We start from the raw sequence: 144,179 nt of genomic DNA on the forward strand, positions 1-144,179 counted from the left end.
GATTGTAACTGAAAATTGGGTCCAGGATATCGAAAATACGTTGGTTGTGCTTCCTTGCACAGATGAGCAGAAGGTGGTGTTTGCGGCGTTCAAATTGACAGGGGAGGCGAAGCGCTGGTGGAGATCAGCGCGTCTAATAGAGGAGCAGAGGCTGGTTCCAGTTCCAGTTACGTGGGACTGATTTAAGGAGCTGTTCTTCGAGCAGTATTTCCTTGCTATCGTTCGGAGCGCGAAAGCAGCAGAGTTTATGCATCTGGTACAGGGGCAGATGACGGTATCCTAGTACACAGCTCGGTTTATCGAGTTATCGTGTTTTGCTCCGCATCTAGCACCTGATGAATAGAAAAAGGCAAGGAAGTTTGAGGAGGGACTGAGGCAGAATTTGTTTGAGTAGGTGATTGGTTTCAGGGTTCAGACATTTACAAAGGTTGTTGATAAAGCTGCGATCATTAAGAGTGGTATTCAGAGGAGTTTAGTAGCTCAAAGTCAGAGGAAGAGGCCGGCACCTCGGAGTTTTCAGGCTGGCTCCAGTAGGGGTCCATGGAGAGGAGGTCGTGACATAGGAGATCAGAGGTAGTTGATCGGACCTCGTGGGAATCAGGGTACGTTGACTTACCCGGTATGTCAGACGTGTGGGAGACATCACTTGGGGGAGTGTCGGGTAGGCAGAGGTGTATGTTATTTCTATGGGAGACCCAGCCACATGGTATGTGAATACCAAGGTCAGCTGATCAGGACCTAGGTCCCAGGCCCTATCGGGGAGGATATCATGCAGCTCGGGGAGGATACCAGGCGCCTCGTGGTGGCTAGCAGAGGAATGTGGCCCCAGCGCGAGTGTACGCTCTAACGCCGGGTGATGCAGAGGCTGCTACGGATGTGGTGACAGGTACATTTACTATTTTATCATATCCAGTTATTGTTCTTTTTGACTCGGGTTCTACTCATTCTTTCATTTCTACATCTTATGTTAAATTATCTGAAAGTGAGACTTAGTCATTAGATATAGCATTGTCAGTAGCTAGACCATCAGGGTCAGTGATCAGATGTCAGAGGGTACTTAGAGGCTATCCGATAGAAATTTAGGGGAAAGTGTTACAAGCTGATTTGATTGTATTTGATATGTGTAGGTTTGATATAATATTGGGTATGGACTGGTTGGCTGCCAATCACGCTAGTATTGATTGTCATCAGAAAAAAGTAATTTTCAGACCCCCTAGTATGCAGGAATTCAGATTCGTTGGTTCGCGGGTGCGTGCTCCATTGCAGCTGGTGTCTACCATGTAGGCAAGCAGATTACTCCTGGACGGAGGTCAGGGGTTTATAGCATTTGTGAAAGAAGTACCCAAAAATGAATTAAAGATTGACAGCACCTCAGTGGTACGAGAATTTCCACATGTTTTTCCAGAGGAGTTACCTGAGTTTCCTCCTATTCGCGAGGTGGATTTTTCTACAGATTTACCTTCAGGGACCGCGCCGATCTCTAAGGTTCCCTACCATATGGCTCCAGCTCAATTGGGAGAATTAAAGGAACAGTTGCAAGATTTGCTAAACAAGGGGTTTATACGACCCAGTGCAACGCCGTGGGGAGCTCCAATGTTGTTCGTAAAGAAGAAAGATGGGTCTATGAGGATGTGAATCGATTATAGAGAAATCAACAAGGTTACTATTAAGAATAAATATCCTCTACCCCGAATAAACGATTTGTTTGATCAACTTCAAGGTACACGGGTATATTCCAAGATCGACCTTAGATTCGGGTATCATTAAGTGAGAGTAAAAGCATAGGACGTTGCGAAGACAGCCTTCAGGACCAGGTATAGACACTATGAGTTCCCTGTTATGTCTTTTGGTTTGACGAATGCCCCAGTCGTGTTCATGGACTTGGTGAATAGAGTTTTTCACCAGTATCTAGATCAATTTGTAGTAGTTTTCATTGATGATATACTGGTGTACTTGAGGAGTTTTGAGGATCATGAGGTGCATTTGAGTCCTTATTTTTCAAAAACCAAGGAAAGCAAATTACAGTCCTTGTTTTAATGAAGACAAAACAACTAAAACAATACAACTTAAAAAATAAATTTCTCACAAGAAAGGATTTACAATTCAAGTCACAAGACAAACTCTCAATAAATGAGCAAGATTATGGCTCCAGAGTTTTTCTCTTAAAGATAAGCAAATGAAGCATAAAGAGAGATTGAAAGGGAATGAAAGCAAAAACACTTTATAGATCAACATGTATAGCTTCTCTAATGTTCTAAAGGCTTTGAAGGGTGTGTGTATATATATATAGATAGATATATATTTATGGATGAAAACTAGTTGTTTTCTGTTCATTGGAGCCTTTTTGGGGGTTAGAGTGATCGACCATTTACCAGGGTTCAGTCGATTGTTTACTAATTGTTAAAGAGAGTGATCGACCATTTACCAGGGTTCAGTCGATTGTTTACTAATTGTTAAAGACAGGAAGAAAGTCATTGCAAGTAAAATTTTCTAAACCGGTCAACTGCCTTTGGCTTCTACCTAAGGCTGATTGACTGCCCTGCCCCTTGGCACAAGGCCGGGTTTGGTACACTTCTTGTTCTCTTTTTACCAGTTTTGGTCCATATATGTTATGTCTTATACTTTTCATGATTTTATAAATTAAAGTACAATACAAATGAACCAATTAAAATCTTCAATATCTTCTCTTAATTCTTCAACTTCTTCTCTCAAATTTTCAACTTAATTGCTTTATTCCTACTTAACACAACTTAAACACCAAACCAAAAGTACTCAATAGTTTATTATCATCAAAATCAAGTTAATGAAACCTTAGAGTTAACAATCTCCTCTTTTTTGACGATAACAAATTATTTACAAAAATACCAAGAAATAATAAAATATTTAAATCATACATAAGTTCCTATTTTTCCTATCTCTTTTCCTTTGCCATCATCAAAACCATAATAAGAGAAGACAAAGCTAAATATATTAACATTAAAAACAAAGTTTGAATTATATCAGAAAATATATTTTTCATAAAAGATATACCAATACGCTCTACTTAACAATTTAGCATGGTCAAAAATATGACAATAGACAATACCAAATGTTATCGATCATCAATCAATCAAGTGAAGATTGATACCAATTAACTTATGAACAAACTTTTCATACTTGAAAATTTCTCTCCCTTTGTCAATATCAAAAGGAAAACGATGGAGTGTATGAATTTTGCAAAAAGATTTACAATTTTAAACTTCAAGAAAAAATTTCAAGGTCCAAATCTCACAAAGTTTATATCATTCAAGATTTTCAAAAGTTCATTTACAATCATGCTCATTGTTTCAAAAAGACTTTTCTTTACATATGTTTGCTCCCACTTGGTAAATATCCCAAGGTTTTTAGGAGGGGTTTAAATGTAATCTGTAAAACCATTCATAATGAGGTTTCAATATACTCAATTTCATCATAATGTTCAACCAAATTCAATTTCAACAATGGAGTTCTCATTTACCAATAAGCTCAATAATCACAAGATATAAATTTAAGCTCATATTCTAAAATGACCATCAATCAAATATTTTAATATCAACAACAAAGTATTCACAATAATTATCAACAAGAATTCATTTAAGCTTATCTTTCGCAATACAACTCATTAAACTCAAATTTTCAAAATGATAAGTAAAATATTTATACTTACCATTAATTTAAAATTCAAAATGCTCAAAAAACATGATATTCAATTTTAGCACAACATTTCCAACTCAATATTCAATTAAACATGTTCCCCCTAAATCAAAGTACAAACTCAAGGTTAAGCATTGGGTTTCAACAATTAAAATTTCAATCATAAGAGGAGTTCAAATTTCATCAACAATCTCAACATTCAAAATTTTCATTTTCCCTCTAAATCAAAACAACAAATTAGTATTTCACAAAATTGTCATTTCATAAAATAACAAAATATTTGCACAAAATATAATAAATCATTTTAAGGAAAACATAAAAAACACAATTTTAATCCCTTAGTTAAGAGGAAACTTTGAGTAAAACAATTTGTTTTGAAAAATGCTAAAAGATTTGAAAAAGCCTAAGTTTCATTTTTCAAAGAAAGTCATTCTCACTCAAGTTCCAAATTTAAGGGTATTATGCAATTCATCTTGAAAAAATTCATTCGAGGATAGAGAGCTTACTTTATCTTTGTCCTAAATAGTCACAAGACAAATATTTGCAATTTTTTTTTGTCAAAGTCTGATTCAAAGTCGCTATCTTCGCAAATGACATTGAAAGCCTTCTTCTTGAACATTTCCTTCTTGAGATATGAGCATTCCGTTCATGTCTAACTTCTTTTTTTTGGATCTGTAAATGTGAATTTTGTAGACAAAAAAGGATATGTACATGACATAGACATACCCAAGCATGAGGAGGCAAAACTCCAAAACAAGTTACAGTCAAGCATTACAATCAACCTAAGCATACCCAGGGCCTCAAAGGCAGCAATAACTACAACTCTAAAAAAAAAAAAAAAAAACAAACACAACAAGCCAGCAGACATTTCACAAACTCAAGAACTAGCCATCAAATATAGTCAACAATACCCCAGTCCAACGAGACTAAAGGGAATCTATCATACAACAATCTATAAACATTAATCTAAATCACCCTGAAAGCTCCTTCAGGGGAAATTGCTTTACCTTCAAATCTCTTCCTATTCCTATAATACCAGATGGTATACACTGTTGTAGCCAAGCTGATCCACTTTGCTATTGCTTACACACTAGTGCCCTTGACCTCTTTATGCAGCCATTTAATGACAGCTTCCAAAGTAGTCATGAGTCTATTAATCCCTAACCAATTTCACATAAGTCTCCAAACAGAGTTTGAGAAGCTACACTTGAAGAACAAATGCCCTATAGACTCATCTTCAGTCCCACATAGCAAACAACCATGATCAACAGTGAAACCCTTCAATAAGTCACACATATTAAGCTTACCTTTGATGCCCAGCCAAATAATGAATGCATGTTTAGGAGTGCATCCACTCTTCCAAACTTCTTTATGCCATACCTGTAACGACCTACTTAATTTCCATACATTTTTTTTCCTTTTATAATAAAACCAATATAGTAAATCTAACAGATCATAATCATCCTGAACTCGTGGGTTCTAGGGATATAACAGAAACACAAAACAGAAGCCTATGCAGTAGGAAACATAAAATCATAATAACCCATAATACCCTATATAATATCATCCATCACAGTACCAGAGTTGCTATATCCACTGTATATACAAATATATATACCACCCAAAAGAATCCTAGAGTCATTCCCACAAAATACAATTGACCCTATCACAAAATACATACCCTTTAGAAAGGGCAGATCAGCCATAACTATCACAGCGGAGCTTTACCCTCTCTTCTATCAAGGACTCCTGAAAAGTTCATATAATTCGGGGTGAGACACCTCTCAATAAGGGAAATAAACTAATACTAGTGTGTGGGAACATGAGTATTTCCGTGTTTTATATAAAATCACACATAAACATATCAGTATAACTGTCTATATCATATATGGGAAACATATATTGTCATATCATGGCAAAACATACAAGTTTTTCATAAACATAATTCATTTCATATAATTTAATACAAAAACAATCCTGGTAGGTTAGCTAATTGTTGTCATGTATTACCCTAGCATGACTGGGTTGTATGGCCCGAAGGCGAGACCTGACAATGGTTGGCCAACCACTGCTAAGTCAAAAGGAGAGTCTATAAGTCCGATGGGTCTAGCGGACCTGGTCCGTACACTAGGGGCCCTCACACTTCTTAAAATCACATCGACCATCTAACCTCACGCTACTCCGTACAGTAATGTTAACACAAATATCATGATAAATCATAGACACATAGCATCAGTACCTTGCAAGTGCTAGCCTAGACCAACCCAACCAGGTTCTGATACCATATAGCATATAATCAAACTGCGATACATGGTTATTTCATACTAATATTTGCCACATCAATATCACCACATCATTTTGCATATATGTATATATATATATATATATATATATATCATAAAAATCATCGCCCCGTACGCCGGTATTTCATATTTTACCATAGCTCAGCCCGTACACCGGCACATCATATCCATAGCTCGACCCGTACGCTAGCAAACATATCCATAGCACGGCTTGTACACCAACAAATTATATCAATAGCACGGCCCATACGCCGGCAAACATACCAATAGCACGGCTCGTACACCGGCAAACATATCAATAGCATGTATCATTATCATATTCCCAGAAAACAGTATTTCATTATAAATTTTACTCATGCCACATGGAATAGGTTTTTCGTATATTTAACATACCATCATTTTTCAACAGTATTTCTCAAATATAAAACATATATATATATATATATATATATATATATATATATATTCCTGAAATCAGATGCTGTAATAATATACATACATTTCCATAAAATAACTAACTTAGTTTATCCCCTTACCTGAGTCCTGAAAAGCCCTTAAAGCAAACAGCCCGACACCCGCAGGGTTCCCCGTTCAACACCCTGAAAATGACATTCCCCATAACTAAAGTTTAATATTTCTATGCATACTACACTTCCTACAACTATCAAGAAACCAAATACTAAGTAGAAAGTCTTACCCTAGATTTGGGATGGTTTTCAACTCAGCCCCACCGACGATCCGCTCTGGCAAACTTGCAGAGAACTTTCTCAGGAGCGTCATGGTGGCTTCAGATCGTTAAATTGGCAGAAAATCAGCCCAAGATCTTAGAGAGAAGGGTAAGGAACCGAAGGAGGAGAGAGAGGAGATTTATATGGCCAAAATCCACCAAAAAATGGCGTTTAACACTATTTATACACTGGCCTTCGTCAATGAGCCACGTCACCTCGTTGACGAGGTCATGAAGACAACTCGTCGACGAGGTCATGAAGACAACTCGTCAACGAACCCTCTCCTCATCGACGAAATTCAGAACCTCCCAAAACCACTCTCGATATTTTCTCATCGACGAAATGTACCCTCGTTGACGAGCCCAATTATAACTTCGTCGACAAATGCGAATCTTTCCTTTCCCATTTTTATTTCCTCCCTCTCTATTATCATTTAATTATTATAATTATTCGGGTCACTACAATATCACTTTACTACCTTTTGATCTCCAGTAATGATAAATTTGAGAGGATCTGATCTGATCATCTTCCACCCATTGACCCATTAAATTTACAGCAGTCAACTGGTCCCTGCAATCCTGCAACATCAAGTTCTTCATCTCCAGAATCTTCTTCAAGAGGGGAGAGTCGTCCCTCTTAGAATGAGCCTCCCAGATATTCCCACCTTTCAAATAGACATGATTCACCCATTTGGCCCAAAGGGTATCCTTTCTACTATGAATATCCCAAAGTGCTCTGGTAAGAAGGGCTTTATTCCAAGTAAGAAGGTCAAAAACACCCAAACCACCTTCAACTTTAGGGAAACAAACCTCTTTCCAAGCCACCAAAGGTTTCCTCCCCCCCCCCCTCCCCAAAGAAATGATCTCATAACTTGACAATATGACCCAACACAGCTTTAGGAAGGAGGAAGATGGACAACCAAAAGCATTCAACACCTTGTATAATCGAATTGATTAGCTCAAGCTTGCCTGCAAAGGAAATTGAATTACCCAACCAAGAGCCAAACAAACTAGCTATCTTGTTCACAAGAGGTCCATATTGAGTTGAACTCAGTCTAGAAGAAGCAAGAGGGATGCTAGATATCTGAAGGGAAATTCACCATCAGCAAACCCAGTAATATTCTTGAGATCATCCAATTCAGTACCTTTCACACCAGCAATGTAAAGGTTAGACTTCAAACAATTAGCCTTAAGACCAGAACAACCAGAGCATTTGTTAAGACAATCCATAAGGAATTTAAATGAAGAAAGATCACCTCTAGAAAACAAAATAAGGTCATCAACAAAGGCAAGGTGAGTAATCTTCAACCTTCCACATTTGGGATGATAGTTGAACTCATGGTTTTTCTCCAAGGACTTTAACAACCTTGAAAGGTACTCCAAGCACAACACAAAAAGCAAAGGGGACGAGGGATCACCTTGTCGAATACCCCTTCTACCCTTGAAAAAACCATGAAATCCTCCATTGAAGGATATAGAGTAAGAAGTGGTAGTCACACATTGCATTATCCAATTTACCATAGTAATAGGAAAATTAAGCTTAACAAGCACACCTTCCAAGAAATTCCAGGAAATAGAATCATAGGCTTTCCTTAAGTCCACCTTGAGCATACATATTGGGGAAACCCATTTCCTCGCATACTTCCTTCCCAACTCTTGCACCAAATAATTGTTATCAATCATACTTCTTTGACAAATGAAGGACGATTGAGCAGGATTCACCAAGGTATCTAAACAAGGTCTAATCCTGTTCATAATGATTTTTGAGATGACCTTGTAGATCACATTACAACAGGAAATAGGTCTGTAATCCTGAACTAAAAAAGCATGATTGGATTTAGGATTTAAGGCAATGACAGCATGGTTTATCAGCTTCAGCATCTTACCCTTCTCAAAAAACTCCCTAACCGCAAGGATAAAATCCTTACCAATAATACCCCTGTAATAACCTAGAAAAAAATTAAATTAATTATTAATTAATTAAACATAATTAAATAAATTAATTAAGTAAACAAATAAAAAAGGAATAGTGTGAAATAAAATAATAATAATAAATAAATAATGATTAATTATTAATCAAATAATTAATTAAGCATTATTAAATTAAAATAATTAAATAAATGGTATGATAGATATATATAAGTATACAAATATATATGATAAGTAATATTTAAATATGTATATATATATATATATATATATATATATATATATATGGTTTATTAAAGGAAGTAGAATCCAATTTGAATTTGGATTCTTCATTCTGCAATTCAGTCATGTGCCTCTCCCTTCTCTTAGCTTCCCTTCGTCACTCCTCCGTCTCCATCTCTCTCTCTTCTCAATTTCTCGACGGATGTTCGCCCTATCGAGAAATAGAAGGTACCGTTGGGTTCCTAGCTCAGCTACCGACATTTCTATTGGAGTGGATTTGTCGTGAGAGCGTAGGCACCATTCCTAGGGTAAGACAACTTTTCCCTAATTTCTCAATTTCTCTTTAAATCTGCAGTGAAATCGATGATCAAGCACCACCATTGGATCTTAGTCTTGATCGTCGTCATTTTGATGTGAGTAAGTTTCCAATTGGGATTTTCTAAGCCCCACTCCAAAGCGAGAGTGGAATTTGGGAAATTTAGCAAATTGGCTATATTTATGGCTATAATTATTTATTTAGAATTTATGGCCCTAGGAAATATTAAAATTGTAACGCCCCGAACCCTTAAACCCAGGTCCGGCGTGTTATACCGGATAAAATCCTTGATAATCTATAATTAACATAACATACGCAGCGGAAAATATAAACAAAATCTCCATATAACACAATACCAGAGTTTACTAATTTCTATCTATAATCCAAAGTATCCATCCAACACCTGCATTTCCATATATACATACATCTCCAAAAGCATTTCAGTAGTTTCACAGCCATTCTGTTCTCAACAGGCTTAAAACATAAAAACTTAAAACATAAATATTTACATTCCCCCAAAGTGTTTTGAAAATATACCCTTTCTCTTTAAGTCCCTTAAAATGCTAAATACCCTCGAGCTCCCTAAGCTCGACCTCGAGGATGTCCTGAAAAAGAAATAATCATATTCGGGTGAGACACATCTCAGTAAAGGAAGAAACATACATATTAAAATAGCGTGTGACCAACATGAGATAAATAGATATCATTTTTATTTCATTTGTAAATTATCATATAACATTGAAATCGTTTTCTGAACCTAAACAATCACATGCAAATATTTAACCCATGAGATTACCCAAGGATAGGGGTGATTACCCGCCTATACAAGTAGCACCCCTCTGCTCTAATACTTAGGTAACCCTAAGGTCACAATTAAAACATATCAGAGCACTCACCTTACTTAGTAAGCCCTCAAGTGGTAGATTAATCTCGTACTCACACAGTTCAACAATAGTTTACCGACAAAGGCCCTAAGGATAGGGAATCTTACCCGCCCATATAAGTAGGTTCCCTCTGCCTTAGTGTGTTATGCAGCTACTGCCACATCTGAAGCTACTAGTGCACTCGCCTTACTTAGCAAACCCTCAGGCGAAGAGTATGCCTCGGCCAATCGTAACATGTTCTATGTACATACATACTTCTATTATCATAATACATCATTCTGTTTTGTCATTATACACTCATGCACATTCATTCATGTTCATAACTTAACTTTGCATTTCGTTTCACTTTAAGTGACTCTTTTCCATTTATATCATTTGACTTTGTCATTTCATTTCATTGCCATTTCATCGTCATTTCATGACATAACATTTCATTTCATTACTTCGTACTACAGATAGTCTTTAGCCATCATCAGTTAGTCTACGTAGAAACGTGCTAGATCTACTAACACAGCTCCTTTTAGCTATCATCAGTTAGTCTACACAAAAGTGTACTAGATCTGCTAACATGACTGTCTTTTAGCTGTCTTACATTTACATGGTTGCATTTAACATACAAAGGCAACATTGTCCATATCATATTTTATTTTCATTGCTTTACTTACTTAGCCTGCATCTCATACATTTAACATATACTTGCACAGAATCTCATGCCACACAATTTAGTAATAAAATTCATACACTGCCTGTAAAATAAGCCAACCAATATTTAATGTTTATATACTGAAAATACCTTTCATTTCTTACTTAATTACCATGAAAATATTTCCCACTTTCATCAGTTCATTTTCGCATATACATATCTAATAAACAACCCTAAACTCGAAGGAAATATAATTTAAACAGTTGGCATTTTACCCATACCGAAACATATATACGTACATATAACACAATTTATTTTTCCATTAAATTCATAAAAATTTTGATTTAATATATATTTTTCCCCTTACCTTGTTTCTTGAACTACACCGACAGGAACTCCAGAAAAATACCTGCGGTGCTCACCCGAATCCTGAATCAAAAATTCTAATCCCATGTAACTAATCCCGAATAAAATATTATTTTAATATTTTCTAGGCCCATAAATTCTAAATAAATAAATATATCATTAAATATAGTCAAATTACCAAAATTTCCAAATTAATTAATTCATTTTCCCAAAATACTACCCATCTAGCCTTCCCTAGGCTCCACACACCTCAAATTAACATTTAAACTAATATTTAATACTCCCACTTAATTTTCTAAATTATGCCTATGGGGCTCAAAATTACACCCGCGGCGCTTACCCGAGCGTTGAATCAAAAACCCTAATTTCATTTAAATTATTCTTAAATAACATACTATTTAAATATTTTCTAGGGTCATAATTTTCAATTTACAGTTATACCCGCAAATTTAACTAATTTCCCAAATTTCCCAAATCCCACTTTTGCTTTGGAGTAGGGCCTAGAAAATCCCAATTGAAAAATTACCTACGCCAAAATGACGACGACGACGACTAGGACCCCGTGGTGGTGTCCGTTCGTCGATTTAACCACATATTAATAGCGAAATTGAGAAAATGGGATAAAATTACCTTTCCCTATGAGCAGTGCCTAAGCCGTTCCCATGAAAAATCTACTCCAATAGAAATATCGGCAGCGAAACTAGGATTCCAACGGCACCTTCCGTTTCCCAATCCGTTACCAATTCGCTGAGAAATTGAGAGAAGGAAAGAGACGGAGACGGAGTGGCTGGAGTAGGAATTTTAAAAATTTCAGTGCAGAGGGGGTGGGGCGGCAGTGTTTCTTCTTCCTTTTTCTTCTTCTTCCTTCTTCTTATCTTCTTCTAGTAAAAGTAACTTTACATATATATATATATATATATATATTATAATGTGAACAATGTAAAATAGGAAAGAGTCACTTGAAGTGAAATGAAATGAAATGTTAAAGTTATGAACATGAACATATGTGAATGATTGAATAATGATAGAAAGAACAATGTATTATAATACTAGAAGTATCTATGCTCGTAGAACATGTTACGATGGGGCGGGGCGTACTCTTCGCCTGAGGGCTTGCTGAGAAAGGCGAGTGTGCTAGTAACTTTAGATGTGGCAGTAGCTACATAATATACTAGGACAGAGGGAATTTACTTGTATGGGCAAGTAGATTTCCCTATCCTTGGGGCCTTTGCTGGTAAACCTTTGTTTGAATTGTGAGAGTACGAGATCAATCTAACACTTGAGGGCTTACTGAGTGAGGTGAGTGCCCTGATATGCTTCAGTAGCGACCCTTGGGTTACTAAATGTATCAGAGCAAAGGGGTGCTACTTGTATGGGCGGTAATCACCCCTATCCTTGGGTAATCTCATGGGTTAAATCTTTTGCATGTGATTGTTTAGGTTCAGAGAATGATTTCAGAAATTATATTAACGATTTTCAAATGTTAAATATTATGTTGTTATATAAACTCATGTTAACCACACGCTGTTTTAATATATTGTTTCTTCCCTTAGTGAGATGTGTCTCACCCGAATATGAATTTATCTTTTTTCAGGATTTCCTCGAGATTGATCTAAGAGAGCTCGAGGTTTTATAACATTTTTGTAAAAATAGAAAGAGAAAAGGGTATAGTTTTATGTTAATTTTGAGATGTATATTTTATGTTTTATGTTTTAAGTCTTTTGAAAAATGGATGATTGTGAAACATACTGGTTTTTGTGAATACTGGAAGTGTAGGTTATGTTTTGGAGATATGTATATACGTGAATACAGGTAGATGTATGATTTATATTAGAATGTAGATGGACGTAAAAAACTCTGGTATTATATTTGTTGGAAGATTATAGTTATATTTTTCGCTGCATAAATTATATTAGAATGTGGATTATCAGGTAAATTATAAATTATAGTAGTACTCTGGGCCCACGTATGGGGTCGGGGCGTTACAACCCCACGCCTTTTTAAAGAAACATGAGGTATAACCATCTGTGTAATGATCCCAATAAATAAATAAATAAATAATTAAATTAAACTAAAATAAAATTAAATTTAAAAAAATTAATTAGATTAATTAAATATTTATTATTAATAATTAAATAATATTATATTATATTACATTATAATATAATATTATATATATATATGTAAACCTCTTGGAGGATAAGATCCTTCAGGTGATATTCATCCAGAGAGGTCGCCACCCCCCCTAAGTTTTGAGAGTCCAGCGCCCCCCTTTGTAACTCATGCCACTCCTCCGTTCCTGTCTTTCTCTCTCCTCATTTTCTCGATGAATATTCGGTTGATCGGGAAACGGAATGTACCGCTGGGTTTCTAGCTCCGCCATTGACATTTTTACTGGAGCGGATTTGTTGTGGGAGTGGCGTAGACACCATTCTTGGGGTAAGGCAACATTTCCCTATTTTCTCAATTTCTCCTTAAATCTGTCTCTAAATCGACGATCGGGCACCACCACATGGTCCTAGTTGCAATCGTCGTTATTTTGGTTGGAGTAAATTTTCAATTTGAGTTTCCTAGGCACCACTATAAAGTGAGAGTGGGATTTGGGGAATTAAGTAAATTGGTTATATTTAATGGTACAATTATATATTTGAAATTTATAGGCCTAGCAAATATTAAAATAGTATTTTATCTTGGGTTGATTTAATTGAACTAGAATTATTGAATCAAGGTTCGGGTGAGCGCCGTAGGTATCTTTTCGAGGTGCCTGTTGGTGTAGTTCAAGAAACCAGATAAGGGGAAAAATATATATTAAACCAGAATTTTTATGAATTTAATGAAAAATAAATTGTGTTATATATACGTGTATATGTTTCGGTATGAGTTTAAAATGCCAACCATGTAAATTATGTTTTCCAAGCTTAGGTTGTTTATTAGATACGTATACTCGAAAATGAACTGATAAAAGTGAAAGATATTTTAAGGATAATTATGTAAGATAAGGAAGGTATATTTTGAGTATATGAATGTTAAATGCATGTTGGCTTATTTTATGGGGAGTACATATATATGAATTTTACTGCTAAATAGTGTGGCAAGAGTAAATTGAACCTTGTATGAGACTATGTTATATGTATGAAATGCATGTTATGTAGGAAATGCACTAAAATGAAATGTTATATGGAATATGTTGCATGTGTTTGTTAATGCAATCATATATACGACAACCGAAAGGGAGCTGTGGATCACGTTTATGACAACCAAAAGGGAGTTGTGGATCACGTTTATGACAGCCAAAAGGGAGCTGTGGATCACGTTTATGATAGCCAAAAGGGTGCTGTGGATTATGCTCATGATAGCCAAAAGGGAGCTGTAGATCATGTTAATGACAGTTAAAAGAAAGCTGTAGAAATAATAGCCAAAAGGGAGCTGTTGTAATTAAAAGACAATGAGAATGATAAGAAAATATGAAATGCGAACAATGTAAAATGGAATGAGCCATGTAAAGTGAAATGCTATGAAATATTTAAGCTAAGAACATGAACAGTTGAATTACAGGATAACGACAGGCAGAATAATGTATTATGATATCATCAGTATGTATGCTAGTATAACATGTTACGTTTGGGAGGGGCAAACTCTTTGACCAAGGGCTTGCTGAGAAAGGTGAGTGCCCTGGTAAGTATCATATGTGGCACTAGGTTGCATAACGTGTTAGAGTAGAGGGAAACTATTTGTATAGGCGGGTAGACTTCCTTATTTTTGGGGCCTTCGCTGGTAAACCTTTCTATGAATTGTGTGAGTACGAGATTACATGACTATCTATGGCTTACTGAGTAAGGTGAGTGCTCTAGTATACTTTAGTTGTGACCTTTGGGTTACCTAAAGTATCAGAGTAGAGGGGCGTTACTTGTATGGGCGGGTAATCACCCCTATCCTTAAGTAATCTTGAGGGTAAAATGTATTGCATGTGTTTGATTAGGAACAAGAAATGGTTTCAGAAATTATGCTAATGATTTGCAAATGATGAAAATTTATACTTATATTATTTACAAACCTCATGTTAGTCACACGCTATTTTAATATATTGTTTCTTCCCTTACTGAGATGTGTTTCACCTGAAAATGAACTTATCTTTTTTAGGACCTCCACTAGATCGAGCTTAGAGAGCTCAAGGTGTTTGTAGCATTTTTGGGATATAGAAAAGAAAGGGTATATACTTAACTAATATTTTGGGTTGTATGTAAGTTATGTTTTATGTTTTAAGTTTTAAATCTTTTGAGATATGGATGGTTGTGAAATATACTGGTGCTTATGAATACTGAATGTTTTTGGAGATATGTGTATATATGAAAATACAAGTGATGAATAATTTTTTTGGATTATAGATAGAAATAGAAAACTCTAGTATTATATTTGTGGATATTATATTATGTTTTCCTTTGCGTACATGATATTAGAATGTGAATTATCAGGTAAATGAATGGATTAGTAACACTCCTAGCCCACTGAGAGGGTCGGGATGTCACAATCTGGGCCAGGTGACTTCTCTTCACCAATGCTGAATAAGGCTACTCTAATCTCTTCATCTTCAATGTCTTTAACCATCTGTTCAGCTTGGCCATCACCAAAAATCTAACCATTAGCAATAATGAGTGGATCAATATCATCACACTCCTCCTAAACTCCCAACAGATCGTTATAATAGCCTACAAATTCATCAGCAACATGTTGAAGAGATGTAGTAGACTCCCCATTACTCCTTGTCAGTGTCGTAATTTGATTCCTGCACATCTGCCTTTTCATTAAGGAATGAAAGAAAGTAGTGCTTCTATCATTGTCTTTGAGGTATCTGTGCTTAGCTTGCTGGACCAGGAACAACCTATTAGCCTCCTCAAGTCTGGTAGCCTCAGCTTTCTTTGCCTTAACCCCATTCTGCAAGCTTTCCTCATATGGGTTATCATGGAGTTTTTTTTGTTGACTCCACAAGCTTTTCATTAGCCTTAGTAGCCCTAACACTGATGTGAGAAAAGTTGAGGGCATTAAGTTTCCTCAAAGATCTCTTAAGACTCTGCAGCTTTTTAACCACTCTGTACAATCTGCAACCCTGAATTCCAACCCTCCAACCCTCCCTAACAATCTCTTGAAATATGTTATGGTTAGCCCACATATTAAAAAAATTCAAAAGGCCTTCTACCAAGGCAAACTTCATCTGCTAGGGACATCACACAAAGGGAATGGTCAGAGAGATGGCCAGGCATCTGAAAATCAACATGGACATTCCAGCCTACCTGAGTCCACTTGGAGTTGATTAAAGCCCTGTCCAGCTTGCACCGGACCCTTCCATTAGTCCAAGTTAAAAAACACCCTGAAGATCTCATATCAGTCAAACCAGCATTCATAAAGCACTCTCTAATATCACTCATTTCGTAAGCAGAAATAGTAGATCCGTTTCTCCTTTCCTCACTGTTAAAGTCTCCCATCACCATCCAAGGATCCGCGTAAAAAGAATAATCTTCTCCTTTGAGAATAATCAAAAATGGAAAGTGTTCAATTGGAACATGAAAACGTGACTGAATTGGTCCTAGTTACTCTTCGGGCCGGCTCAGAGTAAGCTTTGCTAAACTGCACCAGATTCACCCACAAAGCCCTTCTAGCAACAACAGAGTTAAAATCATACACAAAACTAACATTGAAACATGTTGAATAAATCAAACATTTAAGGGAGTAGTGGATCACCTGAGCATTGCACTCGATAGCCTGAACAATCACCATTTGGGGATCCGAAAGCACCAAAATTCTCTCAGCACCATGGCAGTTATAATTGCTAACCTGCCTAAAGTTCTTAAACTTCTTTTTCATGAAGCCTTCCAATTTATCCATTGACGATTTAGTTTCAACGATACCAAAAGCATCCAGGTTATTTCTTCTAATGGAGTTAAACACCCCATCTTGTTAAAGGGGCTTATTGAGACCCCTTATGTTCAATATTCATTTCAAGGTATGAGGGGCTTTACCCCCCTTCATAACTGCTTGTTGTGGAATGAAACCTTAGGGCTAACATAGGAATCATGTTTTATATTAGTTTGTAGATTGGTTTAAAATCAGCATTGTGCTTATGAGTGAAATAAGAAGATAAGAGTTTAAGTGAAAGAAACCCAAAAACCCTAATATTATATTTGGTTTGTGAAATATTTATATAAAAGTTTATAGAAAGATGAATTATCATCCTAAATCAAATGACAATGTATTTTTTTTTTATTAATTCACAACATGGTGCAAATATGAAATAACTATTCTCAATTTTTATTTTGAGAATATCTATTAATATCATGTTTTAGGACGGATAAAATAATATAAGTTTTTGCATGAGCTATTTTTTCTAAATTAATTTATATGCAATTTTCATTAAATTTTTGCCTTATTTTATTCTTAGAAATAGAATTTATAAAAAAGCAAGGGCAGTCTAAATTATAGAAATTAAAATTTATATTTTATTATTGAATATTATTTTGTTTATTGAATTTAGCAATATAGAGAAGAAGGAAGTCATGCTTAAAAGTAAAATCAAGAGCTTAAAAAAAATTTACAGATAGTTAGGGGATGTGTGAGTTGTGAAAAAACAGTCTTTGTTTTTAATATTTAATTTTAAAACTTTTTAAAAAAATTATCAAAATGCCATATTGTTTTTAATTTTTTAAATTATATATAAACAATTTAAAGACAACAAAAAGTTGGTCAAAAGCATTTTTCAATTGTTTTTAGTAAGAGTTGCCAAACTGCTGCAACCATTAAATTATATAAACTTTGACGTTAGTTAAATTTTTTTTGTTTTTTTTTTTCTGTGAGGACTATTTAAAAAAATACAACAATAAAAGGATTACAATAACCGTCATATTATGATTTTGTCTTATAAAAGAAAAAGACAAAAGAGGACAACAACACTAACTTCTCTTCAAGTTAGTCGACTTCAAAAGATCAATGAATATTTTTGAGATTTGATAAATAGGCGTGACTTCACTTTATTTAAAGGTTTGAAAATTTCATAAATCTCTTCTAACATTTAATAATTAGCACACTTGTGCAATCTCTTCGAATTTAATTTTTTCTAAATATAAGGAAAAATTTATGTCTTTTTGTCAAAACTCAAGAAAAATGTATGATATTTTTTAAAAGAGTAAAAGTCACTTACCTTCCTTTAGGTTTTAAAAACTTAAGAACCTCATCTAAATTTTTAAAAATTCCACATACCTTTATTAAAATTTGTCAAGAAAACATATTCCTCCTATTATATTTGGCAAGATTAATTTTTTGATAGATGTAAATGACTAAAAAAAAAATGTAAGGAAAAATTTATGAAAATTTTGAAATTTCACAAGCAGTTTATGAGTTTTTTGAAGATTTTGAAGAGAATTTTTATCTTATTTTTATTCTTTTTTAAAATAACTAATTTTAAGGGATAAGTATCATCCAAAATAATTAATTTTAAGAATAAAATGTAAACTTTTTAAAGGACGTATCTAATGTCTAGCACACGTTTTATTAATTTAAATGGATTAAAAAAAAAAATGAAATAAAATACAATGGTCAGTTAAATTTCAAAAGGAAAAATAGAAAAGAAAAGAAAAGAAAAAACAAGCAGCGATAAAGAAAGAATCTGGTACTCCACTGGCCAAAAAGTTGAGGGGCTCAGCTCAGCTCATCCTGCTCTGCGGCTCTGCCTCATTTCTGCGCCCCCATTTTTAATTCCTGCACACAGACGCGCAGAGTATGGCTGCCTCGGCCTCTCGTGTGGCCGTTACTGCCCCTCAAATCTGGTGCTCGCCCACTGTAAGAGACGATTCATGCGGCAGAAGTCGCCCAAATCTCATCTCGCCTCGTCCTTCGTCTGGCGGTCGCGTTTCACCAGTAGGATTTGATGCTCTGACGCTTCACTCCGGTTTTTCTCATCCATGGTAAGACCTTGCTGTCTGTTCACTGACTCTTTACTTTATTGAATTCCAAGTTTAGGGCTTCTATTCTGCGATTTTTTCTGTTGATTTATCTGGTCGTACGTCAATTCTTTATCAAACTTTAGTTCGTTCAGTACTTCAAATCCCCTTCGATTGCCTTATGCATTCGATTTTGAGAACGGCCATCTCATAGAATCTTGAAAGGGGAACTACTGAAAAGTTGTTTAATTCGTTGGTTTGGCGTAACTGAATGTTTTAATTCACCGTACCAATCAAAGGATTCAAGTTCAAAGCATTAGAAGTACATCTCTTCGAAACGGGGAACAAATTACACAAGCTCATGGCATATTCAAAAAAGAAGTCCCTTTGATTTACTCATGTGTTCCGACCTTCTTTGCTTATATGCATAGCCCCCCAGACCCCACATGCACGTATGTAATGCTACATTTATCATTGATCGGAAATCATATCCTTTTATATTTCTATATTTCTGGTTAATATTAATTTTATTGGGTCCTTGTGGATGGAAGGTGGTCATGTAAAGTGGGAAGTGCTGGCTTAGGATCTCACAGGAGAAAGAGCAATACATGGAAACAATATAGTCCTGTGCTGCGTGAACGAGGAATCGTGTTGTCAAGTCAATATCAGTGCACATCTTGCTCTCGTAATCACTGCAAAAGGATTTCTGGATTCAAAAGATTTACGTCAAGAATCTTTCTTGATAAATCTACTTTTCAGATAACCAACAATGTCATTGTAAGTAAGCGACTCCAAATTCCTTCTCTAGAGTTTAGGCATTCTGCTTCCAGTTTTTTTACTTATTAGTTGCTCTGTCTTTCATAAGTTATTTTTATTATGAATTTTATCTATATTTGGGTGGATCATTTTGCTAAAGATTATCTGCAGCAGAGTTGAAATGAGTGACCATTTGAAACATGGCTTGCTTATCATCTTTTTCTTCTTTATTTTTAATAAGTTTTTTTGAATAAAAGATTAAATTACCATACGAAAGAGAAGAAGAATTCGGAGGATAATGCATCCGCCACTAAATAGAAAAGCAGAACCCTTGAAACACAAAGGAGACAAAACATGAGCAAAAAGAACTAGTGAAGCAAAGCTCGCTACTGTCTTTGCATTTAGTAAGAGAAATTAAACCATTTGCTAGACACTGGAGTGAAGTTAGAAAAAATTACCCATCCTGCTCTATAGAAGACTAGATGAAGTGATAGATGAGATGAGTGACAGAACCCCTAGAAGTTCTAGTGTTTGAGCTCCAATGCAAAGACACCATATCCCCACATCATTGCACAAGTAGTGCACTTACAAAGTGACGCAGCTGCCTCAAAGGTTGCCTGTGATTTAGTATTTGTCTAGCATAACAATTTCAGCTTTCACATAACTGTAGCAGGGTACCATCTGTGCTACTTTAACAACTTATTCATTTTAGAGCCTTTTTGGTCACTAGATCTTTTCTTGGGGTTATTTTTCATAGTCTTTTTTATGTAGTCATGTGACTTTTTAAATAAATGAAGGGTTGATGTGAAAAGCTTTCAAGCGAGACAAAGGGTTATTATAAAATCCTTCTGTGAGGGCTCTTGCATCTGTTTACTCCTGATATATGTATTTTGATAACATTTCATATTTAATTTATTTCTTTGGGTGATAGGGAGGTTTTGGAGCTTGCCTCCTTATTAAGCTTGTTGGATGGTAGGCTTCTTTCCCAAAGGAGAGACTGTTGTTCTTGAATGCTTGATTCTTTTGAGGAGAATTAATGTAAATCTTTTTTTGAGCATTTAACCAACAAAAGCATGTCTTTCATGCTTCATAGATCGATTTGGAAGGCTAAAGTTCCCTCTAAGATTAAGGCTTTTGTTTGGTTGGTTGTTCTTAATAGCATTAAAACTAATAATCTGTTTCAAAGTAGGAGGCATTTGAAGGCTTTATCGCCGGATGTTTGTTCTTTTTGTTTTCAAAATTCAGGATTTTATTTTCACCTTTTCCTTCATTTTTCCTTTTCTTGGAGAATGTGGAACAACTTTTTTGGTCTATTTGGAGAGAATTGGGTGTGCCAAGAGTCGGTGGAAGATTTGCTGGCTGTCCATTTTTCCGGTTTTGGAAGGACTAAGGATGCTTCGGCCTATTTTTGCAGTTGTGGTGGATTTGGTTGGAACAGGATGCTCACATTTCTTGTGGGGAAGAAGATGTCTTCGGTTGCGCTTTGGGATAGGATTTATTATTTGGCCTCCTTGTAGGTTTTTGCAGCTGGGTGTTTCAAAGGGTTTACATTTTCTGATTTACAGCGTAATGGTTGGTTGTGCTGTCTTGATTTATTTTGATTTTGTTTTGTATCTTTTATGGAGGATAATTTAAGCTCCTTGTTGCACTTCTTCTTCTCAATAAATCTTCATTTTCGATAAAAAAGTTATTTTTTGGGTAATAAATCCTAGAAACTCAACTATTCTACTTTCCTATTTAATTCCTTCACATTCTTGGGTGGATGTTTTTTTTTTCCCTGTTTTATTGCTGCTTGAATCTTTTGTTCAATAGCTGGACAACTTCTTTTACTGCTTAAATATCTTAAGTGGTATTGAAGTGAAAGATCCTGAATTGTGTGAGGGGGTTGCAGTGTAGGAGGCTACCTGAACTAGAAAGTGGAGTTGGCGGGGATACGACATCTGATTGAAGATTTGTCACAAATGTTGCAGATGTCCAGTGGTTAGAATGCATGGAAGCACAAATGGAGCTTCCAGAAGATGACTGCTAACCTTTGTACATACCAAAAGATGTAGAAAGTGAAAACCCCTTCATTTTTTGGAGGATGTCTTATCCTCATTCCTTGTAACTATTTCTTTTCTCAATTGATTTGTTTTCTTATCTAAAAATATTTCATAATCAAATGTAGATTGGAGGAAAGGTTTGTGTATGCACTTGATTTTAATGAGGGAATTTTGGTGAAGTTGCTGACTTTTGTGGTATAATGTCTTTAGATGATTATTTGAACAAGTTGATTGGCTTGAAAACTCATTGCAACTGGAAACTCAGAGCTAAATAGTTCTATTAGGGAGTGTGGTCTTTGAGATTTTGCCATTGGTCAATGCTATTGTTAATGATTATTTGGTCATTTAGCGTTATTAATATTTGTTAGAATTATGTTAGTAAGTGTCAGTTACTAAGGGTATTATTGTCACTGGTATTGTACTTGATATATATTATAAAAATAGGGGGAGAGCTATCAGTGTGGTTAGGTCTTCCATTTTATGCAATTATTCAACATGGTACCAGAGCATGATTCTGAGACTTAAACCCTAATTGTTAAAACAACCATCAAAACCAAAGCCTAAACCCTGAATCCGCTGCATTTCTACCATCATAGAAGAATTTCAAGCAACACTATAGCCCTAGAAAAGAGCCAGCAGCTGCCGGAAGTCAGACCAGTGCTGGAAATTTCCTGGGCATGCACTGCCAGTTCAGGAACACAAAATCTACTATAGATTTTGCAAAAACAACACTATAGTCACCCAAAGACACTGCTGATCTACCCACACTGAAATCCCATCCCCAAACAGTGCCTCACGTGCTGGTCAAAGGCTGCCAGGGCTCGAATCCCTCTATAAACATGTTTGTGAAGTTTTTCATGATTTTTTTTTTGGGTCCAAAGATCTCAACTTTTTTAATTGCTCATGTGCGGAATCAAGGAATGGTTTGATGCTTCCCGAACCTGTTTGTCAATGGTTATTGAGTTTATTGGGTCTGAAACAGTGGTATTTGCTGTGTTTTTGATTCAATGTTCTAATTCTTTCCATAGACCATAATATCAAGCTGTCGGGCATGTGTTCTGCTCAAAGATCCAGTTTTTTTTGACCATGCACTTGTGGTAATTCATTAGTTGTTGTTTGGTATTAGTACAGGCCATTGGTGACTTGGAGCAATGACAATGTTCGTAAGCTGCTTTTGTGAGGCTGTGGCAGTATTTGTAAGTTTGTTGGTGGCTTGTTTGTGGTAGTCTCGGTGCTTCACCTTGTTTCTGGTTTTTCCAATTGTTCTGGTGCTCTGTGCTGGTTTCTTGGGGCTGTGTTTAAGTTTTTTGGTGCTGTGGCTGCCTTGTACTAATTTATTTTGTGAGTTGTTCATGGTGGATCACCTTGTTTGTGGTTGCTCCGATTGTTCCAGCGCTATGTGTTGGTTTCTTGGGGCTGTGTGTAAGTTTCTTGTGCTGTGGCAGCCTTGTGACTAAGTTTTTTGTCTCCGCTAATGTCATCTTTTTTGAGTCTATACCATACTACTATGATTCCTTAAGTTCTATGGACCTTGATGTGTCCCTTCCTCTACCTTGCTTTCTATATGCCGACTTACTATTTGTGCCAAGTCCTTCTACACTTCATCAAGTTTGTGTCCTTTTCGTTGCTTGGATCATCCCAATTTGTATTCACATGATGACTCTAGGGAGGAGAGCACCTCCAACTTCTACTTTTGCTCCTGATCTACTGTTTCGTTAGTACTTTGTTTTCTGTTGCTCTTCTAAAATTTATTTTTGAAGCCTTATCCCATTATAGGTGGATGACAACAATGGTTGAAGAGATGCTTGTGCTACATGATAATGATACTCAGAATTTTGGCACCTCTTCCCTTTGATAAGTCTTTGGTTGGTTGTCGTTAGGTGTATAATGTGAAAGTCAATCTTGATGGTTCTGTGACTTGTTTGAAGGCCCGCCTTGTTGTTAAGGGATATACTTAGCTGTATGGTTTGGATTATTTGGACACACTCTCCTGTCGCTTAACTTGCCTTAGTACGTTTGTTCATCTCCTAACCCACTACTTGTCATTGACCTCTACATAAGTTAGATATGAAGAATGCTTTCCTACATGGTGATCTTTAGGAGGTGGTCTATATAAAGCAACCACTTGGTTTTTTTGCTCAGGGGGTAGTCAAGTTAGTGTGTCGGTTAAATAAATCATTATATGGATTAAAACAATTGTATAGAGCATGGTTTGACTGATTGAGTGTTGTTGTACTTGAGTTTGGCCGTCAACAGTGTGCAGTAGATCACTTTGTATTTTATCGTCATACTCCATCCAACAAGATTTTTTTTATTGTGTATGTGGATGACATTGCGATCATTGGTGACAATGATCAAGGCATATTGGACCTAAAACTTTTCTTACAAAGTAAGTTTTAGACCAAGGACTTGGGGCCATTGAGCCATTGGGATCTAAACCTATTGATAACGCCCATGAATCCCAATAATAAGTTAGTGCTAGATATGGGTGACTTGTTGCCTAGCCCAGGGCGGTAACAGAAACTTGTTGGAAAGTTGAATGATCTCAGTCACTTGACTAGATATATCCTTTGCAACAAGTGTTATGAGTCAGCTTATCAATTCCCTAAGAATGAGCCATGGGACTGTAGACCTGGCAAAATGGATAAAAATCCATTAATTCGACTCGCATCCGACCCGTTTTAACCGACTTATAATCAAACGCTTGCTAAATGAGTTGAATATGATTTTCCATTTTCATATCTGCGTCCTTAGCGGGTTGAGTCGGGTTTATCTAGTGGATATTCGTCAACCCGCGTATTTTTTTTTTTAAGAACAATGATATTTTTATTCAAATAACTGAGCTGTGAACAATACGTGCTTTAGAGAGGATACAAGAAGGGGTATTTAAACATGATTACATGATATAGGTAATAATAAATAAGATATCATAGATTCAATGATTTGAGATAAAATTTGCATTGTTGACATATAAACTCCTTTTAAATCAATAGACTCTGATTTGTTAGCATATATGATCCTCAGACAATTGACTTTGAATCTTTGACGTTCCTTAGTTTTTGTTGTGATGTTTTGTCTCAGATCTTTGTCATTTGAATCTGCAGCGGACAAATATAACCGCCAACAGTTTGATGAACAATTAGTTTTAATACTTACATTTTTACTTACATGAATAAGGAGTTATTAATTAGTATAAACGATTGAATAATTGATATAGTTACTAGAAAAGTTAATACACAAACTAATCGAAAGTTGTCGTGTACAACTTAAATTATTATGACACAAAATAAATTATTAATAAAATTATATTTGAGAATGATAGATTATCTGCCCATCCGCCATGAATTATCCGACCCGAAACCACCTAATCCGCCACTTAAACGAGTCGAATATGGATTATGATTTCTTTACCCGATAATCTACCTTATCCGCCACGGATTATCTAACCCGATTTGCTTTGCTAGGTCTACACGGGAGTAGTGATTTGCATTTTTAGATATATCAAAGGTGCACCAGGAAGAGGTCTCTTGTATCAAGATGGGGGGTCACACTTATATCCAGGGATATATTGATGCATATTGGGCTAGATTGCCTTCCGACTGCGGATCTACGACTAAGTACTGCATCTTTGTTGATGGTAATTTGGTGTCTTAGAAGAGTAAGAAACAAATTGTGATGGCCATGTCAAGTGCTGAGTCAGAGTATTGGGTTATGGCAGTTGGCGCACACTATATGTGAACTTGTTTGATTGAAGAACATGTTGGAAGAACTGGGTTTTCTGCGTTCTCAGCCTATAGATTTGATGTGTGATATTTGAGCTACTATTCATATTGCCTCCAACCTGGTCTTCCATGAGCTAACAAAGCACACTGAAGTTGATTGCCACTTTGTTCAAGAGAAACTTGTACAAAAGCTCATTACAACCACTTATGTGAAGTCTTATTTCATCTTGCTGATTTGTTCACTAAAGCCTTGGGAGGTGCTTTAGTGAAACTTGTTTGTAATGAGTGAGAATATGATATATATGGTTTAGCTTAAGTGGGAGGGTTTATGGTTATTTGGTCATTTAGAAGTATATGTTAGAGTTATGCTAGTAAGTGTGAGTTAGTAAGGGTATATGGTCATTGATATTGTCCGTGACATATATTATAGATTGAGGGAGAGACTTATCATTATGGTTAGGTCTTTCATTCAACAAGTATGTTGGTTCACCAACATCCTTGGCAGGAGGTGACTGGTCTATTTTATGTTTTATTGAGTGGGAGGATGCCTTCCTTAGAATTTCTCAAGAGATTTATGTTGGGCTAATTTCGGCTCATTTTCCCTTTATTCAGATTCTTCTAGTGTCAAGTGGGACCGCTCACCATTTTGTTTTAAAAACATGTGACTTCCTCATCCTCCTTTTGTGTTCTTTTGTTGAGGGAATCTTGTAGTAATAGCTTAGTGAAGGTTTTGGGCATGAAGAGTTTAAAAGATCTAAAAGTAGTTTTGAAGCAGAGGAACAAGGAAGTCTTTGGTGACTTGAGGAATAAGAAGGCTTGTACTTTTAAGGAGATTGAGAATATCGATCATTTGGAAGAGTTGGGTAGTATTTTGGAGGACTAAGCTTGTAGGATGGTTTCGAAGAACAAATTTGAGGCTTTATTGTCGGAGGAGGAAATGAGTTGGAGGCAAAAGGTTCAATTTAAGTGGTCTTTGGGGGGGGGGGGGGGACTGTAGGATTAGGATTTTTAATAGAATGAGTGAAGGTAGATATAGGAGGAGTGTGGTTAAAAGAATTGGAATCTGATTGGTTGATGTGGTTAGGGATCCAATTGTTATTTTAGAAGAAAGTATTGGGTTCTTTAGGAATATATGCAAGGAGTAGAACCTTTGTTGGCCTATGAGAGGGGTTGGATGGGTGTCCTATTTTTAATGTTTTGTTGGGTTGATTGGAGAGACCTTTTGAGGAAGAGGATAAGTGGTCAATGTTTAGTACGGATAGGGAGAAAGCTTTAGATTCAGATGGGGTTAATTTAGCCCTTTTCAATTGTTGGGATGTGAGTGGGGCGGACCTATTAAAGTTAGGAGTTCATACTAGTGTGGTGGCCCCCAAGTGTATTAATCTACTCCTATCACCTTAGTTCTCACCATTATATTAATTAGAGCTAGTGACTTTCATCCCACCTAAGGTTGCTTGATTCTTTTTGTTATTCTTGCCGTGGGAATGTTAGGGTATGGTGCTTGGATAATTCAGGTATTTTCTCTTGTAAATCAATCATTCTATGCTCATCTAAACATGCCTTCTCATTCTCTTTTTCTTGCCAATGGATTGTGGAGCTAAAGTTCCTTAAAAGATAAAGGCTTTTGTGTGGATTGCCATTCTAAATAGAGGCCTGCACCAATGATCTGTCGCAGGTTTGAAGACATACATGGCTCTATCTCTAGATATATTTGTTCTCTGTCATGGTAGTAGTTAGGATCATGGTCATTTAGTTTTGTAATGCCCTCTTGTGTGCTGTTTATGGAACAAACTTTCTGATTTCTTGAGATAATGTTGGGTGAGTCCCTATTCTTTAGAGGTTTTCTTGATGGTTGATTTCAGAGGTTTTGGAAGGCATAAAAGCGTAAGGATTTTGCGGAGGTAATCTTTTTTTTTTGTTCTTTTTGGATTGTATAGAGACAAATGCCCGGATTTTTTGAAATCTTGGGTCTTCTATGGAGTTCATCTGAGACAGGATTTTCTTTCTAAGTCCATGTGGGCATTCACTATAGGGTGTTCTGGCAATACAACTTTTTCTGATATTCAACGTGATTGGCTGGCTCTTTTGACTTACTCTTGGGTTTCTTATCATATTCTTCTTTTTCTTTTCCATTTGTTAAGGAATCCTTTTCCTCTTTGTACATTCTTATTTTTTAATACGGTTCTTTTTCAATTAAAAAAAAACTGTTCGTGAGGAACATTGATCTTGATAAGAATTTGCTGGATGTCAGCCTTGTGGGAGTATATGAAATTGAAACTATGTAAACAACTTTTGCTAGTTAGTTATATAGTTGGGGTAGTATGAGTAAGGACGACCATTAAAACAAAGAGAAATGATCTTGGAGGAGTCTGCTTACTCGATCAACAATCTCTCTTTTAGTATTGGTTTAAGTGAGCCTAACAAGCAAATGATGCCTTGTTAACTTGCTGGGTTAATCAATCAATTAGAGATTAGATGGGAGTGGCATATTTATTCAAGATGCTCCTTTGTCTAGAAGGAGTGCGGATGCAGAATGACTGAGGTTCTATTCGAGGTGACTTAGATGGATAAAAAAAAATTAAAAATGGTGGTCCCTGAAAGCTACTATAACTAACAATATAGGGGGTGGTAGGCATGTTGCTAATGTTGACTAGTGCAAGAAGGAAAAAGAAATAATGAGGTATAGCACCAGAAACCCCTCTTGTTCAAACCCCATAAGGATGGAAAGCTAGTTACAATTGCGTTGCTTTGTTTTGGTGGAGAGAAAGGATATACATGCCATGCAAGTCCATAATGGAAAATGAATTTGGCAGAATATTGAAGGGAAGGAAGAAGTCTTTGTTTCCAGATCCAAGTTTAATAAATGTTCTTAAGATTATGAGTACAATATGGTTTAGCATGGTGGTGGTCACTGTAGAACCATATATGATCAACCAAGTGGGGAACAGGGACAATGTTTACTTTTGGTACGATGTCTGGTCTGACCTAAAGGCCCTAAGTGCTAAATTTCCTTCCATCTTTAGCTTGGCTCGTGACAAGGATGCCGTCATCAAGCAGCAGTCAACATCGTCAGATCTCAGACCAGAGGATCCTTTGCAACATTCCCTTTGTTAGAAATGTTGCAGATTGGAAACTTTATCATGTCATTGACTTTTACTGAAGTTTGTACGAATTCTGTTATTAAAACACCACTAACACCAATGAACCAAAAAGAATCCTGGATAGTAACAGTAGGTTCAGTGTCAGATCTTTTTACAGGAAACTTTCCACAATGGTAACAGATTGCAGCGATCTCCCTTGGAATCACAACATTTGGAAGGGAGCAGCCCCTACAACGTCTACTTTTCTTGCTTGGGAGGCAATGCACTGAAAGATTTTAATCTTTAACCCTTGACAACCTGAAGAAGAGGGGGATGGCCTTGGTCAACAGGTGTTTTCTATGTATGGTTGATGCTGGATCAGTTGATCAGAGGGGGATGGCCTTGGTCAACAGGTGTTTTCTATGTATGGTTGATGCTGGATCAGTTGATCACATCCTCCTGCACTGCCTCTGGACCAGGAAGCTTTGGAGCATGGCCTTCTCCTTGACCAGGCTGCAGTTGGTCACTGCAAGCTATGTGGATGGGAGTTTGGGTTTGGAAAGGTAATGAACCACCAATGAGAAGAGGAATGCCTTGACTTTCATCCCTCTTGCCATCTTTTGGTGCGCTTGGAAGGAAAGAAACAGGAGAGTCTTCGAAGGATTAGTTATGCTCCTTCAGATTAGTGAAGATTAGTTGGTTGCTATTGTTACCAGCTGGCACAATGGGCAGTTTTTGAATGATCATTGTCGGATTTCTAGGGAATAAATTAGGAAATTTGATTTTTTGAATAAAATCTGAAATTACTATTTCAGATTGTAGTAGTTTCAGTTTCCTGTTTTCTAGGCTAGAGATCTGCTGATTTGATTTACTGATTTTATGGTGATTTGATTTGCTGATTTTTAGGCCTTCCTGTTTTAGTGGTTTTCCTCTACTATTTATCTTGTAATCTTGTCTCTTGAAATTCAATAAGAATGGTTGTTCTTCTTCTAAAAAATCCTTCATGGTATCAGAGCCTCGTGCTCTTTTCTATTTTATTCTTTTTTCTGATGACGTCGTATAAGCCGGCGATGATCGGCGCCCAAAGAAATCCTACCGACTCTTCCGGTACTTCCGAGACCATTCCGCCCAATCCCAGTATTTCTCCCAAGTCTGTATCTGCTGATTACTATTCCTAGAATTCAGCCCTTTATCTCACGGTTACAAAACTCAATGGGCGTAAGAAACCATGGTGTGAGCATTGCAAAAAACCGTGGCATACGAAGGAGACGTGTTGGAAGCTTCATGGTAAACCAGCAAATTGGAAGCCAAAATCCAAACGTGACAGTCACGTCTACCAAGCCACTGCTGAAGAGACTCAGGAGCCTTCTACCAACTCGGATGCAGTCCCTTTTACCAAGGAGCAATTAGAGCACCTGTACAAATTGTTTCAATTTCCAAAACTGTCCTTAACTCTGTCTTGTTCTTTGGTACAGAAGGGTAACTCTCTTGTTACTGCGTTTTTAGGTGTTATTCCTAATTCTGTTCATTCTTGGATAATTGATTCTAGCGCAACTGATCATATGACTGGTTGCTCCAAATTGTTCTCATCCTAAAGTCCATGCCCAGGCAAGACAAAGGTCAAAATTGCAGATGGTTCACTCTCGGTAATTGCTGGGATAGGAACTATCAAACTCACTTCGTTGTTAACTCTCCATGATGTGCTCCACGTTCCAAATTTGTCTTGCAATTTGTTGTCCATCAGGAAAATTACCTCTGATCATCAATGTCAAGCTAATTTCTACTCTTCTTATTGTGAGCTTTAGGAATTGAGCACGGGGAGGATGATTGGCAGTGCTAAGGAAAAAGATGGACTTTATTATTTTGACGATGGATCTAGCTCGAGTAGACAATGTCAAAGTACTTGCTTAAATTCTGTTTCTATTTTCAAAGATAATGATATCATGTTATGACATTATAGGTTAGGCCATCCTTGTTTTCAATATTTAAAATACTTGTTTCCCAATTTATTTCGAAATAAAAGTCCATCTTCTTTTCAATGTGAAGTTTGTTAGTTTGTTAAACATCATTTTGCATCCTTTTCCCCCCAACCCTACAAACCAACTACACCATTTACTGTGATTCATAGTGATATCTGGGGCCCATGTATGTATTCTGGCAAAAAATGGTTTGTGACCTTTATTGATGATCACATGAGATTAAGTTGGGTTTATTTGATAAAGGAAAAATCTGAAGTGGAAACAATTTTCAAAAATTTTTACACCATGGTACAAACACAATTTCAAAAAAATATTCAAATATTACAGAGTGATAATAGTCGAGAATATTTCAGAAACATTTTGGGCCAATTTTTTCTTGAAAAAGGAATTGTTCATCAAAACTCTTGTGTCGACACTCCACAACAAAATGGTTTGGTTGAAAGAAAAAACAAACACTTATTGGAAGTAGCTTGGGCATTGCTTTTTACCAATCAGGTACCTAAATATCTTTGGGGTGAAGTCGTTGTTACTGCTACATATCTCATAAATAGAACGCCTAATAAGGTAAGGTTTTAAGCTTTGAAACACCTTTTGATGTTTTTCATAAGTTTTATCTTACAATCGACTGTCTTCTTCTTTGCCACTAAAGATATTTGGTTGTAACGCTTTTGTTCATATTCATAGTCATAATCGAGGAAAACTTGAGCCTCGAGCCACAAAATGTGTGTTTGTTGGTTATGCTCCCACTTAAAAGTGGTATAAATGTTTTGAACCCATTTCCAAAAAAAATTTTTGTTACCAAGGATGTTACATTCTTTGAATTACATCCCTATTTTATGCCTCATCTTCAGGGTTGGAACCAAAACAAAGATTTGGCTGTGTTTCATGATTTTTTCCAAACTAAAGACTCGCGAAATGATCCTACTCCAACTTTGATTATTCAACCTGAAAACCCAAGCTTTATTATACCAGGAGAAGTGAGTCGAGTTTTCTAGATACTGAAAAGGCAGGTCTTCCTACATTGCCATCTCATGATGTTCATGATCCTATAATGACTAACAAAGGAGAAACAGAAAAAAACACCACAGCGTTGGTACCATTTGACATTGTCTACTCGCGATAGAGGACAACTCAAAAGAAAGGGTCTTCCAATCCTTTACATTGTCTAGAATCCATAAACCCTTCAGGTAATGTCCTCATCAAGCCTTTACCTCATGTTCAGTCCATTTCATCTTCGAGTTCTGAGTCCTCTAGTTCTGAACCCGAGTTTAGTTCTAATCCTGAGTTCAATGATTTTGAACTTCCCATTGTTGTCTGGAAGAGTGTGAGGCCTTGCACCCAACATCCATTGTCCAACTATGTGTCATATGAAAAACTCTCAGCTGTTTTTTGTGCTTTTACCTCACAATTGTCTTGTATGTGGATTCCTAATACTGTGCAGGATGCTCAAGATAGTTCCTGAGTGGAAGGAGGATGTCTTTGAGGAGATGAAAGCTCTTGAAAAAGATGGCACGTGGGAATTAGTTGATCTACCAAGAGGAAAGACAAATGTAGGGTGCAAATGGGTGTTTACAGTCAAGTATAAATCTAATGGTTCTCTAGAACAGTATAAAGCTCGATTGGTCGCCAAGGGATTCACTCATACCTATGGCATTGATTACTTGGACATTCGCCCCAGTCGCAAAGCTAATACTGTAAGAGTTCTTTTGTCACTTGCAACTAATCGTGATTGGCCCCTGCAATAGTTGGACATAAAAAATGCATTTCTTAATGGAGACCTAAAGGAAGAAGTGTACATGGATGCACCTCCAAGATTTGGTGAAAAGTTTGGCACAAAGGTGTGTAAACTGAAGAAGTCCTTATATGGGTTAAAACAATCACCAAGAGCTTGGTTTGAGAAATTCACTTAGTTTGTTAAAAGTTAGTGGTATACTCAAGGGCAAGGTGACTATATGATGTTTATAAGACATTCACAGGATGGGAAGATAGCGATAGTGATTGTGTATGTCGACAATATAATTCTCACTGGAGATGATGTACTTGAGATGAACCGATTGAAGACTTCCCTCGCATCAACATCTGAGATTAGGGACTTAGGGTCTCTGAGGTATTTCCTTGGAATGGAGTTTGCTCGGTCGAAGAAAGTGATTGTTTTCTCCCAGCAAAAGTATGTCCTTGACCTCCTTAAGGAGACTGGAATGAACGGTTGTAGGCCAGCAAACACTCCAATGGATCCCAATCAGAAACTTGGAGATGACAAGGAAGGTGATCCAGTGAATACAACTCGATATCAAAAGTTGGTGGGAAAGTTAATTTACTTATCACATACTAGACCCGATACTGCTTTTGTTGTGAGTTTGGTAAGCCAGTTTATGCATTCACCCTATGAGAAACATCTTGAAGCAGTTTATCAGATTCTCAGATACTTGAAAAGTACACCAGACAAGGGTTTACTCTTCCAGAAGACCACACAGCAGAACATAGAGGCATACACTTATGCAGATTGGGTAGGCCCAGTTATTGACAGGGTATCCACGTCAGGATACTGTACTTATGTTTGGGGATATATGGTCACATGGTGAAGCAGGAAACAGAATGTGGTTGCAAGGAGCATTGCCAAGGCAGAATGTAGGGGTCTGGCTGATGGAGTTTGTGAGATGCTATGGCTGAAGAGAATTTATGAAGAGCTGCGAATGCCAGTGAACATGCCAATGAAGTTGTATTGTGACAACAAAGCTGCTATAAGTATTGCTCAAAATCCAGTACAACATGATCGCATGAAGCATGTAGAGAATGACAGACACTTCATAAAAGAGAAGATTGATAGTGGAGCTGTTTGCATGCCTTTTGTTCCTACTACTCAACAAATAGCCGATATCTTCATCAAAGGACTTTTCAGACCTAGTTTTGAGCTCTTTGTAAGCAAGTTGGGCATGATAGATATCTACGGTCCAACTTGAGGGGGGGTGTTGGATTTCTAGGGAATGATTTAGGAAATTCTATTTTTTGAATAAAATCTGAAATTACTATTTCAGATTCTAGTAGTTTCAGTTTCCTGTTTTCTAGCCTAGAGATCTGCTGATTTGACTTGCTGATTTTGTGGTGGTTTGATTTGCTGATTTTTTGGCTTTCCTAATTTGGTGGTCTTCTTCTACTATTTATCTTGTATGGTGTCTCTTGAAATTCAATAAGAATGGTTATTCTTCTTCGAAAAAATCCTTCAATCATAGTGTAATTCTTGATTTTTGTGATACCCTGCAGGGTGGTTGATCTTGGTTCTGTTTGTATACCAGGTTGGCATCCCCTTGATGCTTTGTTAATAAAGTTATTTTTGCTGATGAAAAATTGTATTGAATCAATCAAAGATCAACCAAACAGTGAGATCATTCAATTCTCTTTTGATTTTAATGATCAAATGGTTGAAGATATTGAAGACCAAGGCCTGTTGAGACAAAGGCTGTTGATTTTTGTATTAAGAATTGGTTTTAGCCAAGTTCAACCCCTAATTTACAGGGATTGATCAATGTTTCCTGCTATTGTAATCTATTGCTTCATCTTATCTTATCTTTTCCTGTTTTATTGAGGTCTGTTGTAGCTCAGCAGAATGTGTACGACTTTTTGTTGGTGAATTTTTGGGGTTTTGGGAAGAGTAAAAAAGTGAGGATTTTTGGAATTGTGCTAACTTTGCTATTTTGTGGGTTCTTCAGCTTGAAAGGAACGCAAGGATCTTTAGAGATCAGAAGACTTCTTTGCTTTTTCTTGGGAGAAGTCGCATTTTTTTTTATCTTCTTTTGGGAACATTCGTTTGATAGCAAAAGAAGATGAATTCATTAGAAGAGGAAGAATATACAAGAGGGTGGGCCTTGGTTCAATGGTAAAGTTACTCCTTTGTGACCACTTGGTCATGAGTTCAAGTCCAAGGAAACGACCTCTTTGTATCAAAGCAAGGTAAGGCTGTGTATGCTGTGACGATCCTCCTGCCACCCTTGCAAAGCGAGGAGCCTTGTGGCTTGGGGACGCCCTTTTTAGGAAGAATGTACAAGAAGGAGAAAAAGAAATTCTCATCAACAAAAGGACGGAAAGAAAAAGAATAAAAATTAAACAAAAAGAAAAAATAAGAAGCAACAATTAGACTAACAAAGCCAACCAATACCAGTGGATATCTGAAAATCTAAGTCCTTTAAAGCAATAAAGCACACAAAAGCGAGGCAAAATGATGAATTTTTTTCCCACAACAAAGATTAGTTCAGCTTTTTCCCAATAAATACATGAGTATTTCATTCGAGCTATAAATCCCAGAGACAGCGAAAACCACACAAGCCTACAAAGCATGTGCATCCTTCCTTTTACCAAAACCAGAAAATGAAGTGACTAGCAAATCCTCCACCAACTCTTAACAAATAATGAAGTTGTTTTGCTATGAAAAATTTAAAAAATACAATTAGCTGTCATTTGGAATTTATGTCGAGTAGTTTCTTGCAAGATATTGGAAACAATTAGCTATCATTTGGAATTTATGTTGAGTAGTTTCTTGCAAGCTATTGGAAACTATTGCAACTGTTGATATTTATTTTGCATGAGTGGTTCATTAGAATGTCAATAGGAGACCAATACAATTTGTATCACGTTGAGTTGGATGCTCAGATGGGAAGCCAATTTTCACCCCATCATTATAACAGCCAATGTCTAAAATTGGAAAAAAATTGCTTTCATAGATTAGAGAAGGATGGGATGAACGGACTAGTTGGACAAATATGTCAATTCAAAATTTGAGGACAAGTTTTTCCTGCCAACTTAAGGGAGTTTTATTCAATAGAATATTGGAGTTCATGATAGGGTAGCAAGTTTTCTGTTCATGTTGATTTGGCATGGTTATATATGGCTCTTAACCCCCATAACCAATACAAGAAAAGGGGGGAGAGAGGGGTCTCCTTGCCTCAAACTTTGTGGAGATATGAAAATCTTCATTGGGTAGCTATCAATATACAGAGGGAATGGTGCAGTAGAAATACACTGACCCAATTGTGCCAAATTTCCCTAAAACCCATCCTTCGGAGGATATAAGGCAGACAATTCCAATTCACATGGTCAAAGGCCTTTTCCATATCCGATTTACAAACTAAACCTCCTTTTCGTCCCTTTAAATAGGTTTCGATGACTTTGTTTGCAATAAGGGCAGCATCCATGATCTGTGTGCCTGCCACAACGGCATGCTGATGCTTCCCAACCACTTCTGAAAATTGCCAATTTGAGCTTGGCTACTACAACTTTGTACAAGCTACCAACCAGGCTGTTTAAAGAGGTCCCTGCGCTTTTGAAAGAAACTGTCAGGTCCAGGGGCCTTGTCCCCAGTGCAGCTGTTAAGAGCTGAAGCAATTTCTTCTTACTTAAAGGGTCTCTCTAGCCATTGAGCTGGCGAAGTTGAGATTTTTGAAAGAGATACCATTAACAGTTGGTCTCCAAGATTCTTTCTTAGTATACAGATTTTTGAAGAAATTGCAAATGCCCCTTTTAATATCTCCCTCCTCCTTATGGAGCGCACCATTCACTTCCACTTTTGACAACAAATTATATCTACCATGCACATTAGCCGTGTGGTGGAAAAAGCTGGTGCTCTTATCTCTCCTTTTGTTTTATCTTCATCATTTAGGCTCCTTTTAAGCTTTTGGTCGTTGAGCTCCTTTATGTCATTCAGAATGTCATTTTTCCTTGTTGCCAAAGATATTTTTCTTCCACCACATAATGGAAGAAAAATAAAGGCCTTCCCTTCAATCTGCATTTTAAGCCACCAATTCTTAATCAAATCACCACAAACCTTCGTGGTTAAGCCACATGTTCCTAGAACAAAGGGTGGTTGGCCCCACTTGGTTCCTCTTGAATCAAGTAAGATGGAAAAGGGATCTGAAATAAGCTGAGGGGGTAAAGATTGTATTTCTTTTGGGAAGTGATCCTCCCAATTAGAGGAGATAAGGTATTTATCGATCCTTTAGTGATAGAGGTACCCTCTTGAACCTGACCACATGAAAGAGATGCTAAAATCATTGGCGAAGTCATGACACTCTTTCATATTGGAGTTTGAGGAACTCCCACTCCTTTCATGAGGATACAAAACCAAGTTGATATCCCCCTCAATAACCAATGGGGCCTACCGTTTTTTTCTAATATCAATGAGCTTATTCAAAAAGAGATGCTTGGAAGTGAAAGGAAAAAGGACCTTCACTAAGGGCCATAAACCTGGGTGATTGTCTTTCAAGGTCTTGAATTGGTAGGACACTGAGAAAGAATTACTGGAATGGTCTAGTAATTCCACAGCCAATTTGTTCCGTATGATAAGATTTCCTCTTGCTGTGCTGCAGCCTTTAACGCAATCTATTTACCAGTTTTTGAACCCCATAAGCTATTTGTCAACCAGTGGTTTAGAGATTTGACCTTGGTTTCCCTGAAAACAGATGACGTGCCCTCTCCAATCTTTAAGAAATAATCTAATAATTGCTCTTTTGTTCTTGTCGTTTAGTCAGCTCACATTCCAAGAAATTATTTTTCTCAACTGGGCCTGTTTGGTATTGTTTTTGTTTTCTATTTTCTATTTTCATTTTTGTGCAGAGAAGAAATAGATTATGTAAATGCATTTTTTTGCGTACCTAGTTTTCTATTTCCCTTGTCAGTTTTTGTACTATTGTTTTAATTATATATATTTTTAATTGTTATTTGATTCAAGGGCAAAATTGAGCATTTGTTTTAACCAAGTTTTTGATTTTTTTACTTTTACAAATATTATCCAAATAGGTTATTGATTTTCATTTTTTAGTTTCTGTTCCTGATTTTTAGTTTTTTTTTTTTGGTTTTTGTTTTCATAATTTTTAACTGATAGCAAATGGCCGCTAAGTTCCCAAAAGTCCCGCTGATACTAGCAGATACTATGTCTGAAACTCTTTATATTTTTCATAATTAATAGAGAATTCTAATATTTTCAGCTTCCTATATGCGCCTTTCTTGTAGCTGAGGTCCAGAACCATTATAGAAAAAGGCTCCTCATTAGGGATTATGCCAGCTTTTCCTCCTGAAGCCCATGCAGCGAAGGCTTCTCCATTGGGTGGTTTTTGGACAAGTTAGAAGTTGTAGGGGAAGGATGTAGATGATGAGGGGTAGGGACCAAAACAAAGCTTGGGGGCTTCGCCATTGGTTGGGCCAGCAAGAGGGAAAGGGGTGAAGGATTTGGGCTTAGGAGGAGTTGTGGGGAGGAGGGCCAGCTAGGAGGTAGCTCAAAATTAAAACAAGGAGAGTTGGGAATGATAGGGCCTACTGAAAGGCAAGTACTAGCTTCTATGAAGCAAGCAAAACCATTTGGGTCTAGGAAAAAAAGGCCTAGGAGATTCAAAATTTTTTGATTGCAAGTTGGCTGGTGACTCGCTACGAACAACACTCACCAAGGAGCACGTGTCTCCACTAGTCTTCTCCGATGCCTGCAACTTGGAGATGGAAAAGCTCAGGCAGCTGCTGCAACGAGGGTAGGCATAGGAGGCTGACAGCGTTGGGCAAGAGGGATGACCTGTAAATCTGACTAGTGAGGAAGCTCAATTGATACCTTTGACTTCTCCAAATTGGACCTGGAGTGAGCAGGGGTGGCTGGGGAGATTCTTCTGCCTAGTTCTGACATGGCAATGAAGAGTTTGAATCACTTTTTAGAGCCAAAGTCCTCTGGGAAGGCCACTATCCTCCATCCTCCATCATTCGTCTTTGTTAGGGATAGAAATCTCCCAAATTTGTTCTTGTAGAGTTCGGGTAGAATCCCATTTGTTCTGTTACATCTCTTCCAAGAATAGGGAAGACACCCCTCTTTGCAGCTATCCAAGAAATTCTCGAGCACTGAGAGGAGCCATGTGTCATGGGCCGACTATTTTTACACCTTTGTCAAAGGACCGTGCGGCGCTAGCTAAAGCACTCTTGCTTAACTAGCCAGCCTATTGTTTACCACAATTCATCCACGAAATACTTTCATTATCATTCAATCAAATAACAGCGGAAGCAGTAAGCAATTATGAAAGCAGTGACAAGCAAGCAATAAACATTGAAGCAACACAATTCATTAACAACACCTCCATTAACATTGTGTGTTTAGTGAGGGAGGCAAGTAGGCTAAACACGTTGACAATAACTAATGAGTTTTACAAGATTGATGAACATTCGCCCTCCCTTAAAGAGCTTTATATGCAAAAATCATCCTGGATCTAGGAAACATCAAAGTGAGTGAGGAGTCATACTGCCTTATTTGGCATACAGAGAAACACCTAGTAGAAAATAAACCTACACTAGTATTTACATGATGGAAACCCATCCCAAATGCACAAAACAAGTGGTCATAGGCAAGAATAATGTTTTCAACAAGCTTGGCTCATAACTCTCCCCCACTTATGTGGTCGACGCCCTTGTAGACTTTGACGCTAGGTACACATCAACTTTGTCCACGAACGATTTCATATCTTTCTACAAAAATCCAACTGATTTCTTCATCACCAAGACCTTTCCACTTTACTAAGAACTCCTACTGCTTCTTCCTTGAGGATATGAACTCTCTGTCTTCAAGGATATCTTCAACTTCACGTCTGTCAGGTAGCACTGTCTTCAATTCTACTTTGTTTAACTGACTTCTACTCGGATCATTGGTGTCGGTGTTGAATAGCTTGAGGTAGCTGACGTGAAACATAAGATGTACTTTCATCCAAGTCAGAGGGTCGATTCTGTAAGAGGCCTTCCTGACTTTGGCCAAGATGGGGTCTGATCCTTCATATTTGCGAAGTAGCCTCTTATCTCGTCCTCGTAGTGACCTGATCTACCCACGTCTTCATCCGCTTAGAAGCTTTCTTCAGATAGGCTTGGGCAATCTCTGCATTCTGTCTCCATTCTCTGGTGAAGATGTACGCCCTGAGACTCATTCCTCTGTACGACTCATCCACTGTGTGAGTTAACAATGACTGCTAGCCTATAACAAGCTCAAAAGGGCTCTTGTTGGTTGTTGAGCTCTTTTGGGCGTTGAAATAGAACTAAGCCACATCAAGTAGTTGCACCCAATTCTTCTGGTAGGCATTGACAAAATGGCGCAAGTACTCTTCCAGTAGCCCATTGAATCTCTCCGTTTGTCCGTCTGTTTGTGGATGGTAACTCGAAGAGATTTCAAGTTGTGAATCGAGGATTCTGAAAAGTTTTGTCCTGAAGTTGCCGGTGAATCTTGAGTCTCGATCACTAACAATGTCTTAGGGAACACCCCAATATTTCACAATATTTGTGAAAAACAATTGCGCTGTCTCCTCTGCCGAACAGTACTTTGGTGCGGGTATAAACGTACCATACTTCGAAAACCTGTATATTACCACAAGTATAGACCCCACATCTCCCACTTTGGGGAGGTTGGTGATGAAGTCCAGTGTGACACTTTACCACGGTTTGGATGGTACTGGTAGGGGCTCCAGTAGCCTTGCGATCTTCCTCCGCTCCACCCATTCTTGTTGGCAAGTGAGACAAATTAAGGTATAATCAACCACATTATCCCGCATATGTGGCTAATAATACCTTTGCTTCAGTAATGCCAAAGTGCGCTGCCATCCTGAATGTCCGGCCCACATGGTATCATGACACTCTCTCAACAGTGTCTTCCTCATATCACCAACTTGTGGCACAAAGATCCGACTACCATGGGTCATCGGCAATTCGTCTTCCATTTAGAACTGCCATGCTTTCCCCTCTTCGGTCAGCTTTATTAGGTTTTGCTCAACTGAATCTTTGGCTAAGTTCTCTTTGATGTGCTTTCGCATCGTCATGGTAACAACACTCATAGTCAAGTGTGCTACCATCTGCAAGGCCGCCAGCTCGGCCTTCCTACTCAGTGCGTCTGCGACTTGGTTCAAACGCCCCGCCTTGTGCTCAAAGGAGAAATCAAATTCTGCCAAGAATTCCTGCCATTGGCCCTGCTTGGGTGTCAACTTTGGTTGTGTGAAGAAATGGCTAACTCCCGAGTTATCTCTTTTCACCACAAACCTTGACCCAAGTTAGTAATGCTCCACACGCGAAGACAATGTATCACCGCTAGCATCTCCTTCTCTTGAGCTGTGTACTTCCGCTCTGCTTCACTAAGCTTACGACTCTCGTATGTAACAGTATGTCCCTTCTGTAACAAGACTCCTCCAAGGGCGAAGTCTGATGCATTTGTCTGTACCTCGAAGGGTCTCATGACGTTCGGAAGAGCAAGTATCGGATCTCTCATCATGACATCCTTCAAGTCCTCAAAGGCTCCCTAGCATTTCTCAGTCCAATTCCACCCATGACCATTCTTCAGTAGTTCTGTTATAGGAGCCATTCTCTGCGAATACCCCTCTACAAACTTCCTGTAATAGTTGGCAAGGCCACGAAAGGAACGCAGCTCCTTAACTGTGGTTGGGATCTTCCATTCTTGAATTGCTCTTACCTTCTCCATATCCATCCGGATATAACCTTGCTCAATCACATGACTAAGGAATTTGATGCTCCGCTGAGAAAAAGAGCACTTCTCTTTCTTCACATACAGACTGTTCCCCCTGAACCTATCGAACACCTTCTGTAGATGCTCTTCATGTTCCTCCAAAGTGGAATTGTAGACAACAATATCATATAGGTACACCACGACAAACTTGTTGAAGTACTCACGAAATATCTGGTTCATCAAGGTACAAAATGTCGCAGGCGCATTCGTCAACTCGAATGGCATCACCAAGAATTCATATGCCCTATACCGCATCACACGAGTAGTCTTTGGCTCATCCCCATTAGCAATCCTTACCTAATAGTAGCTTGACCTCAAGTCAAGTTTAGTGAAGTACTTGGCATGATTTAACTGATCCAAAAAATCAGCAATCAACGGAATATGATACTTGTTGTGCACTGTCACCTTGTTGAGCGTGCGGTAGTCTAGCGTGCGGTAGTCTACACACATGCGCATGCTCCCATCATGTTTCTTCTGAAACAACACCGGTGCTCCGAACGGTGCTTTGGAAGGGCGAACATATCCCGCTTCCAATAACTCATCAAGTTGTTTCCTCAACTCTGCTAACTCTGGAGGTGCCATCCGATATGTCCCTTTAGCAGGTGGTTTCACTCCTGACAACAACTCGATCTCATGCTCCACACCACGTCGTGGAGGCAATTTGTGAGGTAGCTTATCCGGCATCACCTCCTTTTACTCATCCAACATCGCTTGGATGGTCGTAGGCACCAGCTCTTGGCCTACTTCATCTACCACTACCGTGGTTAGATATGTTGCTCACCCTTTCTCAACCCCTTTTTGAGTTGCATAGTTGAAAAGAACTTCCCATTCTCTCCTTTCGTTGCAACGACTTGCACCATGTAAGGGTGATTTCCCATCAGACACAGGGAACCAGCAGAAGGGATCAACATTGCCTTCGTCCCCCTGAAGAACTCCATTCCCAAAATGATTGGAAAGTCATCCAATGGCACCGCTGTGAAATTCGCATGACCTTCCCACTGTCCAAGCTTCACAATCACTTGCTTGGCTACTCCAAGAGTAGGCTGGGCTTTAGAATTTACCGCTTTCATGCGTTCTGTATCCTTTTCCAAGGATAAGTTGAGTCTTCATGCTTCCGACTGCGAAACAAAATTATGAGTAGCCCTGGTATCCACCATAGCGCGGGTACTCTTCCCATTGATCCTCAAGTCCACAAACATCAATCTTTTTGCTTGTGTAACTTTCGGTGCTTTTGCCTGCATTTTCAATGAGTTCACCTGCTGCATTGCACCCATCCTCAAGGTATCATCCTCTTCTCCATCGCTTTCCACTATCTGCTCTGCAGTGGAAGCCTGTAAGACATTAAGTGTTGCTTTGTGAGGGCACTTAAAAACTCTATGAGGACCTCGACACAAGTAGCATGAAATTTTACCCTTTCCATCAGGTGTGTTGAACCCTCGAGATGATGAAGCTTCCTTTGAAGTTGATGCTTTACAATCGACTCCCTCACTTTTGGGTTTGCCCTTCTTGAAAGACTTTCCACTGTTTCCCCCTCCGCAAAACTCTTTGGGCGAAGCGGGGTTATCAGCAACATAGTTAGTCAAGCATTCTGCGGCAGCTTGTGCGGTAGACAAATCTTGAACTCTTTGCCTATGAAGCTCAATTCTTGCCCACGGCTTCAACCCCTCAAGAAAATAGAATAGTTTATCCTTTTCTGACATGTCCCGAATATCCAACATCAAAGCAAAAAATGGTTTCACGTATTCCCTGATTGACCTAGTATGCTTGAGGTCTCTTAGCTTTTTCCTAGCATTGTACTCAACATTTTCAGGAAAGAATTGGGCATTGAGCTCTCTCTTCAAGTCTGCCCAATTATCCACTACACAACATCCATTTTCAATTTCATTGTACTTGGTACGCCACCACAGTTTGGCATCGCCAACCAAGTACATGGTCGCAGTATCCACTTTCACCTGTTCTGAGGCCGTCCTCATACCACGAAAATACTGTTCCATATCAAACAAGAAGTTCTCAAACTCCTTGGCATTATGGGCATCCCCCATACGTCCTGAGTTCTGGTACCTTGGTCTTGCCAAACCCTGGAGTGTTAAGAGTTTCCCATAGCAAGAACCATCAGATTCATCTTTGCATCCATATCAACTATTTGAGATAGCAAAGTTTCCCTAGTATATGAAAGTCCTCTGACATTTCACCTATCAAACTTGCTTGATTATTTTGTGATTCCATCACTTCATCAACAAGTTCCCTCATTCACCTTATATTTACATTTCCTTTTTTCTTTCCAATTCTTCTAGTGTGCCAACTATTTTCACACCTTTGTGAAAGGACCGTGCGGCGCTAGCTAAAGCACTCATGCTTAACAAGCCAACCTATCGTTTACCACAATTCATCCACGAAACACTTTCATTATCATTCAATCATATGACAGCGGAAGCAGTAAGCAATTATGAAAGTAGTGGCAAGCAAGTAGTAAACCTTGAAGTAACGCAATTCATTAACACTACCTCCGTTAACATTTTGTGTTTAGTGAGGGAGGCAAGTAGGCTAAACACGTTGACAATAGCTAGTGAGTTTTACAAGATTGATGAACACTCACCCTCCCCTAAAGGGCTTTATATGCAAATATCATCCTGACACTAGGAAACATCAAAGTGACCGAGGAGTCATACTGCCTTATTTGGCATACAGAGAAACAACTATTAGAAAATAAACCTACACTAGTATTTACATGATGGAAACTCATCCCAAACGCACGAGACAAGCAGTCACAGGGAAGCATAATGCTCTGAACAAGCTTGGCTTGTGATGCAACTTCCCCTTCTCTAGGTAGATGGAAGTTCTTCTTCCTTTTCGACTCTCAATAATCCAGAGGAGATTAACTATATCCCCTTTGATCACAAAGCCTTATGACTTCCGCTCGGTGAATACAGTGGTTCTCCCATCTCTTATGGCGGCATCATTGATCACGACGGTGATGGCTGCCCTCTAACAGGAGGTGTTCAACAGGAGGTGAGAGATGAACACCAGCAAAATTTTGTTATAGTTAGTAGTGGGTATAAACACTGTTCTTGTAAGTTATTTGGACACTATTTGATTGACTCAGATTTCCAGAAAACTGTTTCATTATCCCTTTCATGCAGCTGTCTCCCTCTTCCCCTTCTTCTTCCTCCTCCTTTCTTTTTCTTCCATCTTCTTCCCTCCTCCTTCTGCTCTCTCTTTCTCTCTGCTTATACTATGTTTGTCCTGTTCAATGCCGTCTCTGCCTCTCTTCTCCTTCTTCCTTCTTCTTCACCCTCCTTTCCTTTTCTTTCTGTTCTATTCTGTTCCCTCTGCTGCCTGCAGCCTATTTTCCTTCTTTTCTTCTCTATTCTTTTTCTCCTCCTCTTATTTTTTCTACCTCTCTTCTGTAATTCTTTCAATTCTCTCTCCATTTCTGATATTCAGTTACTGTCCTACGTCACCTCAGTGTACAACATTTTAACTATTTTTCTTTTAGTTATAGCAGACAATCACTTTTTCTGAGAGATCAGTTAATCGCCTTCTGCATTGGCCATTACTGTTATAATTTTTATGTCATGCTTAGAAGGCTCTTATAACATGATATGTTTAGGTGAAAATTATATTGGGTAATTTCCTTCTCTTTCTTCCCTTATTTGGCCAAAATGCATATTATAGGCTTATAGCCAGTTGATTGTTCTGCCTCTTTTTTAAAGGGTTTTTTGGAATAATTTAGTTTGTACCTCAATCTTTATTACCCTTGCAGATATTTTTCATCTGATAGACTGTGGTCTCTATGTTTTTTAGGTGAAGCAGCTTCATGTTCCACTTGCAACTGTGGGCCCAGATGAGCCACATGCAGCGAGCACAACCTGGCCAGATGGTATTTTAGAGAAACAAGGTTCAGGTTTATTGGATCTTGAAGTAGAAAGCACAGAGTTGGAGGGGTTTTTAGGTTCCAAACTTCTGTCACATCCAAAGCTATATCGAGGACAACTGAAAAATGGGCTCCGTTATCTCATTTTACCTAATAAAGTTCCACAAAACAGGTACGGGTAATCCATTGCTACGTGTTCTTTGCTTTGAAAGGCAAGGATGTTTGATGACAATGAAACAAATTTACTGATATACCTAAAAATATACACACTTTTGTTACCCTTCTCCAATAGATAATGTTGCACAAGAGAAATGGTAAAATTCTTTAAAATATTCTATTGTATGATATATGGCACATAAATAAATTATCAATGTATGTTGGAACAATTGGTACAGATATTCTGACTATTAAATTTAATAAAGATAAATTTGCTTACATGAGTTTCATTTATTTATTTTTAATTTTAAACGTAAGTTGAGGCATGTGCAAACTAATAAACATGGGAAACAATATTACAACTTTTTGGTTGAGCTTACGATGCACAAACAAAAGAAAGAAGAGAGAAAGTGTTGAATCAACTGCGCGACTGGGTATCCAGAAATCAAGAATAGTGTACAGCCCAGTAAACCAACTTGTAAGAGTTGTAAGCCATCTGTCCTCAAGGATCATGAGAAAAAGAGTTGCTCCTTCAAAATTTCTAGCATTTTTCTCTCTCCATGCTATGCGGAAAATAATGAGTGGGATCAAGGGCTAAGAAATTTTTTTTTTTTTCATTTTATGCCATTCCTTGCCCATATTTCGTTTCCCACTGTTTCAGCAGTCCCAGTGCTGCCCTAGTTGGTGAAGTAGCCAGATTCCAAAAAATAATGGTCCAGTGGCAGTGAAGCAGTAAATGGTCCATAGGTTCAGCATCTTCTTTGCATTGTTGACCTTGTCCAAAGTGAAACCCCTTTTCTGATGGTTATGAAGAGCTAGGATCTCCCCCAAGGTTACCTTCTAGGAAATCAACTTTGGTTGGCATGAAAGTTCTTCAAATAGCTTTGTAGAGGAAATTAAAACCTGGCTTCAGATGGACTGTCCTTGTATAAGGAACTGACCATAAAGAAGCTGTTTTGTTGAGTTTCCATATTGGCACATTTAGACTGCTCCATCTGGGGATCTTTCTATATATGCAGCCGTCAAAATTAGTGAAAGAATCAAGCTCCCTATCGTGGGCATTCCTCAAGTAGCGGATTTTCTGAACTATCCCATTTTTGCAGTTGTCAACATACATGTCCTCAGGAGCATCTTTGTTGCAGGCTAGATTGAAAATAGCAGGAAATGGGAAAAGTAAGGGGATGAACCATGCAAGATGTGATGCCTAAAGAAGATGTCCCCATTTTTTACCCACTTTCAAACACATAACCCATATAATTGATTGGGCGCTTAGTATTCTTGCTCATTGTGATCAAGGATGTACTTGAAGGCAATAATCTTTCTCCATTATAATTCTCTCCTGTTTATGAATCTCCAAAGCCATTTACCAAGGAGGGTCTTATTGAAAAGCCCGAGAGATTCGAGGCCCAAGTCACCTCTAGGAGTTGATTGCCAAACAACTTCCCATATAACTGATTGCAATTTGAAAATAGGAAAAGAAAAAACAAAACAAAAAACCAAGCCTTAAGTCCTGCTAGGTGGAGTTGGTTACATGAATCCTTTTATGCTAATTTACATGATCTTGAGCAAATAATTAGTTTGGATTTATATCATAGAGATCTAACAAGTTTTCCATTGGCTGTCAACTACTCAATGCAACCACCCTCCTTGAGAAAAGAATTAGGGCATTGATTGCATGATTGTATCATAGTCGGAATTAAGTGGAATTTGAAAAAAATTCCCTATATTTCCTCAAATAATCTTTCTTTTTTTTTATTATTATTTTAAAATGGACGTTTCCTGTTTTCGGCTAAGAGCAAGGAATGGGGAAGTGGGACATGAGGCAAATTGGGAAGTTGGTGAGAGTGCTTTATATGGGAGTGAGTCTTCCACCTTTAAAGAGAGTGTTTTGCTTCCAACCAGCCAACTTCTTTTCATATATTTCAATAATAGGTTTCTAGGTGAAGAGCAAGGAATGGTTTGAAAATCGGTTTGGATTAGATAACCGAATGGAACTATCTGTTAACTGGACCATTGGTTAACCAAAGGGTTTGGATTGGTTTCGGTTTACAAAAACACTGAATCAAAAACTTTGGTTCGATTTCTAGAGGTTTGGTTAAGATAATCAGACCATGAACACCCCTAGCCACAAGGATAGCATCCCCTATCTGCCTGCGCTCCCATAAACGCACTTTGGGTACTAGATATAGTGTTAGCAAGCACATCATTGAACTTATTAGCTAAAGCCTATTAATTATCTTGTACACACTAGAAACAAGACTAATAGGTCTAAAGTCCTCAACCTTAAAATATCTAGATTTTTTAGGTCCAAGGCTATAAAGGAGTTAATGCTTTTGGTCAAAGTCTCATTCCCAAAGAATTTAGTAAAAAATTTCAACAAGTCACTCTTAACAACCTCACAACAATCTTGGAAAAAAGGCATTGTTGAAGCCATCTGGACATGGGGCCTTATCCCTTTTCATCCCAAAAGCCACCCTTCTGGCTTCCTCCTCAAATGATCTCTTAACCAACTTTTTTGATCACTAGTAGTGGGGGTTCCAATCCAGCCCCTCTAACATTGGTCTATGGTTGTTGTCCTTCGAATACAAGTTCTGAAAGAAATTAGTAAAAATGGAAGTGATCTGATGAAGGTTATTAGATACTCCCCCATTATCATCCTTTAAATACAAATTCTGAAAGAAATTAGTAATAATGGAAGTGATTTGATGAAGGTCAATTGATACTCTCCCAACCTCATTTCTAACTCCCTAGTCAAATTCTTACTCCTCTTACCATTGGCTAGCCGATGAAAAAAAGGAGTTACAATCACCATCTTTTACCTATTTAAATTTGGTCGTTAGTCTCCAACTCCTCAATTTCTGGAATATAACATCTTCGAACTTATAGTTCAAGGAAACTCTCCTACTCTCTCCTTGCTAACTGAAAGACTAACCTCCTCCTCCTTCTTATTCAAGGATTCCAACTCAACCATAAGTCTTGACTTTGTAATTCTACCATCCCCAAACTCCTCCTTGTTCCAAACTTTTAGCTTCTCCTTCAAACATATCAATTTTCTCATAAATCTAAAACTTCTCCACCTCCTATCCATTTCCTCTTCCCACAACTCCTTAACCAAAGATTTGAAAGTCGCATTATCCAGCCACATATTTTCGAACCTAAAAGGAGTAGGTCCCTATGCCACCATATTCGATTTAACAAAATAGGGAAGTGAGTAAGGTCCCTAGGGAGAGTACTATGAGTAAGGTTTGGAAACTCGTCTTCCCATTAAACCTCTGACATTCTAACTATCCTTCCTCATAATTTGACATGTTTCCTCCCTTTTCTGCCCTCGTAATTTATTGACAAGACCAAGTTTTTAAGCATCTTTTGAACTTTATTTTTCCTCGCTTCATATGTCTTAGGGTTCAAACTCACCCTCACCGAATTCCCATTAGGGTTGAGTAATTCCAAGCCTAGGTCTGCAAAGAGTTTTGTTGGTCTATGTTGTTTCTCTCACTGCCCTCAAAGCTTAAGCCATTCCTATGGCATATAGTTTCTAAAGAAAGAATATGTTGATTAGGAAGAGGAAGAATTCCTTTATTGATGAGAGATGTACCAGGAACCTCCATGAGAAAATCACCCTTCCCAGACTCCCCCCCCCCCCCCCCCCCCCCCCAAAAAAAAAAACTTGCACACACAAAACAGAAAAAGGAGGAGTAACTGGATACTAGTATGAGAGATATTGAGCCCAAGCCTAGGGTCGTAAGAAAAATGCCCCTCATGATTTAAAGCTGACACATGATCAATATTATGATCGTAAAACTTCTAACTGCTTGAGCATTCCCAAGATCTGGCCGAAGACAATCTTTGCTTGATTCTTTTGAGATAAATGTTTCTGAACCATCACTTTCACATTGCTTTTTCCCCTCAAACTCCCTGTTATTGCCTTCAATGAGCTGTTTTAAAACCTCCTTGTTTGCATATTCAAAGTCTGCTCTCATGTGATCAACTAATAATTCCTTTTCAGATTCGGCAATGCTGCCCAATTCTTCTTCCGAGTCATAAGACAAATCATCTTCAACTTCCCCCTTTTGTCCCATTGTATCTTCTTTCTCGACACCAATAATAAAGGAGAGAACTGGTTGCTATTTTCAGTTTGGTCCCTGCTGTTTTCAATCTTATCCGTGCTGGCTGTGAGGAACTCTACTTCATTGCAAGCGCCCTTGTTGGCCATTGCCAGCCATAATGAACTCTGCCCAACCGAATTACCTGAGTTTGCAGATTCTGTACTGGCTCTTCCCACCTCAGCTGCAGGCCCAACATGCTGAATTTCTTGAGTTGAAGTCTTATCAGCACCCTTAATTGGGCCCGTGCTCTGTTTTTTGATAACATAAATTGTCTTTAGTTTTTTAATCCCATTTAAATTGGGTCTTTGTGTGGCTGGTCCAACCTTATCCATATGGGATTGTTTACACTCACTTTTCCACCACATTCTTGTAAGGAAAAGAACCTTCTCTACTCCCGAGACTTCAAATGATTGCCTTTTCTGATTCATTCCCTACCGTTGGGACTTCTTGGGCTACATCGGCAAAGGAGATATTTGGTGTGGTTCTCTGGAAAACACTTCTTCTGTCTGCAATTTCCTCTTACCTAACATTTGATGAGCCACAATTGACACATCTCCAGCTGCCAATGTTAATTTTGCTAGGTCTGGTCACGAGCTATGAGAATTCTAGCAATGCAGCTAGCAAGGTCCTCCACGTGCTTTTATGTACTCCTTCAGGGATGTGCACTGCATTGATTTTTCCTTTATTTTCCTTCCTCCAACAAATGTATCTAACTCTTACCATTTTTTAAAATCTTGAGACTAACTCTACTACCTACTTTTGCTGAGGATAATTCTCCTTTGGCCTCCTTCGTCTTTTAAAATCTTGAGACTAACTATACTACCTACTTTTGCTGAGGATAATTCTCCTTTGGCCTCCTCTGGTCCCTTTGATAGCTTCACAGATCATCACTGTCAGTTTTGTAGCTCATACAAGCTCTTCTTTTTCCATCTCAATAAAGGAAACATATTTCCCTACAAATTCCGTGATATGTTATGTTGAGGAGGCCAAAATAACTAAAGAGACCACCTTCCTTTCAATTTTGAAAGTTGCACAACCTCCTGTCTTTACTGCCATAATGAGCCAGGTGACCAGGGTTCAGTTACTGAGAGAATATTGGGAGGTTATTCTAGAAAGGTGAAGGTGATCTGGATAGGAAGAGACCTGTGATATAGGTTACAGGTGCTGTGGGGGTCTTTGGAAGTACAAAGGTGAGAAGAGCAAAGGTTAAGATTCTTAAATGGGCGAGTGAGGTTGTTTTGATGGTAATCGAGGGTTCATAGAGGTTCAAGATATGGTGGGTGGTGAGGTTTTGATGATTATCAAGGGTTACTAGAGTGCTTGATATCGCACAATGGTTGCCTCTGTATTCAGGGTTCAGAACTTGTAAGCGTAGTTGTTTTTGAGGGTTTCAAAGGTGCTTGGCGAACAAAGGAAGATGATGAAGTTCTGTAGATTGTTGAGGAGTTTCTAGGTTTCACGATTGTTCAAACCAGTTTCAGGTTGATGAGGAAAGTAAGTGCAAGACTGAACAAGTTGTTTTTGGAGGATGGCTGAATTTGAGGGAAGGATTTAGAAGAGAGGGGTTGGGGAGAGAGGAGATGGGGAGGTCGTGATGTTCACTTTATCACAGAGAAGCTCGATGGGAAGAGTTGCCATGTTCGCGTAGTCACCATCGTGGGCTGTATCAGTGTATGTGTGCTTTGTTTATTTTTGTTGGTTTGGGAGAGGATCTACTATTTGGCTTCTCATTTGTGTGTGGGTAATTGGAACTTCAAGGGGGTATGCTTTTCAGATATTTTGTGCGATTGGCATTCCTTGTTGACTTGTTAGGGTATGCTGATTATTTTGGGTAGTTTTTAGTGCTTTTTGGTTTTCATTTTTCACTTTATCTGGGGTAACCTAGAGTTTGGAAAGGATGTCTTATTCCCCTGTTAGTACATTCTTAATCTATCAATGAATTTCTTTTGTTACAAAAAAAATATTTTTCTAGAAAATTATATTTTAAGTTTTACTATTCAAAATAACAATGGGTCAATCACTACGTATAAAAATTTAGGCCATTAGGGGTTAGGGAATTTAGGCCCATTAAGGAAAATAATACTAAATAGGTAGTAGTTTCATTGTATTTAATACCTAATACTTGCATATTATTTTGTATTTTCTAACAATTTTATGTTATATAAAATTATTTTTTTAACAATTTTCATTTTAAATTATAATATTCAAAAAATCAGTAACTAAACATAGCGATCTAGGCCTATGAAGCAAATTAGTTAGTTAATCTAAAGCTTGGCAAATTAGCAATTAAAAGCGTAACTGTGTAAGTAACTAAGTACTAAGTGGTAAGTGGAAATAGTTGAGCTATAAGCATGGCATAAACTGAAGCTATAAGTAGTTAATTGGTTAATTAAGCCCTCAAGCTATGAGCATTGTTTAAGCTTAGGCTATAAGCAGCAAATTAATTAGTTAAGCAGTTAAGATAATAAGCTGCTTAACTTGCTTTAGCCAAAAAAAATGAAAAAAAGAAGGGGATGGGATAAATTACACTTGCTGGTAGTGGGCAAGCCCACAAACTGGAAGTTGGGACTCAGGAACTCTAGAACCTGAGGCGCCTCCTACTCCCGAACTCTCTTCAAAGCTCGAAGCCTCAAACCCTCTTTGGATCTACCCAAATCCCAAATTTATAGCTTGATTTCTTACTCATATCTACCCTTATCACTTCCAAATGACAACAAATTTCTTCCCAAATGGATTAAATTTCAGATAGAGGGAAAAGGAAGCTGTAGATCACCTTTAGATGGTGATTGCAAACACAAATTTCTGTTTGGCAGCTATAGATTAATCTATGCTGGACGACCTTGGGGAGAGTGAAATGCAGCAGAACTCAGAAAAATCAGGAACAGACAAGGTATTTTTCGGTAGATAGGGCTGTTGGCAGGGAACAATGGTGCAAATGGTGTAATGGAGCGTAATGACAATTACAGCCCATAACAGAAGCATAATGCCTGTTACGGAAGCTTAACAGCCATTATGGCCATGATTTTTTTTGTGGTTCAAATCAGTATTGGGGCCTTGACATTCCATTTTATAATGGCTGTTTTGCTACATAAGGGTTGCTATTAATACCATGCCATATTTTCAATCTGCGATGCATTTTGGCAGGGTTTGAGGCTGTCTCGGGCTTGAAAGTAAATCTTGGAAAAAGTGAAGTTATTCTGATTGGTGATGGACCAGGAGGGCCTTTCCTTGCTGGTCTTTTGGGTTGTAGAATCGGAACTTCCCCTATAAACTTGGGCTCCCTCTTGGTGCTAAATTCTAACATAAAGGAGTGTGGGACCCCATTGTTGAAAAGTTCGAAAGCTGGCAGGATGATAAGGAACTTTTTGTTAGAAGGTGGTAGACTCACTCTTATTAGAAGCACCTTGACAAACCTTCCCATCTATTTCATGTCCCTCCTTCTACCACCGGCTTTTGTTTTCAAGAGGCTTGAGGGAACTCAATGGAGGTTCCTTTGGGGGAGCTTCGGGGCGGAATTCAAATTCAACCTTGTCAAATGTGGCATAATGAAGCAACTTATTTGTTGAGGAGATTTGGGGTTGAAATCCCTCCACACTTTCAACAAAGCCCTTCTTGGGAAAAGTTTGTGGAGGTTCATGATAGAGAAAGATTACCTTTGGTGAGAAATCATTGCTTTGAAATATGGGCTAGAGCATAATGATTGGAACTCTCAGGCTGGTATAAGACAATATGGTATAGGGATGTGGAAATTCATCAGGAAAGGGTGGAATGAATTCTTTCCTTTTATTAGATTCCAAGTAAAGATTGGGGACAACATTTACTTTTGGCATGATGTGTGGAGAGACCAGGAGGCTCTTAGCCTCTTATTTCCAGCCATTTACAACATGTCCTGTGACGAAGATGCCCTCATGAGTCACCACCTTCAAACTTCAGATCAGTGGGTCTTCTGGAACTTCCCCGTCTTTAGAAATGTGGCAAATTGGGAATTTTATCAGTTCACCAATTTTACAGCAATCTCTACAACTTCTGGCCCCAGTAAACTTCCAATAGCCCTGTTTGGACCTTAGATAAGAATGGGGTCTTTACTGGAAACTCTTTTCTTTTGGAGTCAAACAGCAGGAGTTCCCCTTGGACTTGGACTTGCATCTAGAAGACAGCTGCCCCTACGAAGGTTGCTTTTTTATTTTTTGCTTGGGAGGCAACGCATGGAAATATCTCGACTTGGGATAAGTTGTAGAGAAGGTGGCTGACTGTCACTAACAGGTGCTGCCTTTGCATGGTGGATGCAGAATCAGCTGAGAACATCTTCCTTTTCTGCCATGGACCAGGAGCCTTTGGAATATTGTTCTGGCCTTGATTGGGCAATGATGGGTTACTGCCAGCTCTGTGGGAGGGGAGCTCTGAGCCTGGAGAGGGATTTAGGTAACCAAGGAGAAAAAGTCTTTATCTCTCATCCCTCTTGCAATTTTTTGGTGCGCCTGAAAAGTAAGGAATGGGAGAATGTCTAAAAGTTCGATCACACCGCATCAGATTAGCAAAGAGCGGTGGATTACTGTGGTTTCCAGCTGTCATAGTAGGCTTCTAGTGAATGGGTACAATGTAATTCTTGATTTTTGCTACACCCTAAAGGGTGGTTAGCTATCTGAACTGTGGTTGGTATACTCTTGATGCCCTTTTTAATAAATTTCCTTTACTGATCAAAAACAAAAATAGACTTGCAAGTATATGTATGTGTGTATTCCTGTTGTTCATTTTGGGAGCAATGAGAGGGGGGAAGGAATTACTTTTTGTTTAGGGGGTGGAGGGGTGAGGTTCGGGGTTTGTGGTAAAAGAAATTGAAAATAGTTGGTTTCTGTCATGAGATACTGTATCAGTATAATCAACATAGATTGGTACACATACAAGTCTGACCTTGTACTCATTTCTTTATGATTTTAACACTGCCAGTAAAGTTAATTGTCAATTGTGGAAAATGATGTACATGGATATGAACATGCCACCAGATTAACACTTTGAATATGATATAAATACAGCCTAGTTTTGTATGAACAGATTTTGTTGTTCAGGCATGACTTATGAGTCCAGGCTTCAGATGCATTATCATCTTTTTAACCCACTATAGTGTCCAATTATACTTTCAAGATGAAATTAATTTGGAATATATAAGACAGGTTATAGTTGGTATTCAATGGAGAAAACAAACCATTTACTTTTCTTTCTGGCACTTGTTTTCCAACTAAGGATCATCTGAATTCTGAACTGATGATTTGCACTTCTGATATCATGCAGCTACTTCCCTTGGAGTTTATCATGATTCTAGATTGCTTAGAGCCAAGACACTCAAAATCAAAAGGGATGCACCACGTATTTTTTTTGAAAAAGTTTGCCTTTTTATTATAGTTCCTGTTTTATAAAATAAAAAAGTTAAAAAAAAAAATGGAAGCCCTACTCAACCTACTTGCCGTTGCTATTAGGGCAACCAGACTACCTGAGCAGCTTATTCAGAAAAGGTATGGGGTCAAAAATATGGAAAATTCAGAGATATTCCATAGCGACCTGCTATTTTCTCTAGAATTTAGTTGTTCTGGAAGGTTATGCTATTTTTCCTCCTTCGTCAAGTTCATCTATACTATTAGAGAAAGGTTACCTCTTTTGGTATTCTCTTTTTCCTTTTCAAACCTGTGAAATATGTAGACGTCTTTATATATCATGTAGAACAAAATGACCTGAATCATAATTGTAAAACTTAGAATAAAACTACTAAAACATCTTTCCAACAACTCACATTCCATGTTTCACAGCTTCTGCTCTTTGTCAATTTCATTGTGGGAATTGCTTGTAAACTACATCCAGTGTATAAGGAAATCTCTTTATAAATCTTTACAGCCTGTCTACATTTTAAATGAGCAATTTGGTTCTTGTTAATGTTATAGTTCTTGTTTTGTGTGTCATATCAAGCACGACTCTCTCTATACACACACGCACAATATTTACTGTGAATGGAGTGGTATTGTAGGATTTGGCATTTTTGATTTGAGTGCTCTTTATACCTTTGCTAGGATGGTGGGTTGTGGCGTTTTGAGTTAGCCCATTACTCACTAGGTGTTTCTTTATGTGGCAACCCCACTGAATCTTCTTTTCGGGATCTACTTTATGAGAAAGTTGCTCAGAGACTGAATGGGTGGAAATGGTCTTTCTTAACTCAGAATCAGGGGTTCTATTTCATGGTGGTATTTGTCCCTTTTTATGATTCTTGTGGAGGTGGCATGGAGATTAGATAAATCAGTGAGGGATTCCTTGTGATTGAGAGTTGGGATAAATCAATGAGGGATTCCTTGTGATTGAGAGTTGGGAGTTGGCGAGAGGTTAGAGATAATTTTGTAGGGTGGGCTATGAGCAGATCTGTAGATCTAAGAGGGAGCTAGGTTCTTATCTGGGTAATTTGGTGTCAGAAAACATTTCTTTAATGGGGAAGTGGTTATGGTGTTTTCCTTTAGAAGCGAACTCTTTTTGGCTGGCAGTTTGTAGTAAATTTGGATTTCAATTCTATGGGTGGGATGCTGAAGTTGGAGGTTTGGAGCTAACATTAGTCTTGGAAATTTGTATCATAGATTTATCATATTTTCTCCCCTAATGTTCAATATAATTTGGTAATAGGGAGAGAGTTTGTTTTGAGAATATTATTGGATTGGGGAGGCTCATGTGGCTCTGGTTATCAACTCTTCATGATACTCTTATTTCTGATTTCCTCTCTTTGCTTGAGGGTGTATATTTCCCAGATTTTCGATTTGTGAGGAATCTTAACGAGATGGAGAAGAACGATCATGCCCTTTTGTTGAATGTGCTTGCTTCTTTTCATATTCATCTGGGCAGATTTGGAGAATTTGGAATCTATATTTTTTTTTTCTCATTCGGTTCATGCTCGTATACTAATCCTTTTTCCCTATATTTTTTCATTTGGAAAGCTAGAGTTCCTTCAAAGATAAAAGACTTTTACTTGGACTGTGATCGTTAATAAAACCAATGCTAATGACTTTTTTCATAAAGGAAGACCAAATAAGGCCTTGTCACTGGATGTTTGTGTCCTTTGCTTTACAAGTGGGGAAATTTGTTCTCATCTGCTCTTGTATGGTCCTTTTACTTGGATTCTGTGGAACTTTTTGTTTGGAATTTTTGGTGAGAATCATGTTTGTCCCTCATCTTTGGGGAATATTTGCTTTTATTTTTAGAGGTTTTGGAAGGGGGAAGGAGAGGAAAGCTTTGTGGCAGTAGCACTGCTTTTTGCCATCATTTGGTGTATTTTGATTGGAGAGAAATGCTGGATTTTTTAGGGTGCTGCTACTTCTCATTTGATTAGGAACAGTGTGTTTTTTTGTGCGCCCCTTTGCTGCTGTGTGAGTTTTGCCTTTTGTTGTTGGAGGATACCTTGTTCATTGGATATTTTTCTTTCTTTTGTTATGGTTCTTTGCTTTTGAATCTTTAGCATTATTCTTTGTTTATCAAAAAAAATGTTTACTAGCAACAGTTCTAGGATTTCGTCAATAGTTCAAACTAGCCCTCGAAGTAAAAATAGCTTTAGGCCTTGTCCACTTGCATATGATTGGATGTGATCTCTCTCTCCTTGTCGTGTACATTAATTTTAGTCTTCCATCATAAGAGCTTAAGAAATGCCTTATAGCACTTGGGCAAACATTGTTTGTGAGGATAATATAATTAGTATTGCCCTTGAGACCTGACCTAGGTGGTTAAGGGTTGGGTTGGGATAAGAAGATCCATGGTTAAAATGTTACTGAAAGGATTAAAAAAGAAAAGAAAAGAAAAGAAAATCTACTACATATTCTGATAATTGCTAAAGTTGGTTTTTCCCTGTTGTTTGGACTTTGTTTGAACTGGTTTCTCGTTAGTCAGCATTACTCTTTACAGTCTTAAAGACTCTTTTATTATTGTATGAAGTTTCTAATTATTTTTTGAAGCTCCCTATTAATGAAATTTAGATTGCGTTATTTATTTTATTCACACAAATTTGAATAGTTCTTTATTAGATCCACCAGAAAAGGATATGAGTCTCTCTCTCTCTCTCTCTCTCTTTCTTAATGAGTATGCTATGTTATTCAATTTTAGGTTTGAAGCACACATGGAAGTTCATGTGGGATCCATTGATGAGGAGGATGATGAGCAAGGAATTGCACATATGATTGAACACGTAGCATTTCTTGGAAGTAAGAAGCGTGAGCGGCTTCTTGGTACAGGGGCCCGTTCTAATGCTTATACAGATTTCCACCATACGGTTTTCCACATTCATTCACCCACTAGGACAAAGGTTTGATATTTTTTATTTTTTCAGCTCCCTGTTTATAGATGCTGTGCTGTGGCTTGTTTGGTTTGTTTGTTTACCTCGTCTATTCGTTTTGTATGTCTAGATTTTTATTGTTTCTTTATTTTCTCTACATTTTTTGGTTGCATTTTTTTAGCACTTTTTAAAATCCAAATATCCTTCTGCAAATAAAATCTTAAACTAATCATAAGAATGACCTGTTCCCATTTTTATGCTGGGGCAGCCTATGATACAAACCCAGTTTTCAATTATTATATATTCTGTTTGTGTGTTTTTTTTTGTTTTAGTTTCTTAGTTAGGTTTTTCTCTGTTACATTTTTCATGAGGTTTGCTTTTCCTCTTTTAGGTTTGTAATCTCTTTTCCTATCTTAATACTCCTTTTTTTTTAATAAAAAAATTATCATATATTCTATTGTACTATTTTTTTTATTCAATAGGGATGATTCCCTTCTCTTAGTGGACCCAGCTTCGAGACCATGAGCATGGCAAAATCCATTTTGACCTCCATCCAAAGTATCTCCCAAATCTCATGCAGCAGCAATCGTCTCCTTGTGCTGGTTTCTGGATCAAAAGTGAACCCTTGTCCTATACCTTTTTGAGCACTTCACATAGGATCTACTATTATTCCCTTCCCAAGTAGCAGACTCCCTCCTTGCATCGACAACTTTCCTTCCATCTTCTTATCGCCCCCATCTACTTCGACAACCTAAATCTCGACCTAAACCTCGCTCACCATTGGAAAATGCAAATCACCAGAATCCTTACTTGCATCGACGGCTTCCCCCATCTTCTTACAGCCTCTGTCTACCTGAATCTCAACAAAAATCTTGCAAATCTTGCACTGTACCCTTATCAGTATCAACTAGTTCTTGCCCTGTAACCTAGTGATGTATGACAGTTTGCGAATTCTGAGATATAGAGAGAGAATTGATAGAATTTGAAAACAGAAGAAGAGAAGCAGCAGCAGCACCACCAGGAAGACAGAACAGACAGAGAAGAGAAGCAGAATTAGAAGAGAGAAGAACACATATGAGAGAGGAAGAAGAAGAAGGTAGGAACCTGCAGGAGAGAGAGACAGAGAGGGAAACTGCTGTAGTCTGAATTCAAATCAATAACTGTACAATTATACAACTACTAATACTAATACTAATACTAATACATATTTACATAAAAACCCCAATAAACAAGGAATTAAAAAATAACCCGTAAGTACTTAAATACACAAAATAAACCTAAAATAATCAAACTTATAAAACAACCATAAATATCCCAACGTAAAACAAAAAGTACTAGCTACTAAATAAACATCTAAAATTTTCCATTCATGGTTCTTCATCACCTAGCATCCCTTGTAAAGTTGTAATCACATTCTGGCCCTTTGAAACACAAAGCGTCTTGCTCACACTCGAAGCAGTCATGGATGAATATGCAACCGTGAAAAGTGAGAGGAAGGTGATTACCATCAGCTGGCTGGATGCTTTGACCTATTGCATCACAGAATTTGCAGGAAAATTTGTTTCCTACATTCTGTTGGTGAAGGAAGAGCTCGTGTGGGTGCTGAAGCTGACAGGGGTGCTATGTGCTGCCAATGAAGGGGATATAGCAAACTGCCGTGGAGTCATTTATTGAAAGGCAGACAACAGTGTGGCAATGGATGTTCTTTAAAATGGCATAAGCAGGTTCATTCGCTTGAAGAAGGGCAATAGCATGGTTGTTAAAATTGCGTATTGAATTGTATAATCGTATGATTCTATGATTCGAAATAACCCTGACGATACAGCTCCCATGGAAAATCGCATTTCAGTAGAATCATACCTGAATCGGTGGAATTGGAATTGTGAGTAGAATTGTAACGATTCTACAATTCTGCCTGGTATGGGTCTTTGTCCTCTTTGGGCTTGAATTGTGAGGCACATTATGTGTTTTTACTGTAAAAGAGGGCCCAAAGTTTTTACATTAAGCCCAAAATCTTGGAATCTAGGGCAAAATTGCTCCCAGAAGCTCTGTTAAACAGTTTCGGTGTTTGATTCTTCAATCAGCAGCAAGGCAGCAACCAGCGAACTCCCCCCTTCAAGCACTCTCGTCTCCCTCTGACTCTCTTCTACTCTAGTCGACTACTCCTGTAAGGCTGTAACAGTTCTGTTTGTGTTCGACGTGCAATTCAGCACTCGCAAGCAGCTCTGTTTGACAGCTGAGGTGTTTGAGACTTTGATCAGCAGCAAGGCAGCAACCAGCGAACCCTTCAAACACTCTCGTCTCTTCCGACTCTCTTCTATTCTAGTTGACTAGTCCTGTAAGGCTTCGATGTGCAGTTCAGCACTCGACAGTCAACTCTTCTGTTGGCACTAAGTTCCGATTGTTCTTTGGTGGTCGACTCCTTTCTTCAGTCCTCTTCTCTTTATCGAACACCTCAGCAGCCAGCAGAGTTAGCACTCTTCTCTCTATTAACTCCTTTCTTCCTCTTCTTTTTGCAGCTGTGCTTATTAAGCTTATACTCGTAAGAGTTGTCATAAAATTCCATATACATTTATTTTAAATATTTTTTAATTAAGCCTATTAATTGACTTATTAATTAATCTTATTATTGACTTATTAATTAAGCTTACAGTCTTAAGAATGTCATAAAATTCCATTTACATTTATTTTAAATATTTTTTTACACTGAAGGTAGAATCTAATGATTCTCGATCGATTCTACAATCCAATCCTGCAGACCCCTCCAACAATCCTACGTAGAATTTCGATTTTGACAACCTTGGGCGATAGAAAGAACTCCATTAACATAAGTATCCTTTAAGGAGACTGGAAGAAAGGGTGGAGGGATTTCCTTGCTGCGCTGCTGGAGCTATTGTCAACCTCGACAAGACATTCCACATTCAGTGTCCAAGCGTCTAGCTGGGTGGAAGGGAGCTCTTTTTTCCTTGGGAGGTAGGATTACTCTAATCTTGGCTTGTGTTTCTAGTATCCTGTTGTATTTCCTGTCTATTTTTAAAATTCCAATGGTGTTGCTAGTAAGATCAATAGGATTATGAGAGATTTTCTTTGGTCAGGGGTTGGGGGTTTTAGGGATCATTTGGTGAGTTGGGAGGTAGTTTTTAGGTCTAAACAGGAGGTTGGGTCTTGGAGGTTTGGTGTCTAAAAACACAACTCTCTTGGCCAAATAGATTTGGTGGTTCCCTTTGGAGGATTCTTCTTTGTGGCATAAAGTTATTAAAAGCAAGTTTAGACTTGACGGGAATGGGTGGGGGATACCAATTGGTTCTATATGTTCTTTGAAAAGCCCGTGGAAAGCTATTTCTCAGTTTTACCCTCTTTATTCTCCATACTAAATTTGTGTTTGGTAAGGGTTGTAGTATTTGTTTTTGGAAAGACCTTTGGTTGGGGAATATTGTCTTGTCCACCTTTTTTCCTCGCCTATTTCGATTGAACTCAGGACAAAATGATTTCATTTCCTCTTTCCTTGTTGATTCGAATGGTCATTTACCTTGGAATTTTCATTTTAGGAGATCTTTGAACGATAGGGAAACAAATGAGTTATCTTCATTATTGGTCCTATTGAATAATTGTTGGGTATTCTCAGAAGCTGATAGCCAATCTTGGCTCTTGGACACCTTGGATTCTTGCAAATCTTTTTGTGAATTCATTGGTGAGCACTAGATTTTCCTCCCCTCTACAAAACTGTTTGGAAGGCCAAAATCCCCCCTAAAATCAAAGCTTTTATTTGGTTTGTTGTGCTTAATAGGATAGATACCAACAACTTGCTGCAGTTTAGGAGGCTTTTAAAGGACCTCTTTCTATATTTATGCATGCTTTGCTTTAATTGCTCAGAATCTTCTCTGAATCTTTTGTTGCATTGTGATTTTGTATAGAAGTTTTGGAACAAGTTATTCAGTTATTTTGGAGAAAGTTGGATTTGTCCAAGGATAGTGGAGGAGTTTTTAGCTGTGTCGTTTGTTGGGTTTGGTAGGAAGAAGGAAGGAAAGGCGCTCTGGATTAGTGCTTTATTTGCAGTATTTTGGGGTTTGTGGAACGTAACTCACGTGTGTTTTTAGGGAAGAAACTAGCATTTTTGTTGGTGGGAGAATTTTCATTTTCTAGCATCTCTATGTTGTGTGGTTAATGGTAATTTCACGGGGACAGTCTTCTCGTATATTCACAGTCTTCTCGTATATTCAACAGGATTGGCTTTGTCTGTTGGCTTCTTAGGATGTGCTGATTTCTTTGGGCTGCTTTTTACATCTTTTGGTATTCTTATTTTGTTTTCCTTGGGGTTTCTCAGACTTAAGGAGGTGTCTCTTCTCCTGATCGTACATTCTTATTTTATCTAATGAATTTTTTTGCTCTAAAAAAAACCGACATTCATCAGTGGTAGGTGGCTTTGCTCCGACTGTGGACGTCTTTTGCTGACATGATCAAAAGAACTCCAGCAACAAGAGTGGATACTAGGAAGGAAATACCCCACAATCAAAGCGATTGGGGAGGTCTTTTGTCAAATACTGATCCTAGTCCCATGACTGGCGAGGATGGGGCCAGAAGGAAAGTTTTCGAATTTGCTGGGGAAGCCTCTATGGGGCTAAGAGGATCGCTTGAATTTTGGCAGGAAACTCAGAGGCCCAAGTCATCTGGGTAGAAAAAAACAAACTTTGTATGGGTTAGTAAATTAAGGGCCCCAATATTGGGAAGGATGGTGTTAAGAATTGAAGCTCAGAACCAATGTAGGCCTGCCTTTAAGATGGAGGAGGGACAACCAGAACAAGCTAAAATGGATGTGTTGGTTGGGCAGAGATCAGAGAACAGCCTGAAACTAGAAGGACCAGTGGCAGGGTGCTCTTTTAAAGAGGCTTATATAATCAACAAAGAACGAGATCTTAATTGCAAACAAGATAATCCTTTAAATGCAGCTCCTACAGAGGCGACAAACATTTTTTTCGAAATGGAAAATGGAAGATTATCTGCTGTATGATTCAGAAGTCATGGGAAGTATATGCAATTTAGAGAAGGAGCTCCTGGTTGATAAGATGAGAGCCTATTTTGAAAAGGAAGGCTTGGATCAATTGTTTGAAAGTTTTGACGGTGATCTTGAAGAGGATAAGGGAGAAAAAGGAGGCAATTTTGGTAGAGAAAGCTTTCTTTTGGATTCGGATCTTGCTTAAGCAGGTATTAATTCTTCTAAGCACAACCGTGACTTGGTTAAAGCTTTAAATAATGAGGGATCTTTGTCTTCCGACCTTGGCCATGGGCTCAATCGTACCTTGCATCTAATTCTGTTTTTTTTTTTTTTTTTCTGTAAATATATATGGAGTTGGAGGAAAATTGATTTTCTTATGCCTTCTCTAGTAACTCTATACCATAGGGAGGATTTTACTAGGGGAGGGCTGTGATTCTAGCTTTAAGGGAGGTGAGAGAGACAACGTAGACTTGCATAAACTCCTTGAGAACATGGGTTTGGAATTGTTAGATCTTGTTGGACACCTGGTTAGGTTTGAGTCCTAAGATATATGAGAGAAGGTGGAAGAAAGTCCAGAAAGTGCTCGAAAATTTCGTGTTGAGTATTAATTATGGGGAAAAGGTTTCGAGAATGGTGGTAAGTGCTTTAGATTATGAAGATGGTTGGAATCTTTGAGGTTTATGGGGCTTGAGGAAAAGAGGAGTTTGATAAAGGAGGTATTGGACAAGAATTCCCCTGATATCATTCTTATCCAGGAAACTAAGCTGGAATAGATTGATGGGTGTGTAGTCAAGACTATGTGGGGGTGGACACTGTATAGATTGGGAATTTGAACCTTTATTTGGCGCTTCAGGGGGTATCCTTGTCATATAGGATTCTCGCTCAATTTCTAAAGTTGAAAGTCTGAAGGGGTTTTTTTCTCTTTCAGTTTCATTCGAAGTGAGAGAGAGGGCAGCACCTTCTGAACCTCTTTGAGGAGTTTCTTTCTTCTTTTTTTTTTTTTTTGGGAAGAACTTTGTTCTATCTTTGGCTTTTGCTCTATTAGGTTGATCTTGGGAGGTGATTTTAACGTGATTAGGTTTCCTAGAGAGGAGGGGAGGGGGTGGAATTACCATGAGTATGCCCAAGTTTAATTCGTTAATTAGGGATTGTAGTTTGAAAAATATCCCTTTGGGAATGCTTCATTCACTTGGTCGGAGGGGGGGCATGAGCAGTAGTTGGTAGGCTGGATAGATTTTATTTTGTAGTGAGTGGGAGGATGAATTCCCCAATCTTTCCCAAATTGCCGTTCCTAGAACTACATATGATCACTTCCCCATTTTTTGGAGTCAAGTAAGGTGTCATAGGGTCCCACCCTTTCAAATTTGAGAATATGTGGTTGAACCATGGGACGTATAAGCCTTTGATTAGGGATTCTTGAGGAGAGGATGCGGAAATAGGTTGACAAGGTTTTAGATTCATGAGGAAATTGAAACAGTTGAAAAAGAAATTGAAAATTTGGAATAAGGTGGAGTTTGGAGACGTTAGAATTTGAAAATCTAAACTGTTTGGCGAGTTAAGAGGTCTTGGGTAAAGAAGAGGAGGTTATCCTTTCGGATAGTGAGGAGGCAAGAAGAGTTTCAATAAAAATGAGTTGGTAGAGGTAATTTTCTAGTAAATGAGGTGTTAGAAGCAAAAAACCAAATTCAAATGGGTTAAAGATGGTGACTTTCAACACATTTCGATGACTCACCTCTACCATGGTGAATCTTTGAACGGCCTCAACATGGATGGCGAACTCAAAATGAGAAATTGGTATTGGGGGATGAGATGTGGGTTAATGATATGTCAATGGTGTTGCCACAAACCTACTTTGTCCTTGGTGAGGTTAGGATTCCTATTTAATTACTACCGATTAATTTGGTCAACTAGCTATTTCTAGTGTCCAAACAATCGACAGTTAAAAGTCTACAAACCAAAGCCCAACTTCAAGAGTACATTTATGTGAAAGGTCCTAGCACCCCCTACGCACTTGTTCTATGAATGGTACCTACAAGGTTTCATATGATCATCGATCCATCGTCATTGTCCTTCATTTTATTGTGATTACCTTGCCATTAAATATTATTTCACCTTGCATTCCCACATTATTCTCATTAGAATCCAAGGCTTCCCTCACCTTAAAAAAAAACTGATGGGAAGTGTTACTGTGCCCCCCCTATGGCATCCATCATCAGATTATTTAGTTAAGATGTCTCTCATATTTTCATTCATCCAAACCATTCAAGATTCAGCTCAAGATTAAAAAAAAAAACAAAAACAAAATGTTTCACCAAAGATTCAATCACATTAGATGCATAACGACTCCGCATATCATTGAAGCAAGTTCACACAGTTCGAACTAGTAAGCACACCTCTAACCAAATAAAACATGATTGCTTTTTCATGTAAATTAATTGAACTTAAGCCCAATTTTAACATTTCATGCTTATGGATGGAGAATTCATGCAAAACAAATACCGAAGTGCACTCAAAATTCACTGTTTGCTGTGTTTTTGCCTTACATACTTAAATTAATGAATGAACAAGGTCCAAAAACACTTCAAAAAAAAAAAATAAAACATATTGGAAATTATTTTGTAAATTTTTGGTAATTTATGGAATTTTTTTGATTCTTCTTACAATTTATAAAGACCAAAAATAAGAGAAAATATACAAAAAATTCACTAAAATATCTTATAAAGGGCTAAAAACCCTAAAAAAGAACTAAACCTTAGGAATAATTCCTCTAAAACTTTAATGTAGCAAACCTTTGAGAATTTAAAAGAAAACCAATTTTGAAATTAAAAGAGTTAAAAAAAAGAAAGTACAAAATAAATAATAAATAAATAAAATAATTTTAAAAAGGGCTCTAAAAAAAGATTTTTTTTTGAGCTATCCTCAATTTTTGAGGAATCTATTGCAATTAAAAACTATTTTTGCCTATTTTTAAAACTAAAAACAGATTTATCAAAATAAGGGTGAAAAAGTTGACCTGTCTACATGGACTGGTTAACTGCTTTGGCACGGCCAACATGCATGCCTCGTCTTCCATCTTCTCCGGTGACTTGCCGAAGAGACACTGAAAACCTAGAGCTTCAAATGCATTTTCCGGCCTCTCCTGATGTCAAAACTGGGCTCCGTCAACGTTGTTGGACTCCTCTTGTGGTGGGGATTCATCTCCAATCCTCAGTGGTCAGAAATCTACAAAAAACAGAGGGCTCTTAAACGTGGCTGCCCATCACCAGTGACCATGGTGGCAGCTGGATTTTCTGCTCTTTTTGGGTTTTTCTATTGCCTAGAGGCATATTTGGGGTCCTTTAACCATGCTAAAATCCTTTGGACCACCTAAAACCTACCATGCACGTTCAAACTACCTCAACTCTCTCTCTCTCTCTCTCTCTCTCTCTCTCTCTCTCTCTTTTTGGGCTATTCTTGATCCTCTCTAGTCTAAAACCCGCCTCATTTGATCATGGTTGGGATCTATAGTCCTAAAACTAGCCAACTAGTTGATGATTTGTTCAAGAACACATGGAAACACCCAAACATGATAAAATTAAGGCCTTTTGATTTAAAATGCCCTAAAAAATTCAACCTTTAACGTGTTATAATGCAGAAAATTTTGAATCTTTAATTCTCATACCAAGAACACTATGAAAGCAATAATTTGGACGTACACAAAAAGGGTTATTGCATTTTAAATATTCATGCATGCTCACCTCATGATTCATGCAAAAATAAGAAGATTTGAAGTTGACCTTGTTCCTTTTGCTTTGATTCTTCCAAACCCAAGGTAGCTTTGTGTTTTCCTCCGGCTTGAATCTCCTATCTTCAAGATTCAAGCTTTCTTTTCCAATCTTATTCTCTTGCTCTCTTTCTTTTCCTTTCTTCTCTTTCTCTCCTCCTCTCTTGCTCTCCTTCTCTTCTCTCTTGGAGTGAACGTACACTCCACTTTAGAATTCAACGCATGCCCCCTTTTGTGCTCAACATATCCCCCTCTAGCAAGGGCTGTAGCTTCCTTCTTATAAAAAAGGAAAGGAGCTTGCCCTAACTTATCAATTCCAAAATGCCCTTTTAGAACAAAGGAAACCTCTTCCTTGTCATGAATGGGCTTTTGGCAACAAGAATTAGCTCCTCCAAGGGTAGAAGCTTATCCTTATCTAGGATAACTCCTAATTAAAGCTCAATTAAGTCTTTAAAAGATCAGTTGAAGACCCAAAGTTGAATTATACCAAGAATAGTTTGGGGCAAAAGCAGAGAGACTTCCATTAGACTTTCCTATTCTCCAATTAATTTCAATCCAGAAAAATTAAGTGTTTACAATGACTATAATTCCTCTTTTTTTCCATAGGCTAGCTAATGGGAACAAAAGTAAAAACCTGATTGGGGAGTTGGATATGAGGGATGTGAGGGTTACTAATTTATTAGTGTTTGATTGCATCTATCACCATTGAATGTTTTTTTTTGTAATTTGTACTTTGAGAAGAACCACAATAGGCTGATGATTTAGGGGTTAGATTGGGATCCTATTAACGATGATGAGATGCACTGGTTAGAGAGAACATTTGATGAGGAGGAAGTCAGAGAGGTGGTCTTGGGGATGGATAGAGATAAGGCATTGGGCTTGGATGGTTTTAATATTGCTTTCTTCCAAGATTGTTGGGAGATTGTTAAGGGCAATTCTTTTAAACTGTTCACTTATTTTTTTATGGGCATGGAATTCTGAGTAAGTGTATCAATTCCTCTTCTATAGCCTTTGATGCCAAAAAAAGATAGATCTTCCAAGGTTATGGATTTTAGACCTATTTGTCTTATCTCTAGAGTGTATAAGATTATTACTAAAATGTTAGCTAATAGGTTGAGTGCAGTGCTCAATGAAACTATTTCAAGTGCTTATAGATTCTACTGCCTTTGATGCCAAAAAAAGATAGATCTTCCAAGGTTGTGGATTTTAGACCTATTTGTCTCATCACTGGAGTGTATAAGATTATTACTAAAAGGTTAGCTAATAGGTTGAGTGCGGTGCTCAATGAAACTATTTCAAGTGCTTATAGTGCATTTGTAGGGTGGGGGGATGGGACAAATAGTGGACACTTTTTTGGTGGCCAATGAGGTGGAGGATGCTTATAGGAAAAAGAAGAGGGGGTTCATTTTCAAATTAGATTTTTGAGAAAGCTTAAGATGGAGTGGACTGGAGCTTCCAAGATAAGGTCTTTGTGAAAAGAGTTTTGGTGAGCGTTGGCACAGGTGGATTAAGGACTATTTGTCTAATGTGTTGTTCTTAGTTGTGAACCCAAATCTTGGTTTATTGCTTCGAAAGGCATTAGACAAGGATATCTGTTATCTCCCTTTTTGTTTGTCCTTGCAACTGATATCTTGAGTTGGATGGCGGATAGGGTGGCTGATAGGGGTTGGTGAAACAGTTAGGTATGGGGAGGGAGGGAGGTAGGTGGTGGTTTCTCATCTTCAATTTGCTGATGATACCATTTTCTTTCTTGAAGATCATAAGCCTTCACTTAGGAGAATTTTTGGGTATTCGTCAAGTTTTTGAGAGAGTTTCTAGGCTGAAAATTAATATAGGGAAGAGTGAGTCAACAACCTTAAATGTACCAATCAAGAGAACTAGTGATTGGGCTATAGACACGTGGGGTGTGGTCTATTGGGTTGACCCTTGACTTATTTAGGGGTTCTTTGATAGGGACCTAGAGTGGCGGATCTCTAGAATCCGGTAGTGGAAAAGGTGACGAAGAGATTAGATGGTTGGAAGGGGGCCTTTTTCTCTCTTGGGGGCACTTATTCAGACCTGTCATTCTTGCATTCCGCTGTAGTTTATGTTTGTTTTTGAGATTCCAGTGGGGATTGCTAGTAAGCTTGAGAGAATCGTAAGACTTGGTAATTTGGTGTCTAAAAACACTGTTCTTTGAGCTAAATGATTATGGCATTCCCCTTTAGAAGATAATTCCCTGTGGTATAGAGTTTTATGAACTAAGTTGAGTTGGATAAGAATGGGTGGGATGCCAATGTTGGTTAGTGATGTTCCTTGGGGGGTCTGTGGAAGTCTGTTTCCAAGATTTAGTCTATTTTCACCCCTTACACTAAATTTGAGGTGGGGAGGGCTTCTGGATTCCTTTTTGGGAAGACCCATGGCTTGGGGATATTCCTTTCTCCACTTCTTTTTCCTCGCCTTTTTAGATTGTGTTCTGAGCTGAATAGAGTTATTTCTTTTTTTGTTGACAATCTAAGTAGCTCTTTGGTCTCTTGGAATCTCCATCTCAGAAGATCTCTAAACAATAGGGAGATTCTGGAGTTGTCTTGTTGTCATTATTGAATAATTGCGACTTATCTTTGGAAAGGATGTTTGTTCTTGGTCTTTGGATGAATCAAGGGTGTTTACTTGTGAATCATTCGATGAATTCTTGGCCTAATCCAATTCTCCTTTTCCTCTCTATCCTATTGGAAGGTCAAAGTTTCCCCAAATATAAAAGCTTTTACTTGGTTGGTTGTGCTTAACAAAATTAATACCAATTACTTGTGGCAGATATGGAGACTTTTGAAGGCTCTCTCTCCAGATGTTTGCATGCTCTATTATAGGAATTCTGAGGCAGCATCCTATCTCTTTTTACATATAGGAAAGAGAGTGAACAACATGTTTGGTTTTATGGAAGAAAGTTGGGTTTGCCCAATTTTAGTGTGAATGACTTGTTAGCCGTCTCATTCACTGGCTTTGGAAGAAGGAAGGATAGGGCAGCACTGTGGAAGAGTGGGAAATTTGCAGTGTATATGGCTGGATCGTAGCACATGGATATTTTCTGGGAAGAAGTTAGACTGGCCACTGGTGTGGGAAAAGATTCTGTATTAGCTTCTTTTTGGTGTGGTGGGTTTGGAATTTTTAGGGAAGCTGTTTTTCAGGATTTAAATAGGGATTGGAGAAACAGGTTGGTTTAGATTTGTGTTGTTTTTAATTTTCTCTATTTTTTTTTTTCCTGGTTTGAACCAGATTTTCTTCGGGAGATATCTTATTCTCCTTCCTTGTAACTTCCTTCCCTATTAATGAAATTTCTTTTTCTATAAACTTTTTTTATTCAATTATCAAATAGTTTAGTCTGTTGTTGCACTTTTTTTTTTGTTTATTAAATTTAATGTAAGTTTCCTATTGCAAATAAATCACAAAGTTAAAACTGTTTACAAAAATGACTCATTTCTCTCTTCACTTTTATGCTTGAGGAACCTATGGAACTAATCCAATTTTCAAATATTATAGGTAAATATAATCTAATTAGTATTGCATGCCCTTTGAAAGCACATATGAACATCCTTCCTTAGGTGTCTTATTGCACTATGAATGCATCAGTATTGACAATTTTTTTTCTGAGTTTTTGCCTAATTGATTGGCTTAAAAGTTACAACTGGTGTATTTGTATGCATACTGATGGCTAATGGTATAATGTTTTATAGGACTCTGATGGAGATTTGCTTCCATTTGTATTGGACGCACTGAATGAGGTATGGATATCTGTTGAATTGATTAGTAAGGACTTTTCGTTAACTGCCTCTATTGGTGCTCTTTCTGTTTCCACAGGCATGGTGTCTGCAAGTCAATGGTCATGTTATATTGTCTTGAGGGTGATTTATTTAAATATATTTTTTAAAGCATACAATTATTTGCTGCATTGATATTGTCTCATCTGATGCGTTTTTGAAATGCTGCATTACAATTTTTTTGTATTGGAAGATGATACATCAAATATGTCTCATCTCTTTTAATATGTACAGATAGCTTTCCACCCAAAATTCCTAGCTTCTCGAGTAGAAAAAGAAAGGCGGGCTATACTGTCAGAATTACAGATGATGAACACCATTGAGTACCGTGTCGATTGCCAGGTTGTTGGGAATAACAGTCTTCATAGAAAAATACATTTAATTATTATTATTAATTTTGGTTAGTCATTGCATTCTCATTGCTGGTAATATCTTACCTTCTATGTTTTTTTTATGAGTGCAGTTGCTACAGTATTTGCATTCTGAAAATAAGCTGAGTAAAAGGTTTCCAATTGGATTAGAAGAGCAAATTAAGAAGTGGGATGTAGATAAAATCAGGAAGTTTCATGAGCGTTGGTACTTCCCTGCAAATGCGACTTTGTACATTGTGGGGAATATTGATAACATTTCAAAGACAGTTCATCAGATTGAAGTATGCAGAAAATACACTTAATTTATCTATTTCATATATTTGGCATGTGTATGTCTAATTTATCTATTTCATATATTTGGCATGTGTATGTCTAATTTATCTATTTCATATATTTGCATGTGTATGTCTAGCTTTGAAATTCTGTTATAGGATTAATTTACATAGCCAGTATCATGCAGGCTGTCTTTGGGCAAACTGCGACAGAAAATGAGACTGTTGCTGCGCCAAGCCCTAATGCATTTGGAGCAATGACCAGCTTTCTTGTTCCTAAGCTCTCACTTGGGCTGGTGGGAAGTTTATCTCAGGAAAAATCATCTATTTCTGTGGATCAATCTAAAATAATTAAAAAGGAGAGGCATGCTATTCGTCCCCCTGTTGAGCATAATTGGTCCATCCCTGGACACAATGAGGGTGTCAAATCTCCGCATATATTTCAACATGAATTGCTACAGAATTTCTCAATTAACATGTTCTGCAAGGTATCATGGGAGCTTAGTTAATTTTTATTTGTCTGTTACTAAATTAAGGAGGCATTCGTTTTTTGTGAAAACCTTTATTTTTTGTTGTATTTCTGAATTCCTTGCTGTTTGTTAATGATTCCGTAGTCTGCTTACAAAGTTCTAGCTTCTCAACAAAATTATGCACAAAAGAATCATTTTACTTATGATCATATTTTTAGCAGTGGCATCCAGTGATAATGACTTACAACCCAACATGTTTTGAATCCAAATGCTGAGCTTATAAGATCATGAGTGATCTCCCTATTTATGGTATGTGATTGCCTGTGACTCCGTTTGAAATCCTATGGAAGCACTGTACCCAGGAAACAATTAGTTTTGCGAAAATTGCCCTTTTAAGTGCAAGTAATGAACCAAAGGAGAATGAACATTTAGAAGATGTTTATAGGCGTATGTTCCATAATATAACCAAAAGAAGATTGCCCAGTGTCGGTGGAGTGAATGTTGTCTATTTCTTTTGAGGGTTTTGGAAGTAAGGAGAGGGCTGCACTTTGGAAATGCGGTATTGTCATAGTGTTGGGGGGGATTATGCTTGGAGTGTAATGCAAGGATATTTTCAGGGAAACAATTGAATTGGCAGCTGGTAAGGGAGAAGATTCTATATTGTCCTAAATCTATTTACTCATAGCCATTCCCGAGCCCGGATAAAGGAGCAGGGTTGCATTAGATAGCTGACAGCCAGCATAAAACTTGTAATATCTTTCTTAACATTAATCCTTACCAAAATTTCACTGGTGCGTCCCCTACAAGCGACACGTTGCACTTATACTAGGACTGCTGCCTGCTGCCTGCTGCTGATTGAACACTAGTCACCAGATGGACGGCTTTCCAGTGGTGGAACAAAAGAGAAATTCAGGTGTTGGGCTGCTAAACTTCAAAGAGGAGTAGGGGACTGAGGTGTCAAACTCCAGGGAAGTAAGGTGCAGATCCTGCTGAATCTGCTCATAGATGGGAGGCTGGGAGTTGTTTTGCCTCAATTTTTTAAGACTTTGGGCCAAACGTAAAACTTTTGGGGCCTTCAGAGTTAGAACCAATAAAAATTTGTATTGGGCCTTACTATTAAAGCCCCCCCTCGCAAAAAAAAAAAAGAAAACAAAACCAATCCAGGTAACAAAGAAGGATTGATACGATGCTTCTTATGATTCTATGATTCTGATTCTATTATTTTACCGATTCTTTTTTGATTCTACTTGATTCTGATTTTTGTTGCGACTTGGTTCGTTTGGGTGAATCTGAACCGCATAATAGTATTCTATGATCTGGATCGTGATTGTAATAGCTATGGAGGCAAGAAAAAATACGAAAGAGGCAATTAGTTAAGCTAAACATAGAGCTTATGATACTTTATATACTATACTAGATACTAAAGAAGGAGAAAGAGACATTTATAAACCTGTCAGAGCTGGAGAAAGAAAATGCAAATATTTAGTTGATGTAAAATGTGAAGGGACAAAAAATGATATTATCTTAACTAAAGAAGACGACATAAAAGAGAGAGGTGGCAGAAATACTTCAATAAGTTATTTAGTGAAAACCAAGCTAAAAGCTTGAACTTGGAAGCAACAAATGGGGAAAAGACTAAAAACAAAGAGATGTATTTGCAAAATTAGAGTTGTTGAAGTTAAGTTGGCTTTAAAAAATGATGAAAAGCAGGAAATCTATAGGAATGGATAACATGCCAATTGAAGTTTTTGGAAATGTTTAGGGAATAAAGGAAGTATATGGTTAACTAATCTGTTTTGACGCTATTATAAAAACCTATAAAATGTTGGAGAAATGGAGGAAAACATGTTAATACCTTTATATAAACACGAAGGCAGTATTCAAAATTGTAATTACTATTGCGGAATTAAGATTATTAATCATATAATGAATCTGTGAGAAAGGGTAATTGAACAAAGAATAGTACTAGAAAAGAGGGTTTTAAAGAATCAAATTTGTTTTATGCCTAGGAGGTCGACAACAGAAACTGTTTATCTTTCAAGAAGATAAATGGGAAATTTTAGGTTAAAGAAGAGGGACTTGCATATGGTTTTTATTGGCCTAGGAAAAGCATATGATAGAGTACTTAAGGAAGTTCTTTGGTGGGGTTTAGAATATGACAAGTTTGCGGTCAATATACTGAAGTCATTAAGGTGTACATCAAGGTTCTACTTTGAACCCGTGTATTTTTTGCTTTAGTCATTGATGAACTAACTAGGAATATCCAAAATGAGATCTCTTGGTGTATGTTGTTTGCAGATCATATTGTCTAGTTGTCTTGATTGATGGAAGTAGGAGAGGGGTGGAATCTAAGTTTGAACTTTGGAGAACCACTTTAGAGTCTAAAGGTTTTAGGATAAGTAGAAATAAGACATAATATATGTATTGTAATTTTGGTAACGTAAGGAGTATTGGAGATAAGGCTAAACTTGATATTCAAGAAATTAATAGCACTAATAGATTTCATATTCTTGGATTTATCATGCAAGCGAAAGCAGAAACTGAAAAGGATGTGATACATATAGTTAAAGCAGGATGAGTGAAATGGAGGAGTGTGTCAAGTGTGTTGTGTGATCGTTGAATACCATTAAATTAAAAGGAAAGTTATATAAGACAGCTATAAGACCAACCATGCTGTATGGATTAGACTGTTGGGCAATTAACAAATAACGTATACAAAAAGTAAAAATTGTTGAAAAGCGAATGTTAAGGTGGATGAGTGGTATAACATTAAAAGGTAAATTAAGTAACGGAAGTTGAAGGCAAGATACGGAAGGGGCCACTTAGATGGTTTGGGCATTTGAAACATAGGCTAAGTAGTACACTGGTGAGATGGAGTGAGTTAACTGCTCTTAAGCTAGCGGAGGAAATTATCCTTGATTGGGTGAACTGGCAGAAAATGATTCATGTAATTGACCCCACCTAGTGGGACTCGGGGCTCGTTGTTGTTGTTATTGTTGTTGTAGGTAGCCTTCCTAAAATTCTAACGTATAAAATCTAGTAACTAATCATGTCACTGTTTACAGTAGTGAGTTGAGGCCTGCTATCCTAACCCTGTACAAGTAAAAAGAAAAAAAAAAAAAAATCTTTTTATACCTTTCATTATTTGTGGCGTCTTATTTTACGCTCTTTATTTTTATTTTTATTTTTATTTTTATTTTTATTTTTTTTATATGTATTTGTTTATAACTCCTTTTATGATTTGGTTTTAGTGTAAATGTTAACCTTTGACAAGTGGGATCATATGGAGGCTACAATTTAATGGTTATCAATTGTGATATTTTCTGCAGATTCCTGTGAACCAAGTTCAAACATACAGTGACTTGCGAAATGTTCTAATGAAGAGAATATTTCTATCTGCTTTGCACTTTCGGATTAATACAAGATACAAGGTGTATTGCTATTGCCATAAATATATTTTCAGTTTTGTCATGAGTAGAGTTGATTTGATTGTTGCAAGTCATGTTTAGTTGTTCTTGAAATGAGATTGTTTATTGCTATGGCAATCCTCCCTTTTTAACTGGTTGTGGACCCATATGAAGCATGGAATAAATTAACTCAAAAATAGATGAAGCATGGAAATATGGTGATCAGATTTCTTTTGTTTTTCAAGGTTTCATTTGTTAGTAACCTTAGAAATTTAAAATGTATCACATTTAATTTTTTTTAGCTAAAATTAAATGTGATGAAGCATTAAAATATGAGCTGTGCCGCTGCCTGGTTCCATTCTTTTAGTTTTTTTTTAGGGGGAGGGGGAGTGTGTGCCGCTGCCTGATCTTGTTAGGGATTAGCATATTGTAATTTTTTGGTTATTTTATTTTATTTTTTTAAATTTATTTTGATCTTTGTAGGACATCTTGTTGTACCCTCTTGGATGATTGTTAATATATTTTTTCTCATCCAAAAATATATGACGTTTGACTGAGACTAAGCTACACTGGCATATAGTGCACCAGTGAGAAAGAGTGAGTTAGTTACTGTGGGGGGCAGTAGAAGGAGTAGGGGTAGACCTAAAATAACTTCGGAGGAGATAGTGAGTAAGGAGTTAATATCCTTGAATTTGTCAAAAGAAATGGTCTATGATCACATAAATTGGTGGAAAATGATTCATATAACCAACCCTACCTAGTGGGACCATGGTTTTAAATTGCAGTAGTGGGTAGCGTAACGTGACAGTAACAGGTGTAATGGGAAGCGGGAGTAGCGGATGTTACATAATGGGAAGCGGGTGTAACGGCCGTGAATTTTTTTGAAGCATGCACAACCTTGTGCATATTAGTATACTTGCATGTTTTAAGCTTTTAGCCCGCTTTAGAAAGAGTTTTAGGGTATTTTGGATCCTTTAGTTTGAGTAACTAAGTTATATGGTAAGGGCAACAAGTTTACATTTGTTTTAAACCACCATTGATAGAAAAATTATGTGTGTGCATATTTATACTTCTTATTGTTCTTATCTGCGATAAATTCTTATGTGTGCTAAATTAATTAATAAAAAAAATACATTATACACTCCATTAATCTATTAGACATATAAGACATGCGAATAATACAAATAAAAATAGCTAGAAAAGAAAGAAGATATATAACATAAATATCACATTACTAATATTACCAAAATAAAATATTTTCCTAACAAGTTAGTATTTTTAAATTGTTAATTAATGCATCTGTTATGAGTATTTAAAGAAATGGTAAATTTTGTATCATTGCCATCCTCATTATAATCTTTTTCCCCTCTCGCCACATGGTATATGATTTATGAAACAAAGGGAAAAAGTGAGAAGAAAAAGTAAAAAATGAAATAATTTTTTTGGTGTAACATTGTTGCGGTTACGTAACGACCGTAGTGGCCTTTGCGTAACGGTCGCAGTCCGTAACAGCCGCTACAACCGTGATTTTTCTTCCTAGCGATTTCGCGGTTTGTAACGGTATCGGTAACCCAAAAAACCGTTACGTAATGGTCGCGAACATTATTTAAAACCATGAGTGGGACTTAAGGCTTGGTTTTGTTGTTGTTGTTGACTGAGACTAAACTTTAAATAAGTTTTTTCTAAAAAAATATGCATAAAAAATTATTTAAAGACAGCTGGCATTTTCCTTCATATACATGAACAAATATTCAGAAAATAATATATGATTAGTGAACTCATACAAATGATATGTCCTTGATCAAATACTCGCATCATTTTGATATCAGTATATGGAGTATATACTGTCTAATCATTTTTATGTCAGTTTAACTTCTTTTCAGAAAATATTCATGCATACGCTCCAACCATAAACACCGTATGACTACAAAGCTGCCTACTTCCACAAAGCTGCCCTCTTCTTCCTTCTTCCAAAACATGCAAAGGAGATGGCTAAAAAATCTTCCACTGAAGAAATACAAACCCAACTCTCTTCCATGATACCAAACAGTTTGTTCCAAATCTTCCAAGCAAATTCGCAATGCAAAAGAAGCTGGGATGCTGTCTTAGAATTCCTATAATGAAGCATGCAAACATCTAGAAAAGAGAGCCTTCAAAGGTCTTCTATTCTGCTGGAAGTTATTGGTATTAATTTTTCTAAGCACAACAAACCATGTAAAAGCTTTGATTTTAGGGGTTACTTTGACCTTCCAAATAACAGGATAGAAAGGAAAAGAAGAGTTGAACTAGGTGAAGAATTCAAAGAATGATTTGCAATAAACACCCCCGATTGATCCAAAGACCAAGAACAAGCATCCCTTCCCAAGGACAGGTTGTAGTTATTCAATAAGGACGACAGTGATGACAGCTCCGCAATCTCCCTACCATTGAGAGATCTCCTAAACCTAGAGTGGAGATTCCAAGAAACCAAAGAGCTACTCAAATTGCAAACAAAGAATGAAGTTACTCTATTCAGCTAAGATTTCAATCTAAAAAACAAGGGAAAGTAGTGGAAAAGAAGCACTCCCAAGCCATGGGTCTTTCCAAAAACAAATTCGGGAACCCCTCCCCACCTCAATTTTAGTGTGAGGAGTGAATAGAATAAATCTAAGAAATATACCTTTATGGACTCCCCAAAGAACATGTCAAAGTAGCATTAGTGTCCCACCCCTTCTCATCCAACCCAAACTTACTTCATATAACTCTATGCCACAAGGAAGTTTCTTCTAAGGGGAAACACCATAACCATTTAGCTAAAAGGGTGATGTTTTTAGACACCAAATTACCAAGACTCTGCCTCCCGTCCTTTTTAGACCTATAAAGCTCTACCTAGTCCACTAAATGGTCCCTACGACTCCCTACACCAGACCACAAGAAATCTCATGATTCTCTCAAGCTTACTAGCAATCTCCATTGGAATCTTAAAAACAGAAAAGAAATACAACAGAATGCTAGAAAGACAGGCCTATATAAGCGTTATTCTACCCCCAAAAGAGAAAAGGACCCCCTTCCAACTATCTAATCATTTTGATGTCAGAAAATATCTGTACATAGAGTATATTGAAATTTAGTCATATTGTCAAAACAATAATTATTTTGCAACAAAGATGCATACAAATCAGAAGATGTATTTAGAACTTTAACGTTTCTTGCTCTAGCAATTTTCTATTAATATATTTTTTCATGTAAAACATTTTTTTTTTCTGCTGAAAGAATTGAAATTGTGATTCAAAAAATGAAAAAAAAACTGGGAATTTTTTTTTAGTTTTCGCTCATTTTCCTTAATTTTCTCAATAACCAAACACATAACAACAGATGAAAAATTAAAATAAAAAGATTACCAACAAATTGACTTATCTAATGTATTTTGGATTGACTTCTAGAGGTAATCTTGAACAAAATTACTAGGACACTCTCCTCTCATCTTTATCTTTGTGCATCTATTCAAAATGATTGAATGATTCAAAAACACACTATAACTCCAAAATGGAAGCACAATTCTACAGTATTTGATTTTATAGCAAAGATTATACCTTTGTGGCAACCTTGGATAAAATATGGCTTGGGACATTTAACAAGTACTAGGGCTTCAAATTTCCTATTTAGAGAAAGAGAGAGGATGATTTGGTTGGGCAATACAACAAGCATTAGCAACGGGGAGGAAGACAAAGTGATGGGCTGTTCAACTAACAAAGAGACAAAGGATTAGCTTATTCATTTGACCTAATAATCGAAAGCAATCATTTAGGAAGAACAAAAGGCATGGGGAGAAACAAGAGGCATAGAATAAAATAGATTGTTTTGGAGAAAATATCCTTCTCAGCTCTTACAATTGACACATGGCACAGCAATGACTTATTCTCAATCCACTTCTCAATTCCTTACTGTGTTTTTTTATTTTGTGCTGTCGCACTGTGTTAAATATTTTGCAGATGTGGAAACTTCTTATCAGAGTCACTTGTCAGGCTGAAACTTATATATATATATATATAAGTTGCCTGCAGTAGAGTGAGCGGCAGTCTTCAACCTATATTTTACTCACTGTTATATCCTTTCATGCACTTCTGTTTAATAAATCATTAGTGTTGCCTTTGGCTTTTCTCTGAAACATCCTTGGATGCTTTAAAAGATCAATGTTTTGCTTGCCAAGATAATTGTTGCCCATCTTTTGTGAACTTATCCAGGTTGATAAATAGATTTGTGTTTCCATTGGTTTCTTTCAGAGAGAATGCTAACTTTTGCATTTTTGGCATTACATGGTACCAAGTTATGCCCATCTTTCTGAATTTGACCATGTCTCTTCGTACACCTCAACCAGCAGTTCAATTATTTGGAACTTCTTAACTGATCTAATGCTTGGAATGCAGCTATCGGCTTGTTAATTGTTTGATGCCTGTGTGCGTGTGCATGTACGAGAGAGTTTACTTGTTGTAGAGGATTGTGGCATTTGTTACTTGTATGTATTCTCTTAAGGATTAATCACTAACTAAAGAAAAAATCAGAGTTCAGATCCTCCATTTACTTCAATTGAATTGGATCATAGTGATTCTGGAAGGGAAGGCTGCACCGTCACTACTCTCACAGTGACCGCAGAGCCTAAGAACTGGCAAAGTGCAATTAAAGTTGCTGTTCATGAGGTTGGTTTGTTTGTTTTTTTTTTTTTTTCCTGTTTCACTCTGCCTTTACCAACACATGTTACATGTGAAGTTCTTAATTGGATAGGATGTTTTTGTTATCTAGCATGTTGTGTTTGATTCAGGTTCGAAGGCTTAAAGAGTTCGGTGTTACCAAGGGTGAATTAGCTCGCTATATGGATGCGCTACTAAAAGATAGTGAACAGTTGGCAGCTATGATTGAAAATGTGTCATCTGTGGATAATTTGGATTTTATTATGGAAAGCGATGCCCTAGGCCATATGGTGATGGATCAAAGACAGGGACATGAGAGTTTAGTTGCTGTCGCTGGAACAGTGACTCTTGAAGAAGTAATTTTTGTTCTTGTTTAGATTTGAAAAATTATCAAAAGTTCTACTGTATTTGTGTTCTACATTTTCAGTTTTTCATTTTGAATTGGCAGTATCTTTATTCCTTGGTCATGGGTTATTCTCTAATATGCTCATGATTGTTAAGAGGTCCCAATTTTGTATCAATTGCATCTTATTTTTTTTAAAATACTAACTTTCATGAATATTGAATGCCACAATTGACTGCTCATTAGTTTTTCCAGGATTGGAAAAATCTATACTGTTCTCGACAAAATACATGGATTTGTTTTTCAATGATACTGGTGAATTTGATGACATGCACGATTACTACCTTTTTATTAGTTTTCTCCAGAGGATTTTTCTCCCACATTTCTTTTGTAAATATTTATAGGATTGTTTTCCAATGTTGATGCTAAAGGGTACTGGATCAACAACTCACTTTTAACTATCAGATCTGTTGACTTCTTCATCTGGGCATGGTATTTGGTAGATCTGTATTTTGTAAACTGTAGCCAATATTTCCTATAATTTTTAATATTTTGGGTTGTAGGTCAATTCTACGGGAGCAAAAGTGTTGGAATTTATCTCTGATTTTGGAAAAACTACGGCACCTCTTCCCGCAGCAATTGTTGCTTGTGTTCCAAAGAAAGTGCATATTGATGGTGCGAGTGAAACAGAGTTCAAAATATTGCCAAGTGAGATTACTGCTGCAATAAAATCTGGCTTGGAGGAACCGATTTTTCCTGAGCCTGAGGTGTTGAGACCTTTTCTGCTTTCTCCTTGAACATTTATTACTTGGTATTTATATAAACTCATCTAATGGAAGTAGAAATGGTCACTGATATTATGCTTCGTTGCACAGCTTGAGGTGCCAAAAGAATTAATACCTTCATCTCAGCTGCAAGAATTGAAGCTGCAGTGCAAGCCTTTCTTTGTTCCTCTAAATTCAGAATTAAATGTCTCCAAAGTTTATGACCATGAAACAGGAATCACTCAGCGCCGTCTTTCAAATGGAATTCCTGTTAACTACAAGGTATGTCTAATTGTGCCTGCGTTATGCTGTCTACAGTGCAAGAATATTAAAATTCTGAGGTGTATTTTTCCTGAATGAGGCATTTTTGTTTCAAATTTTCACTTCCCCAGGGAAAAAAGAAAAAGATATTTTGTTCATCTTTATATATAATGAATGAAGTATGATAGTAGAAATGATGAAAATTTGTTTAAGACATCTAATTGCTGATAAAAGGGGAGCCTTATACGCAAACCTCCCCCCTATGGGGGTCTAGGGAAGGGGTGGAAGACGATGGGTCTGTGGTACCCAAATTTATCTTGCATTTTCAAGAGGCTGTTTTCATGCCTCGAACCTGTGACCATGGTCTTAAATTTCCACGAAATTGTCAAAATTTTTGTCAAAATTTATGGTCTATCACCCTCAAATCAAAATGGCAGTCGATTTCCGTCTTGCTGATTTCCATCCAAATTTCAATGAGTCATCCGAAATTTCTCAAAATCTAGAAATTTTAGCGAAACTTGTCAAAATTTTAACTATACAATGAAATTTCCTTGAAATTCAAAAGAGTTTCAGAAGTGAAGTGAAATTTCTCTTGTAATTCGATTTTTATATAGAAACAAAAGATTATTATGAGGGCTTTTGAAATTATATGAAAAACAAAACTTACAACAACCTTTTATTTAGCTATCCATCTCTAAATTATCATTATTTGTATAATAAATAATATTTAAATGATTTATGAATTTCATTTGTATTAATTGAACATGTTTAATGCACATTATCTTGCAAATATGTTTGATACAGATTATGTTACCAATTTTCCTCCTCATATAGAATATAGATGTATTTAACTTGTAATATTAGTCCTAAACTTACATTATTATGTTTATTAACCATTTGTAAGTTTTCATAAAAAAATTCCATGCTTTACTACTAATTTCCATTATTTTTTCAAATCAACATCAAAATTGAAATTTCCGTACTTTTGGAGCTTTGAAATTTGAGTCGAAATCGGAATTTAAGATCTTTCCCATTACGTCCAAGTCACATGGCGACAACCAAGGTATTAAAATTCGATTTCAACTCAAATTTCGAAGCTCCAAAAGTACAAAAATTTCAATTTCATTGTTAATTTTGATTTCAATTTGGAAAAATAATGGAAATCAGTAGTAAAGCATGCAATTGTTTTATGAAGCTTTGGAAATGATTAATAGACATAATAATGCAAGTTTTAGGACTAATATATGACAAGTAAATGCATCTACGCTGTGTATGAGGTGAAGTTGTAATTTAGTATGTGCATCGGACATATTTGTATGATAATGTACATGAAACATATTTAGTGAATCAATTAATACAAATGAACATGCATCGTTTAAATATTATTTATTATACAAATAATGATAATTTAGACATCCATGGTTAAAAAAAATGTTGTTGTAGGTTTATTTTTTCATATAATTTCAAAAGCACTTGTAATATTCTTTTGTTTCGATAAAAATAAATAAAATAATATAAGAAGAAATTTCACTTCACTCATAATCTCTCATTTGAATTCCGAGGAAATTTCATTGCATGGTTCAAATTTCAACAAGTTTCGCTAAAATTTCGAGATTTCAATAAATTTCGAATGGTTTGTTGAGATTTCAATGGAAATTATGCTAGATGGAAACTGACTGCCATTTTGATTTTGAGCTTCACATAAATCAGAAATTTCAACGGAAATTTTGACAATTTCGTGGAAATTTAAGACCATGGCGACAACTCTACAGCTGTGCCAAGGCTCGCCTTCATCTATTTGCTGATGATGCACTAATTTCCTACATTAGAGGGACTTGCTTGTGCTCTGCATGCTCTCTCTCTCTCTCTCTCTTGCTACAAGTTTCCTTATCTTGTTTCTATTTTTTATTTTTATAATATTTGAAACACCTTGGTAAATTAATTATACTATTGTAATGTTGAGAAGATCTCAAGAAGTGAAGCCCGGGGAGGTGTGATGCGGCTTGTAGTTGGTGGCGGACGAGCTGTTGAAAGTTCTGAGGCTAAGGGAGCTGTTGTTGTTGGTGTTCGAACTCTTAGTGAGGGTGGTCGTGTTGGCAACTTTTCAAGAGAGCAGGTAAACAAATAGACATTCTTTTATTAGATTTCTCTTGGTACTTCTTTTTCAGGTGAACAAATATATTCTTTCGTTGGGTTAATTGACATATCCAAATGAGGTTTCTTTGTGTGTCTTGTTTATAAATAACATTCTCTTGATGGATATAACTAAAGATAAACTTCCCCAAATATTCCCTATATATATATTTTTAATCAGCCAAGAAAATTTAATAAAAGGGCATCAAGGGGATTCCACCCGAGTACTAACAAATAATAGGAATTCACCCACATTCCTGGGTGTCAAAAAAGTCAAGAATGTCTGGAGTATCAGTAAAAAAAGATCCACTCCGCCAACTGGTAGTCCAGTCTTTAATAACATGTAAGGGCGTAGACGATCCTTTGAAGGCTATCCCATTTCCTTCCCTCAAAACAATCCAAAAGACGGCAAGGGGAATGAGGGACAAAGCTTTCCTCTTTCCTTGCTTCAGCAGGTGCCTCTTCAAACCCAAGTTCTTCCACTGTTCTGTTGTAACCCTCTGCTGCCCGATCAGAGAAGTGGCCAAGTTCCAAAAATTTCTGGTCCAGGAGCGGCAGAAGAGGATGTGATCAAGAGATTCAGAATTTTCTGAACACATGAAGCACCTGTTAACTAGGAACAGCCTCCTTTTCTGCAGGTTATCAGAAAAAAGAATCTTTCCATGAGTTGACTCCCATGCGATGAAAACAACCATTGTAGGGGCTGCTTTTTACCAGATGGGCTCCCAGAGGAAGTTGTTGCTGGTTGCAGCTAGAGTAGTATTTATGTAATAACCTATTGTTTTTATCCAAGATTAGCTTGGTATCATCCACAGGAATTGTTCAAATATTGGATTTTGTACAAGCTTGAAGCTACCATAAGATTTTAAACTCGAACACCATGTGCTTCTTTGAAGATCATATTTTGAGCAGTGATTCCCATCCAAAGATGGTCCTTGCCTTTCATGGATCTCCAAAGCCATTTCCAATGAGGCCTTTATTGATCTTGACTTGTTCTTTTCTTATGTTTAAAGATGTGTTAGTGTGTGTCTAATTGCTATCTATTTGGTTCAAGGAATCAGCGTGGAAATCCTATTCCTAAGCATAGGATGCCCTTCCCATGGGAATCTAGATTACTAAAAACAAAGATGGGAATGTTTTGAGGAGTAAGTAGTTCTCAGGAAACCCAACTCTCGCCATGCAGCATTCCTGCAATGAACCAAATGCCAGCATTAAGGATTCCCAACTCACGTTCGTGGGGGAATTGTCAAGGATTCTTTGAACCAAACACTTAGTTAGGGTGATCTCCTTGATGAAAGGATGACTTGTGTTTATTTAAATGAGGTAGGACTGTATATTCAAATAATTTCAACTTCTTTTTCCTTCCTTTCTCAAACAAGTTTCATATCTTCCTATTGTTATTTTTTGGGCATTGATTCACATTTCATTCTGCTCCTCTATGAATGTGTTGACAAAAATATACTGCTGTGCGCAAATCTAGGTTTCATCTTGGAGTAGAATCTAAGCTAGAAGCCCAGAACTATTGAATGAAGCCTTGGAATCGAGAGGTTTCAAGACATGAAATAAAATCTTAGTAATCCTAGGAGGACAAATGAAGAAAATTTTAAACATGATGGTCAAGAAATTAGTATTAGTAGATTTTGTCACCTTGGATGTATTTTTTTAATAATAATAATAAAAAAAATGGCAGCTTGGTGCACAAAAAAACAAGCAGGGACTAGAAGTCCACCAAAAAAACAAAAAGAAAAGAAGAAGAAAAAAACAAAAACAAAAAATCGAACATCACACCATGAACCTAGGCAAAATTGACCAAGAAAATCCCTTTTCAGACCCTTTCCATCATAATTTAGCGAGCTCTTCAAATTCTCTAATTCCCTTGGACCCTTCAATTTACGACTTTAGCCACCATCCATGCGAACCTCCTCTCCTCCAATATTACTGAACTTTAAATCCAACTTATCCAAAAAATCTTGAGCCTCTAAGTGCTCCTTCGGAATTTTCTTTATAGGAGTTGGCAATATTCCATCCCTTCGCTGTAAATTGTTGACCAAAGCATCATATTCAAAAATACACACTTACTGCAAACCTTCCAATGGTGCAGGTTGAATGTATGATAAATCCCCTACATCGTCGCAAGAATAAAAAATGTACCCATATTGTTTTCGAGTCTCATCCAACAACCACCGTATAGAGCCATATTCATTAAAATCATCACTTTCTGAGTCTAAAAAAAATCCCCCATTTCTTTACTTTCTTTTTTTTTTTCTTTCAATGCTACACCCGACCACCTCCTTTGTTGGAGAGTCTTCCACTATTTTAAGTTCTTCTCCAGGGTCTCTCCTTAAAAATTGTCCCTATCACATTAGAATTTTCTCCTCATCAAACACCTTCCTCATCTTGGCACCTATACAAGCTCTCTAATAGTACCCGCATCAGGAAGTGTGCATCGTACACCGAATCGTACCCGACATTGAAAAACGTGAACCAAATATCGAACTGTACTCGCATCGGGAAACGCGCACTATACATCAAAAAGTGTGCCACACATCGAACCGTACTTGACATCGGAAAACGTGCACCGTACTTAAAATCGCATATTAGGAAATGTGCATCGCACAGTGAACCATACCTGACATCAGGAAACGCGCACCGTACATCGAGAAAACATGCACTGCATTGAAAAACGTGAACCGGACATTGAACCATACTTGACATTGAGAAACGTGCACTATACATCGAACTGTTCTTAACATCGAGTTACGTGCGTCGTACATCGAATCGTACCCAACATCAAGAAATGTGCATCGTACACTGAAGCACACATTGAGAAGCGCGCATCGAACATCAAATCGTACCCGACATCGAGAAATGCGCACCGCACATAAAATCATAGTTGACACCATATAATGCGAATCGGACATCAAATCATACTCAGCCTCAGGAAACCTGCGCCGTACATTGAATTGCATGTTGAGAAATGCCCAACGCATACCGAATCGTACCTGACAGAAGGAAACGTGTGCCGTACAACGAATCAAACCTTACATCGAAATACGTGCATTGTACATCAGGAAACACGCACAGTACATCGAATCATACCCAATATTGAGAGAACATGCACAGACATCGAAAAACATGAACCGGGGATCAAACCATACTCATCCTCGGGAAACGTGCACCGCACATCGAATTGCACATCCAAAGATGCGCAACGCATACCAAATCGTACCGACATCGAGAAAAATGCGCTGTACCTCAAACCGAATTCGACATCGGGAAATGTGCGCTGTACATTGAATTTGACTTGACATCAAAATACATGCATCGTACATTGAGAAACGTGCATCATACATCGAATTGTACCCGGCATCGAGAAAACATTCACCAACATCGAAAAACATAAACCGGGCATCGAACCGTACCTGACCTCAGGAAATGTGCACCATACATCGAATTGCACATTGGGAAATGCGCAACGTGTACCGAACCGTACTTGGGGTCGAGAAAGGATCGAGCTCGACATCGAGAAATGTGCGCATCAACAAACGTATGCATTGGGAAATGTGCACTTTTGGAAAACGCGTGCATCGGGAAGCGTGCACTTTGGGAAATGTGTACGTTGAGATACATGCACCACGACTTGAGAAGCGTGTGTATAGGGAAACATGCACATTGGTAAATGTGCACATTGGAAAACATGCATTTAAAGAAGCATGTGCATGGGGAAACATGCGCATTGGGTATCGTGCAGCTTGGGAAATGTGCACATTGGGAAGCGTGCGCTTTGGGGGAATGCATGCCTTTGGAAGCGTACACATAGGGAAACGTGCACATCGAGGAATGTGCACATTAGGAGGCGTGCGCATTGGGAAGCACTCGGCTAGTAAACGTGCGCATTGGGAGTGTGCACATCGAGAAACACACACCATGACGCGGGAAGTGTGTGCGCTGGGAAGCATGCGCATGGGGAAATGTGCACCTTGGGAAGTGTGCGCTTTGGGAAACATGTGCAATGGAAAATGTGCACCTCGAGAGGCATGCGCATTGGGAAACATGTGTGCATCGGGAAGCATGCACTTCAGCAAACGTGTGCATCAAGAAATATCCACCTCGAGAAGCGTGTGCCTTGGGAAACGTGCCCCTCGGGAAGGTTTTTTTTTGTGTTTACCTTTGGGGGTGTAGTTTTTTTTAGGAGTTAAAGGGTACAAATCTAGAGGTAACACTAGTTTAACTTTTTGGGTTCACCTTTTAAGGTGTAATTTTGTTTAAGAATTTAAGGGTACGAAGCTAAGGTAACACCAGTTTATCTTTTTGGGTTCACCTTTAAGGATGTAGTTTTGTTTAAGAGTTTAAGGGTACAAATCTAGTGGTAACACCTGTTTAACTTTTTGGGTTCACCTTTTAGGGTGTAGTTTTTTTTAAGAGTTTAAGGGCACAAATCTTGAGGTAACACCAGTTTATTTTTTTGGGTTCACCTTTTAGCCTTTTCTAAAATGGATCACTCTAATGACCAGTTTCATATTTTAAATGATGTTTCTAAAGCCCAGGAGGGAGATGGGCATTATAATGAAGGCCAAGGGGTTTCTTGTAGCAGCTATTTAAGGGTAGAGGAACCCGAGAACATACATGAGAAAAATGTGAGGACAAGTGGGGTGGTTGTGTTGAGAAAGGAAAATTTTGCCAAAGAGCAGATTGAGGAAAATCTTATTAATGGTTCAGGCCAAGAGGTAAATACTTATGGGAATTTACTTAATGGAAATGAATGTAAGTCAGTTACGGTTATGAAGGTTTACAAGTGCTGATCAGCTAGGAAGTAGGGGAAAGATAAGAAAAATCTGCTTGTAAACAATTCTATGAATTCAAACTTACGGGGAGGGAAAATTCTTAAAAATAGATGATGAGGGAATTTTTATGTTGTGGAAACTCAAAAATGTTCTGTGGTTGATATGGAGAAAAGTGTGAATAAAATTTGGGGGGAGAAAATATGGGAGGTTATCTCAAATAAGGATGGTGATTTTGAAAGTTAATTGTTGGACGAGATACACAAAGATCTAGATTATGGGTTGGATTCATCTGATGTTTTGGTGGATATTACTTATGTGCCCCCTTCTCTGCTTGAAGGTTTAGAGGATGTTTTTATCTTGAGGGGTAGCTGGATGAGAGTTTGGTTATGAGTAATCAGTGTAAGGATGGGGTACTATCTATTCCTGTGGAGAAGATTAGTGAGAAGAATGTTGCTATGAATAATCAGCGTATTGATGGGATACTACCTCCTCCTGTGGGGAAGATCAGTGGACAAGATGTTGTTGTTCAAAGTATTTTGGATAAAATGGGATTGTGGATGACTGGTCATGGACGGAATGAAGTTCGATTGGATGGAGCTAAATGTAAATCTAATAAAGTTCAACAGGAATTAGTAAGGCTCCAAAGTTCTGTCAATTACAAAGGGAAGGGTTTTAAGAGGGCTTTTCTTAATTAGGATTTTTTTTTTTGTTTTTTTTGTTTTTAATTATTTTTTCCTAGGCTTTTTAACTTATATTTTTCATTCTTTGTTTTTGGGTTTTGAGGATCTCTTGTCCTCCCTTAGCTTTGTAACTATCTTTATTCTCATTCTTAATATGTTTCTTTTGCTATCGAAAAAAAGAGAGAAAGATTGTTGTGATGTAGAATAACTTCAAAATTAAAAGAAAAATTCTATAAGATGGTGACTAAACCATGTGATAATTTTAGAACATTGGATGACTAAAAACAACATATCCAAATTGTAGATGTGTTTGAAATGAGAATGTATAGATCTGCAATAGGCTAGGTGCAGTGCTTGGAGAAGATTAAGGATTGGCAGTTGAGATGGTTTGGGCACTTGCTACGTAGTCAAGTAATACTCCAGTGGGAGTGATTTAGTTAGAGGTTGTAGGAGTGGTAGGGGTAGACCTAGAATAACTTGGACTAACAGAGGAAGAAAGATTTTGACAATGCTTCAAATTTTTGAGGATGTTTTCCATGGATCGTGCAGAATTACAGAAAATTATTTCTTGTAGCTGAACCCATCTAGTGAGACTTAAACTTCGTTGTTGTGCCTTTTTTTTATATTTTTGGGTGTATATTATTCTCTTCTGCAGATTCTTCTATGGTGTTCATTTATGAAGCAAATTGGATATCATAAATTTTGATTATTTCCCATTACCTATGTTATTAGAGAAATTCAAGGTCAATATGTAATAGCTTCAAAATATGGTAATTAGTTTCCCATTCAAATCTTTTGTGTTTCACGATTTATAAATGTTGCCTATGTTGTGAGCGACATTCAAGTTCTAGACATATTATGCTTTGAAACATGTTACTTTCACATTCACATTTTTTCCCCAGTTTGGTTTGGTTACTGCACTGCTATTTCAGCATGTAGTTATTACTAGCTAATTAAATGTTTATTCTTCATTGTTGGAATAGTTCCCTGGCTGGTTATGCTGGTGGTGACTCACATGTTAATATGCTTCTCCAGGTAGAGCTTTTCTGCGTGAATCACCTGATAAATTGCTCTTTGGAGTCCACTGAGGAATTCATATGTATGGAGTTTCGTTTTACTCTAAGGGATAATGGAATGCGTGCTGCATTCCAGTTGCTTCATATGGTACTTGAGGTAACAAAATTCTCTTACTTATCCTTTCTAGCAATCTAGTTTATTTATTTATATCTAATTGACATAATTAACCAAAACCTAATTGCTGCTATAATGTGCAGCATAGTGTTTGGCTAGATGATGCATTTGATAGAGCAAGACAGTTATATTTGTCATATTACCGTTCCATACCTAAAAGCTTGGAGCGTTCAACTGCTCACAAGCTTATGTTAGCAATGTTGCATGGAGATGAGCGGTTTGTTGAACCCACACCAAAATCACTGCAAAGCTTAACTCTGCAGTCTGTAAAAAATGCAGTGATGAATCAGTTTGTTGGTGATAACATGGAGGTGTGCAATTTTCATTTGTTCATTTTTCTGATGAACATCGTGTGTGCATGTTAGGTTTCTTATCATATTAAGGCTGCATTTATCTACTCTTAGGTAAGTATTGTCGGGGACTTCTCAGAAGAGGATATCGAGTCTTGCATTCTTGATTACCTGGGAACCGTGACACCCGAAAGGGTTCGTAAGACAGAGGATGGATCCAGCCCCATTACTTTTCGACCTACTCCATCAGATTTGCAGTTTCAGCAGGTGAAAAACTCTTACTATTGATACTCTGATAGTTGGCGTTTGTCTTTTGGCATCATAAAAATTGGCTTGTCTAAGTGTTTTGGTTCTGTTCCTTGAACCATGTAAACTATCTAAATGATTTGCTTTTTGACAGGTTTTCTTGAAGGACACTGATGAAAGAGCATGTGCATATATTTCAGGCCCTGCACCTAATCGTTGGGGTTTTACTATTGAAGGAAAAGACCTGTTTCAGTCTATTAATAATCTCTCAACAGTGGATTGTGAGTTTCTGAATCGTAATTTATTGTGGTTTTCTAGTTATTTGAAAAAAAAAAAACTCATAATTTATTTTTGTTGATCCATTGTTATTAAAATTATACAAGAATTATACAACTTGATTTGATTCACTAGTTTACAGATTTGCCTATAGTGGGCTAGTGAAAGTAAGCAATTGAACCATGAATCGTACAGTCCTCGATGCAAATCTTACCTTTCACAATTCGGTAAACAGCTGAGTTAGACCTAGATCCAGCAGATCCAATTGATTCCTAGTCAAATTCAACTATCCAAGCCATTATTTTCATAATCAAAGGCCTTGCAATCATTTTTGAATGGCCTCTACAATTTGAATGAACAAAATCCACTTACCTTTGAATTTGTTCCAATAATTTAGGTTCAGGGTTTCTGATGCGTAAGTTTAAAAATCCAATTAGGTCATCATTTGTTTGATTCTATTTGACAATAGTTCACTTGGAAGCTAGTGTTTGGATGTAAAGGTTTTTTATATTTCAAAGGCATATTATTTTTTTTATTTTAACTTTCTACTACATATAGATAATATTTTACAAGGGATACTAACATCTGAAAAAACGTCCATAGAGCTGATTTAAATGGACACATTGGGAAGGATAATATAGGTTATGACGGGACACAGTGGACATGGGACATGGAGATAAAAATGAGGCCGATGATAAAATTTTAGAATTTTCCATGTTTTACAATTTATTTATATTGAATACTTGCTTTATAAAAAGAGGAGCACTTAATAACTTTCAAAAGTGGGCAATATAAAAGCCAAATAGATTTCTTCTTAACTAGCAAGGGGGATTGTCTATCTTGTAAGGATTGTATAGCTATTCCGAGTGAAAGTTTGGTTACACAGCATAGAGTCCTAATATTAGATATACATAATAAAAAATGGAAGAAAAGAGTATAGTAAATCAATACAAGAGGACTAGGTGGTGGGACTTGAAAGGAGAAAATATAGTAAAATTCAAAGATAAAATGATCGAAGAGTGTGATTAGACAGTAGGAGGTAAGGTAGATGCGAATACTGTTAGGAATAAGATGGCTAACTCTATCATAAAGATAGAGAAAGAGGTTTTAGGTGAGTTTAAAGGAAGATATTTGGATGGTAAAGAAAGTTGGTAGTGGGATCAAAAAGTCCAAAAAGCTGTTGAGATTGAAAAAAACAAAAAAAAAAAAAACGAAAACTAGTTTAAAATTTGGAAAAGTTGTAGAAATATAGAAAGCCTTGAAAAGTATAAAAGGCAAGAAAAAATGCAAAGAAGACCATTAGTGAGCTAAAAATAGAGCTTATGATATCTTATATAATAGATTAGATACAAAAAGAGAAAGAGGCATCTTATAAACTTGCTAAAGCTAGAAAGAGAATGCATAGATTTAGGTAATGTAAAATGTATAAAGGATGAGAATGACAGATTTAGGTAATGTAAAATGTATAAAGGATAAGAATGATTATGTCTTAACTAGAGAATAAGACATAAAAGAGAGGTGGCGGAGATATTTTGATAATTTGTTTAATGAAAAACAAAATGAAAAGTTGAACTTGGAAGTGACAGATAAGGAAAAATCTAGAAATATGAGATTTATTTGTAAAATTAGAGTCATTGAAGTTAAGATGGCTTTGAAAAAGATAAAAAATAGGAAATCAATCGGAGCAAATAGTATACTAGTTGAAGTTTGGAAATATTTAGGGGACAAAGGAAGTATATGGTTAACTTATCTATTCAACATTATTCTAAGAACCAAGAAATGCCGGAGGAATTGAGGAAAAACACGTTAATACCTTAATACAAAAGCAAAGGCGATATTCAAAATTGTAATAACTATTGTGGAATTATTGTGAGTCATACAATGAAACTTTGGGAAAGGCTAATTGAACAAAGAATAAGACTAAAAACGAGGGTTTCGAATAATCAATTTGGTTTTATGCATGGGACTTTGGCAGATCGAAAATTGAGCCTATTTATTTTTTAAGAAAATTATTGGAAAAGTTTAGAGAAAAGAAGAAATACTTGCTTATGGTTTTTATTAACCTTGAGAAAGCATATGATAGAGTAGTTAGGGAAGTTCTTTGGTGGGTCTTAGAAAAGAAAGGGGTATGTGGTAGATTTACTAAGGTCGTTAAGGACATGTATGATAGAGCGATGAACAACATTACTTCTAGGAAGGGAATATAGAGATTTTCCAATCAAAATTGGTGTACATCATGGTTCTACTTTGAGTCCTTATCTTTTTACTTTAGTGATTGACGAACTCACTAAGAATATCCAAAATGAGATCCCTTGGTGTATGTTGTTTGCAGATGATATTGTCTTGATTGATGAAAGTAGAAGTGGAGTAGAATCTAAGTTAGAACATTGGAGAATCACTTTAGAGTCTAAAAGTTTTAGGATAAGTGGAAATAAGATAGAATATATGAAATGTAATTTTAATAATGTAAGGAGTAGTGGAGAGAAGATTAAAATTGATAATCAAGAAATTAATAACACTTAACATGTTTTGTTGTTTTGCATCTATTATACAAGCGGAAGGGGAAATTGAAGAGGATGTAATGGAGGAGTGCGTTAGGCATGCTTTATGATTGTAGAATACCCTTAAAATTAGAAGTTATATAAGATGGCTATGAGGACAGCTATGCTCTATGGTTCAAAATGTTGGGAAACTAAGAAACAACATGTATAAAAGGTAAAAGTTTCTGAAATGCGAATAGAAAGTGGATGAGTGGTATAACATTAAAAAATAAATTAAGAAATGAGCATATATGCAATAATCTAGGCATAGCACTGATCAAAGATAAGATAAAGTAGAGGCTGCTTAGTTGGTTTGGGCATTTGAGACACAAGCCTAGTAATGCACCTATGAGGAGGAGTGAGTTTGTTGTTGTTTTTGACATGAAATGGGGTAGGGGGTTAGCCTAAAATAACTTGAAATGAGAGAGTGAAGAAGGATTTAATAGCTCTTAATCTAGTAGAGGAAAATGCTCTTGATTGGGTGAATCGGCGGCAAAGGATTCATGTAGCCGACTCCACCTAGAAGGACTTAAGACTTCTTGTTGTGTGTGTGTGTATATATATTTAACATATATGGATATGCAGCTTGTAGGCATAGCACCGTAGAAGATAAGATAAGAGAGGCACAACTTAGATGGTTTGAGCATTTGAAACATAGGCCAAGTAGTGCTCTAGTGAGGAAGAATGAGAAAGAATCTAATAGCTCTTAAGCAAGGAAAATGCCTTGGATCATGTGAATTGACAGAAAAGGATTCATGTAGCCGACCCCATCTAGTGGGACTTAAGGCTTCTTCTTCTTCTTCTTCTTCTTCTTCTTCTTCTTGTATATGCATGTAACTTGCAACTGATTTTAGAATTTGTGCTGAATCTTACAATTAGACTCAATATTGGTTCTCAACTTACAAAAATTAAGATTTCAATGCATGATTCATATCTCAATTGGACAACTATGGGTCGTCTTTCTCTAAAAAATGGTAAATAGCTGTATTTTCTTGTCTCTAGTAAATTGTAGTCCCTTTTTTTTTGACAGTGGAAACACCCATGGTTTGACTGATGTAAATTTTTTTTTAGAATTTTCTACGCACAAAGAATCAAGTTCTTACAAGGTATAAATGAAGAAAAAATGAAAAAAAAAGAAAGATTTTTTTCAAATGTTTTTCTTGTCAAAAAAAAAAAAGGTATATTAAAAAATGAAGGAAACACAATCAAGGGAGGACAAGAAATCCTCGGCAAGAAAAATAAAAAAAACAAAACCACAACAAAGAGTGGGGGAGAGGCAGTTAAAAAAAATAACGGAAGCTAACAAAGATATCCCCTTTTCAACCCCTTGCCAATCATTAATAGAGCACTGCAAATTCCCTAATTCACGCTGTTCCTTCTTTCCGTTATTTTTAAAACCGACCTTACGTGCTTCTTTGCCTGTTGGGTTGAACAACAAACCCATTCATCCAATAGTTCTTGTTCCTCTAAATCCTTCTCATTAGACCACAGAAGAACCAGGGGTGGGGAAAATACCAGCTTTGGTCTGTTAATTCATCCATCTTTCCTTGCTTGTTCCGTCATCTTCAAATATAGAAACACCCTATATACCGTGTGGAGGAGATGGAGGTACATAAGAAATATCACTAAATAAATCAAAAGAATCTGATGATGCTTACCCACATTGGTCACGAAATTCATCTAAAAGATCTCATCTTCAATGGTATCTTCATAGGGTCTAATTTGACTTACAATTGCAGATGCTCTAGTGAAAAATTCGTGTACATCTTTTTCTTTCATGGCTAATCATCACAAGTAAAATTGCTTTCTGATATAATTTCATTATCAGATGCATTGCTCCATTCCTTTTTCTCCTATTAGAATTTTCCTAAGTTCTATCTATAAAAATTACCATGGCCATCTCTTCTCAACCACTTATTTACCTGCCCGCCTGCTCTGTTGTCAGCAGAAGAATTTCTTTTTTTCATGCCCTTCTTTCCCAGCATCCTGTGAGAGTAAATCGTGGAATATGCTGACATTCCCTTAACAAGAGCTTTTGCCAACTCATCCAACCCAACCATGCTAGCTCGTCCAGCTGCCTGATCAACAACAATGTTTACCTCCATCAGTCCATCTGTCCTTCCTGCTTTTCTTGAACTTCTGCTTGACCTCCAACCTTTAAAGAAAATCCTTTAAAATCCTCAATAGCATGCAAAACATCCTTTGTACCTTTAGTTGGCACACTCAACAAAATTTCATGAATACCATTCGAACCCTTGTCGTCTGCACAATTTCCTCTCCATCTGCACAGTGTCTGATGCTGGAGCTGCCGCACTCACTCCCTTTGAATCCCTTCACCCTATCTGCCTTCACTGAATCCTGCTTAAGAGATTTTTCTGAAATCCCTTTCCCATCCCCTTGTTGCAAATCCTATTCAAAAGTCCCCTTCCCGTTACCCTGTAGCAAACCATCTTGTGCCTTTGAAAGATCCTTGACATTTGCCTCAAATTTATGTTTTGAAGAATGAGCCATACAATTAATAACAGTTGTGGGCTGACCCATAATTGTGGCCCATCCTGCTCATTTACAGCCATATAATCTGCTAATAGAACCATGCCCGACCTAATCCAAGCCTCGCACCAATCTTGGGCTCTTGTACACCTCCTGCCATCTTTGCACAAATCATTATTTCTAATCTTTTCTGCATTGTGGCTTATTAACAGGCTTTCAAAAATTTTGATGACAATTGGAAAGTTCAATTACTAAATAAAAAAGTTCTGACAATCCCCAAACTACTAATATTAATCAACTGAAGTCACATATGGAAAACCTGATGTGTTACCTTACTCTACTGAGTCATCTGAAATTTTTTTTATTATCTTGCTCCTGAGAACATTTTAGGATCAATTAATTCTCTAGAATGTTTGAAGTGTTAAATCTTTTCAATCTTCTTTAACTCTTGGACCCCTTCTTTAGTTTTGTTGTTTTGTTTTTTGGGCAATTGAAGGGGCTGTTTCTCAATTTGAAATTTTCAAGGCTAAACCTATTTTAAATGTGTAGGGCTAGACTTCTAGATAAGTTGGCTTAGTCATGAGTGCTTGCAAAATTATGTGCCAATGCTAGCGTGATTTGCAGATGAGCAATCTATACAAAAGGAATCACATATGGAGAAGAAGGATGTTGGAAATGATATGCACAGGAAGCTACACCGCCATCCACTTTTCTTTGGCATCACATTGGGGTTGTTGGCCGAGATAATAAATTCTAGGTACCTTTTCCTGTACCAATTTTGTGAGCCATCACATACGTGCAAAATTGCCATGTAGAAATTGTTTCACCGTATTTGTTGTTGCTAATTGTACCTTGTAATGAGGTTCTGATAGTTAGTTATGAAACCTTTTGAGTTATACATCATGCACTCCTGTTCTTTTTTCTTACAGAAGATGGAATTATGCATTCTTCTTGTTGGCATGTATTATATTTTGTACTTAGTGATTGGGCATTTTTTGGGTTTTCTTTCACTTAAAAGATAACGTAATGTGGATATGTGAGAATGGGGGCGGCTCATCCTACATTTTTGCACTAGAAGTTGACTCTTTAATTTAGTCTCTCTCTTAAAAACTGGTTTGTGCTTTGGAGGGCCCATTGGACTGGGGATGGGCTCGTTACATCTTATCAGTGAGAATATACTTCATTTTAATCCATAGTTATTAGGAAATGATAATACCTTACTGAATTGCAAATTGGTACAAATGTCCTGAAACATGGTACATTTTCATTCCAAAACACCAAAGTCAGCAGTCCATAGTTTCGACTGAATATTTTCCATGTGGCTTGTACATTTTTATTAGTGAGAATGGAGCATTTCGCATTATAATTTTCTATTTGTTAAACTACTTTAATAAATAAAATTTCTTTAAATTTAGAAATAGCTCACAAAGTCTTCTTTTAATTGTATATATGACATTGAATTTTCTTAGCTAGCTATTTTAATCAGATCTTCTTCTTTTGTTGTTTTTGGATTTTCTTGCGGATTTCTTGTCCTTATATTGTAATCTCTTCTCCTTTCTTAATAAAATTCTTTTGTTGTTGAACAAAAATATTCTGTTATGCCCATATATAAGCGTGCCTTAGCATATTGCATTTTAGAACGTGTTGTACTGCGGTTCCTTTCTCATTGCTCTAAATGGAATGTTCCACATTCTAGGCAGCATTTGCCGGATCATAAGATTTTCATTGGATTCCAATCTAAAATGTATCATTGCTATTAGTTTTAGTTTCTACTGATATAAGCACTTGGATTTTTAAAGATATTATTGCATATATATTTTATTTATGTAGGTTCATACTCTTTTGTATCCACTATTGAGTATTCCACGTCAACTTGTTCTATTTTATGTGCTGAAGGATGTTAAAGGCCCATATTTTACGCACTGAGGGATGGTGGATAAAGATGTTCTCTCTCACTTAAAAGTTTTTGATAGAAAGGTTATAAGAGAAGAAAAAGGACTTGCACATGTTGTTCAGTTATAAGGCTCAAATCTTTACAATTTTTGAGTTGTATTGATTTATTTTTCTTGATTGTTGACGACCTTTTGGACTTGAATGGCTAAAACTGTCCATCTTGCATTTCTGTTCCCCGTTAGTTTGGATTTAAGGCTTTGTTGAATTTTAAAGTTAAGTAATGAAGGAAGAGCAGATCCCCAACCTGCCTGTGGTAGTTCATTTGAGATTAGTCAATTTAAAATGCTTTATTGATCTTTGTGCAGGCTTTTTACAACTGTCAGGGATTCTCTTGGATTAACGTACGATGTTTCATTTGAATTAAGCCTATTTGACAGGCTTAAGTTTGGGTGGTACGTGATTTCAGTGACATCAACTCCAAGCAAGGTTTGTTCAGCTTTTACATATTTCCATATGGTGCATGTGTAATGCCAGCTGCTTTACTAATTGTAGACCAATACACATTCAGGTTTATAAGGCTGTTGATGCTTGCAAGAATGTTCTTCGAGGTTTGCATAGCAACAAGGTTGCACAAAGAGAATTGGATAGGGTTAGTATTTTCAAGAATATCAAAATACTGTGTTAACTTCAGTTTTAAAGGTTTACTTAATTGACAGGATTCTGGTTATGTCATATTTCAATTTTTTTGTTTGTTATTCATTCACTAAATGATTTATATTCTTTTCAAAGAAAAATGCTTGTGTGTGTGTATGTTCTAAAGCTCTTTCAATGCATTTTTTGATAATGTTAGGCAAAACGAACATTGCTAATGAGACATGAAGCTGAAACAAAGTCAAATGCCTATTGGCTTGGATTATTAGCACACTTACAAGCTTCTTCAGTTCCTAGGAAGGTAAACTGGAATTCACTTGAATCTTAACCTCTCATTATTGAGTCTAGTTCCTTTTCTTCTTCTTTTTCTCTTTAAACTTCGATTTTCTTGCCAATGTTTCCTTATAATTTTTTTTTTTTCTCTTTAAATGACTCTGGTGGGATCAGGACATATCATGCATCAAAGATCTTACGTTGCTATATGAAGCGGCTACAATTGACGACATATATCTAGCTTATGAACAGTTAAAGATTGATGAGAATTCTTTATATTCATGCATTGGGATTGCAGGGATGCAGGCTGGTGAAGAAATTTCTGGTAAGATCATGTCTTTTGAATTAGGGATTTGAATGTTATTACACGGCCTCTCATCTGATAACTTTGGACAAGCAAAAATGAAGATTGGAAATTTGGAATGAAAGGGGGGAAATTTTGCTTTTGTATCTGGCTACCAAAGTTGAAACATTATTAAACTCAAGTGAATTTTATGAACAAATCAACCAAATTTCCAGACGAGCTTTGGGGTGAATTGAACTTCAGTTTTACTATGATAATCTTGATCTTTTTTGGGGCCATCCTGTTTGCATCTGGTTTGGAATATCAAATGCTCGACTTTGAATTGATGTGCGCTTTTTTGAGGATGTCTGATAGATTCATCTTATGAGACTTTAGATGCCTCGTCATTTAAGAGTACTAGTTTTATAATCAATTTTTTATGTTCTAAAATTTTACTCTTTTTACGTAGCAGCTTCCTTGGAAGAGGAAGAATCAGGTGAAGGCCTTCCAGGAGTTATTCCTGTGGGACGGGGATTATCCACTATGACACGGCCAACAACATGACCACCTTGGAAAACCATTATTATTGTTTTCGCTACTATTATTTTTGTGCAGTAAAGAGACATTGAACACTATGAGGTACGCTTCTTGTTAGCATTAATAAAAAATGACTGAATATGATGTGCTTCTAACATTGATTTCATTTTATATAAGCTAAACTAAGTATTTAGAATTACAGCTGTGTAATGTTGGTTATTTTTGTTGCTTCTAGTGGCAAGTTACTAATTTAATCTTGGGCACCTTCATGCCTTAAAAAAACTCAGACTTAAGAAACTTAGACTACTGATCAAGCCAATGTATGTTTGCCATCAGTTTAGCTTTGTAATTTTCTAGAACACAAAAGCTTAGTAAATTTTAAACTGAACGTTGGGAAAAGAAACACACACACACACACACTCAAGGCAGAGGATTGATGCTGTAAAAAGAAAGCTGTAAACATGTTCTAGTGGTTGAGAATCCAACCCTGACCCCCCCTCCCAAATTTGTAGTGTTTTTTTTCTTGTCTACCTATTGTATATTTTGCATGCATGCATATTTTTATTTAAATGTGTGAAACATTGCACTGTATAAACTGTTGTCAATAGCTATCAATTGGCACGTAGATCTTGGAAGTCAGAACTATGGCCTGAACGCTTTCTTTACCTAAAAGCATCATTCCTCCAAAAACTTACTACTATTTTTAGAAAACACCTGTTTCCACCTAACAAAACGCTCAAGTGATACATATTAGCAACAGCCAAACACAACTTCAAGTAGTCTGAACGTGTGTTTTTAATGCCCAAGCACAAACCAAAAAAGCATTAATACATCATATGTACTTTTATAATTTTGAGAAAAAATGTTTCTTATGGTGATCAAATTTTCCATTTTAGTATCAAATGGTAGTAGTCTGCATATTTTTTCCTTGATTATAGCATTTGTGATGAATATCAATCAACTCTATAGTCTACTGTGTCTAGCAGTTGTGATGTAGGACAAGAAGCTGGACCATAAGCATACCCTTGTTGGGGACTCATCTGGAAGAATTGGGACAAGGGATTGTTGGGTTTAGATAATAGTTTATTATGTGTTTCGTTAATTAGTATAGGATTATGTGTATTTGGGGGCTTGTTTGTAATGTTTGTGTATTTTCAGGGGATTGTTTGTAATTTCATGTAGTTTTAGGGATAGTGTTAGATGCTTTCTTATAAATAATGCGTGAAAATCATGTAGGAGGAGTTTTTGATGAATTTTAATTGAGAAGTTAATGTGAGATTTCCCCTTGTAGCCCTCCTCTCTTCTCTTCTCTCTTCCCTTTCCCTCTTCTTCTTCCCGTCTCCTCCCCTACATGGCTACATCCTCTCATGGCTGTAGATCCTTGATGCTGCCCTGCATCAGTTGGCATCAGAGCCCAAAATTGATTTGCATTCTTCCTCTTCATATCTTCCTCTCTTCATTCTTGTCCTTCACTTCTCTGTTTTGTCTCTAATTCCCTCTCTTTTTTTTTCTTTTCTGTTCTTTCTTCCTTTTCCTTCTCCTTCTCCTTCTCCTTCTATATTCTTTTGTCTCTTCTTATTTCTATGCTTATCACTTGCCCCTATATCCCTATATCTCTTTGATTCTAATTTCTTGTTATCTATTCTGAAACTTCTGTCTTTAGAAAAATCAAAAATCAAAAATCAAAAATCAAAAATCGAAGAGTAGTTCTGAACTTCCTCAAAAATTCCAGTCAGGTCCCCATTTTTTTGAAGACCCTTTTTCTTGAAGATTTTGGCAACACCTCTCAAAGTTACACCCCCCCCGAAACACCCTCTGAAATTTCATCGCCGTCCAACTACCAGTGATGCCCCACACGCTGACCAAACATTTCCCAATTGACGGCCCTTCAAAAATCCTGACCTCCTATGCTATTCTCATAACGTCACCATTGTAATCCCACCCCTTGATCTCCCTTTTCCTGAAATCTCATCGTTGAAGGCTCACAACTAGCTATGCGCTAGGAACCTAGCCAATTTGTTTGGGTTAAATGCACGCATGGTTTCTCAACTACTGACTAAAATCTTTGAGATTACTGAACTTTTTTTTTTGGTGCGCCAAGGTCGCTCATATTCCAAATCATTGCAATCTTCCTATTTTCCATGCAAAACTGATGGACCCTCATTAAAATTGTTTACGTGGAGGGTCAACGTCATTTTTTTCCTTTTTAATAATAATAATAATAACAACAACGAGCCTTAACTCTCACTAAGTGGAGTCGGCTATATGAATCATTTTTTGATAATTCACACGATCAAGGACATGTTCAACAACTAATTTAAGAATTGTTAAATCCTTCCTGACAAGCTCATTCCAAGTTATTTTAGGACACCCCTACCTCTTCTAGTATGATTACAATAACTAGCTCACTCCTCCTCACTGGTGCACTACTAAGCCTTTGTTTCAAATGCTCAAATCATCCAAGCCACCACTCCCTTATCTTATCTTCAATCGATGTTGTTCCTAGGTTGTTGCAAATATGTTCATTTTTTAATTCATCCTTTAATGTTTTACCTCCCATCCATCTTAGAATTTGCATTTCGGCAACTTTTATTTTTTGAATATGGGTTTCTTAGTTGCCTAGCATTCTAATCCATAAATCATGGCTGCTCTTATAGCCAACCTATAGAACTTTTCTTTTAATCTTAACGGTATCCTACAACTATACAACACGCCTGAAGCACTTCTCCATTTTACCCATCCTACTTAAATTTTATGCACTACATCCTCTTCATTTTCTCCTTCTACTTGCATAATAGATCTAGGATGCCGAAATCTATTAGTGTTGTTGATTTCGTGATTATCAAGTTTTGTCTTATCTTCAACATTCCTCCTTACATGGTTGAATTTACATTTCATAATTTAGTCTTGTTTCTACTTATCCTAAAATTTCTAAACTCTAAAGTTGTTTTCCAAAGTTGTAACTTAAATTCTACCCAGCTTCTACTTTCATCAATTAGAACAATATCATTTATGACTGACACACAACATGAGAACTCTTGTTTTGGATATTCCTAGTAAGTTTATCAATTGATAAAGCAAATACATAAGGGCTCAAAGTAGAACCTTGGTGTACACCTATTGTGATTGCAAATTCTCTTAGACTCTCCACTTGCAGTCCTAACATTAGTCGGTTACTCTATCATACATATCCTTAATAACATCAGTATACATACTGCATACCCTAATCTTTTCTAGAACCTACCAAAGCACTTTCCTAGGTATTCTATCATATGCTTTCTCTGAATCGATAAAAATCAAATGTAAGTCCCTTTTCTTTTCCCTGAACTTTTCCATTAACGTTCTTAGAAGATAAATTGTTTTTGTTTTAGATGTCCAAGCATAAAACTAAATTGATTCTTCGAGACCCTCATTTTTATATTATTTTTTATTCAATTACCCTTTCCCATGGTTTTGTTGTATGACTCATAAGTTCTACAATAGTGATTATATTTTTGAATGTCACTTTTGTTTTTGTATATAGGTATAATGCGCTTTTCTTCCACTCGATATTTTCTTGATTTTTATAATAGTATTGAGAAGATTAATTAATCATATACTTTCTTTAACCTGTAGACATTTCCAAGCTTCAATTGGGATGTTATCTGGTCCTATAGATTTCTTGCTTTTCACCTTTTTCAAAGCCATCTTGAATTTAGTGACTCTAATTTTGCGAATAAATCCCAAATTTTAGTATTTTTCTTATTTGTCACTTGTAGGTTTAAGCTTTTAACTTGGTCTTCATAATAATAATAATAATAATAATAATAAATTTTAATGACGGAGGTATCTTAATTTTTTTTTCCTTCCCTTTCTTTTTCAGCACCACCGTTAATGGTGCCTACCGATGTGTGTTTTTGTTTGACCCACTCCTTGACAAACCCTAAACTATTCTTGTGTAGGGGTGTGTTCATAGATGCCACTTATTCAATGTTCACGACAATGTCTTGATGTATAGATGTGTCGACGTTGGATTCTATCTGGTGCTAATAAAGGATTTCTGCACGATGATCCCCAAACAAGAAGAATTTAAGGGAAAGGAAAACTCTAACTAAGATAGACATGATGATTAAGAAGCGGAGTTGCCACCTGTTTTTATTAAGAAGGAAAATTTTGAAAAAAAAAATCCTAAAAAAACTGCAAAATAGAGAATATGTTTGGAAGTGCAATTGTGCATAGGGAAAATGGTTGACTAGCCATTCTATGGGAAATTAGTCATCTAGCGTCACTATCGACACCTGTTTTAAGAACAATTACCGTTGTATAATGTGTACGCATGCCTTAAACAAGAAGGATAAAAAAATAAGAAAAAAATCCTTTTCAATTGTCCAATGAGATATCATTGTCAAAGAGCTAAAGAGATTGGGGTGGAAATGGGGTGGCCTCATAAAACCCTAAGTTTTGAATTGTTTGAAAAAGATGGAAGGATATAAGTTATGATTTACTTAGGATCGATTAATTAAAAGAGAATCAAATTTGAAATCGATATCTTTTGGAATGATTGAAACATTGGAAAGGATTTGATTTGAAATCAACTGAGAAAGGCAGCGATTTGAAAGGGTAATATTTGATGAGATTTGAAACCAACTGAAAAGAGGGAACAATTTGAATTAGAAGTTAATGAGATTTGGAATCGATTGAAAGAGGCAAGGATTTCAAATGTAAGAATTATTCAAAGTGGAAAAGTTTTTGAAAAAAGATCTAAGGTTTCATCATCAGCCAGTTGGAGAAAGATTTTGAAAGTACTTGTCTTTTTTAAAGATTTGAAAATCGAATTTTGAAGATGAAAAATTAGTACATTTTTTTCCCTCCATGGCTCATTCATGTTAGTGAGAGTACCTTCTTTGATCGAGCATCCAGCCTTAAGAAAGAGTTGTCACTGTGCCTAAGGAGGGATGAGAGAAAGCACCATCCGGGTCACATGGAAGGTGAGCATGTTGGACACCTAAATTTCTAGGATGACATGAGTAAGGACTACTTAAATATCTAAAATAACCTAACAAACCCAAAAAATAAATAAATAAATTCAAAGACACAAGGAAGCAATTTGATTAATCATGCATACAATCTACAAAATGGAAATTCTCTTTTAAAACAAAATAATTTCTTTTTTTTTTTTTTTACTTTCCTCGGCCTTTTTTTTGGATTTTTATAAAATTTTCTAGATTTTTAAGCATTTATTTGAAATTTTAGATTTTTGGCTTTTTTCCTCAAATAAAATTAACTAAAATAAAAAGGAAACCTAAAATGCCACAAAAATGAAAAACTTTTTATTCATTTTTATCATTTATTTACTTTTTTCTTAGAAATTTGATTTTTTATGCATTTTTCAATTTAAACTAATAAAAAGCAGGGAAGGAAAAAAATAAAACCAAAATAGAAAATAAAAGAATGAGCTAGTCTAGATGAATTGGACCAGACCGTTTCAAGTTTCTTAACATGCACATGGGGGGGTGGCATGTGCACTACCTATTCACCTTCTTTCCCCCATGAGCCCTCTAGGGCTTTAGCGCATTTCTACGGCCACCTCTCGTCATTTCATTGAACCCTTCTCCCTCTCTTTTTTCTAACCCTATCTATCTGTCTTTAAACTTTTTTTCTTCAAACTCTCTGCAGCTTGTGCTTGGGAACTGCTGTGGCAACGATGGTGCCGCTATGGTAGTACCAACCTCTTTTTCTCCTTCTTTCTCAAGTCCCTCTATCTAATTCTCTCTTTACACACATTCAAAAAATCAAATCATAAAACACAATCGGAAGAGATAAGATTACAAAGAGTTGGATTTCAAAAGATGACTTTTTGCACTTACAATGATTCAAGCAGACAAAATGAAACCACTCAGTTAGCAATGCGTGAAAAGAACATGATCCTAAAGCAAATCAAGGAGAAAATATAAACGTTGTTTACCTAGGGGTTCTCCTTCAAGAGATTGATCGTGACTTTCCTCCCCTCTCTTCCTCTATTTCATTTCTCTTCCTTCAAGTTTTCAACGTACGTTCTCTCTAAGAAGCAATCTCTCCCCCTCTTTAGTGAGCATACGTTTCCCACTCTCCTCCCCATTTTTATTTTTTTTTTGAGTCCCTTCTATTTATTAAAAAAAAAGGGGGTAGGCTAAGGTTTAACAAAATTCCTCTTTCAAGAGTACCCTTAGAGGTGAGAAGAATTGTGATGTAGGACAAGAAACAAGACCTTGGGAAGATCTTTGTTGGAGAATACTTAAAAAAGAATTGGATCAAGGATCGTTGGGTTTAGTTAATAGTTTATTATGTGTTTAGTTTAATTAGTAAAGTAGTATGTGTATTTGGGGCCGTGTTTAAAATATTTGTGTAAACTAGGGGTATGTTTGTTATCCAATGTAATTTTAGGCGTATTTGTGTAATTTTATTTGTTTAGAGGCTTTCTTATAAAGAGCATGTGAAAGCCATTATGTAGGCAGTTATGGATGAATTTGAATTGAATTGAACTTGAGTTTTCCCCCTGGTATCTCCTCTCTCCTCCCTTCCTCTTCCTTCCTCTCTTCTAATTTCTCCATGGCTGCGGAACCTTGATGTTGCCCCTACATCAAATTGTCACCTTGTCTCCTAGTTTTTGGGATCCAACGTAACCTTGTTCTAAGTATATAATACTTGGATTAAGCTAAGGATGGCTAATTAAACATAGTCATAGTCCTTATTCCATAAATCATGGAATTAAGGCCACAAATGACACAAAAATGCACCTCATTCTCTCTCATAAGCACAAAAGCCTAGGGTTACCCCAATAGTTGAGAAAAAAATTAAACTGAAAGAACACCCGGTCAAAAATGGGTATCGTCAAGATGAAAACTGGGGTTTTTGAAGTTGGGCAAGCACTTCTTTGAAAGTGAAGATTTGAAGGTGGAAAAGGATTATAAATAGAACATGAAATGAAAAACACCTTGAGCATAGAAAATCTGGTTTTAGCCTTGGGTACAGCAACAACAAGCTTCAAGTCTCACTATGTGGGGTCTTTTTTTGTTAGTTCACCCAATCGAGGGCATTTTCCTCTACTAACTTAAGAGCTATTAATTTTTTCCTCATAACCTCATTTCAGGTTATTTTTGGTCCACTCTCACCCCTTTTAATACCAGCGACAATAACTCACTCCTCAAACGGGCGCTGCTTGATTTGCATTTCAAATGCCCAAACCATCTAAGTTGGCCCTCCTTTATCTTATCCTCGAGCAGTGTTGTGCCTAGTTTATTGTGTATATGTTTGTTCCTTAATTTATCTTTTATTGTCATACTAGTCATCCACCTTAACATTCGCATTTCGAAAAATTTTATTTTTTGAAGTGTTATTTCTTAGTTGCTCAACATTTTGATTCATAAAGCATGGTCGGCCTTATAGTCATCTTTTAGAACTTTTAATCGTAAGGGTATTCTACATTCACACAACACGCCTTACACACTCCTCCATTTTACTCATCCTGCTTAATTCTATGTATTACATCCTCATCAAATTTTTTTCTTCGCTTGCATAATAGATCCAAGATGAAGAAATCTACTGGTGTTATTAATTTTTTGATTATCAAGTTTAACCCTATCTCGAATAATTAATAAAATTGCATTTTCTATCTTATTTCTACTTATCCTAAAATCTTTAGAATGTAAAGTGGTTTTCCAAAGTTCTAACTTAGATTCAACTCCACTCCTTTTATCCATCAAGACAATGTCATTGTCAAACAACATACACTAAAGGATCTTGATTGGATGTTCCTAGTGAGTTCATGAATCGCTAAAGCAAAAAGATATGGTCTCAAGGTAGAACCTTAATGTATATCTATTGTGATTGGAAAATTTCTAAACTCCTCTCGTATAATCCTAACACTAGTCATTATTCTATCATACAAATCCTCAATGACGTTAGTATATCTATTGCATATTCCCTTCTTTTCTAAAACCCACTAAAAAAACTTCTCGAGGTACTCTATAATAGGATTTCTCTAGGTCAATAAAAATCTGATGCCAGTACTCCTTTTCATTGAATTTTCTCATCAATCTTCTTAAAAGATAAATGGTTTTTGTTGTCAATCTTCCAGGCATGAAACCAAATTGATTCTCTAAAACACTAGCCTTATTTTCTTTGTTCAATTACCATTTCCTATAATTTTTGTATGATTCATAATCTTAATTTCACAATAGTTATTACAATTTTGAACCTTTGTTTTTGTATAAAGGTATAATGTGATTTTCCTCCATGCGTTTTGAATTTTCTTGATTTTTATAATGGTGTTGAATATATTAGTTGACCATCTACTTCCTTTATCCCTTCTGTATGTTATTTGGTTCTATAGATTTCCCACTTTTCATTTTTTTAAAGCCTTCTTAAATTCAATGACTCTCATTTTGTGAATAAATCTCTTACTTTTAGTCTTTTACTCATTTGTGGCTTCCAAGTTCAAGTTTTACAGCTCAGTTTTCATTATCTCTGTCCTTTATACATTTTACTTTACCTAAATATTTTTGCATTTTCTTTCTCTAGCTCTAGCAAGTTTATAATGTCTCTTTCTATTTTTTAGAATTTCGTCTAGCATTCTAAGTATCATAAGCTCTATGTTTAGCTTCATTAATGGCATTTTTTGCTTTTTTTATTGCCTTTTTTTTTTTTTTACTTTTTAAGGTTTCCTATATTCCTATGACTTTGTCATGCTTTATACCAGTTTTTTTGTGTCTCAAGGGCTTTTAGACACTTGATCCCACCACCAACTTTCTTTATTGCCTGAGTATCTTCCTTTGGATTCACCTAAAACCTCTTTTGTTTTCTTTATGATGAAGTTAGTCATTTTATTTCAAACAATGATCATGTCTACCTTATCCCCTATTGTCCAATCACTTTCATTGATCATTTGATCCTTGAATTTTACTAAATTTTCTCCCTTCAAGCTCCACTACCTAGTTTGCATTTATTCGTAAAATTATCAGAGGGGTCAAAATATCATGGAAGAAAACCCAAGATATCATGGTTGGAGCAATATCTTGTGAGGCTGGAAATATGTAACAGATTGGGTTTAAATGCGCCCATGGTCACTCAATTGTTGACAAAAATCATTGATGCCACTAAACTTTTTTTTGTGCGCTGAGTTCACTCATCTACCAACTCTTTGCAATCTCGCTCTGTCCTCTCGACCTAACGAACATTTGATAAAAGTGCTTACTTGGAAGGTCATTTTTGTGTGCGTGGCAGACTGGCAGCTAGGGTCCCACCTTGACCGACTTCAATACCTTCCCTTCCAAAAAATGTTATATGACTCTTTCAGCCATCACTTTCCTTTTTTAGGGAACTCCTAATTTTAGAGCTTTGGCGACCTCCTTTGCAAATATTGGCACAAATAGGCTGAGTGTCCTAACGGTGGTGTCCTTTTTGTCCTTGCCGTAATTTGACGAAATAGAGGACCTTGTTGCTTCCACTGCCAAACCTTGACAAAGTCATCCACCTATTCAGTGAACGCTAAATTTTGCAGTTGAAATTTGGCGAAGGTCTGGAGTCAAATAAAATAATCAAAACCATTTTAGGTTCTAGCCTTTTGTGCCTTTTGCTGCAGAGAGAGAGAGAAGGCACAGCAAAGGAGAGAGAGAGACGCTTGGTGAGAGGTGGCTTCTTCCCTTTCATACCTCAATAGCATAAACCAACCAAGAAAATTTCAATTCTAAGAAGCAATAATTGAAGTCTGCGTGGAGTTTAAAGACCACTCAGAATGTGTAAAAGATAAAGCATATATATATATATATAATGCAAACATAGAACTTTTATTACTTTATATGCTAGACTAAAAACAAAAGGAGAAAGAAACATTTATAAACTTGCTAGAGCTAGAGAAAGAAAATGCTAAGATTTAAGTAATGTAGTATATATATAAAGGTTGAGAATGATAATGTTTTAATCAAAGAAGAAGACATAACTGAGAGGTGGCAGAGTTACTTTAATAAATTGTTTAATGAAAATCGAACTGAAAGCTTAAACTTGGAGGTGACAAATGAGAAAACAACTAAAAATAGGAGATTTATTCACAAAATTAGAGTTGTTGAAGTTAACATGTATTTAAAAAAGATGAAGTGGGAAATCTATAGGTCCAGACAGTGGCGGATCTAGAAATCACAGCTCAGGGGGTCCTATATATATATATATATATATATATAAAATAACCGTTTTAGCTAAACTATCTACTATAGTAACATTAATGAATAACAAAAAGAAAAGTTTCATTAAATAGAATAATGAATAATTACATCCCACCAATATTACAAGAGTGAAAAATTATTAGTACAGTGTAATGGTGTATACAAAGAAAAAAAAATACATTGTTAAAAGATTTAACTTTAAACTAATAATCCAACTTGAATAACAATCCTATTATTGTACTCATCGCTCCTTCGTTGATTAAAATTTAATTGTGTAAACTTTAAAAAAAAATAACACAAACTTATATTGATTTTATCCAGATCCACAAATTTAAATTCAAGGGTTAGAATGCACTCCCAAATACAACGTCGAATATTTTACAGAGAACATAATGGATGGTTTGGAAAGTAGATATTTGAAATCTCAACTTCAAAATTTAGATGTGTAAAATTAGGGGAAAAATTGCAACACAAACTTATATTGATTGTCATCTAAATTTATAAAATTTTAAATTCAAGACTTAAATTTGTTCTTAAATACAATGTTCAAATAAATTTTACATGAGAACATATATACTAGCATAGGAAATTTTGCCATAAACCAAATAAATTTTAGGCTTAAGACTTGTATTGATTTTAGCCCTTATTTTAAGTTCAAAAATAATAATAATAAAGAGGGAGAAGGGGCCAGATCTGGTTGGGGTGGGGAGCAATGGGATTCCCACTACATTTAAAAATAATAATAAATTCAAAAAGCATTGTTGTGGGAGGGGGAAGCAGCAGCCCCTGCCAGCCTCCCCTTACATCCGCCACTGGGTTCGGATAACATACTAATTGAGGTTTGAAATTGTTTAGGGAATAAGGGAAGTATATTGTCAACTAATTTATTCAACACTATTATAAAAATCAAGAAAATATTAGAGGAATGGAGGAAAAACACATTAATACCTTGAAACAAAAACAAAGGTGATACCCAAAATTGTAATAACTATCCTAAAATTAAAATTGTAAGTCATACAATGAAACTATGGGAAAGGGTAATTGAACAAAGAATAAGACTAGAAGCGAAGGTATCAGAGAAACAATTTGGTTTTATACCTAGTAGATTGACAACATAAACTATCTATCTCTAAGAAAATTAATGAAAAAGTTTAGGAAAAAGAAGAGAGACTTGCATATGGTTTTTATTGACCTAGAGAAAGCATGAGGTTTCCTAGGGAAGTCCAAGCATATAAGAGTGCCTAGGGAAGTTCTTTGGTGGGTTTTAGAAAAGAAAAGAGTATGCAATGGATATACTGAGGTTTTTAAGGATATATACGATAGAGTAATGACTAGCGTTAGGATTGTAGGAGGAGAGTTTAGAGGATTTCCAATGACAATAGGTGTACATCAAGCTTCTAATTGAGCCTCTATCTTTTTTTCAGAGATTGATGAACTCATTAGGAGTATCCAAAACAAGATCCCTTGGTGCATTTTGTTTGCAAATGATATCATCTTGATTGATGAAAGTAAGAGTGTATAGGAAGAAAATGAAGAGGATATGATATACAAAGTTTAAGCAGAATGGGTAAAATGGAAGAGTGTGTCAGGTGTGTTGTGTGACTGTAGAATACCCTTAAAATTAAAAGGTAGGTTCTATAAATGGCTATAAGGCCAGCCATGGTTTATGGATAAAGATGTCGGACAACTAAGAAATAACATGTACAAAAAGTTAAAAAGTTTCCAAAATGCGAATGTTAAGGTGGATGAGTGGGACAACATTGAAATATAAGGAACAAACAAATACACAGTTAACTAGGCATTGCACCAATTAAAGAAAAGATAAGGGAAGAGCAGTTTAGATGGTTTGGGCATTAGAAACGCAAGCCAAGTAGCACATCTGTGAAGAGGAGTGAGTCGGTTATTGTTTTTATTATTAGAAGGGTAGAGGTAGGTTTGAAATAACTTGGAATGAGATAGTGAGAAAGGATTCATGTTGGCTAACCTGACCTAGTGAGACTTCAGGCTTGTTTTTGCTGTTTTACTTGATTACGTTTTAGGCCTTGGGGAGAAAAGGGCTATTTTTCAAAGTCGAATATTTTTTTTCCCCTTTTTTCCTGTTTGTTGTACTTTTTTTTCCATCGAGAAGCAACCTAGGCTGTCAGTTTCTTGTCATTAGCGTGTGACAGTGGTCCATCTTATGTTCAATGTTTGTGTGATGGTTAATGTTAGAACTATTCATTGTCCTTGTACAATACCCCATCAAATAGGGTTGTGGAAATAGTTTCTCCATCACTATCAAGCAATTGAATCCATTCACTGGTAGCTCATATTTGCGCTTACCATAGGCCACCTAAGCTTTAGAATCTAAATTTCATTATGTTTTCATGAACTGGGTGTTTCATTATGTTGAATAGGCACAAGCAATTTTTTCTATATTTTAAAAAAAGACGTCTAAAATGTTCCATTTGTTTTGACAAGAAAAAAGCGCCTAAAAAAGTATTACTTCATATCATTTTTCCCCCTCCCAGAAGGCCTCAATTATTTTGATTTTTATTTTGCCATGGAACCTGGGAAAGGCATGAGGTTTCTTTGTTTTTTGTTTGGACTAAATATTTTCTTTATGCTTGTAATTTTTCCCCAGGTCTCCTTAGCCTTGGGAGACTCTGGAAAGAACCTCAGTTGTGGTCTAGAAAGAACTAAATAGAACTTATCCTTTTATCTATATAGTTCTTCAATTCCAAGGAACAAAAGCATTCTTTTCAACTTGTCTGTGTAGATGATTGTGAGATAGAGGAGCTTGCTGCCCAGACACTAATTTGGCCATAGAGATGTTGGGGAGTGAAGCGGATAGAACATCACAGCCAGAACTACAGGGTCTAACAGTTTTTGCATGTGATTTGGTTTATCCAAGCTACCATCTTAGTACTTGCTAGGGCCTCCAGTGTTACTTGCATCCTATACGAATGGGGTCTGAATAGCAATATTCTTTTCTATTTATTATGGTTCATCGTTCCACCCTTACTACAGTTCGTGACATTTTATGTGTGCGTATGTCATGTATTAACTGTGACGGGCACTCAAATTCCAGTCGTATTCAACACGTAAGCAAGCAATTGTGGTTGGCTGCAAGTAGAGGATTTCTTCTTGCAAAGCTCTAGGCGTAGTGGTATCCAAAGCTGCAGCAGAAGAAAAATAATCAGTCCCTGGTTTTCTGCACTTCTTGGATTTGTCATATATACCAGAAGGTTGACTTAGCTGTTTGGGGTGTTAACCCATGCCCAGCGTTTTTTTTAAGATTGTCGTTAACAATCTTGGTGGTAATTCTTTAAATTGCGAGATGTGTAGTGATGCTTGTCCTGTCTGTTTTCGTTATTTATTAAATTCATTGTAACAATCAAGAATAAAATTGTATCATCTAGTAGAAATGGTCAAATGACTTATTTTTGTTATTTAGCGGCTATCTGATATTAGTTTTGTTTTATGTTTTCTGTTTTCTGTTTTCATTGCAGTGCAGTGAAAAAACATGTGATGACGTTGGTGTTTGTCTACATTGTTAGTTTTTATTTATATATATATATATATATATATATATATATATATATATATTTTTGTTGCCAATTTTTACTTGTTTTGGCAATATTACTTCCGCTGTTGTTGATTAGATCATTATATACATAATTTTTAGTAAAAAAATTTAAATAAAATGTTTAAATATAATTAAAATAAAGATATTCACAAATGTTTTTAAATACTATCATTGTCAAATACATAAGAATGTTTTTTAGAGTACTAAAAAGGGTGTGTATAAACATAATAATTATGTAGATAATTAAATTAGTTTTTATTTTTTTTCTTCTGCATTTTTGTTATTTTGATCATATACTATTTAATTGAAGGACAAAAATGAACATATATTTAATTAATTTGCAAATTTCTTTTGTATTTGACAATATTAGCCAAATTGGTGGTTTTTAATTATAAAATTAATTAATTCTTTAGTTTTTATTTGATTATTTAATTGTTTTTATGTTGAGCAGTATCTCTATTCTTTGAATTTTTGTGAGTTATTGAATGAAATATGATGAATTATTATAAATTTTCCAAAATTTTAGAATTTATATAACATATTTAGGGCGTATGTTAAAAAAATAAATACTAAAGACAGTTTGCAATTTACACGTCATTAGTTATGAGTTGACACTTGAATATTTATGTGGTAGTTGTAAGTTGTGTAGTAATTTTACCATTCATGCATGCCGCTTTCTTTATATAATCATTTATTTTTATTTTTATTATTTTATTGACTTAGTAAATTTACTTTTTCAGGAAAAAGAAAAGAGTTTTGCATATGGTGGCTGCAAGTAATATTATTTTGATTGATAAAATTTGAGGTGACATTAAATTTAAGTTGGAATTATAAATAGAAGTGTGGAAGAATTACCTTTGAATCATTGGACACACGATGGATGTATGTTTTGTTTATATATTGGCCATTTTGTTGACTTTGTAAAATCATTTAAAATATCATTAACATTGATTTCAATAGATTAATGGAAAATTTTAAGAAAAAGAAAAAGAGTTTTGCATATGATCTTTATTGACCTTAATAAAGTTAATGATAATAAAGTTTGATTTGCAGAATGAAATTGGATTAGAAATGAAATCAAGAGAGGAATGGAATTAAAGTAAGGCTAGAATTGTTTTTTAAATACAATTATTGTATTGGGTTAGTAATATGGAATGATGGTAGGAATTCGATCCAATTTTTTTTGAAACATATAGTATTTGTCAATGCTTCTATAATAGAATGAAAAAAATAAGTCATTTCTTTTAAAAGAAAATTCCTAATACATAGTTAGTTGCTTTTATTTTTTTTATAATAATTATTATCCTCAAAATAATAAATTATTATTATTATTATTATTATTGCCTTTTTATAATTAGTATTGCTCTTGTTGCTATTATTTATATTATAATTGTTATTAATTATTATTATTATTATAATAGTAATAGTAACTAGTATTATTAGTGCTTGTTTTTAAAATATTTTTATTATAAAATGAGTCTAATTCAATGGAATGAACATTAATTCCGACCCATCTAGACTGGAATCATGATTATCCCATTCGTAGGAATCATATTTTTGGTCGCCCTTGATTTCGTAAACCAAATTGGAGCAATTTATTCCATTACATGTGACAGGCAGATTTGGGGTGAGAAGTATGAAGAAGTCGTCTCCTCAATATTAAGACAAGTTTTATCTGAAAAGGATATCCCATTAGAGCATGGATGAGAATAGATCCAAGACAACTCTAAAATCCTTTGGTTAGGATCCTAAATTACGACTAGCCCAATATTATATAGTATGTGAAACAATCCGAAACTTGTTGCCACCTTGCCCTCAAAAGCAACCCATTCTTTCCCTTCCTCCTCTCCATAACTCTCTATGTTTGGACCAATCTTAACTATGTATTGAAACTTGTGAAGGAAATTTTTCAAAAAGAATACATAATTTTGAGCTCATTTGCATTTCAAGATTTAAATTTACACAAGTTTGTGCTAATCCTTGTTTATCATTAAAAATAAAAAATAAAAAGTGACTCAAGTCGAGCAATCACATTATTCCTCAGATGGAGTAGAAGGTAGTGAAGAAAATGAGTATTCTAGGCCACATCTCTGAGTACAATGAGACAATCCAATTAAAGAAATCTTCAAAATAGGAAGGCATCAACGCGAAAAGTTAAGAAAACTAACAAATCAATTCAAGCAATTGAAGTATTTAAGGTGGTTAAAGTAGAATGACCAATTGGTTAAAGGCATGAAGACAACTCGCTACTAAAAATGGAGATCCATAAAGGGACTTATTGACTTTCTTACTTTTAAAATTTGTCTCACCCCTTTCAATCATTCTAGGCAATGCAATGTGCATGTAAGTCTTGCTACCCTTTAGCTATTCCATCTAATGCGCATCGCCCATGAGGCTCAAAGATTCCCATTTGATGACTTAAACCAAGTCTCGTGATAATAAAAAGGCTTATAGTAAATCTGATATACTCTCAAGCCAAAAAGGTAACTCTAAAGACTCAAGAGTAGAGGGGCAACTGATTTAACCTAAAAAAGACCTTGGCATTAAACTTGCCATTAACTTATGTAAGACCAAAAATTGAAAAAATATTGAGGAATTAATGGAAAGAAGGTAACGTTCATTAATGAAAGCAGGGGGTTAGCATACCAATCTTTACTACTTAGTAACCTAAATCCAGAATGTAACCCCTGCAATCTATTAGTAGGGAAATCAATAGAGGGTATCCAAATGCTTATAAAAAGGCCGCCCTAAGGAGGTAAGACATATCTTATCTCATTCTCATCCATACTTTTATTGTTGCAAACATACAATCCTTTCAGGTTCCCTAACTTTGGCATTAGAGTGATCTCTTGGAGTACACCCCAAGTCCTCAAAGTCACTTTTCTTTTACTCTTGACAAGTGATCAAGGTTGTGATTGATAAAAATTCTCTCAAATAAATTTTCACAGTAACATATATATATATATATATATATATATATATATATATATATATATGTACCCGTAAAAAATAAGAAAAGGATAAAAGGGGAATTTGTAGGCTTTGTCGACGAAGCAAATGTTCTCGTTGACAAATGCCCATTATTGCTTTGTCGCCAAAATTCAGAGTCTTGTCGACGAAGAGATCCCGACCAACAGGAAAAATATCAAGTTTAGGTTCGTCAATGAGGGAGGAGGTTCGGCGACGAACAACCTCCTATGGCTCATCGACGAGGGACCAATTCGTCGACGAGTTTGATTGGGTCAAAAGGCCTATAAATAGGATTTTTCATTGCTTAAGGGTTAAGAAACCCAAAATTATCTCTCTCTCTCTCTCTAGAACCAGCGAGTTCACTCTCTCTCTCTCTCTCTATATTGTTCTTCGTCGTTCGTCGCCTGTTTCGATGATCGAAAGTTACTGCGAGGATCAGGGAGTTAGGATCTACAGTTCTAGAGGATTAGATTTTTGATTTGGTGAAAAGGGTCGGGATTTAGTTTTCGAGCATTTCAGTTTTCGAGCATTTCAGTTTCTGTTTCGAAATTAGGTAAGGGGATTATGTTTAATGTAGTGTTTTATCATTTTTTATTCGATGGAACTAGTTATGGAATAGAGTATTTATGTTTTCAGTTATTCTTTTGAAAACCAACCGTTTGAAATGCTTGTTTTCGAACCTAGGATATACTGTATAATATTTTGTATAAAAATGAACGGTGAAAAGTTCAGTTTGATCCTACAAACCATTTATTCAATGTTTTCCATGGTTGCCTATGGGCTATGTTTTAAATATGGAAAATTGTGTGGCATATGGATATTCTTGCGTAATACTGAATTGTTTGCAAAAATGCTGGAATTGTTTTGAGAAATGCAGGAACTTATGAAAGGGCCGAGGTCAAGTTTGTATTAAATGACCGAGGCCAGGATTTATAAATAACAAAGTTTCTTTTGAGGCTAGACTTTGTATTAAATGGCCAAGTTGTAACAGAGGGGTCAAGGCCTAAGATTTGTACTTTATGAGAGGGCAGAGGCTCAAGTGGTGTTAAATTGCAAGTGGTCGGGTTTTGTGAAATGAGTTTTAAAGTATAGTTTTATTTACTTAAATTGCACGATATGCTTTAGGAAACCTATAAACCCAGTGTTGCGAGCGCGGTACCATTGCTAGAGAGAAAGTTTCACCATTTGACCGCGTGCGCCCACATTTACGAGCGTGTGGTGTTGGGTGGTCCTAGCTAATTGCCCTTGGTAGAGGAAGTACCCTTCTAGGAAGTGGTGGAGCAATCAGACCCGCAAGTGATTGCGGAAGCCTGCTGTCGGCGTAATGCAGGGAGTGAGTTGACTTGGCTTGGGTTGATCCCTCGGGTTTTTGTCCAGCCTTTGGGCCGCAAAACCCTGACTACGGGGGTTTATACATGGCAAGTAGTTCCAAGGTGTATCATTTATGCATATTTGTATATTTATGTAATGATGTAAATGTTTTTCCAGTATTTATTTATGTTATGAGAAATGTGAAATGAGTATACCTACTATATTCAGTAAAAGAGAGAGGTATGATTCTAGTATACACTAAAAAAACATGTTGCCACACACTGTCATTAACGTAATCTTCCTTACTGAGAGATGTTGTCTTACCCCGTTGTATAACATATCTTTTCAGGGAATTCCAGAGATCGAGTTTAGCGGGATCCAAGGGGTGGAGACTAGTTTAATTACTTTTTGTGAGTGTCTTCAAGAACTCAGATATGAGTAGATTTTGTAGTATGCCTTCCGGCTTGTATTTATGGTCGTGTGGATCGAGTTTGTGGATTTATTAGATTGAGATGTAATATGAGTATGGAAAGAACCTTCGTATATATGTTGATTTAGACTCTAGTAATAGTATGTTGAGATAGTTTCATTATTCCTCTACATATCTTATCTGTTGAGATGGTATCAGGTACACAGACGTCACTAAAGTAGCACCCTGGGCCTATGTGTCAGGTCAGGGTGCTACAGGTGGTATCAAAGCCATGGTTTTCTAGGTTCTGCAGACTTTAATGGTTAGTGCTAATTACTACAGTATAGGTTAAAATAGGTTAAGAAGGAGAAATGGTAAGATAGGTCGGGTTTTAGTCTAGAGGCTTGGAAACGAAATTATGTCGACAGTCTTCTGTGCTTTTGCTGGAATGACGATTTCAGGAAAACCATGGTAAATCCGTTGATGGTTTTGGTTCTAGGTTGAAGGACTGGACTCGAAAAGTAGGTGCGTCGTGTTATCATATGTCTAGGGTCGGATATTTTGGAAGTTTTGTAGTAGAAATGTACATGTGGGTCCTTTAAACTGCAAACTTATGTATTCTATCTGTTAGTCGTTCCATATTTGTTTAACCATGATAAATGTGGAATTTCTAAATTGGGTCATATCCTATCTTCAGGATGGATTTTAGGGGAAAGGGAGTTATGATTAGAGGGGACAATCACATTGATACCTCCAGCAATAATGATGTTGAGGCTTTGTCTATACTGCGTAGTAAAGCATGGCAGGCCAAGAGGGAGTCTCAGAGAGATTCCAGGGAACGGAGTAAGCCGGTGGCTGATAGAGGCTGCACGTTCCAGCAGTTCTCGCAGATGAATCTGCCAACATTCTCGGGAGGACCGAACCCTATTGCGGTGGAGAACTGGGTCCAGGAGATGGAGGAGCTATTGGAAGTGCTAGAGTGCACGGAGGAACAAAAGGTACGATTTGCCGCCTTCAAACTAGTAGGGGAGGCAAAGAGATGGTGGTGATCTGCAAAGCTAGTGGAGGAGTAGCGTCCAGGGTACGTATCGGTTACCTAGAGCCGGTTTAGGGAGGTCTTCTTCAGCAGATACTTCCCCATTGCCACTAGAGAGGTAAAGGTGGAGGAGTTCCTACATTGGACACAGGGATCCATGGCCGTGCAGTAGTATGCGGCTAGATTTGTGGAGCTATCTCAATTTGCTCCACATATGGTCTTGGATGAGCCGAGGAAGACTTGTATGTTCGAGAGAGGACTAAGACACGCCATACGCACGTAGGTGGCGGCATTGATGGTCCAGGGCTTTATGGAGCTGGTGAATAGAGCCATGATGACTGAAGCCAGTATATAGGAAGGGGAGAGAGAGGCAAGTCAGAAGAAGAGGCCTTTATCTCAGAGTTATCAGTCCAGTACTAGTCAGAGTTACCGGAAGCGGCTAGGTAGTTCGTTGGGCCGGCAAGAGGTGTTAAGACCTCAAATTCCTTAGGGGAATTCCCAGCAACCTAACTGCCCTAAATGTAATAGGCTGTACACATGCAAGTGTGGGACTTGTTTTAGAGGCCGTTACTAATGTGGTGGTACGGGACATTGGATACGGGACTGTCGCGCGGTACTGAACTACGCGACTTCGCAGCAACAGTATGGAGGAAGTAGTCAGGCGACTAGAGGAGGTCACCAAAGGGGCACCGTGCGAGCACAAGTGTACTCTTTGACGCCAAGCGATACAGAGAACTCTGGTAATGTGGTGATAGGTACGATTTCATTTATGTCACATAATGCTATTGTACTATTCAACTCGGGTGCGACCCACTTATTTGTATCTCGGAGATTTGCTAGAGTATGTGGTGTTGAGACCCAGTTGTTAGGGGTTGAGTTAGGAGTGGTTACGCCGATGGGGTCAGTTATTGTGTGCAGTAAGGTGGTTAAAGACCATCTGATAGAGATTCAGGGGAGGAAGTTGTCTACCAGTATCATTGTTCTGGAGATGCAGGGAACCGATATGATCTTAGGGATAGAATGGTTAGCATCCAGCTATGCGAGCATAGAATGTCGGAAGAAGAAGGTAGTGTTTAGACCTCTGGGGGAGGAAGAGTTTAAATTTGTAGGGTTGTGTGTGCACTCTGCACCATAGATTCTCTCAGCTGCTAGGGGTATCTGGCATGTGTGAAATCAGTACCCAAGGAAGGACTGAAGTTGGCAGATTTTCCAGTGATATGAGATTTTCCCGATGTCTTTCTCGAGGACTTACCAGGGTTGCCTCCAGATCAGGAAGTGGAGTTTGCTATTGAGTTAGCACCAGGGACGACACCAATTTCCAAGACGCCTTATAGAATGGCTCCAATAGGACTAAAGGAGTTAAAGGGGCAACTGTAGGAATTCCTAGATAACGGTTTCATTAGACTGAGTGTATCACCTTGGGGAGCGTCGGTGTTGTTCATAAGGAAGAAGGATGGGTTGATAAGGATGTGCATCGACTACAGAGAGATAAACAAGGTAACTATAAAGAACAAATACTCGTTACCACATATTGATGACCTGTTTGACAACCTAAAGGGAACTCAGGCTTTCTCTAAGATCGATCTGCGATTCGAGTATCACCAACTGAAGGTGAAGTTAGATGACATATCAAAGATGACCTTTCGAACCTGATATTGCCATTATGAAATTTTTGTTATGCCATTTGAGTTGACGAATGTGCCTGTTGACTCACTCGAAAAATGAGCAGCTCGGAAACTATCCCAAGTATAGGAGTTCTGTCGCGTAATATTTAGCCCAAGGGTCAGATTGTCTCCTCAGAGAATGCAGTTTAACTCCAAATCTCACGTAATTCCAATCAGAAAATAAGAAACAAAAGGGCATTGAATGCAGTTCAAATTCGGATTTTCTGGCTTGTTTAAGATTTCTTTTGACGAATTAACATAACGTGCAATTTAAATTCTAAATCCTAACTTGCACTAAATTAACATTGGGAAACGGAAATCCTACATCTAATGGCTATGTAGGAATTGAAACACGCATTGAGCTTCGGAAAGAGATTAAAAGCGATAACTTTAATACGTAATTAAGACATGCAATTCTAAAAACTCAATCAATCACAATTTTTTAAAAAAAACAAATTTTTAATGCAATCAAGAACTTGAATCAAAATTACGTGTTTAACAACTAGGCAATAAACTAAACACGCTAAAAATTCCAACTCTAATTAAACTGAAGTTAAAATAAACGGACATCAACAAAATTTAAATCCTAAAGAAAATTTTATTTCTTTTTGTATTTTATTTCTTTTGTTTTTTTTTTTCTTTTAAGAAGCACAACCGAACTTCAATCAATAAAGAAAAATAACTCAAGAAAAATAATAAATCTAATCCTAGTAACAAATAAGAAGAGAAAAATAATAAATAACTTCAATGATAATATCCACACAAGATTAAAAAATTAAAACCTTAATTAAATTTCTACCAAAAAAATAACAACGATTCAAATTTCTTTAAAAAAAAAAAAAGAGCAACAAAAACTAAAGAGAGAAAAAAAAAAAAAAAAGGGAAAGAGAAAGAAGATAAGTTGGCCTTGTTGTTGGAGTAGCAACAGTGTGGTGGCCATGGACAATAGGGGAAGGAGTTCCTCGGGTTGGGGCCTCCAGCAGCAGCCATACAACAACAGGGGAGCTCGGGTACAACAAAGAAGAAGATGGACGAAGCAGTAGCGGCTATGGCAGCAGGTCATGGTGCAACAGCAGGTACATGCACACGAAGAGGAAGAAGAAGAAGCAGCAGGCTTCTCGGGCAGCAATAGGTGCAAGCAGAGCATAGCCGAGAGGGAGAGATAAGGGAGAAGAAAGGAAAGGAAAAGAGAAGAGAAGAGAGGGAAGTGGAGAGAGTTAAAGAGGAAGAGAGAGTTGGTGAGCAAGGAGGTAGGTTGTGCATGAGGAAGAAGAGAGTTAGAGAGACAAAGGAGAGAAAGGAGAGTTGAGAGTGAGAGAGGGCTGGGGTTATGTTCGAGAGCTGCGAGAAGGGGAAAGAAGAGAAGGAGAGAAAGGAGAAGAGAGGATGGGAGAGAGTCCAAGAGTGGGATAGAGAAGAGAGGAGAGTAAGAGGGGAGCTCTGGCTGTGAAGAGAAAAGAAAGAATAAATAAGAGGGAGAGACCTACCTAGCAAATGTCATGCCCCGAACCCGGCAATGGGCCCCAGGATGTGATGTAGTAACCCAACCTGTCCCTGTATCATACAAAATACAAATGATACTATAAGGAATGAGGCTCCGACCCCGTGGGGTTCTCGTACACCCTATACCCATTCACATACATGACATATACGCAGCGAAAAAGTTCATTCCATACATACATAGTTCCATACCAGAGTCTACAAAAATAGTGTCTAAACTCCATAATACAAAACATAACCCAGGGTGCCAACAATAACCCAAAACGACAACCCTGTTACAGCCCAAGTACTTACACAAGTACCCTATACAGTGAACCGACCACCACGCTCCCCACACTAGGACGCTAGTTCCGGTTACTCGAAGGACCTGAAAACATATATGTATAATAGGGGTGAGACACATCTCAGTAAGGCAGAATCAGGTTATATCGGTGTGTGGCATATGAGTGTTATCATAACATAAAACATACACAGTTCAGTTCTAGTATTTTCACAAAACAGCTCCAATATAATTCTCAACACACACACATGATCTAGCAACCCTATGTCATCACACCCTTCGGCACAAAGCTGGCCCACATTACACGACATACCCGGCATATGGAGTAGCCCTAGGCTCCCATGGCATCGTACCTGTACATCTGGTGGATCCACACCCTTTGGTGATCAACCGGTAAGAGGTGATATTTCACACCCTCAGATATAGAGCCAGACACTCTTGCCACTGGCAGGTGGTATTTCACACCCTTGGATATAGAGCCAGATACTCTTTCATAACCTTGAACAATTCGGAACACATGTTCCTATATCTCATTTCAACAAATCACAACTCAATGCATATTTATATAACAATTCATTCCACACTTATTTGGTAATCACAAAATCATGATTTTCAAAAATACAGTTTAAAACAAGTCAAGGCACGACCATCTCCATAACACAATATATTCAACAATATATCCACGGTTTTCCAACGAAACCATAGATGCAACCCAATGCTCCCTTTTTCCCAAAACTGTAATATGAAAATTCTATAATTTTTACCTATTAGATTTCACTAAATAAGTAACCAAAACACACACAGGATCATGAACTACAGTTCTACCGAATCCGATTTTAAAAATAACCGATATAAACAGAATCTCCTTACCTTTCCCCAAAAATCTACACCTAAACTCTATGGCTCCTAAACAGTGAACCGAGTTCCCAAAACCTATAAATCATAGTACGATAATTACTTACAATCTTACACTCTACAGATCTACCAAAATGAAAATGAAAGTCGAGCCTTACCTCGATTTTTGGGTCAAAACCCGAAGACCTCAAAACAAAGATCCGTTCCACAGAACATGTAGAGATTCGTTCCCTGATCCCCGCAGTAACTTCGGTTAGTCCATTCTAACAACAAACGGTGAAGAAATCTAGGGAGAGAGAGAGTGGAGCTTCGAGTTCTGGAGAGAGAGAGAGAGAGAGAAAGAGAGAGGGAGAATTCTGATAACTTAGCCTCAAAGCAACCTAAAAGGATATTTATAGCACCTTTGACTCAGCCAATCTCATTGATGAGGCAGTGTCTTCGTCAACGAGTCGAGGAAGGAAATTAGTCAACGGCGCGGTGGCCTCGATGACGAGCCTGAGATTTCAGGATTTCCAAAAATCTCTCGGCTTCTCCTTGCCAATGAACCTCTACATTTCGTTGCCAAACAATAAAAGAGCCTTTGTCGACGAAAACAATGACTTCATCGACGAGGCCTGCTCAAATTACTATTTTACCCTTTTCTCATTTATTTATTCCATATCTCACGGGTCGGGTTCTTACAACCTCCCCTCCTTACAAAAATTTCATCCTTGAAATTTGTAATCTCTTATTTACAACTCATCCACACAACCAAATACACAAACCCGAGTCTAGGAAGAGCCAACGGCCACTTACGACGCAACCCTGTCACAATACATACATACTCTCGCTTATGGCGGAGGAATACCGTGGTTACATACATATGTCATCTTGAGAGTTCACAATAACACATACTCTCAAATTCTAACCACCTATCACAATACAATAACAACATTATTCACACGTACTCAACTGTCTCTACTATCCAAACTACTACTCAGAACAACTGTGGATATTTTCGGCATATCTTCGCTTCCAATTCCCAAGAAGCTTCCTCAACCTCGTGATTCCGCCACAATACCTTCACTAGCGGTATTTCCTTGGTACGTAGCTTATGAACTTTACGGTGTAGAGCTTGAATGGGTACCTCCTCATATGCTAAAGCATCCCCAATTTTCAAGTTTTCATAACTAATAACATGCGACGGAACCGACACATACCTCCTCAATATGGATACGTGGAACACGTGTGGACCCTCAAGAGCGCTGGGGGTAGTGCAATCCTGTAGGCTACCGGACCCACTCGCTCAAGAATCTCGAATGGTCCGATATACCTTAGGCTCAGCTTACCCTTCTTCCCAAATCTCATCACCACTTTCATCGGAGCGATTCTTAGGAATATCTTACCCCCCCCCCCCAACCTCGAACTCTAACTCACAACAGTGAACATTCGCGTAACTCTTCTACCGACTCTGAGCCGATTTAATCCTATTTCGGATCAAACCCATACAAAACCGATACAAAACCTCAAACGGCGGCATTCCAATACCAGCCTGGAAGCTATTGTTATAGGCAAACTCTACTAGTGATAGAAACTACATCCAACCAGCACTAAAATCTAACACGCAAGCCCATAACATATCCTCCAAGATCTGTATTGTTCTCTCCGACTGTGTATCATTCTGGGGGTGGAATGTTGTACTAAAAGTAAGTTTCGTCCCCAGTGCTTCCTGCAAGCTCTTCCAAAATCGAGAGGTAAACCTTGGGTCTGGATCTGACACGATGGACACTGGTATCCCATGCATTCTGACTATCTCATGCACGTACAGGTCCGCTAGCCTACTCAAAGGGTAGCTAGCCTTCATTGGTACAAAGTGAGCTAATTTCATCAACCTGTCCACTATTACCCAAATGGTATTCTACCCGTGAAGCGTTGGCGGCAATCCAGTAACAAAGTCCATATAAATGTACTCCCATTTCCACTCTGTAATAGCTAAAGGTTGCAATGGCCCTGCTGGCCTCTGATGCTCAACTTTCACCTGTTGACACATCAGATACTGCTCTACGTACTGAGCAATCTCCCTTTTCATACCACTCCACCAGAAGGACTCGCGCAAATCTCGATACGTCTTTGTGCTACTAGGATGTACCGTATACAAAGAACGATGCGCTTCCTCTAGAATCGTCCTTCTGATCTCTTTGTCATTTGGAACACACAACCTGATTCCAAACCTCAACACACCTCCCTTAGAGATGTTAAAATCCGCAGCCAACCCCTGCTGCACTTTCTCCACAGTCTCAACTAACTCCGTATCACTAGCTTGCGCGACTTTAATACGCTCAAACAAAGTTGGCTGGATCACCAAGCTAGCATTGAAAGTCTGATGATCTCCAGCCACCAACTCAATGCCAAGGCTTTCCAAATCTCATCTGATATGATGTTAAGCTATAGCTGCAGATATTGCCGCATGCTTTGACTTCCGACTCCCGACTTAACGCATCAACTACCACATTAGCTTTCCCCGGGTGATAACTGATGGTGCAATAGTAGTCTTTGATCAAATCAAGCCACCTTCTCTGCCTCATGTTCAACTCCTTATATGTGAAAAAAGTACCTGAGGCTTTTGTAGTCAGTGAAAATCTCACACTGAACACCATACAGGTAGTGTCGCCAGATCTTCAGCCCATAAACTACAGCAGCCAATTCCAGATCATGCATAAGGTAATTATTTTCGTATTCCTTGAGTTTTCAAGAAGCATAAACATTTACCTTACCTTATTGCATAAGCACACATCCCAAACCCTTCAGATATGCGTCGCTATAGATCATAAAACCGCCATCCCCAGAAGGAATGGTCAAGATCGGAGCAATAACCAATTGTTGTTTCAACTCCTGAAAACACCGCTCACAATATTCGGTCCAATAAAACTTTATACCCTTCTTAGTCAATCGTGTCAAAGGCCCAGACAACTTAGAGAATTCCTCCACGACCCGACGATAATAAACCGCCAGTCCTAAGAAACTCCGAACCTCCTACACACTCTTCGATCTCACCTAGTTGACCAAAGCTTCAATCTTGCTAGGATCAACTGAGATACAGCCCTTAGACACCACATGGCCTAAAAATGCGACCTGATTCAACCATAACTCACATATCTTCAGCTTGGCATACAACTTCCTCTCTCGCAGAATCTGTAGCACCAACCTGAGATGATTTTCATGCTCTTTCAGACTCCTCAAGTATACTAGAATATCGTCTATAAATACCACTACAAACTGGTCCAGGTACTCATGGAAAACCCTGTTCATCAGATCCATGAACACTGTTGGAGCATTAGTCAACCCAAAAGGCATGACTAAGAACTCGTAATGGCCGTATTTGGTTCAGAAAGTTATCTTCGCAACATCCTCAAATCTAACCCTCACCTGATGATACCCTAACCGTAGGTCGATTTTAAAAAGACCTGCGTCCCCTGTAGCTGGTCAAAGAGATCATTGATACAAGGCAACGGGTGATGGTTCTTCACAATCACCTTGTTGACCTCACTGTAATCAATGCACATGCGCATCGACCCATCCTTCTTCTTCACAAACAAAACTGGAGCTCCTCGGGGTGAAACACTAGGTCAGATAAAGCCTTTTTCCAATAATTCCTGCAACTGCTCCTTCAACTCCTGAAGTTTTGCTAGAGCCATCCGGTACAGAGCTTTAGAGATCGGTGCCTTGTCAAGCAGCAACTTTATCGCAAACTCCACCTCGCGATCCAAAGGTAAACCAGGTAAGTCTTCTGGAAACACATCCGGGAACTCTTTAACCACTTTAATATCCTCGAGCTTCAACTTATCCTGCGGTGGTTCCTTCACCCAAGATAGGTACCCCTAACATCTGTCCAATAGTAACCTTCTCGCCTGTAATGCCGATAGAATATATGGCATCGAATGCATACATGATCCTACAAACTCATACTCTTGTTCCCCAGGAGGTCTAAACACTACTACCTTTCCACAACAATCAATCACAACATAACTGTAGGATAACCAATCCATCCCTAGTATGGCATCAAAACCAGACATATCACACACCACAAGATTCGCCGATAGCAGCCTTCCCTGAATTTTCACTGGGCAGCCTCCTAACATCCTCCTACATAACATTACACTCCTAGACGGTGTAGCTACAAATAACCCCTTATTCATAACTTGAGTCTCAACCCCACACGGCTTTACGAAGCTCACAGATACAAAAGAATGGATTGCACCCAAATCAAATAAAATAATAGTTCTATTTGAAAGCAATAACAAGGTACCTGTCACTACATTCCTCACACGGTGAGCATCCGCTAGAGTAAAAGAATATACCCTCACCAGAGCTGTGTTTGCCTGGATGGTTCCCCAAAGTATCTGATTGCTACCCCAATTCACACTGGATGCAGGCGTGTCTCTCTTCGGTGCGCGGCATCACAAGCCATGTGGCCTGGTTTTCCACAATTGTAATAGTTACCCCCAAATGACTAGCATTCACCTTCATGCCATTTGTGGCACCTAATACAACGATCACGCGATTGATCCACCTGAGAACCCTAACGCTTGGTATTCTGGCAGTAACCCGAGCCATTGTTCCTCTTCTTCCATGATCCCTGACGAGAACTAGATGACACTGGCCTCTTCTTCGGTTCTTGATCCACCTCATCCTCCCAGAATACCAGTCTCGATCATAGTGGCCTTATCCACCAAAACCAAAAACTTATGGATCTACAGCATACCCACTAATCTGCAGATGTCTTTCCTCACGCCCTTCTCGAACCTCCGAGTCTTCTCGTACTTGTTCGAAATCAAGCACGGCGTGAAACGGGATAGCTCTATATATCAAGAAGCATACCCCTACATCGTCATATCTCCCTATGTCAAAACAAAGAACTCATCTGCCTTAGCATCACAGGTGGAGGCCGAGAAGTATCTCTCAAAGAACACTTCCTTGAAGCGGCTCCATGTCATCTCTATTGGACCGACTCTTTATTTCTCCAGCAGACTCATGCAGTCCACCATCGCCCAGCCTCCTCAGACAGCTGGAAAGGTGGTGTAAAGGACTCTCTACTTATCTGTGCAATGTAGGACCTCCAGAATCTTTTCTGTCTTCTCGACCCAGTCCTCCACTATCATCGGATCGGGTTCTCTTGAAAACATCGGAGGGTGCATATGTGTGAACCTCTCGATGGTACACCCCACAGCAGTAGGAGAATGTTCTCGTCTCCTAACACTCTACCCGATCTCCCACATAACCTGCCTCATCAACCCACGAGGCATAGAAGGAGACTCATCATTCGCAGTCCCCTCGGAGCCACTATCCAAGTTGTTATCCTTGGGCTTCATTCTGAAAATAGAATAGGAATCGGTTAGAATTCCTATATCGTACACAGTTAACATAATCATTAGAACTAATTATGTCAACTACCAATCTCAAGGGTTTAGGTCTGTCCTATCACACCGACATGAAACCATCAATGGTTTGCCATGATTTACTGAAATTGTCATCTCAGGAAAAACACAGAACACCGCCAACAAGTCCCTGTCTAACAACAAAACAACCCTCGACCTATTCTACCCATCTCCTACATCTTATACTCTGGTATGTACACACATTAATGCCTAATCAAGTATACAAGACCTAGCAAACTGGTTAGCTCTGATACCAAGTTGTCACGCCCCGAACCCGGCAATGGGCCCCAGGATGATGTAGTAACCTAACCTGTCCCTGTATCATACAAAACAAAAATGATTCTATAAGGAATGAGGGTCCAACCCCGTGGGGTTCCCGTACACCCTATACCCATTCACATACATGACATATATGTAGTGAAAAAAGTTCATTCCATATATACATAGTACCATACTATAGTCTATACAAATAGTGTCTAAGCTCCATAATACAAAACATAACCTAGGGTGCCAGCAATACCCCAAAAGGACAAGTTAAAGTCCAAGTACTTACACAAGTACCCTACGCAGTAAACCGACCACCACGCTCGCCACACTAGGTCGCTAGTTTTGGTTACTCGAAGGACCAAAAAAAATGTATGTACTATAGGGGTGAGACACATCTCAATGAGGCAGAATCAGGTTATATCGGTGTGTGGCATATAAGTGTTATCATGACATAAAATATACACAGTTTAGTTCTAGTATTTTTACAAAACAGTTCCAATATAGTTCTCAACACACACACATATGATCAAGCTACCTGGTGTTGTCACACCCTTCGGCACGAAGTCGGCCCGCATTACATGGTGTCCCTGGCACATGGCGTAGCCCCAGACTCCCATGGCATCGTACTAGTACATCTAGTGGATCCACACCCTTCGGTGATCAGCCGGTAAGAGGCGATATTTCACGCCTTTGGATATAGAGTCGAACACTTTTTCACGACCTAGAACAATTCGGAACACACGTTCCTATATCTCATTTCAGCAAATCACAACTCAATGCATATTCATATAACAGTTCATTCCACACTTATTTGGTAATCACAAAATCATGATTTTCAAAAATATAGTTTAAAAAAAGTCAAGGCACAGCCATCTCCATAACACAATATATTCAACAATATATCTACGGTTTTCCAACGAAACCAAAGATGCAACTCAACGCCCCCTTTTTCCCAAAACTGTGATATGAAAACTCCGTAATTTTTACCTATTAGATTTCCCTAAATAAGTAACCAAAACACACACAGGATCGTGAACTACAATTCTACTGAATTCGATTTCAAAAATAACTGATATAAATAGAATCCTTTTACCTTTCCCTAAAAATCCAAACTCAAACTCTATGGCTCCTAAACAGTGAACCGAGTTCCCAAAACCTATAAATCATAGTACAATAATTACTTACAATCTTACTCTCTACAGATCTACCAAAATGGAAATGAAAACCGAGCCTTGCCTCAATTTTTGAATCAAAACCCGAACACCTCAAAATGAATATCCATTCCACAGAACACATAAAGATTCCTTCCCTGATCCTCGCAGTAACTCTGATTAGTCGATTCTAACAACGAACGACAAAGAAATCTAGAGAGAGAGAGTGGAGCTTCGAGTTTTAGAGAGAGAGAGAGAGGGAGGATTCTAATAACTTAGCCTCAAAGCAACCCAAAAGGATATTTATAGCACCTTTGACTCAACCAACCTCGTCGACGAGGCAGCGTCTTCATTGGCGAGTCAATGAAGGAAATTCATCGACGTCACAGTGGCCTTGTCGATGAGCCTGAGATTTTTGGATTTCCCAAAATCTCTCGGTGTCTTCTCGTCGAACGAACCTCTACATTTCATTGCCATACAATAAAAGGACCTTCGTCAACGAAAACACTGGCTTTGTCAACGAAACTTGCTCAAATTACTGTTTTACCCTTTTCTCATTTATTTATTTCATATCTAACGGGACGAGTTCTTACAGCAAACCTACCCAGAGCACCATGAAGGACCCGACTGCATGGCCTGATCAAATCAATTTTTTTTTCTATATCTTGTTTCTTCTTTTTGCTTCTTAACGAACAAGGGAAATTTTGACCGTCCTAGAGCCCGTATCTCTCGAAGCTTAAAACACGAAAGTTATAAATAATTTTCTTAGATTTTCACAGCATTTCAAATCGTCTCAAATCATCTTGATTGGAACTCAAACGAAAAAAATATGCACAAATCACGAAGTAGTGTTGATTTTAGCTTCCAATAATTACCCTGTGATAAAAAAATACCAAAAAGTCATAAATTACTCAATAAAATCCAAATATTATAAATAGGACACAATGTTCAAATATTGAGAGTAATCACGTATTTAATTAAAAATATAAGTCTCAATGCATGAATTAAAATACCTAATTATGCAATTTAAGCGCGTAATCACACCCCCCAACTAACATTTTGCTAATCTTTAGCAAATAACGTGAATGAATTCTAGGGTGGTACCCATAAATACTAACTCCGACAAACATGAAACGACTGCACATGCGACTCCACCACGTGAATGTGTCTATTCAGTCTCTTGAGATACCATGTAAATACTAGAGTTTATATAGCCAAATTAACACGAGTGCACTACCAATCAATTCTTCATGGAGTTATAAAGTCATATAAAGAGAAACTACACATAAATGACTAGAGTGTGTAATTCTTAGGTTATATGCAACTATGTGAAGGGTATAAGTCAGTGTTAATCGTGACATAATCTTCTATCCTCAATACTCTTTATTTCTTCTTCCTTTTTTTTAATTAATACAAAACTTAGCAAGTGGACGTGCACAGTATCACATGCAAATTCTCACCCCCCTAACTAAAGTGGAACATTGTCCTTAATGTGAAAGTATAAGGGAAATAGAAAAACTGTGCACAAGGGAAATAGAGCGTACTTGGGTGGAGAAGTAAGGGAAACTAACAATTGAAACTACAAAAAAATGCACCTAAAAATAAAGCAAGGTAAAACAAAATGAAAAGAAGGGAAAGAAAAACATTATAGTCTGTCTAGTGGAGGCTCTGAAGGAATTTCATCTTGTGAGTGCAGGTCTAAAAATTGAACCAGTAAGTCTTCAAATTTGAGTCACCACAATGAATCAGTTTTGTTACCTGCACAAAAGTTAGCTTCAAATAAATCAATACGTTCTAAGGTACAAGACAAAATATGTGCAGATTGCATTCCTTGTTTTAACAAGAAAGGATCTTTATTCAGTATATTTTTCAGAAAATTCACTTCTTTAAGAACCGGTCTTTGAAGCAAAGTTGTCAGAGTAGTTACCTTTGGTTCTTTAGAAACATCAACATAAAAAATTTTACCTGGTTCTTGGAAAGTTAAATTCTCACCAATCTGCTCACCCTCTTTATCAGGTGTACCCATCACCTTACCAGTGCGGGGATTCGCTTTGACATTGCACTCCTTGACATTTACTCTAGTTGGGAATGATGGTTTCCACAACTGTCAATCTCTGAGGGCAAGGTACCACAGGTTGGTACTCTTTACTGGTCTCGGTCTCCATGTTAACTGACTTCTTCAATTTTAGGCTCGCTTCCTCTGATTTTTCTTTGACCTCATCTATCTCAGTTGTAACTTCAAGTGTCGGGAGAACTGTTGGTCTATCGATGAGTATCTCAGGTTGGGAAACTTATTTTCCACTTCTCAAAATAATAACAGCCTTCGCTATCTCAAAAGAAACATTATGTATTTGTTGCTGTTGGTACTGATATTCTTGAGGATTAGGCTGAGATTCTACCAAAATTTTCCTTTTTTCTAAGATTCTCAACTGCGTGCTCATATCATTAATGGTGTCCCTCAATTCATGTATGGCATGAGTGTACTAATTATTAGTTGTGACTTGAATCTATATAAACTGCTGAAGAACATCCTCAAGAGACTTCTCCAGTGGAGCAGGTGTTGCATTAGATTGAAATCCTGAAGGTGCATAACTTTGAGAGATTTTTTGTGGCTGATATTGATGCTGAAAGGCAGTCTAATGATATGACGATTGATAAGGGGGTGCATAGGACTGGAAGGGTTGATTCCAAAGTTGCTCTGTATTGTTCTCCTTTTCCATCTCCATAGCCTCCACTCTTTTAGTGAGTTTAGCCAGACATGCCTCAACCTCAAAATCATCTTTCAATTCATACCACTCTCCACCATGTATTACTCTCAATGGTTGAGCTGCAATTGGTCTTCTGTCAATCCTAGTGTTCCACTGCTGAGCATAGTCAGCTAAATGATTCAGAAAATCTAATGCCTCATCAGGCTCCTTGTCGAAGAAATATCCTAAACACATAGTATGAATGAACTGTTAACTAAATCATGGTAGGGACACATGTTAACTAAATCACTAAATCTCTCCTAACTTTCATGAAATGTCTCATCAACTCCTTGCATGAATCGACTGATCTATTCTTGCAAAAATTGAGTTCTCTGTAAGGGAAAAAATTTATGCAAAAATTCATTTTGCATATTAGCCTAACTAGAGATAGAATTAGGCATAAAAGAATTAAACCACATCTTAGCCTTATCTTTCAATGAGAAAGGAAATAGATGCAATCTAATTATTTGATTAGTAGCAGCCCCATCTATAAATGTAACACATGTAAGCTCAAAATTAGTTAAATGCTGAAACAAATTTTCACTCCATCCCATAAAATTGAGGTATCACAGATATCATTTCAGGCTTAATGTTAAAGTTCCGTGCATTCTCAGGCAATATGATGCAAGATGGTTGTGGGGTTCGTGTGGGCTGTTAAAAATCCATAAACGTGTGTGGTGCAGGTGTAGCCATATTTTTTTTTCAAAACTCAATTTTTTCTTCTTCTTTCTTTTTCTTTTTATATTTCTTTTTCATGAGAAAAAATAAAATAACCAGAAAAACATTAGTTTGAAACTAAAACTGACATTCCCGGTCAACGACGCCAAAAACTTGACTCACTCGAAAAATGAGTAGCTCGGAAGCTACCTCAAGTATAGGAGTTCTGTTGCGTAATATTTAGCCAAAGGGCTAGATCATCTCCTTAGAGAATGCAAATGCAATTTAACTCCAAATTTCATGTAATTCCAATTAGAAAATAAGAAACAAAAGGGCTGAACAAAGTTCAAATTTGGGTTTTTTTATTTTTTTGAGATTTTTTTTTGACGAATTAAAATAACGTGCAATTTAAATTCTAAATGCTAACATGCACTAAATTAACACTGAGAAATGGAAATCCTACGTCTAATGGCTAACCAGGAATTGAAACACGCATTGAGCTTCGGAAAGAGATTAAAAGCGATAACTTTAATACGTAATTAAGACATGCAATTCTAAAAACTCAATCAATCACAATTTTTTTAAAAAAAATAACAAATTTTTAATGCAATCAAGAACTTGAATCAAAATTACGGGTTTAACAACTAGGCAATAAATTAAACAAGCTAAAAATTCCAACTCTAATTAAACTGAAGTTAAAATAAATGGATGTCAACAAAATTTAAATCCTAAAAAAGAAATTTTTTTTTTCTTTTTTTTGTATTTTATTTCTTTTGTTTTTTTTTTTTTTTTTCCTTTCAAGAAGCCAAACCGAACTTCAATCAATAAAGAAAAATAACTCAAGCAAAACAATAAATCCAATCCTAATAAGGGGATGGCAGTTTTGTGATCTATAGCAACGCATCTCGGAAAGGTTTAGGATGTGTGTTTATGCAACAGGGTAAGGTAATAGTTTATGCTTCTTGGCAACTCAAAGAATATGAGAAGAATTACCTTACGCATGATCTAGAATTGGCTACTATAGTTTACGCACTGAAGATCTGGCGACACTACTTGTATGGTGTTCCGTGTGAGATTTTCACTGACCACAAAAGTCTCAGGTACTTTTTCACACAGAAGGAGTTAAACATGAGGTAGAGAAGGTGGCTTGAGCTGATCAAAAACTACGATTGCACCATCAGTTATCACTCGGAGAAAGCTAACGTGGTAGCTGATGCGTTACAGTATCTGCAGTTGTAGCTCAGCATCATATGAGATGGGATTTGGAAAGCCTTGGAATAAAGTTGGTGGCCGAAGATCATCAGGCTTTCATTGCTAGCTTGGTGATCCAGTCGACTTTGTTTGAGCGTATTAAAGTCGCGTAGGCTAGTGATGCGGGGTTAGTTGAGACTGTGGAAAAAGTGCAGCAGGGGTTGGCTGCGGATTTTAACATCTCTGAGGGAGGTGCGTTGAGATTTGGAACCAGGCTATGTATTCCAAATGACGATGAGATCAGAATGATGATTCTAGAGGAAGCGCATCATTCTTTGTATGGTGGAGTGGTATGAAAAGAGAGATTGCTCGGTTCGTAAAGCAGTGTCTGACGTGTCAATAGGTGAAAGTTAAGCATCAGAGATCGGTAGGGCCGCTACAGCCCCTAGCTATTTCGAAGTAGAAATGAGAGCAAATTTTATGAACTTTGTTACCGGATTGCCGATAGCGCTTCACGAGCAGAATGTCATTTGGGTAATTGTGGACAGGTGGACGAAATCTGCTCACTTTGTACCGATGAAAGTTAGCTACTTTTTGAGTAGGCTAGCAGACCTGTACGTGCATGAGATAATCAGAATGCACGAAGCACTTGAGTCCATTGTGTCAGATCGAGACCCGAGGTTTACCTCTCATTTCTGGAAGAGTTTGCAGGAAGCACTAAGGACGAAGCTTACCTTCAGTACAATATTTCACCCCCAAACTGATGGACAGTCAGAGAGAACAATACAGATCTTGGAGGATTTGTTACGATCTTGTGTGTTAGACTTTGGTGGTGGTTGGATGCAGTTTATACCACTAGTAGAGTTTGCCTATAATAATAGCTTCCAGGCTAATTTTGGGATGACACCGTTTTAGGTTCTGTATGGTCGGAGGTGTCGGTCTCCTCTGTATTGGGATGAGGTTGGTGAACGTCAGGTTTTAGGACCTGAACTCGTGTAGCAGGCATCTAAGAATGTGCGTTTGATCTAGGATAGGATTAAATCGGCTCAGATTCGGCAGAAGAGTTATGCAGATGTTCGCCATCGTGAGTTGCAATTCAAGGAGGGGGACAAGATATTCCTGAGAATCACTCCGATGAAAGGGGTGATGAGATTCAGGAAGAAGGGCAAGCTGAGCCCGAGGTATATCAGACCATTCGAGGTTCTTGAGCGAGTGGGTATGGTAGCCTACAGGATTGCACTACCCCCAGCGCTCTCGAGGATCCACGATGTATTCCATGTATCTATGTTAAGGAGGTACGTGTCGGATCCGTCACATGTTATGAGTTACGAGAACTTGGAAATTGGCGATGTTTTAGCGTATGAGGAGGTACCCGTTCAGGTTTTGGACTGTAAAGTTCAGAAGCTACGTACCAAGGATATACTGCTAGTGAAGGTATTGTGGCAGAATCACAAGGTTGAAAAAGCTTCTTGGGAATTGAAAGCGGAGATACGTCGGAAGTATCCATAGTTGTTCTGAGAGGTAGTTTGGATAGTAGAGTTAGTTAAGCACATATGAATAATACTGCTATTGTATTGTGATAGGTGGTTAGTCTCTGGGAGTATGTGTTATTGTGTTCTCCCGAGACAGTATATGTATCTAACCACGGTATTCCTCCGCCATAAGCGAGGGTATGTATGTATTATGATGGGGCTACATTGTAAGTGGCCACCGGCTCTTCCTAGAGTCGGGTATGTATATTCGGTTGTGTGGATGAGTTTGTAAATGGGAGATTACAAATTTCGAGGACGAAATTTTTGTAAGGAGTGGAGGTTGTAAGAACCCGACCCGTGAGATATGAAATAAATAAATAAGAAAAGGGTAAAATAGTAAATTGACTAAGCTTCGTCGACGAAGCCATAGTTTCATCGACGAAGGCCCTTCTATTGTTTAGTGACGAAATGCAGAGGTTCGTTGATGAGGAGAAGTTAAGAGATTTTGGGAAATCCTAAAATCTTAGGCTCATCGACGAGGCCACCGCGACTTCGACGAATTTCTTTCGCTGGCTCATTGACGAAACGCCACCTCGTCGATGAGGTTGGCTGAGTCAAAGGTGTTATAAATATCCATTTGGGTTGCTTAGAAGCTAAGTTATCAAAATTCTCTCTCTCTCTCTCTCTCTCTCTCTCTCTCTCTCTCTCTCTCTCTCTCTCTCTCTCTCTTTCTCTAATTCGGAGCATCTCTTCTTCTCTTTAGATTTATTTTCCGTTCGTCGTTAGAATCGACGATCCGACTTTACTGTGGGGATCAGGGATGGAATCTCTACGTGGAACGGATCTTCGTTTTGAGGTCTTCAAGTTTTGACCCAAAAATCGAGGTAAGGCTCGATTTTTATTTCCGTTTTGGTAGATCTGTAGAGAGTAAGATTGTAAGTAATAATCGTACTGTGCTTTGTTGGTTTTGGGAACTCAATTCACTGTTTAAGAGCCGTAGAGTTCAGGGTTGGATTTTTGGGGAAAGGTAAGAGGATTCTATTTATATCGGTTATTTTTTAAATCGGATTCAGTAGAACTGTGATTCACGATCCTATGTGTGTTTTGGCTACTTATTTGGGGAAATCTAACGGGTAAAAATTACGGGGTTTTCATGTTACAGTTTTGGGAAAAAAGGGGGCATCGGGTTGTATCTTTGATTTCATTGGAAAATCATGGATATATTGTTGAATATATTGTGTTATGGAGATGGTCGTGCCTTGAGTTGTTTTAAACTATATTTTGAAAATCATGATTTTGTGATTACCAAATAAGTGAGGAATGAACTGTTATATGAATATGCATTGAATTGTGATTTGCTGAAATAAGATATAGGAACGTGTGTTCCGAATTGTTCTAGGTTGTGAAAGAGTGTCCGACTCTATATCCGAGGGTGTGAATTATCACCTGCCATTAGTAAGAGTGTCTGGCTCTATATCCGAAGGCATGAAATATCGCCTCTTACCGACTGATCACCGACGGGTGTGGATCCACCAGATGTACCAGTACGATGCCATGGGAGCTTGGGGCTACGCCATATGTCGGGGACACCGTGTAATGCGGGCCGGCTTTATGCCGAAGGGTGTGACGACACCGGGTTGCTTGATCATGTGTGTGTTGAGAACTATACTAGAATTATTTTGTGGAAATACCGGAATTGAACTGTGTATATTTTATATGATGATAACATTCATATGCCACACATCGATATAACCTATTCTGCCTTACTGAGATGTGTCTCACCCCTATCGTATGTACATGTTTCCAAGTCCTTTGAGTAACCGGAACTAGCATCCTAGTGTTGGGAGCATGGTGGTCGGTTTACTGGGTAATGTACTTGTATAAGTACTTAAACTGTAACATGGTTGTCGTTTTGGGTATTGCTGGCACCCTAAGTTATGTTTTGTATTATGGAGCTTAGACTCTATTTGTATAGACTCTAGTATGGTACTATGTATGTATAGAATGAACTTTTCTGCTACGTATATGTCATGTATGTGAATGTGTATAGGGCATACGAGAACCCCATGGGGTCGAACCCTCATTCATTGTAGTATTATTTATATTTTGTATGATACAGGGACAAGTTAGGTTACTACATCACACCCTAGGTCCCATTGCCGGGTTCGGGGCGTGATAATAACCCTCTCGGCTGCCTTCCAATGATCCAAGCCTGGGTTACTCAAATATCTGCCTGAAATTCCAACTATGTATGCCAAATCCAGACGCGTACATACTTGAGCATACATAAGACTCCCTACAGTTGACGCATAAGGAATCTTCAGAGCATGTGTATTTAAATATTTAATTGTGTAGCATGAGCTCGTAACAGATTAGTACGATATTATACAATTTACAAATACCATGTTTTACAGTATATTAGCAGGAAATATCATGGAATATACATGTTTTATAGAATGATGAATTTTTTAGTATACATACAAATAGAAATTTTACAAAATATTCAGAAACATGATTTATAGTATTTCCAAGATTCCATGATTTACAATATATGTACAGAAATATATATTTTTAGCATTTTCAGAATACCATGATTTCAGAACCATAACACCCAGATACTCAGATATTCAGACAGATATTCAGATACATAGATATTAAATATTCAGTCAGTTATTAAGATTTTTAGATTATTCAAATCAGTTTTACTATGTTATGGTTATTTCAAAATCATGGTAAAACAGTAATATAGAAATATCAAATACATATATAGTGTTAAACCCTGAAGGACCAGATTCAGTCAGTAGAGCATGGTACGGTAGCTATTTTCAATTCAAAGTGCAACCATATAACTCAGATAGTATGTGGATTTTCAGCAGTCAATTGTGCCTATGTTTTGGACAGGCTCCCTGTCAGTTAGGGTTGAGGAGGCCAATCTAACTTTCGGAGTTCAGTTGACTTATCCTGGTCGGCCAGCCAGTGATAGGTCCCGCCTATGGGCCGCACAACCCTATCATGAGGGGTTAAATCATGACTTTCAGTTATCCATCCAAGGAATTTTCTCAGTTATTATGTATTCTACTTTCCGCTGCATAGGTAGTTTATTGAGTTCCAGATTCCATAGTCCCTATCTGGTCCGTGATGATGGTTTGATTTTTATTAGAAGGTGTCAGAGTAGTGGAATTTTATAGTTATTTATATAAAGGAAAAAAATGAATGGCATGATAAATCAGATCATTACAGTTTAGTATCAGAGCCTAGATTACTAGGTTATGTAGACTTTAGAGTGCAGCGGAAGTAATAATAGAGTATAGGAAAGGATTTGAGATTTATTCTATGATCTAGGTACAGGATTTCCGTGGTGGTTTCTGTGTCTTTCCTAGGGTGACGATTTCAGGAAAGTCATAATAAACTATTGTCGAGTCGTGTGTCTAGGTTACAAGATTGGATTTTAAATTAAAATCAGGGAGGATAGTTAAACGTGAATATGAGAATTCAGTTAGAAGAAATAAATTAGATCTCTACGGGAGATAGGGTCCTTAAATTGTGTTGTTTGTCTTTTCAGGATGGACCTAGGAAGTAGTGGTACGAATGCTAGAGGTGATGGAGAAGGACCTTTCAGTATGGGAGGTGGAGATACTGATGCGCTATTGCGCAGCATCACCCAATAGGTGATGGTTGAGATGGCTAGGAGCTCGAAGGAGCGTAACTGCACGATCAAGCAGCTTACACAGATGAAGCCCCCATCTTTTGCTAGAAGAGCTGACCTGACTATGTTTGACAATTGGGTTTAGGATATTGAGGAGACGTTTGTAGTGCTTCCATGTATAGACGAATAGAAGGTAGTATTTGTGATGTTCAAACTGACAGGAGAAGCAAAACGCTGGTGGAGATCAGCAAGTTTGATTGATGAGCAGAGGCCAGATCCAGTGCCAGTGACGTGGAGTCAATTCAAGGAACTATTCTTCGAGCGAGATTTCCCTGCTATAGTTTGAAAAGCAAAGGTAGCAAAGTTCATGCACTTAGCTCAGGGGTAGATAACAGTATCACATTATGCAACTCGATTTATTGAGTTGTCTCAGTTTGCCTCACATTTTACACTAGACGAGGAGAAAAAGGTAAGAAAGTTTGAAAAAGGTCTGAGACGAAATCTATTTGAGCAAGTTATTGGTTTTCAATCTTAGACATTTGCGGAGGTTGTGGATAAAACTGCAGTTATTAAGAGTGGCATACAGAGAGGCACCGCAGCTCAGAGTCAGAGAAAGAGGCCCATGCCTCAAGGTTTTCAGGCAAGTTCTAGTCAGGGCCCATGGAGAGGAGACAGTTATAGTGGTGGTCAGAGGCAGTTGACGAGACCTTTTGAAAATCAGGGTGTGCAAACCTACCTTGTGCATCAAACATGTGGAGGAGACATCTAGGAGAGTGCCAAGTACGGAGAGACATCTATTATCGTTGTGGGAGACCCAGCCACATGGCACGAGCATGCCTAGGACCGCCGATCCATGTCCCAGCTCCTAAATCCTACCGAGGAGGTTATCAGGCGCCCTATGGAGGCTAGCAGGGGAAAGTAGCCCCGACAAGGGTTTATGCTTTGACTCCGGGAGACGTTGAGACTGCCGCAATTGTAGTGACAGGTACCTTTACTGTTTTACCATATCAAGTTATTGTCTTATTTAATTCAGGTGCCACCCATTCTTTTGTGTCTGCAGCCTATGTTAAATTGTCTACAAACAAGACCCAATTATTAGATGTAGAATTATTAGTAGCTACACCGTCAAGATCAGTGATGAAGTGTCAATGAGTGCTCAGGGGTTATCCAGAAGAAATTTATGGAAGGGTGTTACCAGCTGACCTGATTGTGCTAGATATATATGGATTTGATGTAATACTGGGGATGGATTGGTTGACAGTTAATTATGCTAATATTGACTGTTGTATGAAAGAGGTGATATTCAAACCACCAAGCAAGAATTTAAATTTTTGGGATCGCAGGTGTGTTCCCTGTCTCAATTAGTGTCAGTCATATAGGCGAGAAGATTGCTTTTGGATGGATGTTAAGGGTTTATGGCCTTTGTAAAGGAGGTGTCGAAAAATGAATCGAAGCTTGACAGTACACCAGTGGTAAGGGAATTTCCAGATGTTTTTCTAGAAGAGCTACCTGGGTTGCCTCCCGATCGTGAGATAGATTTTGCTATAGATTTACCTCCAGGGGTAGCGCTGATCTCTAGGGCTCCTTACTATATGGCTCCAGCTAAATTAGGAGAATTAAAGGACTAGTTGTAAGATATAATGAATAAAGGGTTTATCAGACCTAGCGTGTCGCCCTGGGGAGTGACAGTGCTATTCGTAAAGAAGAAAAACATATCTATGAAGATGTGCATAGATTATAGAGAAATAAACAAGGTAACCATTAAGAACAGATATACTATACCCCATATAGATGATTTATTTGATCAGTTTCAGGGTACGCGAGTCTATTCCGAGATCGATCTTAAATCAGGTTATCACTAAGTGAAATTCAAGGCAGAGGACATATCAAAGACAACATTTTGAATCAGATATGAGCACTACGAGTTTTTGGTGATGCCGTTCGGGTTGACTAATGTACCAACAGTATTTATGGATTTAATGAATCGGGTGTTTCATCAATATCTAAACCAGTTTGTTGTGGTTTTCATTGATGATATACTGGTATACTCGAGGAGTTTTGAGGAGTATGAGGCACACTTACAGCTGGTACTTCAGACACTCAGGGAAAATAAATTGTATGCCAAGTTTAACAAATGTGAATTATGGTTAGAGAAAGTGACATTTCTGGGGCATGTTATATCAGGGGATGGAATTTTAGTGGATCCCAATAAGATAGAGGCAATGGTAAATTGGGGAAGGTCGAGGAATGTTCAAGAGATTATAAGTTTCTTGGGACTGGTGGGATATTACCGTCGGTTTGTAGAGGGTTTCTCAGGATTATCAGGGCTTTTGACCTGAGTAACCAGGAAAAATACCATATTTGCATGGGATGAGGAGTGCGAGCACAGTTTCCAGGAATTAAAACAGCGGCTCGTCACTACACCAGTACTAACAGTTCCATTCAAAGGTAATGGCTATGTAATTTACAATGATGCGTCGTTAAAAGGGCTTGGTTGTGTTTTGATGCAGCATGGTAAGGTCGTAGCTTATGCCTCCCGATAGTTGAAAGAATATGAAAATAACTACCCTACCCACGATCTGAAATTGGCTACAGTGGCACGCGCACTAAAGATTTGGAGGCATTACTTGTACGGTGAGAGATGTGAGATATTCTCTAATCACAAAACTTTAAAGTACTTCTTTACACAAAAAGAGTTGAATATGCGGCAAAGGAGATGGTTAAAGCTCATCAAGGATTATGATTGCACTATCAGCTACCACCCAGGTAAAGCAAATGTTGTGGCTAATACACTGAGCCGTAAATCAGAGGGTACAGCGTAGTTAGCAGCAGTAATTCAACACCTAATTCAAATGGACTTGGAAAGGCTCGACGTGGAGTTAGTGGAGGATGGTCACTAGGAATTTATTGTCATCCTGGTTGTGTAGCCTACGCTATATGAAAAGATTAAAGTCGCTCAGGGAAATGACACAGAATTAGCAGAGCTGATAACCAGAGTACAGGACAGTCAGGGAGAGGAGTTTAGTATTTCAGATGACGGAGCTCTGAAGTTTCACACCAAATTGTGTGTTCCTGTAGATGATGATATTAGGACAATGATTCTAGAGGAGGCTCACAAATCTCTATACACAGATCATCTCAACAGTACTAAAATGTATAGGGATCTGCGAGAGTATTTCTGGTGGAGTGGCATGAAGAGGGAGATTGTCGAATTTGTGCATCAGTGCTTGAGGTGCCAGCAGGTTAAAGTTGAACACCAAAGGTCGGCAGGGCAGTTGTAGTGTAACGACCTACTTTACAATAATATTCTACATGCTCTGATACCATGCTGGGGGTAAACCCAATCATAAACTTAAGCAGTAAGAAGCAGAAACTGAATAAACATATTCATATGTAAATATATACAATACAAAACCAATACCAGAGTACTACATGTTCCCCAAAATATACACATATCACTATTTTCCCAAAATACCCAACCATGCTGAGATATACAAAAATACTCCAAAAATATACTCACTCTCTGACAGGGCACTACTGAAGCCCCTCTATCTGTGAGCCTGGTCTGCTCGCTTACTTGGATCACTTGAAAAATGTTTCAACTGGGATGAGCCAACGCTCAGTAAAAAGAAATATGCTATTACTAGTGTGTGGCAAATGAGCTACAATATATCATGAAATCTGTTTTCATATAAACATGAATAACTGGATACAAAAGTACAGACAAATAATAAAATACACCACCCATTTCCATGTTGCTCAACATAGCAGTATTATAAGTTATAATTTCAAGTACTTCTAGTGTACATAAGTATGGTCCCTGTTTCTGTAAATCTATACGTATGTAATAGTAACTAAAACTGTGCCCTGTGACTATCTGTATGTCATGACTTACACCCTCATGACAGGGTTGTGCAGCGGCCCGTAGGCTGGATTTACTCTGTCTGGCCAGCCAGGCATATCTGGATTGGGAGCCTAACCTCTTCAAGGGCCTAGGTGATCGACCTTACCACGAATTATCTAAATAGGTGGTTGCACTCATAAAGTAACATAATATCTGTAGCAACGGTACCGTGCTCTATAGCTGCAAGTCCAACAGGGTCTGATACTATAAAATATATTTCTATAGACAACTATCTGAATTACCATCATTCTGAAATAATCATAATAACCATGATGCTGCATAACTGTACTGTAATTCATACATCGTAGTACTGAGAACTGTATAATCATAATACTAAAACTGCAAAATCATAATGTTGATAATCGTGTAATCATGGTACTGAGATTCATAAAATCATGGTACTGAAATTCATAAAATCATGGTACTGAAATATCGTAAAATCAGAATACTAAAATATCGTAAAACATATATTCGTACTATATTCATATTCAAAAGCCACACGATACTGTAATACATAATTTTCATCATTTAATAAACTGTATAATATTTTAAAAATACCTAACATAGCATATTTCCCTTACCTGACTACTGGAAAACCCCTATGGAATACTAGCCTAACACCCATAGGGCCTCGTACAAAACACCCTAAAACCAACATATGTCAGAACAAAATATCAGTATTTTTCTGCCTATATCATTTCCTATAACTGTCATAAGGCCAAAAATAAACTAAAAGGTCTTACCCTGAATTTGGGATGAAATCCAACTTCGTTTCCACCATGATCCGCTTCGGCAAACTTGTAGAGAATTTCGCCGGGAGCGTCATGGTAGCCTCAAATCTTCGATCCAGCGACTGGCAGGCCAGAAACAAAGAGAGAAAGGAGAGGAAATTCAGAGCAGCCCGAACCGTCTCTCGGTATTTTCTCGTCGACGAAATCCTTAAGACCTTCGTTAACAAAACCCTGTGTTCGTTGACGAAGTTTGGCAATTTCCTAAAATTATTATTATCCCCAAAATGCAATGTCCATATTCGTCAACGAAGTCTACGGCCTCCTTCTGTTTCTGTTTCTATTTCTTTCCCT

The 144,179-nt window shown here is 37.4% G+C and overlaps 1 protein-coding gene across 5 annotated transcripts; it reads left to right on the forward strand.

Moving 5' to 3' along the window:
* Nucleotides 1–18,700: 18,700 nt before the first annotated feature.
* LOC131162992 (stromal processing peptidase, chloroplastic) lies at nt 18,701–113,623 on the forward strand. Of its 5 annotated transcripts, none has more exons than XR_009138893.1 (25): nt 18,701–19,014; nt 19,542–19,767; nt 44,887–45,128; nt 57,340–57,538; nt 69,975–70,022; nt 70,293–70,400; nt 70,522–70,710; nt 70,890–71,189; nt 74,501–74,602; nt 79,120–79,254; nt 79,377–79,601; nt 80,152–80,355; nt 80,464–80,634; nt 82,580–82,729; nt 89,246–89,383; nt 89,485–89,712; nt 89,806–89,958; nt 90,092–90,218; nt 95,868–96,000; nt 97,502–97,622; nt 97,705–97,785; nt 97,987–98,088; nt 98,235–98,385; nt 98,816–98,982; nt 112,126–112,486. XR_009138893.1 is itself a non-coding variant. In XM_058119653.1 (24 exons), the coding sequence occupies exons 1-24, from the start codon at nt 18,830–18,832 to the stop codon at nt 98,905–98,907; spliced, it is 3,810 nt and encodes a 1,269-aa protein (XP_057975636.1). In that variant the 5' UTR covers nt 18,719–18,829; the 3' UTR covers nt 98,908–98,983. The 5 variants fall into 5 exon arrangements, 1 of the variants encoding a protein (XP_057975636.1); XR_009138890.1 differs by having other exon boundaries at nt 18,703–19,014; nt 111,814–112,486; XR_009138891.1 differs by lacking the exon at nt 112,126–112,486 and adding an exon at nt 113,364–113,623 and having other exon boundaries at nt 18,719–19,014.
* The last annotated feature ends 30,556 nt before the right edge of the window (nt 113,624–144,179 follow it).

The sequence above is a fragment of the Malania oleifera genome, chromosome 8, assembly GCF_029873635.1.
Source record: "Malania oleifera isolate guangnan ecotype guangnan chromosome 8, ASM2987363v1, whole genome shotgun sequence".
Classification (NCBI taxonomy): domain Eukaryota; kingdom Viridiplantae; phylum Streptophyta; class Magnoliopsida; order Santalales; family Ximeniaceae; genus Malania; species Malania oleifera.

Coding starts and splice junctions, on each gene's coding strand:
- LOC131162992 (XM_058119653.1), top strand. CDS start 18,830: ATGGCTGCCTCGGCCTCTCGTGTGGCCGTTACTGCCCCTCAAATCTGG. Junction 70,023..70,292: donor TATTGGACGCACTGAATGAG/GTATGGATATCT, acceptor TAATATGTACAG/ATAGCTTTCCACCCAAAATT. Junction 89,959..90,091: donor CAGATTTGCAGTTTCAGCAG/GTGAAAAACTCT, acceptor GCTTTTTGACAG/GTTTTCTTGAAGGACACTGA.